Raw genomic sequence first — 122,108 nt, forward strand, 5'->3', positions numbered from 1 at the left:
ACTTTTCATTTTTTCTCTTTCGTGGGTATTCACCTCCCATTTACACTGTGTGAAATGGCCTCAACAAGGCAGATCCAAGGGCTTAGTGAAGAAATTTATATATACACGTTTTTGTATTTATCTCTGGGTTTTAGTCACGGATATATTTTTTTAATTTTGCGAGCTACCCTTTGAAAACCCTTTTAACTACTATTAACACTTTTGACACGAGTCTGTAAAATTGATTCAGACAGTTTGCCAAAGCTGCCGGTCTTAATTAATGACTTACTATAACCTCCTGTTTTATTGGATCTATATTTCTAGTATATTGGCACATATATTAATGACTGACCCGTGAATAAACTGACAGTTTTAAAATGATATGGGATAACTTGTTTTCTTATGGAGAATTCACTTTTGCCTTGAACTTATAGTAAAATGATTATTAGTTCAGTAAATTATGACTTTAGTGTTGTTACGATCACCTTAGCAGTAGAAAGACTGCCTGGATTTCATTTCTTGATGAAATTCTACTTTGGATGAGTCTCTGGTTGATCTCATGCTCTAGCACATAGAACTGCTAGCTTCATAGTCATGGACTTTTCTAGCAGAAAAGCATTCACTGGGGGTCTGCTAGTATGTATACATACATGTGCAAAATTATTTTGAATTTCCTTTAATTTGTGCTAAAATACATAAAGAACACGTTAGAGTCAGATAGTTGTTAAAGTAAATAATGTGAATCTCACAACAAGAACAACAACAAGGAGCTGGTTGTCTGTGTAATTTGAAACAATTTGTTTTGTGCCCGCAAAAGGGGGCACCACATACGCCAGGTTTTATATTTGTGTATTTTGCAAAGTCTGTCTGATATGTGGTAGTAGAAGCAAAGAGTACTGAGTTGCTGCAGAATTACAATGTGTTCTTCCCCAACACACTGCCTTTTTTGGAAGATAATCTTTGAAACGAATGTGACAACTCAAATACTAATGAGCATACTATATAGAGCTGAAAGTTTTTCACTTGAGATTAACGCAGACACTGTGATCCAGGCCTACAGTACATAAGTCAGATTCATAGGGATTACATTGTATTTGAGGGTTATTCCCAAAGACCTAGCTTAATTCCAGGCTGATTTTCTCCAGAGCTGACAAAGGAGAGCTGGATTATTTGTTTCCTAGTCAGAGTGGCGCCACCACATGGTAATAGCATAAACACTTTTACCAGTCACTCAACCAGGAGGCTTCAGAATTATGAGATATTTGACCCTTTTTAAATTTAGGAATATTGCATGATTCAAAACTGGATAAGGAGAGCAGCAACTTATATTTCTATATTATGTGATTTCAAACTAGCATATTGCAAATTCACATAAAATGGTCATGTTGTGTTTTTGTATCGTCTTATGCAGAGTGATTAAGAGAATGCACTTTGGAGCTAATTAGTCAGGATTGCATTCCAGCGCTGCTACTTACTCTCTGCCTACCTTGGGCAGGTTACTCAGTCCTCCCAAGTCCCAGCTTTCTCACCTGTAAAATGGGGACAGGACTAGTGTCTGTCCTAACGGGTCATTTTGCACATTGAGTTATCTTAAAACACTTAGAACAATGCCTGGCAAAGACTAAGTCATCTAGAAGGGTTTTTTGTTGTTGTTGTTGTTATTGCGTTTCTATTAGTATGATTAAGCATAAGGAGCCTCTGATAAGTGGTCTGATGCACCTTTCTAAATCTATTCAGGGTGCAGCCTAAACCGACTCATGAGAGATCTGACATCAGTGACCATGGTAAGGGAATAGATCGCAGCTACTCTTTGCGGTTTAAAGATTAATATCACACGGTGAGGGGATTGTTTTCAAACAAATCAAAATAACATCAAGGTCTTGTGTCAGATTACACTATTTAAATGCATGATTATAAATGACTGAACTTCAACATTTTAACGAAATTGTATTCCTCTAGACAGGTGCTTCTTAAACTTTAACGTACATGCAAAGAACCAGAACTCTTGTCCAAATGCAGATTCTAGTTTAGTAGATCTGAGCAATTTCTTTTTTTTTTCTTTTTTTAGTTTTACTTATTTATTTTGAGAGAGAGAAAGGGAGAGCGAGGGACAGAGAGAGAGAGAGAGAGAGAGAGAGAATCCCAAGCAGGCTTCATGTGCCAGCAAGGGCCTGATGCAGGACTCGAACTCACGAACCCTGAGATCATGACCTGAGCTGAAATCAAGATTCAGACGCTTAACCGACTGAGCCACCCAGTGCCCCATCTGAGTAGTTTCTGAGATTTTCGCATTTTTTTGCAAGCTCCCAGATGATACTGATGCTGTTGCGTTGCAAAGCACACTTGGAATAACAATGCTCAAAATCACCGAAAGTCATTTCCACTGCTGCTTTATTATCTTCCCTTGTTACTCAGGAAAACATGGTAATTTAATTGTAAGTCAGAGAAGAGCCATAGGAACCAAGATAATATCTTACTGTAGTCTTCACTTTCTCTAGACCACTTAACTATCTTTCATGGTAGCAATGAGTGCAAATGTAAGGGAAGGATGAGTACTAAAAAGAACTGGGGTAAGTGCGTAAAGACCAAGTTTTCTCCCAGGTAGTGAGCTCTACCATGCCAGAAGTACCAGTGAATTGCAAATGGTGAAGCTCACATGTGTGTAGAGCTTCCTCCTGTGTGAAAAGCAGAAGGGGCAGTACAGCGTTGGCTGAAGGGTGAAGCAGGCCACACAGGCGTAAGCCTCATGAGACATCTGTAATCAGCCTCTCTACCTACTCAAAAGGAAGCTAAGGGTTTTATTGTTCGGAAAACAATGCCGAAAACATTGTAAACTTTAAAAAATCTTTGAAAATCTGCATAAGCGTATACCAAATCAATTAGCTATGACCCAGGCAAACCAGATACACTTTTTTTTTTTTTTTAACATTTATTTATTTTTGAGACAGAGAGAGACAGAGCATGAACAGGGGAGGGGCAGAGAGAGAGAGGGAGACAGAGAATCGGAAACAGGCTCCAGGCTCTGAGCTGTCAGCACAGAGCCTGACGCGGGGCTCGAACTCATGGACCATGAGATCATGACCTGAGCCGAAGTCGGACGCTTAACTGACCGAGCCACCCAGGCGCCCCAAACCAGATACACTTTTATTGTCAGAATCAGAGATTAGAAAATTACAGTTCAAAAAACACAGTATCACGAAAAAGACTTGAGAATCTGAGCGCTTCGTGGGAAACCCATCGTAAGGATGTGACAACATCAACTCACACGGAATACAGCTTAAATAATTTCAGGAAGCTCAAAAAATATCTGGAAGAGCGTCTGTGTGCTTAGTTTTTACAGATGCAATATTTCACATTCAGTAAAACTCACATCTTAGCCAAAGAAAATATTATAAATAGATGTACGTGGAAAAAACTAGGAAGATGTATGACAAAATGGTGAAAATAGTTAACTGATGGGTGATTTTTCTTTTCTTTTTGCTTACCGGTATTTTGTTCATATTCTATAACCAGTGCATATCATTTTCGTACACTGGGGGAAAAAACAAAATTTACTTTAAAAAAGAAAACCACCTCCTGAATGTGGATAAAGTACTGTAAAAGTTGGCTATTTAGCAATGGAAAACTTCATACGATCCAGGTATCCCCTGCTTTTCAAAAATCCACACCACACCACTTCACGTTTTTGCAGGACCTGCATTAGGACCTGCGTTCACTAATGAAAAGGAATCCAGACAGGATTTCACTTTTACGAAACAAGGAGGAAAGCGAAAACGCGTTCTGTGCTGGTTTTGCCCCCAGCCTTTACAGGTGCACTCGAAGCAGTAAGAGTGGTGCCACCCAGCGCCTTTCTTGGGAATTACACTCAGCGTCTCTGCATTAGGCCGCCATGATTTTCACCCGTGTCAAAACCATGTGCTTTATCTCGATTTATTTTGTGCATCTGTTAGCAAGAGGTGTCCTAACATATCAGAAAAACCTAGAAGAGGTCATTTTGGGGATCTGACAATGCTTAAAAGTTTTTCCATATAAGTTAATGCCAATTGCCTCTTTATGCCATTTTGGCTTACAAAAGGTTTCATAGGACTGTTCTGCTTTCATATATAGCAAGGGAAACCTGTATAACTACAGCTTGTGATACACATTCCTGCTCTTATTGCTAATGGATGAATTTCTGAAATGTAATTTGGATCGTTTTTAGAAAACAAATACCAATATCCAAAATAGGGCCATAGCATATTGAGAATTTCCCCTGCTAGTAATTAATTCTGTGTGTCGTTTGGGTTCTAAATTACTCTGGGGAAAATCTGAAGTTAGAGAAAAATCCCATTTTTGTTAATGTCAAGGTTCTTGTGGCACCTGACGATGGTACCATTTCAAGTGCACCTGGACCTTCAAAACTGAATTTCATAACTTTTTTACTGTAGAAACATTTCCAAGGAGCACTTGTGAGAAAACTGCTCTAAATTGGAATCCTTCCGCTCTGGTACAATCATGCAAACAGCCAGCAGAATTTATTTAACCTTCAGCCAACTGCTCAACCAACTTGAAATTATTGATAGCCCATCAGCAATGATCAAGATGGAGAGGCTAAATGAAGAGGTGCTTTTTTTTTTTGCTTTTTTTTTTTTTTTACAAGAGAACCATTGAGCTGGTAACAGGACTTGAAATGCCGTGTCAGCTCAGCTCGCATGGTCAGGGAGCTCAGCTGCTGGAGGGAAATAAAACTGTTCAGTTACGGCCGCCCTCCAATCAGTCACAGGGGTAATGGTGTTTGGCTTCAGTCAGGTTGTATGTCAGCAAATATACATCTCTTAGACAGCCCCTAAGAGTGCCTTAAGATCATGCTTATTGTTTTATATAGATAGGGGTCGGATGCTGATAGATGGTGGTCATAGGCCACCGAAATAAATTTTACCATGTTTAGCAGGTAAAGTTAATCTCAATACTGGAGAATGAGAGGGCCGTTTTGATAGAATATTCATTCCATTGACAGTGATGGGACATTTTTCCTCTGTTAATGCATGGCGCAGATCATATGAAAGTAGATATCCTCTGCTCCCTGCTCCTCAGCCCCCACTGTGTGAAGTCCACGTGCAGAAAAGGGACCTCAGGTACAATCTGGGAGATTTACTAAGGTTGAACTTTAAAGACCGAGTTTATTTGAAGGAGCTCTCTGGGGAACTGAATGTACGTACCATAGCACTACCCTACTGTGGTCAGAGTGACACAGGAATAAGATACAGATTTAAAGAAACACTGGCTGTTATAGTGAGTTATTTATGCCCTATCTTTAGTCCAAAAAAGGGTCGGAGGCAGCATCATGTGGCACAAGGGTAGCCACCCCCTTCCAAACCTATCAAACATTAGCAGTCAGTCAGAGTACTGTTTTACCACTGAGCCCAGATGAATCTCAGAATCTTAACCCAGTGTTTCAGACACTCAGGTTAACACGAGTTTGCCACCCTCTCACTAACTCTTTAAAATCTGGCAGTCTGCCTCCAAACATTGAAAGAAATATAGTGAGTCTTCTAAGAGTCTCCTGAAGGGCAATCAGAGGGCAGCACCCGTACGAGAGCCTGTGCTAAACAGAATATGATGGGGTCCTTCAGAGACAGTCTGTTTGTCTGCAAAAGATTTTCTTGGGAATGATAAATGAGGCCCAGCAGAAACGGGATGCTGTGCTATTTGCTGGAGAAATGAGAAAACTTTTTCAAAGGATTGGATCGTCTTACCCCAGGGCCAAGAGTCAGTGAGACTCCTAGACCCGAGTCAGTGTGCCTACGAGAGCCCGTCAGAGCCCATCTTCTTTAGAAACTCTTAGAAAGTTTGAAGGCGGAGAAGGGAAAGAAGTATTAGGATGTTAACCTCGGACGGACTCCATGCTTGTGTTGTGGCAGATACACAACCCACTCACAGTGACTTCCGCCCTGTAGGATCTCCTGCAGACGAGGGACTTGCCTCAGCTCCCCGGCTTACCACGTTGTTTATCACACTGCCTTCCTCAGACGTTATGACTGAGAGCTTGCTTCGAAATGAAAAAAAATGAATGAAATTCTCATTTTCTTAATTTCCGGAGAGTAGGTCTTTGTTAACCTTCTTGTCGTCCACTTTCTTTATTATTATTATTATTATTATTATTATTATTGTTTTAACATTTATTTATTTTTGGGAGACAGGGATAGAGCATGAGTGGGGGAGGTTGTCAGCACAGAGCCTGACACGGGGCTCAAACTCATGAACTGTGAGATCATAACCTGAGCCAAAGTCACGTGCTTAACTGACTGAGCCACCCAGGCGCCCCAGTGTTCTCTGTTTTCTTGAGGGTAGGGTGTTGCTCATGTAGCTCAAGGTCTCAGGAGACACAGACGCCCATTCTAGTAAAACCCATGAACTCATCCTTTAGTACCTGCCTTACAAAGAAAAGCCCTCAATAAGGCTGCCATCTGGATTTCTAAGCATAGTCTGCCTTAAAAAGGCCAGTCTCTGCATCTAGGCTAAAGTATGTATTTATACTAAGTTTGTGTTCCCTAAAAAAAAAGAAAAAGAAAAAGAAAGTGACTAGACTGTTCCAGAATTTGAAAAAAAAATCAATTTTTAATATTTTGATTCACAAGTATTCTGCAAGCCCAAGTTCTTTTGAATAACAAAAATGTGCTGTATGGTGTGCCAGTAAAAATGTACCATAGGATATAAAGGAAAGGCCATTCTGAATTAGTCTCAACTATAGACTTTTTTTAAAATGCCCTTTAAAAATATTTTTTAAATAATGAAAATTAATCCTTAATGAAGCCCTGCCAAACAGAAGTCCTAGAGGGCCTTCCTTTGATGAATAAATTAAGGATTTTTAATTCATTAATTTAATGGCTTCCTTGAGGAAGGAATTGGCATCTAACGCAACCTTATGTCACTTGCAGTGCTCGGCAGGCTGTCTTGAACAAGGGTGACAGTCAGGAACTAGCTGCTGAGTAGATGAATGTGCATGTAAGGGATTGGAAAATGATTTGCTCTCTTGAGTAAATACCTCTTTCTGTATTTTTTCATTTTACAGGGTAATTGCCACTTTAGCCAGTGCAAAGTTCAGTTTTAGTACAATCCATGAAAGAGTGATTATAAATCCCATACAAGTGGGATCCAAATTCATATAGTTTTATTTGACTTTAAAATGAGGCACTAAAGGGGTACCTGGGTGGCTCTTGATTTCGGTTCAGGTCATGAGCTCACAGTTCATGGGATCGAGCCCCACATTCATTGTGGAGCCTGCTTGGGATTCTCTCTCTCCCTCTTTCTCTGGCCCTCCCCAACTTGTTCTCTTTCTCTCTCTCAGTCTCTCCCGTCCCCCAAAAATAAATATTTTAAAAAAGAAAATAGAATGTGGCACTAAAAATTAAGAGTCTTAAAAATACTCTTGCCTTTCACCCAGTATGCCCTTCTAGGAATGGTAAATAATAATGAATTGTGTAAAATTCTGATAAAAGAACTTGGAAGCAACCTAAATGTCCACATATATGTTTGGTGGAGTAATATTTAGCTTTTAAAAATAGTCTTATATGGCCGCCTGGGTGGCTAAGTTGGTTAAGTGTCCCACTCTTGAGCTTAGCTCAGGTCATGATCTCACGGTGTGTGTTTGAGCCCCACATTGGGCTCTGTGCTGATAGTGTGCAGAGCCTGCTTGGGATTCTCTGTCTCCCTCTCTCTGTCCCTGACCTGCTTATGCTTTCTCCCTCTCAAAACAAATAAATAAACATTTTTTAAAAAGTGTTATAGATAACTGTGTCTTGGAAAGATAATAATTATATATTATTTAGTTTTCTTTTTTTTTTTTTTAACCCAAGGGTGACCCAGCAGGGGTTGAGAGATTGGCTACATAGAGGCAGTTTAAGCAATGGATTAAAGGAACCAGGTTTCTTGCTGTCAGAGAAGAGAGTTACAAATATAAAAAGAGAGAAGGTTAGAATTAACCCTGCAGTGTTATACTGAAATTGGAGATTCTGATGTAGACACATGGTATTCTGTATGCATAAATATAAAATCAAATATATATGTATTATATATGTATATATGTATATTTACTGACTTTGTCCACTCTTTAAAAAAAAAAAGGGGGTGCCTGGGCACATCAACATTCTAGTAAAAGAGTATCAACATTCTGGTTACAGTAAGCACACAACTGCTGAGATCTTGGTGTCTATACCACTCTCCATTAAAAAGAACCAGGCTCCTTGGAAAAATGGCTAATCCCAAGGCTGGAGGAAGGAAAATACACAAGAAGCCTGGAATATCTTGTTCCAGAAAGGAAGACAGTGCTCAAAGAACAATGGGAACATGTTAGGACATGTAAGTTAACTTGTAGGAGCTCCCACTGGCTAAATTTGGGATAATGTAATTGTCAGAATGATTAATAATAGTAATAGATTATACCCCCATTGAAAACAGTAGAAATCCTGGGGTGCGTGAGTAGCTCAGTCGGTTAAGCTTTGGACTTTGGCTCAGGTCATTATCTCCCAGTTTGTGAGTCTGAGCCCCCATCAGCTCTTTGCTGTCAGTACAGAGCCCTCTTATGATCCTCTGTCCCCTCTCTCTCTGCCCCTGCCCCACTGGTTCTCTCTCTCTCTCTCTCTCTCAAAATAAATAAATAAACTTTACTTTAAAAGAAATAAAACAGTAGAAATCCATGGATCCACTCTGATATAAATAAATGAATGAACACACAAAAGAAGAAAAGTCTCTTCCTTACAGTAGAATGTCAACTAACAAATGTAGAAAAAATAACAGACTTAGAAAATCACCATTTGGTAACTATCATAGTAATAATACATTTAATTAAGAAAATAAAAGAGAATTGGTTGATGAATGGGATATATACACCCATTCTCAGAGTATCTCCACCTAAAATATTTATGAATTACAAAGGAAAAATAAGAATTCCCTAGTGGAAAAACCTGGCAAGTACCATCTTACTCAAGTAACAAAAGTCAACACCGCCACTAGTTGACAACTCGTGTGCCATCTTCCAAGATGCTAAAGAGCCCAACAGCCCTTTGAGATATGCCTGCCAAAGACTAATAAGCTGAATCTAAATCATGAGGAAACATCAGACGAACCAAATCAAGGGACAGTTGACAAAACAGCTAATAATCATAACTAATAATAAGGTTAACGGGGCACCTGGATGCCTCAGTCAGTTAGGCGTCCAACTTCGGCTCAGGTCATGGTTTCATGGTTTGTGAGTTTGATCCCTGCATCGGGCTCTGTGCTGACAGCTCAGAGCCAGGAGCCTGCTTCAGATTCTGTGTCTCCTTCTCTGTCTGCCCCTACCCCACTTGTTCTCTGTCTCTCTTAAAAATAAATGTGTTTAAAAAAATTTTTTTAATAATAATAAGATTAACAACTGTAATCTTCAAACGCATCAAGATCATAAAAGTCAAGTTAGGACTGGAGTTGTCTCAGAATGTCTCATGTTCAAAGACATGAAAAGAGCAACATCTGTTTCTGGATTGGATCTTTTTGTGTAAAGAATATTTATTGGTACTTAAGTGGGATCCTTGGATGATGGGTTTAGGGAGTTCTGTTCTGTACTTCCAAAATTTCCCTATGTTGTAAAGCATTTCAAAATAAGAAAATGTGGGCATAAAACAATAACTATGATTCTATTTTGTAGAAGCTGTGTATCATAACATACATGATACATAGAAAGGTCAGAGAATATACATCAAAATGTACAAAAAAATATGGTTATCTCTTGAGTAATGGGACTTGTTTGCTTAAATTTTTTTTATTAATGTTTTTGTTCATCTATATTTTCTAATTGTTAATTAATATGTATTCTCTTTGCAATGCAAAAATTTATTTTTGTTTTTTAATTTGTATTCATGCACTTCGGTAGTTTCCAGCCTTAAACAGGAAAGATTACATTACAAGGCATAATTGCTTCATCTATAATTCAATTAACCTCTACTATATATAATATACTTGCAAGTCATTGCAAGATTGCCTTCCATTTCTAAAATGTGGAAAATAGTCATATTTGGGAAACGTGATTTATCTTTTCTCTTTATTACTTGTTGCTCATTGATCATAGTCCTGAAAAATAATCTTACTATAATTGAATCACTGCTTTTCTCATTATTACAATACAAATTTAAAAATCAATTAGCTCTGCTAATTACTACTTATCTGGATATAAAAAATACTGAAGTAACTGTCTTTAGCTGTTGTGAGTTTCAACATCTTTTTATTGCTTTTCTTAATTCACTTGGGATCACATTATGATTATAAACTTCATTTTAAAGAATAATTAGAAATACTGACTAGACTGAATAATTAGTAGTGTTGCCATAGTACACAATATCTGTTATTTAGCAAACTCATCCTAAAACAATTTGTGATTCTTGTTAAATTATACTAATTGAAATGAAATGTATTCAGCATTCTTATCACTTGCAAAGGCAAAACACTTATATATTGGCTTGGACTCTCAGAACAAGAACCTTCAAAGTGAAGTTCAAATTCTATCCATAAAATTAGATTCTTTATTAGATTCCAGTGGGTAAATTTGTACTTATGGACATTGTTCACTTAATTTATAGAATACAGCATTGAAAATGTACACGGTGTACTTTTTTTGCCTGAAAACTTTGAAAAACATTTCCTGGGTCAGTTTAACTGAAAAGAAAATGAATAGTGGGCCTTTGTGGTCTGTTCACACCTGGATGCACACATGCATCTCCAATTAACTGAAACAAGAATTCCCAGATGTTTCCAGCAAAAAGGATATATTTAATCATGTCATAGTGTTTTGGCAGGTATTTTCATTTATTTTATTTTATTTTATTTTGGGGGGGGAGTGAAGATGATTTTTTTTACGAATATAATTTATTGTCAAGTTGGCTTCCAAACAACACCCAGTGCTCATCCCAACAAGTCCCCTCCTCAATGCCCATCACCCACTTTCCCCTCTCCCTCACTCCCTCCCACCCACCCTCAGTTTGTTCTCTGTGTTTAAGAGTTTCTTGTGGTTTGGCAGGTATTTTTAACTATGCCAGTCAGAATGTTATATCATGAATCCAGACATGTTAACGGCAAACCCAAGTTAGAGACACAGAATTCTAATATTAACTTGAACACCCCTCCTGCATAGGTCTCTACACCACACACTACCTTACTTACCACATCTATAATTCAGAGTCAATATTACTTTGTGCAGTGGCAGAACCATTTGAGCTTGGCCTATAAAAATTAAATTAGGGGGGCGCCTGGGTGGCGCAGTCGGTTAAGCGTCCGACTTCAGCCAGGTCACGATCTCGCGGTCCGTGAGTTCGAGCCCCGCGTCAGGCTCTGGGCTGATGGCTCAGAGCCTGGAGCCTGTTTCCGATTCTGTGTCTCCCTCTCTCTCTGCCCCTCCCCCGTTCATGCTCTGTCTCTCTCTGTCCCAAAAAATAAAAAAAAATTTAAAAAAAAAAAAAAATTAAATTAGGGACACCTGGGTGGCTCAGTTGGTTCAACATCTGACTCTTGATTTCAGCTCAGGTCATGATCCCCAGGTTGTGGGATCAAACCCTGTGTCAGGCTCTGTGCTGAACGTGGAGCCTGCTTGGGATTCTCTCTATCTCTCTCTCCCTCTGCCTCTCTCTGTCTCTAAAATTAAAAAAAAAAATTAAATCATATAACATATATAACCTCATACGCCACCAACTGCAGCTACTTTTACTTTTACTGTAGCTACTTCTCAAACCAAAGTCTCAATCAGAGAAAGACGCAAGGCGAATAAAACCGTTCTTACAAACACCCAGGATAGTAGCAAATTAGATAGTTAATTTAAAGATTGCATTTAAATTTAAGATGATTTTAGCTACACATACAGAAAACCTAACTGAAAATGGCACAAAGATCATTTACTAAGGTAGTAACTTTAGAGGGGCTGCAGGTAAGGTTAATTCCATACCTCAACAGTGACATCAATGACCCAGGCTCTTTCAGTCTTTTTTTTTTTTTTTTTTTTTTTTTTTTTTGCTCTTTCAGTCTTAATGCTCATTGATCTTCAGTGTATTAGCTGTCATCCTCAGGCTTATTCCCTCATTGTAGCAAGGTGGCTGCTGCCGCCCCACATATCAAGTTGGCAACTATGTCTGAAAGCAGAAAGGGCAGTGTTGTTCTTTTCATCAGGGAAAAACACTTCACAGAACGTCACCAGCAGACTTTCCGCTTGGGTCCATTGACCAAGACTTACTGGATCACGTGCCAGTGCCCTAGCCGGAAGGAACCTGGAAAGTACCTTTCGGACATTTCAGCCTCTGAAATGAGAATCAGCTTTCCCAGCAAGAAAGAAATACAAGAAGGTGGAAAGGCTGTTGAGTGGACAACCGATAGGGTCTACTATCCTGAGTGTCCTGGCCAAAGTCTTGCTTTTTCTTTTCTTTACTTTTTAAAAAATATTTGGACATTTTATATAGCTTCAAGTATAAGTAAACCTGTCAGTTGCAATTCATGTGCTTCTGAATATGGTGCATTTATGAGACCTTGTTTTTATTTAACTTCACAGTTTTCAAGGGCTGACCAGAGATAGGTGTATTCCAGTACTTCTGTGCTGATAACATCCTGCATTTATACCTGGGTCCTATTTTTTATGATGATAACTAGCACTTGTATAACACTTAGAGTTAGAAAAGTCACTTATTCATATATCTTTCAAGCCTTACTCTCCATATAAAGACTGTGTCCATTTACTTAAAATGAGCACAGACAGTGGGGAGGCCCTAGATCTGGCACTCCAGAAAGCCAGAGACTAGACAGGTAAGCATTCAGTCTCTGGAAACACTGTCAACAAATAGCTGGGCCTCAGCCACTGACCTACAGCTCAGAACAGAGCGCCAGTCTCTGAGGGGAGGAAGACCTAAGGACAGGATGAGGCTTCAGTCCAAAGGGGAACTTCTCTAATAGGAGGTTAATAGATGAGGACTTGTGAATCAGGACCAAGGCAGAAATCTACAAATGAGACCTAAGCCTCAGGGGTAATACTAGAAACCCAGCAGGTTCTAAGTAAATTTTGAGATAAATGAATGGATGAATTTTGATGACTGAATGAATGAGATACCAGACTTGTAGCAGAGGTGATTTGATACTAAGCCATTGCATGTTGATCTGGAACCTAGTATTATTCTTAGGAACTGGGGACCGATTGCATCTATAATTAGGGATCAGATGCACCATTTGGGAATGAAAGGAGGAATGAGGCCAATTGGGGTTTTCATTAATTCAAAGTTTGCTGAGAATATAAGTTATCTGGGGAGCTTATGAAGATTTTATGCAGATTTTTAGCCACCTCCTTAGAAATTCTGATTCAGGAGGTCTTCTGTCAGGCGACATTTTTAACAAGAATCCTAAAGTGGCTCTAGTGCTGTGGTCAATGGAATTATCTTGTATTCCTAATTAAGCAGTAAGCCCCTTAAGGACCAACAGCATGCCTTAGATTCCTTCTGTGTCCCCCATAGATTTTAACTGTATGATGTGAATGCTCGCTATGCATGTCGATTGAAATCTCTGCCAGTTTAAATTAGGTCACTGGAATTGACCAGTTAGGATGATTGTAGAGAGTCACCTGCTGAAGAAGTTAAGAATATTCACTAGTTTAATGCTAATTGATTACTCCCATCTGCAATGTGCAAGACATTGTAGGGGAACCAGAGGTGAGCAGGACACAGAGACTGCATGTGAGGTAATTAGAAAGCAGTGGGGTACAGATCTAATTTAATACAAAGAAGAATTTGATGCATGTTATGACATGAATAACAGTACAGGGAAAGACGAACAGTTAGAGAAGGTCAGCTATGCCTTGAAGAACAAGTCTGATTTCAGTACATGATGGAAAAAAAGAATGGTCATCCCACAGAAAGGTGTTCACTCATTCATTCATTCATCCATTCACTCACTAAATGTTTACTGAGCTCCTGTCATGTGCCGAGCACAGTACTAGGGGTTAGAGATACAGAAATGCGCAATACCAAGTCCATGCTGATGTTCTAGGGAGGATAGGAGATAGTCAACAAACAAATTAATTAGTAATGACCTATTATGCTGCACTTGATAAAAACTGACATTCTCTCCCCTGTGTATGGAAGCTGTGTAAAAACTGAATTGAAAGGGAGGAGAGATGGGAGCAGGAAGGCCAGTTAAGAGACCGGGATAACAACAGAGGAAGACATGACAAGAATCCAGCTTGTCACATGGACAGGAAAGAAATCAATTCAATAGAAAAACGGTAACATTACCAGGATAACAAGAAAAACAAATATGAGCAAGTTACAGTTTTCATGACCTCAAGACCTACATCCTCACCCCTTCTGCTCTCCGTGTCCATCATCCCTAGAATGGTGTCCCCAGGACTTCCCTTGACTTCCACATGGCCCTTGAGATGATATGAAGGGATAACCGTAGATGCTCCCTTCTCTCCAGGGAATGATCTGCTTCTGTGGGGCTGGTTCCCTTTGAGGGACACTTCTTTGTCACTTCCCAATTATTTTTCTATAAGGTAACTGGTAGAGTGTAGCCTCAGGTCACTGACTTCAAGAACTCATGTCATATCAGGAGAACCAGTTATAAAACACAATGGCTGGGCACTGTGGAAGCTAAATAATTGATTAAATTTTTCAGTTTTCAATCCACAGTATAGGTTTTTGAAAGAAGTATTGAATCAAGTTGTTTTAATGGAACTACAAATAATTATCACCTTTGTTTTCACTCTAATGTCCTAGATACTAACCATATATGAATGGAAAGATGAAAGAAGAAAGGAGGAAAGGAAAGGAAATAGCTTTTATTTATTTATTTATTTATTTATTTATTTATTTATAATTTTTTTTAACGTTTTTATTTATTTTTGAGACAGGGAGAGACAGAGCATGAACAGGGGAGGGTCAGAGAGAGGGAGACACAGAACCCAAAGCAGGCTCCAGGCTCTGAGCTGTCAGCACAGAGCCCGACGCAGGGCTCGAACTCACGGACCGTGAGATCATGACCTGAGCCGGAGTCGGACGTTTAACCAACTGAGCCACCCAGGTGCCCCTATTATTTTTTTAAGAGAGAGAGAGGGCACAAGCAGGAGAGGGACAGAGGGAGAGGGGGAGAGAGAATCTCAAGCAGGCTCCACACCCCAGCATGGAATCCAACATGGGGATCAGCCTCATGACAGTAAGGTCATAACTCTTAACCAACTGAATCACCCAGGTGCCCCAGAAATAGCTTTTACTAATTAAAGTAATTAAGTAAGCCGAAGTTTTTGTAAATGGAATCGACTTGAATACTCTAAGAGTGGTTTGATGTAAACCTGTCGGGTATAAAATAATGAACAAGCTCTAAAAAGACCAGAAATGCTCCTTTCCTGCAATTATAAAATAAATGCTATTTCACATCTTACAGATTATAACATACTTTCACATGCATCTCATGTTTCCTGACATTTAGACTCTAAGCAGCAACGTTGTAATATAGGGCTTGTTACTACCCCAATTTTGCTGATCAAGAAGCAATTCCATGAGGTCAAGTGACTTGCCCAAGGTAAAAGTGCTAGGAGGTGACAAACTCTAGGTTTTGTATTTCAGTCTTCTAATGAGCCCCTCTTCCCTCCCTATTTATATGAATAATCTAAATTTATACACATTGAGTTTGTCTAAAGCCAGATACAACTAATTTTTTTATATAATTATCACCTCACAAGTATCAAGGGGCTTTCTTTTTCTTTTTTTTTTTTTTAAATGTTTACTTTTGTTTTTGAGAGATAGTGTGTGTGTGCTAGCAGGAGAGAGGCAGAGAGGAAGACAGAGGATCCAAAGGGGCTCTGCACTGACAGCAGAGAGCCTGATGTGGGGTTTGAACTCAAGAACTGTGAGATCATGATCTCAGAAGTGAGATGTCTAACCGACTGAGCCACCCAGGTGCCCCCTCTTTTCTTTTTTTTAAGTAGGCTTTACCTGCAGCATGGAGCCCAACGTGGGCCTTGAACTCACAACCATGAGATCAAGACCTGAGCTGAGATCGAGTCAGACGCTTAACTGACTGAGCCACCCAGACACCCCTCAGAGGGCCTTCTTGACAAATATACAGCTTTCTATGTTAATAAGGTGCCAAAAGATTATTGACAAGCTAGCCAGTAAACAATTTTTAAATTATTCAGGTGTACCTTACTTGATCCATGATTTTCTAAAATGCATGAGAGAATTTGTTATGTAAAGCAATCCTTTTTTCCCTTCTTTCATAAATGATTTCTTTACCTAAAAAAATAATCATGGATCAGGCTTACAATTACCATTGCATTCATGACTGTTTTCAGTTGCGAGCAATCAAGACCAATTCTGGCTATCTTAAGCAAAGAGAGACCATTTTGCAAGGATCTTGGGAGCCCACTAAATCAATGGAAGGCTAGAGAATCATGCTTGAGATCTAGGATACAAGGGGGCCAGATAAACCAAGGTCACCCCACAGGAGCAGTGGCCCTTCACCACCAGTCCCATAAGAATGACCTTGACCTCCAAGATTCCTTTTGTGCCTCCATTGTCATGGGATCCAAAGCCTGGGAGCAAATGTCTGATCGGTTGAGCAGACCACGACACTACCACAAAGTGAGCTGAGGAATAACCAGGTCCCCTTATTTTCTGTTCATGTGCAGAAATAGGGGAGAAGGGGAGTGAGCACTGGGCATTGCCACTTTGCAAAGACTAACTACAATGTTGAATTCTCCCAAAAGGGTGATCCAGAGGCTGAAGGGGACTGAAGGAGGGGTAGAGTGCTGCCCCAGTGCAATAGATTGCAAAAAAAAAATAAAATAAAATCCAGTCCAAACATGTTCCTCACAGTATTGCGTATCATACTTAAAGTGGGGAGAGGCATGAGAACATTTTCTGACAATAAGGGATTTAGTTAAATTATGGTTCATTTTATATAATAGAAAACACTGAAGCTGAAAATGATGTTAAGGCAAAATATTTAATGATCTGAGAAGCTAGTTATTAAATATTAATAAGAGAAAAAATAGATTATAAAGCAATATTTAAAATAGGATCCTATTTTGTAAATAAGAACAATGGAAGGATATGTACCCCCAAATTAATAGTTTATCTCTGGGTAATAGAATTAGGAATGTTCCTTTTCTTTTCAATGCTTCTCCCTATAATACCACTGTATTATTTTTAAATGATTAAAAACTGGTTTAATGTGCATATATTCTCATTAAATAATTTCTTTTGTTTAAGTATTCATATCCATTGTCTTAATTTTTTTTATAATTTATTTTTGTGAGTGTGCAGGTAGGGGAGGGGTAGAGAGAGGGGGGCAGAGGATCTGAAAGTGGGATCTGAGCTGACAGACTGACAGCAACAAGTCTGAGCCTAATGTGGGGCTTGAACTCATGAACCACGAGATCATGACCTGAGCTGAAGTTGGATGCTCAACTGATTGAGCCACCCAGGTGCCCCTCTATTGTTTGTCTTTAAATTATATATGTGTGTGAATCCTATTTCAGTGTTTAATAACTGTGTGTCCTTGGGTGAGTCACTCCACTTCTCTGAGCCCTTGTGTGTAAAATGGTGCCATGATCAGAAATAACCTATACATACATATACTCTTTGACCCAGGTCCTCCAGTTCTCAGAATTTATCCTACAGGTAAAGTTGCATTTAAAAAAAAAATGTTTTAATGTTTGTTTACTTTTGAGAGAGAGCAGGGGAGGGGGCAGAGAGGGAAGGGGACAGAGGATCCAAAGCAGGCTCTGTGCTGACAGCAAAGAGCCTGACATGGGGCTCGAACTCACGAACCGTAAGATCATGATCCGAGCTGAAGTCGGATGCTTAACCAACTGAGCCACCTGGATGCCCCTGTAAACTTGCATTCTTAAGAAATAATGTTTTTATAGGTTTAGTCATTGTAGCATTGTTGGAATCACAGAAGTTTTTAAATAACCTAACTATCCCCCAGTAAGGAACTGATAGGGTAAATTACAGTACATGTGTACAATGACATCATTAAAAGGATTGGAGAAGATCTTTTTTTGCATTCATAGGCAGCAATCTCTAAGATACTAAATGCAGAACTGTGCGTATAGTACACTAGAATCTTTAAAAGGGTAGGAAAGAAAGTATTCATTTACATTTATATGCATAACTTAGCTCTAAACAAACTGATACCATTAAATACCTGTGAAATGACACATCACAAAAAAGCTGGTAACATTAGTTGCATGTGGGAGGGTAGCTGAGAGGCTGGGGCACAAATGTAGCAGGGAGAGTTTTCACTGTATACTTTTATACTGTAGAAATTTTGAAACTTATGACTATATTTTTTATTTAAAAATAATGTAATTTAAACTGAAGGGATTAAAAATAACAAAATAATGCTGTGAAAACGTAGCATGTGGCTAGCACTTAGATATCAGCCCCTGATAGAAAAGCTATCTACCACCTTCGTGAGTAGTAAGGGTGTAAGGCTTAAGGCTACTTGCTTTTTTTTCTCCAAACATTAACCGTGCTCCCTCTGGTGGAGATACCCAGGAATTGCAACAAATGGGAGAAGAAAAATTGAACCGAGCCCCTCCCTGATTAAATAAGTGGATTGATTGATTGATTGATTGATTGATTTTATAATTTATTGCCAAATTGGTTTCCATACAACATCCAGTGCTCATCCCAACCGGTGCCCTCCTCAATGTCAATCACTCACTTTCCCCTCTTCCCCACCTCCCATCAACCCTCAGTTTGTTCTCAGTATCCAAGAGTCTCATGGTTTGCCTCCCTCCCTCTCTGTAACTTTTTTCCCCCCTTTCCCTTCCCCCATAGTCTTCTGTTAAGTTTCTCAAGATCCACATATGAGTGAAAACATGTGGTATCTGTCTCTCTCTGACTGACTTTAAATAAGCGGATTTAGATACCTACCTTCATCTCCCGGAAGCCACTGCAGTCCATGCCTGTTCAAAGCAGCTCTCAACTTCGGGAGACTGGTACCTGAGTGCTTCCCATGGCACACAAAGAGTTAATAATATATGTGGTCACAGTGGCCAGCGGATGTAGCTCAGTTTACACAGACCTGTGGGTGTATCTCATAAAACTTCAGCATCGTGCATTTTTAAATAAACAACCTAGAAATAAATGTCCAAATATTGTCCAAGGATCAAGACAAATCAACTGCTGCTATTCATCCACAAGCATGATTTTTAATGAAAATGACTAATTCAAGCAGCTTCCACAACGCAGGATGTCAGAGGTAGTTGTACAGTTCTCTATTAGTTGATATTTGTGTTGCTGAAGGAGCAATATTCCATCCACGTCAGGATTTTTCCTAATGTGTGCCCTAGTGAAGCCTCAAGAACGTTTAAATCCCATTAGCACTATCCCCACTGGAGGGGGAACTGATTTAATTGGGAATCAACACACATTTTACACTTCTTTGGGAGAAAAATCTCAGGACTTGGATATGTTTAACAGAAAAGGCTCTATGTATGGCACTATGAGGAATAATTAAGCTATAAATTTCATCTTTGTTTACCAAATGAGAAATGCCTTTTTTTTAAAAAAAATATGATCCACTCTTCCCCCTCCCCCCAACTTTATCTGTCTAGGTAAATATAATTAGGTAATGGATGATGATTTGTTAGCATTTTATTTCCTGTGTTTGCAAGGGCATTAACAGTGATCAGAAAGCACACAACAAATGTGGTCAGTTTCTGATTTTCAGAGGCAAGAACGTGACTTTAGAGAATCAGATGGGCCAGAAACAGGCATTCTTGCAAATTAACTCTTCCTGTATTCCGAATAGGATCAGAGAGACTTTTGTCTTAGCTGATTTGCATGCACTAATTGCTAGTGCTGAGTAAATGTGGAGTGATCACCTACACAATTACATTCATAAATTAATATTTTTTTACTCCGCTGTTATTTACACACAGGAAAAAACAGTACAAATAATTTTAAGGCTGTGTCTACACTTACATAATGAAGTGGTTAATTAAAGTAATGAGCTAGTTAATGACAGGCCTAGAAATTTTTCATGAAATATCCATATAAGGGAAGAAGAAATGTCTTTGCCTGAATAATTCTCATAATTGCCTCAACATTTGATTTCCCTTTCTATGCACAGAGACATGCCCTAAATGACACTTTGGTTATGAATCTGAATTATCCTTTGATTTCTCATGGGCGCTATGGATGCCACGGCTAACTGCCAAGGTAACAGGATTAAACTAGGGGTATCACACAGAAAAGAGCCCCCCCCCCACCCGGAAGTGCTGGGCACAGACTGATGCAGGCAAGCGCATGGCACCGAATGTTCAGAAACAGAAGCTTTGGCTGGGTCTAGATTAAATTATTCCTCCACCATCAATGCCAAGGGGTCACTTTATCACTCCCAACCCAGAATGATCCGGTCCAGTTTTAGAGAGTCCCATCCTTTTTCAGGACCTCTGATCCTTTGGTCCAGTAGACCTCTAACCTTAGTGCTGGAGGCCAGATCACCTCTAACTGCTTGCTTCACGTCTGTAGTCACAGAAGTCTTGATTCTTTTCCTCGTGTTGGTCTAAGCCACCATCATCTCTGACTTGGGTCAGTACAGCATCTCCTCGCTCACCTCCTTGCCTCCACTCTGGCTTCCTCAACTGCACCACTGATCACCAAAGCCTATTCTCAAGGCAGCAGCCAGAATAATTTTCTAGAATGCATATCATATCATGTCAATCCTCCGCTCAAAACCGTGCAATGACTAGAGCCCAAACTGTGGCATGCACTCTGGGTCCGGAAGCATATTGAGGAGGTTCAGCTTCTGTAGAATACCAAAGAGTAAGGTGCCTGAAAAGAAATGAGGGACTAGAACCCATCTCACTGTTTGAAGCCATGACTGGGGTGGCGCTCCTCCACTCAAGCTCAAGGACCCTTTGGCCCAGGGATATAATTTATAGGGAAATGAGACTCTAGGGAGGAGAAAGGACACAGACATAATTTCTTGACCTAGATCTGATCCAATAGTGTCTTTTATTAATATTCCCCTTCCTGCCATATACACCTTGTCTAATTCCTACGCTTGAGCGTAGATGGGACATGACAATCATAAATAGATTATGTTTTATGAAATGGTTCACTGTAAGAAAAGTAAAATTATCCTGGGTGGACATGACCTAATCTGGTAAGCCCTTAAATGGGATTAGGCTTTGTTTAGAAAGAAAGATTTGAGGCATAAGAAGGATTTGATGAGAGGGAGAACTTCTATCCCAGTGTTTGAAGATAAAATGGTCACCTGTCAAGGAATGAGAGTGGGCTCGAGGAACTGAGAGTATCTCCCAGTTGACAGCCAGTAAGAAGTGGGAACCCGAGTCCTACCACTACAATGAATTGAACTCTGCCACGTAAGCTCAGAAGAGGGCCCCAGGTCCAGATGAGAAAGCAGCTCGGCCAACACCTTGGTTTTAGCTTTGTGAACGCTAAGCAGAGAGCCCAGTTACACTGCGTCTAGACTTCTGCCCCACAGAAGTGTGGACAAATAATAGCATTGTTTTAAGCCGCTAAGTTTGTGGTAATTTGTTACACAACAGCAGAATACCATTTTAGGTAGAGGAGTTTAATGGCTGTGTTTAGGTCTGATTATAGTAGAAAGAATCTAGATGGCACAAGACCAGTTAGAAATTGCTGTAGTAATCTATGATGAGATGATAAAGGCCTGAAGTGTCGACAACAAAAATCCACAACAAAAAACTAGTAACAGATTGTGAAGGAAGAATCCATTAGACTTGGTGTCCACACAACCATTCAGGGACAGTTAAATGCTGTAGCAATGGTCAACTGAACAACTCACTGGAAATCAATCATGAACTTCATCTGATAGCTTTCTTGCTACTAAGTTGGACAATTGTTGAAATACTGCGTTGGATTTTGTGTATGTTTGTATTAGGTTCTCAACTAAAAGACAAACTCCTTGTGGAGAGAATCATTTAAACTTCACCGAATTGAACCATGGGACCAAATGTTATAGACATGAAATGATGTAATTAAATTACAAGGCACTTCACTAACTGTTAGACTGGCTCAAATCAGAACAAACTGACAATGTCAAGTGCCAAGAAGAAGGAAGAGCCACTGTAACTGACATGCATTGCAGGTGGAATGAAAAACAAGATAGCTACTTTGGACAACAGTTTGTCAGTTTCTTATAAAGTTAAAAATAGACTTACCGGGGCACCTGGGTGGCTCAGTCGGTTGAGCATCCGACTTTAGCTCAGGTCATGATCTCACGGTCTGTGAGTTCGAGCCCCGCGTCGGGCTCTGTGCTGACAGCTCCGAGCCTGGAGCCTGTTTTGGATTCTGTGTCTCCCCCTCTCTCTGCCCCTCCCCCACTCGTGCTCTGTCTCTCTCTGTCTCAAAAATAAATAAAAACATTAAAAAAAATTAAAAAAAAAATAGACTTACCTTACAACCCAGAAACCAGTCTTGGGTATTTAGCCCCTCCCCAAATAAAGACATATATACACACAAAGCCCTGTACTTAAATGGTTCTAGCAGCTTTATTCAAAATCATCAAAAAGTATAAACAACTCAAGTATCCATCAATTGATGGATAAATTATAGTATATCTATACAATGGAATACTACTCAGCAATAAAACAGAACCAGCTACTGGTCTATGCAACAGCATGGTTAAATCTCAAAAAGCATCATGCTAAGAGAAACAAGCCAAACTAAAACTACATGCTCTATGACTCCACTTATATGACATTCCCAAGTGTCAAAACTCTAGGGACAAGGAATAAATCAGTGCTGGGTTAAGGCCAACAGCTACGGTAAGGGCCGGTAAAAGGGAACTTCGCGGGATAATACAAATATTCTGTATCTTTTCTGTGAAGGTGGTTACAAGTCTATATACATTTTTCAAAATTCATAGAACTATACATCTAAATGGGGTGAATTTTAATATATGTAAATTATACTTGATAAGTCTGGCTTAAGGAAAAAAAGAAAACAAAAATTACAGTACACCAACAAGCACTCCATAGTAGCTTCATTATCTGTCTAGTGAAATAGGCCCCTGTCCAGATCTTTAGAGCTTTTTAAGGCTGGGGGCAAAGCACAGGATGTATTATCATCCTTCTCTGAACTCCTACCCCCCAACTTCAGCAAGAAGTATATATGTATTAAGTAAAATAATTTACTTGTGCATAAAAATCTGACCAAAACAACAATTGTTGTACTAAAGAGGAAAAGAAGGGAAGAAAATATTTCAACAGCTCATGTTCAAGAAGAGAAAGAGGTCTGAAAGCAAGGAGGGCCTGCCAAGTCCAGGCAGTGTATTTCTGCAAATGTGGACCAGGGCTTCCAATCTGTTTTTAGCACCAACTGATAGCATTCCTCGCTCTTCTCCGCTCCCTGGTGCCATATAGCAACAGCTGCTTGAACTCTGAAAATGTTTAGAACCACTCCAAACACAGGCCCATGGGCGGTGTTATCCCTACTGTCCATATCTTAGGTCCCTACCCATAGGCATTCACAGGTATCTATGGCAGGTCAAGTCTTAGGAAGGTCCAGGCAGCACTTCCCATATTCATACTTCTACTGGTGTAAACGTGGACTCAACTGGGAATTTCCTGTTTTTATTTGACCTGACTTGAATGTCATTTCTGTATAAACAGAGGGCGTGGATTATTCTAAGGCCCATCTCTAATCTTAAAGAAAAGAAGGATTTACCCTATTCTCTTCTTAAAATGTCATATGCAAACACACGAAATTTCTCCAGGCACCCAAATGACATAGTGTAGGAAAGCATGTCAAATGAGAAATAGGTGTCATGGTAGGGCAGGAAGGAACAATAGCATCAGCAAAAGCATTAATGCTAAGAGGATGTTAGAAATGAAAGCAGCGACACCTGGCTGGCTCAGTCAGTAGAGCATGTGACTCTTGATCTCAGGGTGGTGAGTATGAGCTTCAGGTTGAGTGTAGAGACTACCTAAAAATAACATCTTTTAAAAAATAATGAAAGCAAAAGAGTTCTATTTCAGTACGATAGCATCTAATATGTTCAGAGAGATGCAGGCATTTCTGTTTTGCTACGTTGGTTGTCTTTCTTGAGTTTTGTCTTAAGACGGGTATAAATTTTTTTTAAAGATTATACACTGCTCCCTCTGAGAATAGAGGAACTTGAATTTAAAATTAACAATATTGGGGCGCCTGGGTGGCGCAGTCGGTTAAGCGGCCGACTTCAGCCAGGTCACGATCTCGCGTCTGTGAGTTCGAGCCCCGCGTCGGGCTCTGTGCTGACAGCTCGGAGCCTGGAGCCTGTTTCCAATTCTGTGTCTCCCTCTCTCTCTGCCCCTCCCCCGTTCATGCTCTGTGTCTCTCTGTCCCAAAAATAAAAAAAAAAAAAAAAAAAACAACAACAAAAAAAAAAAACATTGAAAAAAAAAAATAAAATTAACAATATTTCCAATATGTTAAAAATTAACTACATCCCATGTTCAATATTTTCTTAAATAACAATTGTCTATAACAGGCCATTCTGAAGTATAATAAATGATATCTTCTAAATTCTACTAATGGCTGGCATTACTTATGACCTTTTCTGTAGCAATAGCCAATAAAAAAGATCATATTTTCAGTATATACATATCATTTTGAAGACTCTAACATTCAGAAGTGAGTCAATTTATTTAATTTATAGGAAGATGAAAATCGTTCTAGGAATAACATTTTATGATTGTACTCTCATCAATATCTGATACTCTAAATTTTCTTTTTAAACACCTCCATTTTCAACTGTCATGTTTGAATTACTCTTATTATTGTATTTTACCTATTTCAATGTCTACTTCTTTTCTTTTATAAATGAATTCACCAGTTGAAGTCAAAATGAGCCTAGAAACCCTTAAGATTTAGAATACTCTTTAATTACCATATATCATGCCACTAAGAAAAATCAGATCTAGCTCTCTGATAAGAATTATGTTGACATTTTTCTCATCATTAAATTTGACTTATTAAAAATAGTCTTTTCACAGCAATAAAAATGGAATACTAGATTTTTAGCATACTAAAAATGGGCTATTATTTTATTTTATTATTATTATTTTTTTTAACGTTTATTTATTTTTGAGACAGAGAGAGACAGAGCATGAACGGAGGAGGGTCAGAGAGAGGGAGACACAGAATCCGATCCAGGCTCAGAGCTGTCAGCACAGAGCCCGACACGGGGCTCGAACTCACGGATTGCGAGATCATGACCTGAGCCGATGTTGGCCGCTCAACCGACTGAGCCACCCAGGCGCCCCTGGGCTATTCTTATTTTACCTTTTAAAAATTTTGAAACAATTTGACTGCTGTTACAACTGTATTTCCATAATTTCCTCTCCTTATTAGGAAAAAAATTTGCCCACTGGAAATGTACATGTAACAGAACATATACATAAATGTATATAAAATGAAAATATGTACATATGCATATCAACAGACAAAACTGTAAAATGGCTCTGTAAGACCTATAGTATTAGAGATGTTTCAAACACCAGTGATTAGGAATTTATCAGAGATTTTTTTTCAAATTTAGGGAAGGGCATAATTTCACATAAGCCTTGTCTGGTCAATTGGTCCATGAAAACTTTCTTCTGGTTTTCCCTTCATTATTTATGCTTCCCCATTTGGCATTTTATAACAAATTGGAAGAATAAATTCAATTTGTTATGATCCAAGCATTGTGTTTACAGGGTCCTATTTAACCTCCAGACTGTGAAAGACCCACACATTTGCCTTCTATTTGAATGGATATTGAGAAAAATGAGATTTGAGAAAGAAATATGGCTTTGTTTCATAAAAACTAAATATCATCTAAAAAGTTAGTTTATTATCCATGGTTAAACACTTGACCCTCATAAAGAAATCGCATGATATGCTTTTGAATCACTTTCTGTTACTAAGTGCATTAAACCTTTAAGCTTTTCACTCTCGTAATTATTTTTAATTCTCATCCAACCCTTCAATGACTGTTTCTCTTTGACTAGTTTAATTATCATGTCCACTTTTCCCAAACTAAACTGTGTACTTTTCATTATAAATCTTAAATTTCCATATAATAAATGAAATTATTTTTGCCCTCATAACCTAAATATGTTACAAGAGTAGATATGAAATGTGTTGCAGAAGTTTTAGGATTAGATATCAAAGATGGCGATCAATACCAAATTTTAAGAATTTTACTGGAAAGTTTTGTGACACTATACTCTGGTCCCAATTTATGGTTGAGAAACTAACAGCAAAGTAAGCATATATACAGATCAACAAATATGCCTTATTTCTTCTGAACATGTCTCATCTCCCCTATTAGATGATCAGCCTTTCCTGGACAAAGCCAAAGTAACACCCCCAGTATCTAGCACATACCTACTAAGTATTAGGGAATTTGAGTTGACTTTTAAAAACCAGTGAATCTTTGCCATATATATTTACTTAGCCCAGAATGAAATGTTTTGCCGTTAAAGATGTACAGCTACTAAATTATGTGCTCATCTTATGATTTCTGCACCAGTCTCACCAAGCCATTAGCTAGTGGGGCACCTGGCTGGCTCACTTGGTAGGGCTGTGACTCTTCCATCGTTGGGTCGTGAGTTTGAGCCCCACAGTGCAGGTAGAGATTACCTTAAAAAATTAAAAACTAAAATCTTTAAAAACAAATCAATTAGTTTTATTTTCTATTGAGTTCCCGAATTTACTTCTTCACTATAGCTATTGTGGGGAATTGGGAATGCTTTTGCTGCACTTTTCTTAGATTTTATGTCAATTTTCCACACTATTGTATAAAACAGAACATTTCTTTTAGAAAAATTTTGTTCCTGACTTACTCTTTTTGCTTTCAACATTGTTTTGCATCTTATGCTGGTAGAAAAAAATAAAAATTATTTTAAATGTGCAAATGAAATAAAGGCCAACAAAAAACTGTTCTCTGCATTGGATAATAGAGTTTTAATGTATTTCTGCTGTCTGGTTGGTGTATTTGTGTGATAATTTTATGTGACAGTGTAATTAAGTTGTAAAACAATTCCCATTTCCTATGTATTTTATCTATTTATCATCATTTATTTCTTTACCTTCTTTTTCTGCAATAAATATTATTGTAAGGAGAGTTAAATAAGTTAAACCAATGCAATTACTTTTACAGATTGAAATTAACTTCATATATCAATTTGTACACATTTATACAAAGTACCTACAACTTGCCCGATATAAATAAATGTGTTTATTGCCGTATATTTATGATGTCACTGTGGTTTCCATGTTTGCCTTCCTTTTGAGTGATGATCTATATGTTTAAACTTGACATTTTAACAGTATTTTCAAACAATTTCATTCATTATCAAATAACCATTTATTACACTATGGCAATTTCATACAATTTACTGAACCCTTTAGACACTCCTAAACAATGATTTATCAACCAATATACAGATTTTAATGCTTATCACAGCAAATACAGAAAGTAACATTAAATAGTGACTTGACAAGAGATAACTAAATTATCTTTTTAAAAAAATCCTGATGAGTCATGTTTAGTAATAGCCCGTATGCTTTTATAACTGCACTAGAAATTAAAGGAGGTGTATTAGATTGTTATATTCTTCATGTATTAAGATGGTTAATTATATTGGGGCGCCTGGGTGGCGCAGTCGGTTAAGCGTCCGACTTCAACCAGGTCACGATCTCGCGGTCCGTGAGTTCGAGCCCCGCATCGGGCTCTGGGCTGATGGCTCGGAGCCTGGAGCCTGTTTCCGATTCTGTGTCTCCCTCTCTCTCTGCCCCTCCCCCGTTCATGCTCTGTCTCTCTCTGTCCCAAAAATAAATAAAAAACGTTGAAAAAAAAATTTAAAAAAAAATAAAAAAAATAAAAAAAAAAAAAAGATGGTTAATTATAAAACCTATATAGATGTCAATCCTATAAACTCAAATGTTGATTTTAAAGGCAAGAAAGAAGAAAGGGTGTTTAAGATGTTTTGGATGCTGATGTGCTTGGTGGCTTTTTGTGTCTGGGCTTCCCCCATAGGAAGGACAACATTCCTGCTCGGAAAAGGCACCTCTGGGTGACAAATCTGAGATGATCCAAATGGATCGTGTTGCGTGCAGCCACTGGTTACTTACAATAATCCTATCCGCTTGCTGCGCACAGAACATATCCAGACCTTTCTTGTGAGGTCTGACCCTATCATCCTCACTGGAGCATCCCACAGAAGTGATGTGGTTGTAAAATGGATCAGGGGAAAAATTTAATTCCTCTACCCAAAAGAGACAAGTCAGTGGCAGAATGTTACCCTTGTGGGATCATGTGGTTGATCCAGTGAAGACTACAGTTCTCAGAGAAGCTGAGAGAAAGTTTAGGTTTAAAAACAAACAATTAACGAGGACAGAAAGGGAGGAGAGAAAGCAAGACAAGCTTCCTTTCAAGTAGGATCATTTACATGAAACCTTAAACCTGATAAAGGTTTCTGTCATTGTGTGGGAGGGTCTGTATTTCTTTCGTTATCCACATCCAGGAAGAATTCATTTGACACTAATTGCAGAAGGATTAAATTTATTCAATCTCTATAGACTACTCCTTGACTATTAAAATTAAATGAAGATAAAAATGAATGATTCTTTCCTAGATCAAAAATTAATCAATTTATGAGGATGTGGGGGAAGATGGGCAGTGAAGACCACGACCTGTGACTTTTTGTTCTGAAATAAGTTGAAATGAGATTTTTGGTTTTTTTGCTAGATTTACTAATTTAACAAAAAGACCCCTTATTTCCAAGGCTCCCGGGACACCTTTAGAAAATATACTCTAAGAACCGTAAACTATATACATTCCTATTAATACTTTAAAAAATATATAGCTGTGCCAAGAAATTGGCCTGCTAGAGAATGTCTTTTTTAATAGTCAAATCACAAAATGAATTATTACAATGAAAAAGAGGGACAAGTTTCAAGTTATTTCATTTCAGCATGTGTCCTCTGTCCCTTCACGTCAGATAAAGGACTAAAGAACTGACTGTGTGGCTCAGTCAGTTCAGTGACCCACTTTGGCTCAGGTCATGATCTCGCAGTTCGTGGGTTCGAGCCCCATGGCGGGCTCTGTACTGACAACCCGGAGCCTGGAGCGTGCTTCAGATTCTGTGTCTCCCTCTCTCTCTGTCCCTCCTCTGCTCACGCTCTGTCTCTCCCTCTCTCAAAAAAAAAATTTTTTTTTTAAAGAACGAAAGCCAAAACTATTATAAGAGGCAGCCTCGTAAACTAAACTTTGAAGGAACTCCTTATTGTCAGAATGGTCCTTAAACAAAAGTGATCACTTCCCGAGACTCCCTGAGACTACCATCTTTTTCTTCATTTGCCGTTGCCTGTTTCCTAGTCTTAGAGAATACATACTGCATATGGAGTGTGGGGGAGATCTTCAACGGTCTGGTTGGAATTTTAAAGGAAACCTGCTTATTCTGAGTTCAGGGCTTTATCTACTGTATCGTGCAAACCTGCAAACTGTAAATACCAATATCCCTGGTAAATATTCAGATTCTTTAAAGTGTCTTTCCTATTATCCGGCATGGGTTTTATGTATGCACTTGGATTGGGGTTTTTTAATGCCAATTTTTTCTAAGGCAGACAATAATATGAAGGTGTGTAATTTTCAGGTATTTGTACTTAAGCACCCATAAAACATTTGAGTGAATTTCTAAAATTTAAGGAAACGATAAGCTCGGCTTTCAGCAAAATAATAAAAATGAGGCAAAATGAGTCTTGGATACCCCATTAGTTACTGACAAGGAAATTGAAGATCTGCAGAAGACAGAGAACTTTCCCAAGGTCACAGAGACTGTAGCAGAGTAAGGACTAGAATGCCTCTCCTAATCCCCGTCCAGTCCCTGGCCTTCCATTTTAACGTAAAGTTTATGTGTTAAACCCTCTATGAAAAATAATTGCATTTTAACATGAATCAGTGTCATAAGCTAATTAAGAAAGACTAATAATGTAATTTCAGGCATTAGTCGTCTTATTGATTTAAATTCGCCCCACACTCTCTCATATCCCAAACTGCACACCAAGATTCCTAGATACAATTTTTGTAAATAGTGCTTGAGTAAGGGCATTGTCTAATGGAATAGCATCTCCCATCTATGTATATGAAAAGTCCCTCACATTAATGAGTGACCTGCTGAAAAATTAGTATTCCATTCAAAAAAAATCTAGAGTTTCAGAGACTAAGGATCTTTTAAAGCTGATAATTCATGGTAAACTTCTGTCTTTCATGTCTCCCCATTCCATACATACATACCTGAAACTGGAAAGTGTCCTACTTTTTCTCAGTGAGTACTGTTTGGTGCTTTAGCAATTATATAGGGAAAAAAAGTATTGCTTTAAGTATCCTAAGGGAACCATGTAAATGAAAAATAATGTTACAATATTAATATTTTCTCCTCATTGTACTGACATTCATTAAAAAGAATTGAGTTAGTACATTTTACCCGCACTTTTACCTGTGCTGTTTTAAAATATACATAATGATCTAGATTCTCTCAGTTGAGGTAGTTACTCTTAGGAAGTGAAGTATTTTTGGAAATACATTTGTAGGACATACAGCCTATTGCAATAGTGAACTAGATGATATCACCTTTTAATGTTTATATTTGTATGAAATTAAATAAAAGTGTATTTGCCTTATGTAGAGCCGTGTTAGCACTTTGCTTTGTTAAGTAGCATGTAATTCCCAATTGGCCCAACAATTCTTTGTGCATTTTGAAATACACTTGTTTTGTTAAAGCAAATAAGACTGCATTTTGACTCTAAAGATGCAGAATAAATGATAAATGCATTGGTGAATGACAGTGTTATATCTAATTTTGTATTAGTCTGGATGACCTTAGAAGATTCTCACTTTTATTTACCCAGCCCAGGAAGAATTTGAAAAGCATTATCACTGGTAAAAATCATCATCATCATCACCAATCAGTCAATCAAACTGCTTTTTTCTCATTGGAAGCTATCACTTATTTGCATGTTTCCAAATATAGATGCCACACTGAGACAAAGAAGAGTCAAATCTCCTGCTCTCTTCAAAGCTACTGTTTATTTTAGTAATAAACCAAGCACGGGGATACTATGTCTCAGTACTTTTGCAAGAGCATTAATTAATAAGGGGCGTGGTTTTTCGTAATGACCCCTGTTCGGGGTAGGTGACATTCTTTCCAAATGTCAACGATGATGTCCAGTTTAGTTGTTGCTATGATTTGTCCAGATTTTGTTCTTTTAGATCATAAAATGTATATCCTCAGATACCTGTAAACTCCTGTTTGTTATTTCTTTCATGACGTTGCAGAAACAGTTTCACAGAGGACTTGAATGTGGACTCTAAGATTTGTTCACAGTATTAGTTTTGATGAGCATTCGAAAGTAGCACTAGACTTTTCTTACGTTGAATGAAATGCATATCCTGTCTCATCTTCAACAAACATGACTTTCTCCAGATCTGAGCTCTTGCTCTCACATGACTTCAATCCATAACCTATTTCCCTGAATGAGATGAATACTTAAAGTCCTGTGGACTAAAATTCTCAGGCAAATTAACCTCGTTTTCCTCCTAAATGGCCATAGTCTAATTCTGCATATGGAAACATTTCTTAAAAACATGTGCTGTGCTCTGTGAAATGTGGAAACATCTCGCAACAGTGATGTGTAATATATGTGTGCCGTCCGATTTCATTTTCAGAAATAGGGAAGCATCAATTCTCTCTGGAATTATTTCTTTTACTGGCTCATTGTCAAAAAGAAACTTGTCACCATGCCAAAGACAAAACTGCTGCTGGGTTTAGTTTAGAATTTTATAAAGTGAAGAAGTGAAAAAAATATATATACTTGCATCGCAGTCTCAAGTTATGAATAATTAAATGAATACATAATTGTATCCAGTTTTACCCTCAAGCTCAACCAGCAAAGACATCTTCAGCCCACGTGAAAAGGAGACTTCACATTTTTTAAAAAAATTATGGGTGAGCTGCCGAACATCACTGAGTTTATATGCTCATAAGCAAGAATAACAATCTGCCTATAAAATTATACAGTGGGGAGGGCAGTATTATTCAAGAGGTTTGTTTAATGTACATTCTACCTTCGAAAATTTGAATTTACACAAGCATTTTCCTAGCATTGTCTGAAATGTCTTCTTCATCATCTCACATCCTACCTCTCTGATCCCAGGTTGCAGTGAGGGCGAGAAGCAGGTATAGACTCAGCACTCTGCAAGCCTATTTTGGCTAAGTGCTTTTGTTTTGATAGATGAAGTATGACAAAGTAACATGAATGATCTTAACACACGTACTGAAGTATATTTTCAAATGAATATTGCCGCTTTCAAAGTGGTTCTCTCAGAACTTAACAATGCTGTCATTGCAAGGGACATGTTTCAATCTCTTCTTTTGGAGCACAATTATAAAGTAATAATTGATTGCTTTTCCACGTTGCTCATTATATTGGCTCTGAACAAATACTTAGCATTAAAAAAACCTCCCCTTTCATCTGGCCTTTGATGGCTTATTTTTGTTACTGGCCTTTCACACCCACTCATCCTCCCACAGCTTGGGCTCCAGTCGTGAAGAACGATGTGCGGTTCCTAGAAGCCTCCGTGCATTTGCACATGCCATTACCTCTGCTTAGAAGATTCTCCTTTTACTACTAAGCTCAAGATCACCTCCTTCCAAAAGTCTTCCTTTACTGACCCCACCTCCTACTCCTCTCCAGCCATCTGTTTAGTTCCCTTCTATTTAGCTGTCCTTTGGAAGTACCAATATCACCTCAATCCACCAAGTTGTTTTACTGGGTTCCTTTGTCCCTCTCCCTGACTAGTCTGTGAGCTCCTTGAAGGCAGACACTGTGTCTTTATTAGCTGTACCCTTAGGGAACGACAGTATTGACTCATAATATTGTTCAATGAAAGTTTGTTCAGTGACAGGTTGTGAATGTATACAAAGGTTTGTCGAAAGGTTTGTGAATGGATACTTGAATGAAGTGGGCAACCTAGGATGACATCTTTGAAGGTAAACTTTCATTTGAATGAGTCCTAGTCAAGTTTAGGAATTAACAGATTATTCAATAAATGATGTTAAGTGAACTAGTTTGTCAGTGTGGGAAAAATCAGGTTCCCTACCTCATATCATAAGCATATATTACAAAATTCCTATTGAATTTAATGTTTGTATTTTTTAAAAAGATGAAACTGTAAACAATTACTAACTACTTGTATAATTTTAGGGTGAGGAGGGCCAATTTTTTATTTTTATTTTTATTTTTTATTTTTGAGAGAGAGAGAGAGACAGAGCACACAAGCCAGGGAGGGGCAGAGAGAGAGAAGAGAGAGAGAGAATCCCAAGTAGGCTCTGCACTGCCAGCGCGGAGCCCAATGCGGAGCTTGAACTCACAAACCAAGAGACCAGGACCTGAACTGAAACTGAGTCAGAGGCTTAACTGACTGAGCCACCCAGGTGCCCAGGAGAGCCTATTTAAACATAACACCAAAGCTGAAAACCACAAGGAAATGGCTGATGGTGGTTCTGACCAAATGTATCACTTTCCAAATGGTATCTTTTACTTCGGGTCTGGAAGCCACACTTTTTTCTTCTGAATTACTTTCCAATTTTTTTTTTAATTTTTATCTTTATTTATTTTTGAGAGAGAGACAGAGTGTGAGCAGGGGGGGAGCAGAGAGAGAGGGAGACACAGAATGTGAAGCAGGCTCCAGGCTCTGAGCTGTCAGCACAGAGCCTGATGCGGGGCTTGAACTCATGAACCGTGAGATCATGAACTGAGCCGAAGCTGGATGGTCAACCGACTGAGCCACCAAGCACCCCTCAATTTTTAAGGTTCTAAATATTCTAAATACCTATTCAAGACACCCATACTAGACAACAAGTGATTGTAAAAATATACTAAAGATTGTCCAAAAAAATCTGCAAACACAAGGAAAACTGTGTCTTAATTATAGTTTTTTCAGGCTAACAGTTGGATCCACTGCTTAAAGGTATGTCACCTAAAAGTTGAAGGAAAATATACTGAGCGTATTATTTGAAAATATAACTAGTATCTTGTTTGAAAATCAGTTAGTCTTATGTTGTTGATGTTTTTGTACATTCCGTGAAGTGTGGTTTTTCATTATCAAAAAAAAAAAAATGGAGTAACCTAAATGTTCAATAAGGAATTGTTAATATGTAAATTACCCAAAATAGAAACGATGGTGTTGAAATATACTTACCAACCTGAAGAGGAGTTCAGGATATATTTTTAAATGAAAAAAAAATTTATAAACTATTAGGTACATTTTCTCATTTTTTATAAAAACATGTATGTGCTATTTATATAGGTATATGTATACAAAAATCTGAAAGGATATGCATAAAGGTATTAGCAGTGACTATCTTTTTTGCCTTATTTATAGTTTCTAATGTTTCAGCAATACGTATGGATAATTCATGAGATGGGGATAAAAAGATAACTCGTAGAATGGATTATTGAAAACTAAAGGAAACACTAACCGAGCTTATTAAACAGTGAAGTTACTGAAATGAAATAGAAACTGAAGATTGCAAAACAAAACAACAACCAAATCACATAACTGTATATGATTTCAAATGATTTGCTGCCACCCTGTGAGGAATGCTACTCATTGCGGGACTGAAATAAGCAAACTATGGAACTATGAAAAATCTGTAACTGAAGATGGAATCACATACATAAGCATGATCCAAGACGTTGTTTAAAGCTCTGTGTACCAGTTGGTAAGTTTTGTTTTCTCTGCCAGCTATTTAGGGGGAATAATACCTAACATATATGATTACAGTAAGTCAAGCACTATTCTAATAAATATGACTTTATCTTACAAAAATCCTATGAAGTTGTTTTTTCCTTATTTTTATAGATGGGACACAGAGAGTTTAACCACCTGCCAACGGCCAGTAAATGTTGCCAAAACAGTGTAAACCCGGGAGCTGCATTTTGGGTCAATGACTCAAATTTTTGAGCTTTCTGTTCCCCTCAACCACCCTTCCCCCATTCACAAATACACTGCCCAGTAGTTGACCGTTGCGCCTTTGTAGGGATTTACTGGATGAAATTTCTTGAGAGAGATTATTATCTTCTCCAAATGATCTTAGTTTCTTGAAGCTATAGAGAGCTGGGCCCTTCAGAGAACTGATGGTTAGCGATCCACGGTGAGACAGGTGCAGAAATTTAGAGTAAGCGTTTGGAAAACTTTATAGTAATTTTACAAGTAATTGTGTGGCTGTTGACTCTAATAATAAAATGTGTCTAATATTTTTGTTTTATCTTACTAGAGCATGGTCCACAACTAACTGTTAATCCAAAACACTAATCTGATCGCTCCCTGTATGCTGGGCAGCACTGTTTTATTCAGCCTCGAGAATTTTGCCAAGGGTTTTTCTGAAGTTTAGTTCCCCAAAATGAGGCCTCGGGTACTTTTCCTCCCCTATTTTCCTCCATTTTATGCTGCAAATGTATTGTAATGAGCAATAAAGCCAAAATAGTGTATAAAGGGCTCTCTGCGACTCGGGCACCAGTCTCGCCATCACGCGAGTAAGCGCCGCCAGATCTGCTGGAATACAGGGCTCCCGGCGGACGCCTGCGCAGGCGTTCGTCCGGGACGGCCGAGGGGGTGGGGGCAAGGACTGCTCTGCTTAGAGAAGACGCCACGCCTTCGCCTGAAGAAGGTCAGGATACTACCACTTCCGCCGGGGCAGCTCTCTGCATCCGGGTCAGCTGCTGCCGCTGCAGCTGTAGCCAGGGGACTGGGCCAGGGTCTCCGCTGCCGTCCGAGGGGAGCGGGCTCCTCTCGGCGCTACCTCTTGCGACCTGGCCGTCAGCCCCGCGTCGCCGGCCTGGAGGGGCGAAGAAGACGAGGGGGCCAAGGCTTCCTCCGGGGTGAGTGCGGCCCGGGAAGACTAGGCAGGGCCTGGGCTGGAAGCAGGCCTGGGGCGGATGTCTGAGGGGCGCGTGTCCCCTGGACAGCCCGAGAGAGGAAGCCCAGAGAGTTATCCGGTGTAGGGGGCGCCTTGGAACCTGCCCGGGAGGCGCTTCCCGGATCCCCACCCAGCTTAGGCCCCCGCCCTTGGCTCGGCTCCTGCTTGCCTTTGCCATCCTTGCTCGCCCCCCGCCACCCGTCTGCCGTTTGTGCTGTTGTTCTCAGGAGAGAACTTGCCCCTTTTCCGCTCCCCCTGCACACACCCTAGTCGGGGTGCGGTGACCTGGCCCCTTTGGTCCCGTATTTAGGACCAGCGTCAGTCCTGGTGCAGAACAAAGAAACTTGGACTTATGATGTGCCTCATACTCTCGGGGAGTAGACGCGGAAGCGGCATTTGTAATGAAAGCTTTAGTAGACCTTCCTCTGTGAAAAGACGAATTCCTGCGTGAATTCAGACTTTGCCTTTTGCTTAATGGTTTGGGTTTCCTGGGTGTAGCTGATGCACCTTGAGATCAACTAGATCTGCTCACGTTAAATCAGGAATTTATTTGGGTCTGTTATGTTGCTTTGAAACTCACCTTGTCTGCCTGTTCCTGGAGCTCTTTGAGAGCCCAGCTTTTGCCCTGTTCATCCTGGTAATCGTAGTGCCTTATAGTTAGCTGAAGTATGTGGTTGCATTTTAGTGTTGCTTTTTTCGTCCTCACCTTTTTTGATTAGGACCTCTGTTTGTGTTAATGCATAATTACTTAACTTTTTTTCAATTAAACATCCTTTCTCTAAAATTGTGTAAGAATTTCTGCAGCTTGTAAATGGATAAGGTTGGTAACTGAAGTTACCCAATTTAGTTACCTTTTGTACTATCTTCTTGATGATCTTGCACATCTCTTACTTAGTTCCTGTCATTTTACATTTTCTCCGCACTCTTCTTAAATCTTTCTAATCTCCTCAATTGCCACCTAACATTGTAGGGCTTATACAGGAAGTATGACAGGTCCACTTCTGCCAACATGAAACTTGAACTAGACCATCATAAGTCAGTGCTGTTGTAGTCTTTAAGCGTTAGAGGACCTTTGAAGTTAAATGTAACCAGATCTGGCATTACAGGCTTATTCTGTATAAAGTTGATGGTGAACTGGAGACAGTGCGCTGTAATAGTCTACGGGTTAATCTGGGAACCGGGATGTAGTGTCGTTTGCCTCACATATAAGAAGAAAATGGTGATAATAACACCAATGTTTGACACTTCGCAGAAGTTGTTGATTGGAACATATGGGATGATGAATGTGCAAGTGGTTAGTAAATGTGAAAAGGAAAGTAGTTCTCCAGATTCCATGTGGAGAAATGCTGGTAAGATCAGGGATGCAGGAAGGCATCTAAAAAAGGAAGTATATATAGCCAGTTCTGAAAAATTAACGTTGGCTAACGGTAGATGGAAAGATGTCTTATTAAGCTTACATGGTGTAAAGCAGATTACTAGTATAATGTGATGATAGTAATATTCCAAAATTATCGTTTTTTTAAGGTTTATTTATTTATTTTGAGAGAGGAAAAGTGCAAGTGGGGGAGGGACAGAGAGAGAGGGAGAGAGAATCCCAAGAGGGCTCCACGCTGATACTGTGCTGAGTCTTCTGAACCTGGAGATCATGACTTGAGCCGAAATCAGGAGTTGGTCACTGAACCGACTGAGCCACATAGGTGGTCCTCAAAATTATAATTTTATATTACAACTAATATTTGTAACTACAGGGGCTCCTGGATGGCTCAGTCGATTAAGCGATTAAGCGTCTGACTCTTGGTTTTGGTTCAGGTCATGGTCTCACAACTCGTGGGTTCCGGCCCCTTGTTGGGCTCTGACCTGACAGTGCAGAGCCTGCTTGAGATTCTCTGTCTCCCTCTCTTTCTGCCCCTCCCTCACGCGTGCTCTCTCTCTGTCTCTCAAAAATAAATAATTAAAAAAATGTTAAAAATATATTTACAACTACAATAAGGAGATCAGTATTATACTTTAATCTTTGTAAAGGCCTTAGAGCATCTCCAGTATGTTCCGCATACTGATAATAAAAGTACTGTTTAGGGGCGCCTGGGTGGTGACTCAGTCGGTTAAGCCTCTGACTTCAGCTCAGGTCATGATCTCATGGCTCATGAGTTCAAGCCCCATGTCAGGCTTTGTGCTGACAGCTGAGATCCTGGAGCTCTCTTCGGATTCTGTGTCTCTTTCTACCCCTCCCCTGCTCACGCTCCGTCTCTCTCTCTGAAATAAATGAACATTAAGAACTTTTTTTTAAAAGTACTGTTTATAGGTGACATAATTATTCTTTGCTTTATTTTCACAATTTTGAGAAGAGTCAGACCATTGTAATTTTTCTTGAGTTTTGTGTTAACATTTTTGACAGAGTATCTCATTTTGCTCTTTTTTTAAATTGAGGTACAGTTGGCATATAACATCATATTGGCTTGAGGTGTACATACAATAATGATTTGATATTTTTATATATTGGGAAATGATCACCACAATGAGTGTATTTAACATTCATTGCCACATATTGTTAAACATTTTTATCTTGTGATAAAAACTTTCAAGAATTATTTTCTTAGCATCTTTCAGATCTGTAATACACTATGCTGTACGTTACATCCGTAGGATTTATTTTATAACTGGAAGTTTGTACCTTTTGACCCCCTTCACCCATTTTGCCCACTCCTTCAACCCCCCTCCCTTCTGGCAACCAATGTTCTGTGCATCTAAGAACTTGGGGTGTGTGTGTGTGTGTGTGTGTGTGTGTGCGCGCGCGCATGTGTGTGTTTTAAGATTCCACATATAAGTTAAGTGAGACCATATAGTGTTTGTCTTTCTCTGACTTATCTTACATAGCATAATGCCCTCAAGGTCTATCCATTTGTCCCAACTGGCAAGATTTCATTCTTTTTATGGCTGAATAATATTCCATTCTATATATATGCCACAGTTCCTTTACCATTCATTCATGGATGAAAACATAGGTTGCCTCTCTACTTTCACTGTTGTAAATAATGCTGCAGTGAACATGAGGCTGCATGTACCTTTTTGAGATGGTGGTTTTGTTTCCTTCAGATAGATACCCAGAAGTGGAATTTCTGGGTCATATGGTGTTCCTATTTTTAATTTTTTGAGGAACCTCCATACTGTTTTCCACAGTGGCTGCACCACTTCACATTCCTACCAGCAGTGCACAAGGGCTTCTTTTCCTCCACACCCTTGCCAGCACTTGCTATTTCTTGTTGAATCGAGAATGGCCATTCTAATAGGTGTAAGGTGACAGATCATGGTGTCATTTCGTTCTTAAAAACCCCTGCATGATCCTGCTCTCAAGTAGTGACAAGCATATAAGATTTTTCTGTAGGTGTTCTGGTGATCTTTGTAAACATATAAGTTGGCCTAAAGTGTTTTCCTATAGTGCTACCAGTGTTGCCAACCTTACAGGGCAAAGTGAACATAAATATTTAGAACGAAGCCCTTTCGTTTAAATGGGGAAGTGAAAGGCTTGCCTGGGCATTTCCTTCTGCAACTGTAGATGGTGGTTACTAGCACCTATTCCAGCAGAACTGTTACACTACATAATAGTAAAGTTGTCATGTAAGATTATAATTTATAACCCAAGACGGTTGTAAATATGATTCTAATACTTAATTTTTTTTTTTAGTTGTTTTAACATTTATTCATTTTTTGAGACAGAGCGTGAGTGGGGGAGGGGCAGAGATAGGGGGACACAACAGAATCTGAAGCAGGCTCCAGGCTGTGAACTGACAGCACAGAGCCCGACACGGGGCTCGAACTCACAGACCGTGAGATCGTGACCTGAGCTGAAGTCGGACGCTTAACCGACTGAGCTACCCAGGCGCCCCTTAATACTTAATTTTTGCTTTTAATGTTTTCAATCTTGAGTTTATAGGGAAACCCCTTCTTCGTTTTGGTTGAATTTACCACCACACCTCCCTCCAGAGACTGTCAGGAGGAAATACATTCTCCTTGATTTTTAACCTCATTGAGGTCAGCAACTGTTGTGAATTTATCTCTATGACTTCCACTGATAACTGGCACAAGTTATGATGTTCTCCCGGTACCACAAGTCTGTTGAGAAATCAAGTTATTCCTGTTGCATTAGGTTATTTTAACACATGGCATCTTAAAGTGTTATTTCCCCATTCTAATTTACTAAATCTATGAACAAAAAGTGGGAAACAGGCACAGTTAACTTGTGAGTCAGCAATGTCCTGATTTCCTTCAAAGTGGTTGTGCTTATATTGCTCCTTTCTTGTTTGTTTCCTGTTCTTACAGCTGCTGATGATTAAGTGCTTCCAAGAACAATATTCTCTCAATTGTTTAAACATTTTATCTACCTAGTGTATTTTCTCCCTAAAATTCGTGATGGAATGGTCAAGAGTGAATGTGTCTTTATCTCTCCTCCTGGGTTCTGTTTAACTAGCTTAAATAATTATCCCCAAACTAAATATCCACGTCCATGTGCTGTGTGTGTTAACATCATGTACTTCATGATTTTGAAGTACAAATTGAATGAATCAGCTGAGATATCTGAAGGACTCAGGCTCTATATTGGGTAGAGAAGTTCTTTTCAAGTGATAGACTGGTTCCTGTGGTAGAGGATCGAAAGGACAGGGTTTGTCTTATCGAATTTCACTGGTTACATATTTTCTCTTACAAATGACGAATAATTTTACCAACAGAAATTGATAATTGCATGGATGTGGATTGCCCTAAATATTTTCACTACACTTTTTGGGGAGTAAAACAACAGAAAGCCTACTTACATAGTTTAATAAGAAAAATAAGCCTAAGGGGTAGAACAACACAAAGGCTTGCTATCCAGTGTCATACCTACAATTAAGTATTTATTCATGTAACTGATATTTACAGGCTTATGTGCCAGGCATTGTGCTAGGTGTTGGGAATATAGTGATAGCACTTTCAGTCTCTGCTTTTGTTTTTGAGATATTAAATCTTTTTCTGAGTATGTGGGATATTTGAAAAAGACACCAAGAACATCCTGGTATTTTTCCAACACCTGGCAAAAAGGCGAGACAAAATAATGGAAACTTTTTCTGATTATTGAATTTAGGAAGTATATTAGTTCACTTTAATGTGATTATAAAAGACTTGAGAAAACATTGAGGAGTAAATTAAAATTTTAAAAATTAAAAATTTGAACTATATGCTAACTAATTTGGATGTAAATTTTAAAAAATTAATTTAAAAAATTAAAAATTTGAAAGAGACAGTTTTAAACCTGTATTAACGGAGTGTTTCAGTCTTCTTGAGCATCAGTTTCTAGGGCAATAAGCATTAAGTATTTGGGCTTGTTGACCATAATTTTGGGGTCTTTTACACTAGTTCTGTGTCTTAAATAGAAGAGATTGGTAAGGTAGGTATCCCTTTTCTGTTTATTTTCTTCTCTACTCAACATTGCCTCGTTCATTGTTTTCCCAAAGAGTTAAAAATCCCTTACTCCTATATATAAATACTGAGTTTTCCAAGCAAATATGTTAGTGAGGAAAAGATAGCATTTGCCATTTTTTCTGTACTTGAAAGCGTGTCCTCGAAAATTTAAACCTTTTGAGATTGTGTGAAACCTTTCTTTGAGCAGAGGTAAGAATTCAAACTTGGCAGACATATAAATTTAGTTTACCATGTGAAATCTAACACTTCAGAAAATTGCCTAATTTTATTGTTGTTCTGGAACACAGTGCTTTTTCTGTACAGCTTTGTACATCTTTTTTTTTTTTTTTTTTAACGTTTATTTATTTTTGAGACAGAGAGAGACAGAGCATGAACAGGGGAGGGGCAGAGAGAGAGGGAGACACAGAATCTGAAACAGGCTCCAGGCTCTGAGCTGTCAGCACCGAGCCCGACGCGGGGCTTGAACTCATGGACCGCGAGATCATGACCTGAGCCGAGCCGAAGTCGGCCGCTTAACCGACTGAGCCACCCAGGCGCCCCCAGCTTTGTACATCTTTTGACTGTTGTAATGACAGCACATGAAGCAACCATAAACCATAACCATGTCTTTGTTTTATTTCTTTCTTTCTTTATTTATTCCAGTATGATTAACTGGAATTATATCAGTTTCAGGTGTATAGTAGAGTGATTGAACAAATCTGTACAGGACTCAGTGCTCATCATGATGAGTGTACCCTTAATCCCCTTCACCTCTTTCACCCATCCCTCACCCACCTCCCCACCAGTTCTGTATATTTAAGACTCGGAGTTTTTTGTTTCTCTCTTTTTACTTCATTCATTTGTTTTGTTTCTTAAATTCCACATATGATGTATTTGTCCACGTATTTGTCTTTCTCTGACTGACACTTCACTTAGCATTCTATCCTTGAGATCCTTCCATGTTGTTTTAGAAGACTAATTGAAGTGAATGTGAATGACTGTCACCTTTTGTTTTATTTGATAAGTATTTTTAAAAGTTATATATACATGATTTTAAAAGTCAAATAGTTTAGGATTTACTATGAAATGCATCAGTCATTCTCCCCATCTCACCCTCTTTCTTCTACTGGGGCCAACCGCTTTTTGCTTTGTTTTTAATACTTCTAGTGATACTTCCTATCTCTTAAGAAATACATGTTTTATTACTTTTTCAAAAAATACCTTTAGTCATCTATTGACTTGGTCTAATGTAATTCAACTGAATACTCATTTATACCTCTTCCCCCTAAAGTTGTCAGTTTTTTGTTGCACTCATTAACCAGTTGATCTTTATGACTTCTTAAATAATATACTTAAACCTCTGTTTCTTATTCCATCAACCAAACCAATCTAGAGATTCTTCACTTTGAGGTTCTTCACTTTGTAAAATAAGGATGTTGGCCCCACACCCTTCCTGAGACAAACTAAAATTTAATGGCCTAGGTTAACACATGTAGATGCATCAATAGAAATATTCACTAAGTGTCTGAAAACTTATGCTGAACTGTATGAGAAAAGTTTAGTGTAGATATGAGGCAAATCAAAATTAATTTACTGGATAATTACTAAATAGCCTTCTTTAAATACTTAACTCCAGAATTATGGCATTGAAACTATACGGGAGGAAATATAGAAAACAGCACGCATGTTTATTGTACTTCAACTCAAAAATGTTAATTATACCTCAGTTAAAAAAAAAATACAGCACACATATCACTTGGCTTTACTGCCATCATGAATGTAAATGCGATTTACTGTCGATTTCTAGAATCAACCTCCATCCACATGACAGAAAATTATGGGTCTAGGAGAATATATTTACTTTTTATTCATTGTGCCTTCCCCCTAAAATTGCATAATTTTTTTTGCATAAGTCAAAATATTTAATAAATTTTAAATCACAGCCTGGGATACACATGCATATATGTAACTGAAAACAAATATTTTCACTGCACAATACCCTTATTACAAATAGCACTTACTTTGCTAGAATATATATATATGTGTGTATATATGTCCACACACGTATATATGTATATATGTATACATATACACGTATATGTGTGTATACATATATACATATGTGTATATATGTATGTATATATGTATACATATACATATGTATATATGTATATATGTGTGTGGATATATATACACACACACCGTTCTTCATTCTCATTCTTTTTTTTTTTTTTTTTTTTTTTTTTAATGGTAGTTGAAACCCAGTAAATTGATTTCACAACCAGGGTGGAGGTGTGAACTAAGGTACAAGATTATTATGCCTTTTAAGCGGTTAAAAAATAAAATGGAAGATATGTTGTTATAAATTTTTCTCTTTTCACAGGACATTGGCTCTCTGGATTATCAGGAGCTTGTAGTTGATATTGAATCTAAGCTGAGGATGGAAGGTGTGGAACTTAAGGAAGAATGGCAAGATGAAGATTTTCCAATGTGAGCAGTACTTTTAAAAGAAAATTTAAGACAAAACTTCAAAATCTCTTTATTGAGATGTCACTTACTAAATGAATATTGAGTTTCTTAAAGAAGCCCAGTATTGAGGGGCACCTGGGTGGCTCAGTCGGTTAAGTATCCGACTTTGGCTCAGATCATAACCTTGCAGTTCGTGGGTTCGAGCCCTGTGTCATGCTCTGTGCTGACAGCTCAGAGCCTGGAGCCTGCTTCAGATTCTGTGTCTCCCTCTCTCTCTGCCCCTCCACATCTCATGCTCGCTCTCTCTCTCTCTCTCTCTCTCTCTCTCAAAAGTAAATAAACATTAAAAAAAAAAAAAAGAAACGGCCCAGTATTGAAAGGTATTCATTTGATACTAGAAAATGAGAGTTCCCATTCAACAGTTAGATGAATTCTCTTGTATCTTATATTCCAATAAATATATGTGATTTTCTATAATCTTTCATTTTTGTTTTCAAGATTTAAATTTCAAAATTTTTGTTATTATAAAAAAAATGCTTTAATGTGGTATTTCTTAGAGTCTAAGGGGTTCCTGGGAGAAGGGAGTCTTTAAATGTCTGTAAGAATTATTAAATTTTGTGTTTCTATTTTAAGAAAAAATTTATTAAATAAATAAGGGGTTTTTTTTTTTAGATCATCTAGCCAGCTACCTTGATATGTTTGCATTTGTGTTTACAATGGTATTGACACCCGCTGGGTTAAGAGAAAAAGGGCAGAGGCAGATCTTATATGTAAATGATGCTTCCATACCTTCCTGGTTAGAAGACCATCCCAGTGCATAGAAAGGTCCCTTAGCAGTGGGAATATGGACAGCTGGTGGGAATACCAAGCCATTGCATAACACATGGGGATAATAGTAATGTAGAAATACTAAGCTCAAAAGAATTGTAGCCATCATCACCATCCTCCCACGTGAGGGACAATTTACCTTCATCACCCATTGTATCATATGTCACATTAAATTCCTGCGTTTGAATTATATATTTTTTAGGTTGTTTATAATTTTTAGAATTGTTTTATAGTTGTATTCAAGAGGAATTAGATAAGGAATTTGTATCTACTTTTATGTGTTATTTATTTAAATATGTAAGTCATCTCCGACAGTCTGAAATTTTCTTTAAAAGTGGTTTGTAAATTACTGAAGCTTAAGAAACCACTCTATTCAGTTTTCCACATAATTGGTTCTATATTTTTAATAGTTCTTTTAACTTCAAAAAAAATTTTTTTAATTTGTGAAATAAAAATTATGTCTGTGTCTTCTAGACCTTTACCAGAGGATGATAGTATGGAAGCAGATATATTAGCTGTAACTGGACCAGAGAGCCAGCCTGGTAAGAACTTGACATTTTGGTTTCAATGAAATGATAGACTTTCTGCTATTTTTTAACACCTTTCTTTGTCAAGCGCGCACACACACACACACACACACACACACACACACAAAAAATATATATATATATATGTATATATATATATATATACATACATACATACACACTCACTTTTTGTTCTATTGTAGGGAGCCAAAGAATGAGTTGAATGTTTAAGAAAGCGTGTTTGGAATGCTTTGGAAATTATAACTTTCCAAAGACATACCCTTGGTTTTTGGAAATTTCTACAGTAAAAAGTTGAGAGGAGTTCATTTTTAGTAGTAAGAGTTAGTTGTAAGATCTGCCTCTGTTATTTAAAAAGATATATCCTTGTTGGAGTATGTCATCTTGCCATGATGTAGAAACAATAATGAGCAAAATCCAAAGTTCGTAAAGTAATGCTTTGGGATTGTGTCTGATTAATGTTAATTTTCCCCAAGAATGAAGTGATTAAAACTTTCTCTTACTCAACTTGAGCATGTAAACAATCCTTCTAATCTATTTTTCACCTTTTTTTTTTCTTTTACCCATTCCATGCTCACTAGAACTTAATGGAAATAAAGTGAGAAAGAAACTCATGGCCCCAGACATTAGCCTGACCCTGGATCCTAGTGATGGCTCTGTGCTGTCAGATGATTTGGATGAAAGTGGAGAGATTGACTTAGATGGCTTAGACACGCCATCAGAGAACAGTAATGAATTTGAGTGGGAAGGTAAATGCTTCATTGTTTTTATCTAACTTTTATTAATAAATGTTTGTCTCTGTATGCATATGTGTTTTTTGAGTAGCAGTTTCGTATTAGGATAATTGGAAAAACAAAACTTGAGCATGAACCCAAAATCAATGACGAAGGGATTTTGTTGAAATATCATGTTATTCTTTAAAGTTCCTACTGTATTTGTTACTAAGATGTGAAGTACTGCTAACGCTGAATATTCTTATGTTTCAAAACTGTTTTTAGTAGATTACACAGGTGGCTTAATTTTTTTTTCTTAATTGCCCAGTATTGTAAAGTTATGTTTTCTCATGTTGCTTCCAAAATATCGCTTGATAATTATGGCATGTTCTTTTATTCAGTCAATAATCTAAGCAAGAAAAGCTTTGAAGAGACATGTAATTTAGGGAATATGCTACAAGTAATTAAGGATTTGCAGAGAGGGAGCTTTGAATGGAGTTTTTTTTAATTAGGTTTGCCTACACTGTATAAACAACCAGCTTGAATTATGTATACTCTTAGTCTTCAAACTTTATATTCCTGATTATTAGTTATTTAGAATTCAAAGGAGTTGGCATGTCTGTTGCTTTGGATGCTTTCTTTAATGACATAATTGCTGTGTACAGTATCTTGATATAGTTGTTTGTGGGTTTTATCCTTAGAATGATTTTCATTTCAAAGCAGTGCTCGGCACTATGTGTCTTATCTGAAGTAAAGAGTAAGATCCTTGATATGCTGTATCTTTGTTCCTTTTTTCTTCCCTGTTTTACTGGTTCACTAAGCAGTCCAGTTATAGCAGTTTTTTTTAAAAGATACTGAAATAGTTTTCTGCCTATGTGTTTTGTCTCTTCTTTCTTTAATGCTGCTGTAGTCATTTCCTGGAAGGATATTTTCCGTTAACAGCTTTATCTTGGAAACAAACAACTAACATGCAGTAGGTTCCCCCTCCCCCATCTTTTGGTAAGGACTATGATACTAAAATTTTGAAAATCATTTCTTCATTTAAAATCCACTAAAATGCAATCTTGAAATATAAATTACACCTAATCATTGGTGCTTCTGCTTTGGCTAATGTCAATTCAAAATAGACTTTTGCATGTACACATCAGAATTTTTTCAGTAAATATATGCTTAATAAAATTGATCAAATGAGAAATAATCATTGACTAGTTAACCACTTTCTATCTGGTACTACAATGTTTGGGGAGTAATTTATGTGCTCAATAACAAAAACCGGTTTGCTCTCAGACACTTACTGTAAATAACCTATAGTGGTAACTACCAAGAACAATGTTGTAAATAGAATCTAGAACAGTATTGTAAGGCCAGTATGCTAAGATTTTGATGGTTGTGTGAATTATCTTTTTTTGGACTCATGAATATACACTGCACTATGATTAGGTGCTTTCTGAATTAAGCAATACAAAAAGAGTTCACCATGTTTTCCAAAAGCATAAAATGGCCTCATACGAAGAGCAAGAGGCCTTTTCCTCTATTATAGAAGAAACACTTAAAAATTCCACAGAAGGTATAATGAAAAATTCTCTGAACAGTCTAATTAGATAGTAAAGTGGTTAACATGCAATTTTATTTTTATTTGTTATTTATAAGTAACAATTTGTGATTCAAAAACCTTTTATTTTGACAGATGATCTTCCAAAGCCCAAAACTACTGAAATTATTAGGAAAGGCTCAATTACCGAATACACAGCAGCAGAGGAAAAAGAAGATGGACGACGCTGGCGTATGTTCAGAATTGGAGAACAGGACCACAGGGTTGATATGAAGGCAATTGAACCCTATAAAAAAGTTATCAGCCACGGAGGTAAGAGCGATCAAAGATTGTTCGTATTTTTTAGTGCAGTGTCAGAAATGTAAATGCTTAAAGAAGCTCTCCCTTGAGTTAAAAATTGTAACTGGTAATTTTTATGTCGTTTTAGAAATATAACAGGTTTGAAGTAAAAGGATAAAACCACATTTAAAAATCATTAGTAGACGCACACAGTATGTTCAAAAGGTACAAGAGTGTACAGCAAAAACTGTTTTCCTCCCACTCTCTTCCTAAGACACCCCCCCAAAATTGAGACTTTCTCATCTTTTTATCCGTTTGTAATTTATATACAGTGAAATGCCATAATCCTTTTTTGTAGCATTTGCAAATTTCTTTTTTTTTTTTTGGTCTCAGCTTCATGAGATATCTATAATTGACACATAACATCGTGTAAGTTTAAGGTGTAAAATGTGTTGATCTGATACAATACATATTGCATAGTGATTACCATTTCTTTTTTGTGGTGAGAACATTTATGATCTGCTCTCTTAGCAACTTCTGTGTACATAATAGGGTTTTATTAACTGTAGTCACTATGCTGCATGTTAGATCCCTAGAACTTATTCATCATATTACTAGAAGTTTGTACCCTTTGACCAACATCTCCTCTTTCCCCCTAGTCCCTGGTAACCACCATTCTAGTCTCTAAGTTTGGCTTTTTTAGATTCCACATATAAGTGATATCCTACAGTATTTGTTTTTCTTCTTTCTGACTTTTTCACTTAAAAGTGCTCTAATCTGAAATGTAAGATTCAGTGAGTTTTGACAAATGCCCATGTAACCATGTATCCCCATATCACCTACACCTCTAGACAGATAGAACTTCTCATTGCCCCCAAAATTCTCTCATACTCCTTCCCAATGAATACCCCCTCCCCAGGAACCACTATTCTAATGTCTGTCCCCATGACATTTCCTGTTCTAGAATTTCATGTAACTAGAATCATATAGTATACACTCTTGTGTCTGCTTCTTTTGCTCAGCATCTTCTGGAGATTCATCCATATTGTTGCACGTGTCTATTGTTCATTCCTTGTTATTGCTAATTGATATTTCATTGTGTGGTTTGACCACAGTTGGCTTATTCACTTTTCCTCTTTGATGGCTATGTGAGTTGTTTCCAGTTTGGGCTATTATGATTAAAACTGCTGTGAACATTCTTGTACTAGTATTTTTGTTGTGTAAGTAAAACCTGGTGTTACTTAAAGCCCTAAACAAATCCTGTAGCTTTACCATAAAGTACAGAACTAATTCATTCCACATTCTTACAGAGCACCAACTTTGCATATTTGTGGAATATCCAAAAATATAAGGCTTTGATCCTTAAGAAATCACAAGTCAAATAGGAAAAGCTTTGGAAGTACAATTATAACTTCTATCCATCTGTGCCATGTACAGAAGTTTACTTACACGCTGTAAATAGTGCCAGAATGTTAATGGTAGTCAAAATGCAATTCACTCCTGGGGCATCTGTGTGGCTCAGTCTGTTGAGCATCTGACTTTGGCTCAGGTCATGATCTCACGGTTCATGAGTTTGAGCCCCATGTCGTGCTCTGTGCTGACAGCTCAGAACCTGGCGCCTGCTTCGGATTCTGTGTCTCCCTTTCTCTCTGCCCACCCGTGCTTGTGCTCTGTCTGTCTGTCTGTCTGTCTCTCTCTCTCTCTCTCTCTCAAAAATAAACAAAAAAAAAAATGCAAGTCACTCTCTAGAACATGTCATATTACCTGAAATCCTAATGCAGGAAAGGGACCACACAGGTTAAGCAGATTGGGTTTTTTTATGTAAAATCATTTCTACTTAATTTACTCTCTACCAAATGCATTCCCTTCCTTATTTCTATAGTCTTCATTCATCTGAAAACAAATCACTTGAATATTTGCAGTTACATTATTCCACCTAATTTAATTTTATTCAGATGAAGAAAACAGGATAATCTGGATCAGGAAGTCTACAGACTTGGCATTAATTCAGCTGGTTCATGGGAAACAAGTTGTGAGACCTGCCTTATGGTTTAAACCTATTATCTTTCAGAAATAGTGCTTTATTTGGATTAGGGGAAAATAATTAGGGCCATTTTATCCTACTGAATTATCACAATGTGTTTTGTGACTGAGATTAAGAAAGATATTGAAGATGCTAAGGTACTTGAAATGTTTAAACCTTTTCAGCGTGTGTTTGTAAACAATAGAAATGAAAAAGCAAAACAGTTTGTTACTGGATACAGCTTAATATCTAGAGATTATAATAAACATACACATTTTAATAGACATACACATTTTAACACTTTTTCTTCTGTTAGAATTGTCAGAGATGTAATCTTTTCTTAGTTTTTAATCCTCTCTAAAATCCACAAAATGCTAGGTATTGTTGACTGTAAAACTATTTTTTGAGAAGCACCCACTTTAACCATAAATTGCTTAAGATTGTTTTGTTGCAGATGTTTTTGTATTATGTCTGCTTGGATTATATCACATTTGTCTATTTGCTAAAATGAGTCTGGCTTTCTGCTTATGCTATTTTAATTGGGTTTCTGGTTTTATGCCCACCCTTTCCTCTTGAGATTTTATTGCACTTGTTTTGAGAAGAGGGGATTTAAACATCTTTCTAAGACTATTTAAGATTAAATAAGAAACCAGGATTTTTGATCCAAAAACTTGTGGAAAGTGAATCACTATAATCTGTCAACTGTACAGATTTCCTCTGAAAAAGTAAAATCGTGCTAGCGATTTTCTTTTATTTCTTTTCCAGGATATTATGGCGATGGATTAAATGCCATTGTTGTGTTTGCTGTATGTTTTATGCCTGAAAGTGGTCAACCCAACTATCGATACCTGATGGACAATCTCTTTAAGTAAGTGTATCTTCACAAAAATACTTGGAAGAATTTTGGGTTAATTAGATCTCCATTTCAAGAAGGTGAACTTTAACTGGGAAAAGATTATAAATATCCCCATCCTGGTTAAGTCCTTATTCTTTGGCATTATGCAACTATTTGTTTTCCAACTCAGCAGAAAAATTGTCAGTTTAAAACCGGAGGGGATATTTCAAATGATCTGTTCCAGCTTCTTTATTATTTATATTTGAGGATACATTGAGTGTAAAGAAATTGCTTTGATCTCAAAATCATATGACTAAACTGCATTTATTCCCAAGAAGCCAAATGTAACTGAACTAAGTTCTGTTATATTTCTCCAGAATCGTTTTGTTTCTTAAGTTAGTGCTGTTTTTAAAACTCTTACTGTGGAGGGGTGCCGGAGTGGCTCAGTTGGTCAAGTGTCCGACTCTTGATCTCAGCTCAGGTCTTGATCTCGTGAACCGTGAGATTAAGCCCTGCTTCAGGCTCTGCGCTGACAGCGTGGAGCCTCCTTAGGATTCTCTTTCTCCCTCTGTGTCCCTCTCTCTTGTGCACACACACACTCTCTCTCAAAATATATGAACTTAAAAACTTATTGTGGAAAATTTCAAACATATACAAAGGCAGAAAGAAATATATTGAATCTTTGTGTATGAATCACCCAGTTCCATAGTTAACAGTTTATACCTCCCCAAAATTTATGCTCTCCCCATTGTATAACTTTGGAGCAAATCCCAGAAATCATGTCATTTCATCTATAAACACTTAAATATGTATTTCTAAAAGATAACTTTTTTGTATATAATCATAATACCGACTAATGCAATTTTAAAACTTTTTTTGTTTTGTTTTTTAGAGAGAGAGAGAGAGAGGAAGTGTGCTTCTGTAAGGGGGGCACAGAGAGAGAGAGAGAGAGAGAGAGAGAGAGAGAGAGAGAATCTCAAGCAGGTTCCTCTGATGCAGGGCAATCCCATGACCCTGGGATCCCGACCTGAGTGGGATCCCCAACCAACTGAGCCACCCAGGCACCCCCCCCAACCGATGGAGTTTCAGAATTTTAATTGGCTTTGCTGTCATTTAAGAGAAGGGAAGGACATTCTATAATTTGGATAATTGGGTTTGGTAGTATAAAGCAATATTTAAGGCTTAAACTTAATTTGTTTTTATAGGTATGTTATTGGCACTTTGGAGCTGTTAGTAGCAGAAAACTACATGATAGTTTATTTAAATGGTGCTACAACTCGAAGAAAAATGCCCAGTCTGGGATGGCTCAGGAAATGCTATCAGCAAATTGATAGAAGGTATTGTAAATACACATTGAAAGCTAGTCTGAATAATTTTTAGATTAGATTTATTAGGTTAAATTTTATTTCCTATTGCCACTTAAAGACACCATAAATTACATTGGTTAATTTCATAACACATTTCTCTTTTCTCAATGTAGTATCTTAGAATATCCTGAAGGAAATGAGTTTTGATCTGTTTTACAAAGAATAATTCCTTAAAACAAACTTATAAAATAGTTCTTTATTTCTCCTTATTTATACCACACTGAACATTTTCCTGTAATTTACATTCTGGGAAAGGATGGAAAACTTAGTACATTTCCTATTTTAATATATTGTGAATTTTGTTTAACTCATAGTGCTTACTTAGCATGTTTTATGGTTTTAAAGATGCTCACCTATAATCTTCCTCTGGAGTGAGCTCCAGAAGTGTGTTCTCCTAGGAGTTAGTCATCCATGTGAATGGAAGGAACTTTGATTCTACAATTGGTTTGATTTGACTATAGCTAATATGAACTAATTTAATGAACTCAGACTCATTAATAGGTTTCTCTAAATACCTAAACATTGCAGGAGCTAGTTTTTATGATAAAAAAAAAAATGCTAATGATCACTTTATTTAAGTGTGAAATATGCATTAATAAAACAGGTTTTATTTGGTCATTATAAGTCATCCAGGATAATGCCTTTAATTCTTAGGGGGGAGTTTTACACCCCATAAGAATGTGTTAGATCTGATTTACATTTTCTGTTCCTATGGTGATCTTCACATCCAGCTTTCTGCTTGCACAGTGCCTTTCATAGTGTCAGAGAAATGAGTACCAGTTCCCTCCTCTCCTGAAAAATGAAAACAATTTACCTCTGTATTCCATATTGACCTCTACCCCTGGTTGACAGAATCCTAAAGTGAATATATCTAGGAGACATTTAATGACAGGCTATAGTGTGGATGGACATAAATTTAGCCAAGTGGAGTAAAGTTCATCTCAGTAGTAGGAGTGACCATCAGAATTCAAGAGTGCATTTTCTTGTCTTTAAGAATATCCCATCTAAATGAACTTATGGATGAGGGGTTTTTTTTATATAAAGTTGTACATACTTACTGATGTCTTACCTTTTCTTCCAGCAGTAGAATTTGTAGAGCTTTTAAATTTTTATTTCTTTTTCTTTTTTTTTTTTAACTCCAGGTTACGGAAAAATCTAAAATCACTAATCATTGTACATCCCTCATGGTTTATCAGAACACTTCTAGCTGTTACAAGACCCTTTATTAGGTAATTTTCTGAGAGCCATTGACTTTAAAAAACAAAACAAAACTAGAAACAAAAACACAAACTCCTTGCATGAATTTGTCAGTTCTGTTGGTCAGAATATTGAGGTAATTATTTTTATTTTCTTCCGTAGCTCAAAATTCAGCCAAAAAATTAGATACGTCTTTAATTTGGCAGAACTAGCGGAACTTGTCCCCATGGAATATGTTGGCATTCCAGAATGCATAAAACAGTATGTTTTGTTTTATTTCTTTAATTATATTGGATTTTTATATTTTGATATGCAAGAGGTAAATATTTTTCAATACACACTCTTTTTCCTGTATTATAAATATCTTGTAACTGTTCTTGCTTTTGTAAAGAAGGAAAAGGGAAAGAAGCCATTTTCCAACACCTTCTCCATAAGTCACCATTTTCTTCAGGCTATCAGTTGAAGAAGTAGGAAGTATTTTTCTGGTTGTGATTAATTTTCATTTCTAAAGACTTTGCAATCTTAAGAGTTGATTTCTTCATTGGTCAGTACTAAAGAACGTTCTGTAGACTTGGAACATGCTGCTCTCCAAATTTGAGTAAATTCATCATGGCATTGAATAATCCTGTTACTGGAAAAATACAGTATTGTTTTTATCAGCCTAACCTTGGTACATTCCAGTGGCTGGAATATATTCTGTTTACCACATTCACTTCTTTATAACTTTTATAAGGATTTGGTAGAAGGCTATTAACATAAATACTTGGGTATCACACTGCTGTCACGTAGAAAAAAGTTTTTTGTTTTGCTAATCTGAGGTTTAGTCCATTTAATGTGTCAAAGCCAGATTTCTTAGGTCAGTTTTGACTTTCTCCACAGTGTATTAAGTATTTTTGGTTTTGCCTGCAGTCTTATATGAGTTTATTGTCAGTGCCTTTTTTTCAAGTTTTTGTTCATCTTCATAACATGTATATTTACTGAAATAACTCTTCCCTACCAAGGTATGAAGAAGAAAAGTTAAAAAAGAAACAAAAAAGGTATATGCACACCTTGACTGGGTTGCATCTAGACTAGTCCATTTGCATTGCACAGACTAACTCTTCCTTATTGGTTGGTTAGCTTGTAGACAAAGATAATAGCATCTGTAAGTATAAACATACCCCAGAATCCAAATACAGAGTGAATCTAAAATTCCCGATGCTGAATATGGCTTGGATTCACCCTGTTTTAACACCATGTATAATGCCAATTAGGAATTAAAGGCCACAGCCCCTCTTCACTCCTTTTTGGTATACGTATACTGATGAGAAAACCAGAGAAATTGCTAAGAATACTATTTGAAAAACCAATTACCTCTAAGACTTTATCTGTTTCACCATATTCTTTACATGTCTAGTGGTTTTGATAAATATATGTACTTATTTAAGGAATCAATTTATTTCCCTGGGGTTTATGATTATATTTGCAATGTACATATTCTTTGGCTAACCAACATTGATTTCCCTGTATGCTTATAAATGGCCTGCTAACCAGTCAAATCCTACATACAATAAAATACCTAAAATTCAGTATACCATTTAATAGTTAAATACTCTGCTTTCCATCTTTAATTTTGAATACTTCTGCTTTGAGCATAACAAACTATTAGCTCTTAATATCTTGGCATAGAACATGAAAGGCAAGGATATAAAATAATTACCATTTTATATACTAATTTAGAACAGTGTAGAATTTGGAGCTAACTTGTTAATGGATTTTTAAAAAATAATGACATATTAGCAAAACTGTTTTAATACTAAGTGTCTTAAGAGTTAGGGTGAGAAATTTGTATGTAGTTATTACTTTGACCATTCTAAGGAACCAGTTATAAGGAACTGAAACATTCTTAACTTTGAGGACGTTTTGACTCTCTTGATGAGCAAGAATTCTGTTGACCTTGTGACGGAATCATAGCTTTACATTTTTGTATGACACTTAACAGTTTAACAAACATTTGAACATAGAGGTGTGAACAGTAATTTTAGATATTGCTAATTTTTTTTTCTAGGCACTAGTGTACATTTGCCAGACAGATAACTGAAATTAAAAATATAATCTGTAATTGTACACTGAAGCCAGTTGCTTCATGGATTTCAAAATGAATTACCTTTGTTGATAAAATCTGCTGGGCCTTTTTACAAAGTTCTTAGTATTCAGTTACCTAGAATTTAGGCATCAGAAAAATAGTAGAACTATACTTTTTATTTAAATGTATTTTTTGATAACCTACCAGTACTATTTTATCTTGTTTGTTTGTTTTCTGTTTTAAAAACTTCTGTTTAACCTTGATAGAATCATTACATGTATCTTTCAGGCACTTCCTTATTTTTTTGTACCAAGTTTTTTTACTCTTAAAAAATATTAAATTCTTGTCAGCTTGAAAATGGTAACATTAAAGTTTTAAAGATAAAGGAGCATATTTTAAGACATTTCACAGAGACTGTATGAGGAGGAGCTTACTTAAGCTCCCTATTAAGAAATCCCTATGATGAGTACTGGTAATAATGGGGTTTCAAAACTGAGTGTGGAAGTATAGGAATTTTAAATGTTGTAGATGTTTCTTTCAAACAGTTCCTCAGTGCCAAGTATGGCCAGGGAGAGATAACAGTTGTTAACATGTTTGAATGTAGTTTAAAAGTAAAGTAATTGTGAAATTCGTTCTTAAGGATATTTCAGATTTTGAAAAGATTGGTTGTATACTGCAAGCCTTACCAAGAATATGTACCTTTTAGATTTTTGGTACCAGCATATTAAAAAAAAAAAAAAAAAATGTTTTTAAATGTTGTTAATCTGGCTTTACCACAGACCAAGACTTTTCAGTCTCATTTACTAATGTTCAGGTGATCCTCGTAATGAGTGGTGATGATCATAGTAATGTAAACATAGTAATGAAAAGCATCTTTATATATCAAATTGTTTTATTTATTTATTTTTTTTAATTTTTTTTCCAACGTTTTTTTATTTATTTTTGGGACAGAGAGAGACAGAGAATGAATGGGGGAGGGGCAGAGAGAGAGGGAGACACAGAATCGGAAACAGGCTCCAGGCTCCGAGCCATCAGCCCAGAGTCTGACGCGGGGCTCGAACTCACGGACCGCGAGATCGTGACCTGGCTGAAGTCGGACGCTTAACCGACTGTGCCACCCAGGCGCCCCTATATCAAATTGTTTTAAACTCCCCTCCATCAGTAATTCCAACTAGTAGAAATATAATAGACTATGCTACATTATCTTCTTTAAAGGGTTGTTTATAATTGTGTGGTAATTACATAATTCTAATCTCCACTTGCCTAAATTTTGATATGATCTCTGTGCAACACACTACTAATCGAGGCAGATTTTTAACCACCTCTGGATATTTCTGATTATTAAATTCGATGGCTTCTTACTATCAAAATAAGTGAAAGGCATTTATATTCTAAGTGTACTAGTAAATTTTAGACAATAATTCTGATTTCTATAAATGTGCATTTTTATCACTGAATTTAAAAACATTGATCAATTGATGGGATTGGTATCATTTTAATATTTCGGTTAACAGAATCATTTTTGAGGGAGTTTTTCCTGCCACTTTCTCATCACTTACATCCCTGCCCCAGCCATGCTATGGCTCCAAGATTTTAATATACTTGTTATAGTTTGAACTTTTAGTAAAGTTTATGGGCATTTGTACGTAAAGTATATTATAGTCATTGAGGAAACAACAGTCACATTTCTTGCCGGTGTCCTCTTGTCTTTAAAAATTACCTTTCGTGGTTGGGGAAATGTCTGGTAACCTTTTTACTATGTCTGCTTCTTTGCAAAGCTTTGTTTTTAACAGAATAATATTCTATGCTAAAAGTAGTCACAGTTTTTAAAAGAAAACTGTTCACTTGCTAGTGTCTTATTATCTATATTGTTTTTCATTAACCAGAGTTGATCAAGAGCTTAATGGAAAACAGGATGAACCGAAAAGTGAACAGTAAGTTTGGCATCTAGTCCAGACAAGACTGAAGAATGTGCTGATGAAGCAGTGCTCTTTTTTGCATTTATAATGCATTTATTGGCCCTGATTTTTATGTAACCTGTTACAAAATTGACTTGATTCTTCCTTAATGGACTTTTGTATAAGGGACTGTTCACTGCTGTATTGGTTTGCAAATCTCTTGAATTTAGCTCTTTATTAGCTAATTATATTGTACTCATTTTATATTTTATATTGCTAAATAGCAGAGAACCACACTTTATATAAAGCAGTTTTTGCATTTGTTTGTTGAATGATACATCTTCTTCAGTAAAATATTTATATGCCTAAATGGTAAAGGAAAGAGATAATATATATTTTTATGTTTCTGAGCAATATTTTTTAATGTATACCTGTCTTGTGGAAGAATGTGCAGGTAAATGAGATCATGATTTGTAAAGTGCATGTTCGAATTTCTGTTTTTGTAGATGGTTAGATACATTTCCTGGGTAACTTACAGAATAAAGTTGCTCATAAGATGAGGGACAGTTAAACTGGTTCTCATGAACACCCAAAGGTCATGTTCATAATCTAAGTAGATGTATACTATCCTAGGCTTTTTTCTCATTTAATAAATACCGTTTAATTCAGAAGCGCAAATACAAATGTATTGCACACTGTTTCCTTTTTAAACTTTAAAGACAAGTCAAAAAGCCATTTTTAGAACTACAGAGGCTAAGAATTGGGATTTGTATATATGTATATATGGGACATTTTATCTTCTGGCCCAAAGTCAGAACTTTATTATAAGCATTTTAGATTTGTTCACTAATGTGAAATAAGCTGTGTGTCCAGGGTATCACTCTCCAGAATTTGTGAGTGCAGTGTAGTATTCAGAGAATGTGATGAGTTCTTCACTGTCACTATTTTTCTGTAGAAAATAGGGGCTGCTTTTTTAACTGCTCTCAATGTGGGCACTTTACCAAAATACTTTATCAGTTATTTAAATTTGATAATATGTGTTTGACCTAGTCAGATATTGTGTGTATTCACATTTTCTTTTGAATCATGTTGACAGTACTGTAAAACTAAGTTATTTTGTAAGTCTTAGAGCATCACTGCATTATGCTGTTTTGGATGACACATTTATATTAACTTTTTGTTTAATTTGGTAAGTACCTTGACACTATATTAAAATACATTGTCCTTAGGTGCTCGAACAGAACTTAATTGCCCGCAGAATCATCCTAAAACAGTAGGTTGGTCTAATATTGTGTCATACACTTGTGTGACTCATTTGGAAAACTTGGTATCCTCCAAATTTGAGGGTACTGCCACACTCTGGGCCTTCCTGTAAGGCAATTTATTAAAGAGTGTCCTAGAGTAGCAAAATTGGAGCAAAGGAGGGCTAAGCTTTTAGGCTTTATTCTGTCAGACTGAACATACATGTGGCTTTCACCATTGCCATTTTTAATACAAAGTTTGTATTACCAAGAGAATTTTCCTTTACTTTTTGTCCTTCTCAGTTATAAACTTGACATGCTAAACCTAAGTCTAATCCTGGAGGATTCCCAGGATGAGATGTTCCTCAGCAGCCTTCTGACTTACCTTGGATCCAGCAGCTGTAGGCAGATCCTAAACTAACGTCATTCTGGCAAGTAAAGCCAAAACCATTATTGCTTGCTCAAACCTTAGAAACGGCTTGTGTTGAAAAAGCAAACTAACAATAACAACTTAGCCATTCCTTCTGAATTGAACCACATGAGAATCATGGATAAATGATTGTGGAATTTAATTGTGATTAGGGTATGTATTTGTAGAGCTCTTTAAGTAGTCTTTCATCTATAAAAGTCTTTATCCTGCTCACAGTTTGCTGAGCTTTTTAAATAGGTGGTTTTCCTCCACATTAACAGTTTTTCAGTTTCAACAGTTTATTGTGTTTGTTCACTTTTGCTTTTGCAAGCATTGTTCCTAACTACAGATACAGCTTGTTGCAAAAGTGGTGCATTTTCTTAAATATTTTTTGAAGTACAACTAGCCCATCATCCATTAGAACATTAAAATTCAGAGGGAACACTGTTAACGCTTGGGATATAACGAAAGGGATGTGCCGTGAATCGCTAGAGTAGAACACACCTGCTCTAACCTGCACCTTAATGGAATCTGGTATAGAGATGTGCCCCATAATAAATGTCTCATAACCCTAAGGCTTAAGATCATAACTGGTAGGTTGGAGGAGAAGCATTTACTAAGTTTGTTGTTAATCGTTTGTCTTCGTGTGACATTTCCCCCATATCATTCAATTTTAATTTTCCATTACTGATTGAAGTGAAAGTACATATAATTGTAATATTTCATGTTTCTCCTAAGGTCATGGATCTAACTTAACTGGTTTAATTTGATTTTTGTCAGTATATTTTGTTGTACTTGGGCTCTGAATGCCTCTTAGTCAAAAGTTTCTTGTATAAAGTAATTTGGTTGTGTTCTGCTGGATCATATTCCTAGGTAGCACCAAGGAAAGATGGTATATTGACCTCACAGTTTAAGCTTAATAGCCTTTACCTTGGGTGGAGCTTGGTGGTGGAATATGATTCTAGGTAAGCCCTAGCAGGGTAGTTTGAAAGGAAAATAACAAAACAAGGAAGGAAGAGAAAGAAAACTATAAAGGGGTTCTCTCAGATGTCACTGAATGTGTCTGTAAAGGGAAATAGTGTGTGTGGCAGCTCTTGGCACCATGCAGTAGGCTTTCTTGCATCCGACAGGAAAACCTGCAGGCTTCACACGGAACATGTGAGTAAGAAGACTGGAAGTGAAGGAGGCAAAGACTGGTAACACCTATAATGAGAATTTGTATTTTCCTCTGCTTTGTCTCTTCATACAGAAACAAGTTTGAACAGAGAGGGTCAGCAGTAACAGTGCTCAGATTAAAGTTTAGGACTAGGTTATTTTTCATGTTTTCTAAGATTGGTAAACGTTAATGTAGTCTTTGAAAGTGGGCATCGCTATTTAGTAACTTGCAGTGAGTACTGAAATTTGCTGATTGACGAGTATATGTCAGTAGCTAGAATTTGTTCGGCTGCAATTTCAGAATTTAAAAAGGTAAGGGATCTGCTTTTTGATAGAGACTTCTTGTAGAGGACTATATAGCACCACTATTTGGCTGTTTTTATGTGAGTGCTCAGGGAATCTCGAAGTGTTTGATTTAGTGCAGAAGTGGCTTTTTTAGATTTCTTCAATTGACAGATAAATTAGCATTAGGATATTATCGGATAGAATGGGCCAGTTTCCTGATGAGATTGGTAAAGGTATATATAAGGTGACAGTTGCTTCGTCCTCCTTTTCCCCATGTTATATATGGAAAATTAGTAACGTTGCTTAATCAGAAGGGAGAAGATAGGCTGAAAATAGATTTGCTAATCCGTCCCATCTTGTTTTCATGCTTATTTTTTTCCCATCCTATTTAGATATTTGAGAACTGGATCACAAACCTCGAAAGGAATAGAGGAGTTAATGTGCTTATTAATTAGACCACCTGTTCCATTAGAGTTTATCTTGTCGCAGGGACCAGGAATTGGAGGAGTTGAGTTGCTGGGAGAAAGCATTACGAATTTACATTCACATGAGAAGGTCAGCTGGTAAGGGCAGTGGAGACCATCTGTGCAGTGTTCACCATCTGTGCAGTGTTCTAATAGTACTGAAGAATTACCTGGGGAGCCTTTCACTCCCTCTTCCGCCACCCAAGATTCTGAATGAATTAGAGTTAGATCAGAGGTGAGTCCCTGTAATGTAACTTTCCTTCAAAGTTCTAAAAATAGTACTTGAAAATAAGATAATGTGTTAATAAACACCAGGAGTGACTCTAAAATTTGAACAGAACTGTTATTTTGTTTCAACTATGTATGCTAGATCTACTTAATTTCTTATGTTTTGAGATTTACTTTAAAAACTGTATGAAAAGTTCACATAAAGCACTTAAACACGTAATGAAAATCAAAGGTTTAATGCTTTCAGATTGATAAAGAACAATATTAAACTGTTTGCTTCGGATAGCTGTCTGAGTCTTATGTGACCTTATATAAGAGGTTAAAACATTTACATTTTGAAATCTGTGTGTTTTCACAATCAGTATGGCTAAGGAGGAACTTGGAAAATAATACTAATCTGCTGCTCCACTGCACCTTTTGTATACAGACTTTTTAAGTTATGCCCCTTAAACTGTTCATTTACATAAACCTAACTGGTAAATATTGGAGGTGTTCGGGCCTACTGTCTTGCACAGCCGATTGGACACTGTTCACCTGGAACACAATTTAGAGTTAGTCACCTACACACTTTGATACGAATTCTAAAAATTCAAGTATTTTTCTTAATGTAAGTTCACGTTGTTGCCATGTAGACACAATGTGCTGTGATCGTTTCACTATTCAAAATATGTTGCCTAGGCTGGTGCTGTCATTTTACAGTGTGAGAAATTTAGTTCTGATGACTGTGTGTGGAAGATGTTGATGTGATCCCTGTAAGAAAGGAAAGAGTTGGTCTTGATTTACTAAGGAGATGTAATATTGTATTTTTCTCTGACTTATTAGGAATACAATAACTTGTGTCCTGATTTGTTGCACGTGATACTTTTGCAACGTTAATGAATTTAAATAAATTAATTGTAAAGTTTGTTTTTGACTCATTTTTATCATATATTTTGTCTTACATTACGTCACTAAATTTTTACACTGAGATTTTATCTTGTAAGCCTTTCAGTAGTTACAGAACTTTTGTTTCTCTTTATGTAGTCTGGGCACTACTTGCTATTCTTCAAAGGGGTGAAGTGTTCATTCTGCTTTCATTTTAAACATTGTCGAAACTATCAAACTTTGTATCTCATAGTTTAGAATCATTTTGGTAGTGGGGAATCCAACAATAAAATCAGTCCAATAAGTGGCTGAAAGCATGGCTTAAATGAGAATGTTTAGCTAACAAAACTGCTCAGAGATTCCATTTGATAGCACTTGTTTATGTATTTACTCCTTAATCACTGTTCACCTACTTAATGGCAAACAGCCTTACACATCATGCTGCCTTTAGTCCACTTAGGATATGCCATTTGGGTTTATGTAAACTCAATATATATTGCAGTATTCGTCTTGCACTAGGTACAAATTTTAAATACAAGTTCTCCCACATTAAAATTCTTCAGAACTCAACAAGAGCTTGTTGGGCTAACTGAATTGCAGCCGTATTTTGAATCAAGTGATACCTGCTCTAATCTTTTCAGAATTGGTCTTCAATTTAGTATTACAGGATCTTCAACAGTATTACCCTGAACACACTTCAGGCATAAAATGTGACTGCCCTAACATTCCTAATTGTGTATCTAACAGCGGATAAGCTTATTATGAACGATTTGGTAAACCTGGTGAATTACTCAAAAAGGAAGCTCGTCCACCGGTCTAGGGCTTGAATGCTGCCGGCCCCATGCCCTTCCTCCCTCCACACCACACCCTCCGGTGGCAAGGCTTGAGTGGCGTGTGGGAGGAGGGGCTGGGCGGGGCCTCCCGGCCCACCCGCGTGCTGTCACTTCCAGGTTCGGCGAGCACTTCCGGGTCGTCGGCGCAGCTCTGCGGCTTCTGCGACGGCCGAGGAGGTGGTCGGGTAGTAGGTGCTTCCTGCTGGGCTGCTGGCTGCTCCGCTTCTGTCCGCTCCGCGGCGGGAAGCGCCTTCCCCACAGGTACTGGGTGAGCCGTACCCGCGCTCCTTGCCGTCCCCCAGAGGTGGGGTTGCGGTCGGTTGGGTCTTCGAGGGCGGCGCGGAGGGCAGAGGCCCGGGGTGGGCCCGTTACTGACTTCGCTGCCGGGATGGCCAGGCGACCGGTACCCGCAAAGGAAAAGTGCGGGAGTCGGCGGGAGGAGGTTGCGCCCTGCGGCGGGAGGTTTGTGGTCCACAGGGCGCCAGCTGAACGGTCCTGGGGGAGGTCTTCAGCCCAGCACTTTATTGTTAGCCAGGTGAATGTCTTTACGCATCCAGAGTTGTTGTGTTGTTTCGTTTTGTTTTTGCCGAATTTCAGAGGAGCGCATTCCGTAAGTGTCTCATTCCTGGGCTGCTTCGCTTATTTGAAATCTGCCTTAAAGTTCTAGCGGGCTCCCACAGGGTAACGAATTTAAACTGGATGATTTGATCAGGAAGGACGAGGACTACTGAGTTAGTTCCGAATGTGGAGCCCTTCTAATTAATTTTCTAAATTGCGAAGTGAAGGAGCACGAAATGGATGTGAGGGATACCAGATCTAACAGATTTGAACATTTCACAAGGGATTTTTAAGAATCTAAAATAATTAAAGTAACTAACAAATGTTTAAATAACTTAAAGCTATTTTTTAAAATTAGTATCTATTGTATGTGTATAATTGCCACATAACATTAGTTTCAGGTTAATTAGTGTTTTCCTTTCCTTCAGACAGATACTAGAAGCGGAATTTCTGGATCATTTGGTAGTTCTGTTTTTAATCTTTTGCAGAACTTCCATGCTGTTTTCCATAGTGGCTGCAGCAGTTTGCATTCCTGCCAACAGTGCACAAGGGTCCCGTTTTCTCTACTTTCTCGCCCACACTTATTTCTTGTCTCCTTGAGAATTGCCATTATCACATGTGTAAGGTGATATTTCATGGTGGTTTTGATTTGCATTAGCCTGATGATTAGTGGTATTGAGCATCTCTTTATGTGTTTGTTGATCATCTGTAGGGGTTCTTTAGAAAAATGTTCAGATCTTTTGCCCATTTTTTAATCAGGTTGTTTGCTGTTGTATGAATTCTTTTTTATGATTTGCAGATAGTTTCTCCTATTCAGTACGTTGCTTTTTGTTTCTGTTTTTTATGTATATATTTATATATTATCCCTTCAAACCTCTTTACTTTTTTGGGTGTATGCATTGTGCTCAACATTCCAGTTCACTTGTCCTCTGACTTTAAAATGTAACTCTTTTGTATGTATTTAGCATATATATAAACATGTAAAAGTCAATCTTTTGATTGATTCAAACTTTCAGTGTCTGTTTTCCATTGACTCCCTCTCTACCATATCCCACCCCCTCAACTACTAATCTGTTCTCTGAAACTATGCGCTTGGGTTTTTTTCCTTTTTTGGTTGTAGATTCCACCTGTACCCGATATCATACGGTGTTTGCCTTTCTCTGTCTCACTTCACTTAATGATAATGCCCATGATGGGGCGCCTGGGTGGCTCAGTCAGTTGAGCATCTGACTTGATTTTGGCCCAGGTCATGATCTCATGGTTCGTGGGACTGAGCCGCATGTCAGGCTGTGCACTGACAGCACAGAGTCTCCACACACACCCCCCCCCCCCCCCGACCCTCCCTCGCTCTCTCTAGCTCTCAAAATAAATAAAATGGTAATGCCCTTGAGGTCTATCCCTGTTGTAATTGGCAAGATTTCATTCTTTTTATGGCTGAATAATATTCCGTTGTAATATATTCACCATGATGCCTTTATCCGTTCATCCATTGATGGACACCTAGGTTGCTCTGATAGCTTGGCTGTTGTAAATAATGTTGCAGTGAACATGGAGTGCATATATCTTTTCAAGATAGTGTTTTCATTTGGGGGGGGGATAAATACCCAGAAGTGGAATTGCTGTATCCTCTGGTAGTTAATATTTGTAACTTTCTGAAGAACGTCCATACTGTTTTCCATAGTGGCTGCACCAATTTACATTCCCCCCAATAGTGCAAGAGAGTTCCCTTTTCTCCATCGTCACCAATACTTGTTGTTTCTTGTCTTCCTGATAGTGGCCGTTCTAACAGGCATGAGGTGATATCTCATTGTGGTTTTGATTTGCATTTCCCTGATGATTAGTGATGTTGAGCTTCTTTTTGTGTGTCTGTTGGCCATTTATTTGTATGTCTAATTTAGAAAAATGTCTGTTCATGGGACGCCTGAGTGAGTCCGTCGGTTAGGCGTCTGACTCTTGATTTCAGCTCAGGTCATGATCTCACAGTTTGTAAGATGGAGCCCCAGGTTGGGTTCTGCGCTGACAGTGTGGAGCTTGCTTGTGAATCTTTCTCCCTCTCTTTCTGCCCTTCCCCTGCTTGCACAAAATAAATAAACATTAAAAACATTTAAAAAAAAAAAAAAGAAAAATGTATTTTCAGATCTACTGCCAATTTTTAAATTGGGTTGTTATTTTGCTGTTCGTTGTATGAATTCTTTATATAATTTGGATATTAATTTCTTATCAGATAGATGGTTTGCGGATATTTTCTCCCACTCAGTAGGTTGCCTGTTCATTTTGTTGACACTTTCCTTTGCTCTACAGAAACTTTTTAGTATGATGTAATCCTACTTATATATTTTTGCTTTTTGTGATTTTGCTTCTGGTGTCCAGTTTAAAATATCATAGCACCAGTGTCAAGGAACTTAACTGTAACCTTTGTTTTCTTCTAGGAGTTTTATAGTTTTGGGTCTTACATTCAAGTCTTTCATCTGCTTTGAGTTGATTATTGTGGGTATAGTGTGTAAATTAGTGGTCCATTTTCATTCTTTTATATGTGTTTGTGCAGTCTTCTCAACATCATTTTTTGAAGATACTTCCCTTTCCCCGTTATTCTTGGCTTCTTTACTATAAATTCATTGAATATGTATGCCTGAGTTCATTTCTCGGCTGTTATGTTCTGTTGATATATGTGATTACCATGGCTTTGTAATATTGTGTAGAATCTGGGAGTGTGATTCCTCCAGCTTTGGTCTTCACTCTCAAGATTGCTTTGGCTGTTTGGGGGTTTGGGGGTTCCATACAAATTTTAGGATTGTTGTGTGTCTTTGAAAAATGCCATTGGAATTTTGATAAGGATTGCATTGAATCTGTAAATTGCTTTGGGTAGTAAGGAAGGACATAATAATAATATTGCTTCTTCTACTCCATGAGCATGGAATGTCTTTCCCTTTATTTGTGCCTTTTTTCAATTTATCTCACTGAATAAACTGAATAATGTAGTTTTCAACATATAGGTCTTTTACCCTCTTAGTTAAATTTATTCCTAGGTATTTTGTTCCTTTTGATGCAATTGCAAATATGATTGTTTTCTTTATTTCTCTGATAGTTATTAGTGTATAGAAACTCAGTAGATTTTTGTGTATTAATTTTGTATCCTGTGACTTTACTCAGTTTGTTAATTTATTCTGACAGTTTTTGATGGAGTCTTTAGTGTTTTCTGTATATAACATGTTGCCTACAAATAGTGACAGTTTTACTTTTTCCTTCTCAATTTGGATGCTTTTTGTTTCTATATCTTGCCTAATTGCTCTGGAAGGACTTGTAGTACTTTGTCACATATAATAGGATAAGAGTCGTGTCTTGTTCGTGATCTTAGAGGAAAAGACTTTCTTTTTTAAAAAAAAATTCTTTTTTTTTTTTTTTAATTCTTTTTTAATGTTTATTCATTTATTGAAGTAGAGACAGAGCACAAGTCGGGGAGGGGCAGAGAGAGATAGAGATACAGAATCCTAAGCAGGCTCCAGACACGGGACTGGAACTCATGAACCCTGAGATCATGACCTGAGCTGAAGTCGAATGCTCAGCGTACCGAGCAACCCAGGCTTTCTGTTTATCATTGTTGAGTGTGATTTTAACTATGGGCTTGTGCTATACGGCCTTTATTATGTTGAGGTATGTTTCCTCTAAATCTGCTTTGTTGAAAGTTATCATAAATGGATGTTGAATTTTGTCATAGACTTTTAATGCATGTATTGAAATGATAAGATTTTTATCATTCACTTGGTTATTATGGTGTATTACATTGGCAGATTTGAGGTTCTTGGGCCATGCTTACATCCCTCGAATAAATCCCCCTTGATCATGGTGTATGATCCTTTTAATGTATTGTTGAATTCAGTTTGCTAATATTTATTGAGGATTTTTGCATCTATGTTTATCAGGGATATTGGCCTGCAGGGTTTTTTTGGGGTTTTTTTTGGGGGGGGGGTGTTTGTTTTGTTTTGTTTCTTGTAGGATCCTTGTCTGGTTTTGGTTTCAGAGTAATACTGGACTCTTAAATGAGTTTGGAAGAGTTTGTTCATCTTCTCTATTGAAAGAGTTTGAGGACTGGTATTCTGTTTTGAATGTTAGGTAGAATTTATCGGTGAAGGCGTCTGATCCTGGGCTTCTGTTTGTTGAGAAGTTTTTGATTACTGAGTAAATTTCCTTATCATTGATTGGTGTGTTCATGTTTTCTATTTCATCATCATTTGGTTTTGTGTTTTTAGGAATTTCTTCTAGGTTGTCCAACTTCTTGGCATATAATTGTTCATAGCAGTCTCTTAAGATCCTATTTCTGTGGTGTCATTTGTAACATCTCTTTCGTGTCTGATTTTATTTGAATTGTTTTTTCTAGGTGTATTTATGAATTTAACTAAAGGCTTGTCAGTTTTGTTTATCTTTTCAAAGAGCCAGCTCTTTTTTTCATTGATACTCTCTAAGGCTTTTAAATCTATTTCATTTCTGTTTTTATTTTCTTCCTTCTGCTGTGTGTGTGTGTGTGTGTGTGTGTGTGTGTGTGTGTGTGTGTTTTAGTTCTTGAGGTGTAAAGTTAGGTTGTTTGTGAGACTTCTCCATGTAAGCCTTTATCACTATGAACTTCTTTCTTACAACTGCTTTTGATGTATCCAACAAATTTTGGTATGTTGTATGTCCATTTTCTTTGTCTCAAGACATTTTTTTATTTCTCTTTTGATCTCTCCTTTGATCTATTGGTTATTCAGTAACATATTGTATAATCACACATTGTGAATTTTCTAGGTTTCTTTGTGTAATTTCTGGTTTCATATCATTATAATCATAAAACATGTTTGATATGATTTCATTCCACCTAAATTTATTGGCTTGTTTTGTGGCCTGACATATCATCTATCTTGGAGAATGTTCCATGTGCACTTGAGAGAAATATATATTGCTTTTGGATGGAATGTTCTGTATGTATAATTTAAGTCTGGCCTAACATGTTCTAAGACCAGCATTTCCTTATTAATTTTCTGTTTGACTGAAAATATTGAAATCTCCTATTACTGTATTGCTGTCTTTCTCCCTGTATGTCTGTTACTCCTTGCTTAATATGTTTAGATACTTCTATGTTGGGTGCACAAGTATTTCCAAATGTTCTATTCTGTTGTTGGATTGACCCCTGTATCATTATGTGACACTCATCACTTATTGCAGTCTTTGTGTTTTAAAGTTTCTTTTCTCTCTTTTTTTTATTTTTTTTATTTTTTTATTTTTTTCTTTTATTTATTTATTTATTTATTTATTTATTTTTTAATATATGAAATTTACTGTCAAATTGGTTTCCATACAACACCCAGTGCTCATCCCAAAAGGTGCCCTCCTCAATACCCATCACCCACCCTGCCCTCCCTCCCACCCCCCATCAACCCTCAGTTTGTTCTCAGTTTTTAACAGTCTCTTATGCTTTGGCTCTCTCCCACTCTAACCTCTTTTTTTTTTTTTTTCCCTTCCCCTCCCCCATGGGTTTCTGTTACGTTTCTCAGGATCCACATAAGAGTGAAACCATATGATATCTGTCTTTCTCTGTATGGCTTATTTCACTTAGCATCACACTCTCCAGTTCCATCCACGTTGCTACAAAAGGCCATATTTCATTCTTTCTCATTGCCACGTAGTATTCCATTGTGTATATAAACCACAATTTCTTTATCCATTCATCAGTTGATGGACATTTAGGCTCTTTCCATAATTTGGCGATTGTTGAGAGTGCTGCTATAAACATTGGGGTACAAGTGCCCCTGTGCATCAGTACTCCTGTATCCCTTGGATAAATTCCTAGCAGTGCTATTGCTGGGTCATAGGGTAGGTCTATTTTTAATTTTCTGAGGAACCTCCACACTGCTTTCCAGAGCGGCTGCACCAATTTGCATTCCCACCAACAGTGCAAGAGGGTTCCCGTCTCTCCACATCCTCTCCAGCATCTATAGTCTCCTGATTTCTTCATTTTGGCCACTCTGACTGGCGTGAGGTGGTATCTGAGTGTGGTTTTGATTTGTATTTCCCTGATGAGGAGCGACGTTGAACATCTTTTCATGTGCCTGTTGGCCATCCGGATGTCTTCTTTAGAGAAGTGTCTATTCATGTTTTCTGCCCATTTCTTCACTGGGTTATTTGTTTTTCGGGTGTGGAGTTTGATGAGCTCTTTATAGATTTTGGATACTAGCCCTTTGTCCGATGTGTCATTTGCAAATATCTTTTCCCATTCCGTTGGTTGCCTTTTAGTTTTGTTGGTTGTTTCCTTTGCTGTGCAGAAGCTTTTTATCTTCATAAGGTCCCAGTAATTCACTTTTGCTTTTAATTCCCTTGCCTTTGGGGATGTGCCGAGTAAGAGATTGCTACGGCTGAGGTCAGAGAGGTCTTTTCCTGCTTTCTCCTCTAAGGTTTTGATGGTTTCCTGTCTCACATTCAGGTCCTTTATCCATTTTGAGTTTATTTTTGTGAATGGTGTGAGAAAGTGGTCTAGTTTCAACCTTCTGCATGTTGCTGTCCAGTTCTCCCAGCACCATTTGTTAAAGAGACTGTCTTTTTTCCATTGGATGTTCTTTCCTGCTTTGTCAAAAATGAGTTGGCCATACGTTTGTGGGTCTAGTTCTGGGGTTTCTATTCGATTCCATTGGTCTATGTGTCTGTTTTTATGCCAATACCATGCTGTCTTGATGATGACAGCTTTGTAGTAGAGGCTAAAGTCTGGGATTGTGATGCCTCCTGCTTTGGTCTTCTTCTTCAAAATTACTTTGGCTATTCGGGGCCTTTTGTGGTTCCATATGAATTTTAGGATTGCTTGTTCTCAAAAATCTCCCAACAAATAAGAGTCCAGGACCAGATGGCTTCCCAGGGGAGTTCTACCAGACGTTTAAAGCAGAGATAATACCTATCCTTCTCAAGCTATTCCAAGAAATAGAAAGGGAAGGAAAACTTCCAGACTCATTCTATGAAGCCAGTATTACTTTGATTCCTAAACCAGACAGAGACCCAGTAAAAAAAGAGAACTACAGGCCAATATCCCTGATGAATATGGATGCAAAAATTCTCAATAAGATACTAGCAAATCGAATTCAACAGCATATAAAAAGAATTATTCACCATGATCAAGTGGGATTCATTCCTGGGATGCAGGGCTGGTTCAACATTCGCAAATCGATCAACGTGATACATCACATTAACAAAAAAAAAGAGAAGAACCATATGATCCTGTCAATCGATGCAGAAAAGGCCTTTGACAAAATCCAGCACCCTTTCTTAATAAAAACCCTTGAGAAAGTCGGGATAGAAGGAACATACTTAAAGATCATAAAAGCCATTTATGAAAAGCCCACAGCTAACATCATCCTCAATGGGGAAAAACTGAGAGCTTTTTCCCTGAGATCAGGAACACGACAGGGATGCCCACTCTCACCGCTGCTGTTTAATATAGTGCTGGAAGTTCTAGCATCAGCAATCAGACAACAAAAGGAAATCAAAGGCATCCAAATTGGCAAAGATGAAGTCAAGCTTTCGCTTTTTGCAGATGACATGATATTATACATGGAAAATCCGATAGACTCCACCAAAAGTCTGCTAGAACTGATACATGAATTCAGCAAAGTTGCCGGATACAAAATCAATGTACAGAAATCAGTTGCATTCTTATACACTAACAATGAAGCAACAGAAAGACAAATAAAGAAACTGATCCCATTCACAATTGCACCAAGAAGCATAAAATACCTAGGAATAAATCTAACCAAAGATGTAAAAGATCTGTATGCTGAAAACTATAGAAAGCTTATGCAGGTAATTGAAGAAGATATAAAGAAATGGAAAGACATTCCCTGCTCATGGATTGGAAGAATAAATATTGTGAAAATGTCAATACTACCCAAAGCTATCTACACATTCAATGCAATCCCAATCAAAATTGCACCAGCATTCTTCTCGAATCTCTCTTTTTTTTAAACGTTTATTTATTTTGAGAGAGTGTGTGTGCAAGCAGGGGAGGAGCAGAGAGAGAGGGAGAGAGACGATCCCAAGCAGGTTCTGTGCAGTAAGTGCAGAGCCCTATGTGGGACTCAATCCCATGAACCCCGAGATCATGACCTGACCTGAAATCAAGTGTCAGTGCTCAACCGACTGCGCCAGCCAGGTGCCCCTAAAGTTTATTTTTCTGATAGAAATATAGCTACATCACCTTTCTTTTGGTTTCCATTTGCATGGAATATCTTCTTCCATCTCTTCACTTTCCATTTTACATGTTCTTCTAAAATGTAGGCATTTTGTGCAGGCAGCATATAGATGGGTCTTTTGTTTATACACACACACACACACACACACATACATTCAGCCACTGTATGTCTTTTGATTGGAGAATGTAGTGCATTTACAGTTATAGTAATTATTGATAGCTATGTACTTACTGCCATTTTGTTAATTGTTTACTGGCTGTTTTTGTAGTTCTCTTCCTTCTTTCTCTCTTCCTTTGTGGTTTGATGACTTTCTTTAGCAGTATTCTGATATTCTTTCCGTTTATCTTTTGTGTGTGTGCTGTAGAGATTTGCTCTGTGATTACCAAAAGGCTTATATATAATAACTTATGTCTGTGTTAGTTTCAGGCATACAACATATTGCTTTGACAGTTTTATACATTACTGTGTTCACCATGGTATCTGTCACCATACAGTGTTATTACAATATTATTAACTGTATTCCCTATGTACTTTTCATCCCTGTGACTTCTTTTATAACCAGAAGTTTGTACTGTTTAATCTCTTTTATTGTGCCCATTCCTCCCACCTGCCTCCCTTCGGACAACCATCAGTTCTCTGTATTTAAAAGTGGTCTGTTTTGTTTTTGTTTTTTTTTCAGAATCCACCTATATGTGAAATCATATGGTACTTGTCTTTCTCTGTCTGACTTATTTCATTTAGCATAATACCCTCTGGGTTCATTCATGTTGCCACAAATGGCAAGATACTCTTTTTTATGACTGCATAGTATTTCTTTGCATATATACACCACTTTTTTTTTCTTTTAGTATAGTTAGCACACAATGTTACATTACTTTCAGGTGTACAGTTTAGTGGGTTGACATGTTTATACATGATGCTATGTTCACCACAAGTGTAGCTACCATCTGTCCTATTACATTGCTATTAAAATGTGTTGACTGTATTCCTTATGTTACGCCTTTTATTTGACTTATTCCATAACTGGAGGACTGTATCTCCGTCTCCCCCTCACCTATTTTATCCAACCCCTCACCCCTCTTCCCTCTGGCAACAGTTCTCTGTATTTATCAGTCTGATTCTGGTTTTTGTTTCTTTATTCATTTGTTTGGTTGTGGGTTTTGTTTGTTTTGGTTCCAGTGATGCGTAGAATCATGGTATCTGCCTTTCTTAGTCTGACTTATTTCACTTAGCATAATACCCTCTAGGTCTATCCATGTTGTCTCAAAACGCACAATCTCATCCTTTTTTATGGCTGAGTAATAGTCTGTTAATGTGTGTGTGTGTGTGTGTGTGTGTGTGTGTGTATAGATATAGATGTGGATATATACACAGACATACCATATTTTCCTTTTCCATTTCTCTACTGATGGACACATGGGTTGCTTCAGTATCTTGGCTATTGTAAATAATGCTGCAGTAGACAAGGGGTGCATATATTTTTTTCAGATTAGTGTTTATTTTCTTAGGTAAATACACACTAGTGTAATTACTGGACTATATAGCTTTGTTTTGTTTTGTTTTGAGGCACTGTTTTCCACACTGGCTTCACCAATTTACTTTCCCTCCAACAGTATAGGAGGGTTCCCTTTTCTCCACATCCTCACCAACACTTGACATATTGTGTGTTTTTGGTACTAGCCATTCTGATAGATACTAGGTGATATCGTGGTTTTCATTTACATTTCCCTGATGATTAATGATGTTGAGAATCTTTTCAGGTGTCTCTTGGCCACTTGTACGTCTTCTTTGGAAAGATGTCCAATCAGGGCTTCTCCCTATTTTTTAACCAGATTATTTGTTTTTTTCGTGTTGGGTTGTAGAAGTTTTTTATATATCTCGGATATCAACCACTTATCAAATACATCATTTGCAGACATTCTATCCCACTCACAAGATTGCCTTTTGTTTGATTGATGGTTTCCTTTGCTGTGCAAAAGCTATTTATTTTGGTGTAGTCCCAATAGCTTAATTTTTGCTTTTGTTTCCCATGCCTGAGGAGACGTATGCATAGATAAGTTGCTAAGGGCAGTGTCCAAAAGATTACTGCCTATGTTTTCTTCTAGGAGTTTCATGGTTGCAGGTCTCACGTTTAGGTCTTTAATCCATTTTGTGTTTATTTTGTGTATGGTGTTTGTGTTTGGTGTCAGAAAGTGGCCCAGTTTTCCCAGTACCATTATTGAAGAGACTGTCTTTTTCCCATAGTATATTCTTGCCTTCTTTGTGATAGGTTAATTAGCCATATAAATGTGGTTTTTATTTCTGGGCTGTCTGTTTTGTTCCATTGATTGATATGTCTGTTTTTATGCCAATACCATAACGTTTTAATTACTATAACTTCGCAATGTAGTTTGAGCTCAGGAAGCATGTTGCCTTCAGCTTTGTTCTTCTTTGTCCAGATTGCTTTGGCTACGTGGGTTTTTGTTGTTCTGTATAAATTTTAGGCTTTGCTGTAGTTCTGTGAAAAATGCCATTGGAATTTTGATATGGATTGCATTGAACTTGTAAATTGCTTTACATAGATTGTATGGAGATTTTAACAATACTCTTCCAGCCCAAGAGCATGGAATATCTTCCCATTTATTTTTGTTGTCTTCAATTTCTTTCACCAGTATCTTACATTTTCAGTGTACAGGACCTTCACCTTGTTTAAATTTATTTTTATTTTATTCTTTTTGATGCAATTGTAAATGAGATTGTGGGTTTTTTTTTTTTCTTTTTTAAAGTTTGTTAATTTTGAGAGACAGAGCGTGCTGGGAGCAGGAGCAGTGGGCAGAGAGATTAGAGAATCCCAAGCTGGCTCCATTCTATCAGCCTGTAGAGCCAATGAGGTTTTTTTTGTTTTTTTTTTTTTTTAATTTCCCTGATAGTTCATTGTTATAATTATTTTCTGGATAACTCTTAGAGTGTTGTCAAGTGGGCATGACCTAAGAGTTGGTACTCCTACTTTCTCAAGTTTCTCTCTCTATTGGGACCTCTTGTTGCCCTTTTTAACCCCTCCCCCATCCACCCACGTAGATTTTTTGCCTAAATTTACTAAGCAGATACTTATTTGGCTTCCATTATGAGTTAGTTGCTGTTTGTTCTGGACAATTGGTTTACTTCCGTGAACAAAACAGATAAAAGCCCCTATTGGAAGATGCAAAAAATAAACATAATTACATAACATGTTAGGTGGTAGTGCCATGAAAACCACATAGCAGGAAAAGGGGGATTGGGAAGTTCCAAAGTGGAGGTGCAAGTTGGTACTTTAAGTATGACCATCAGTTTAAGGCTCATTAAGTACAAGGTGTACTTGAAGGAATTGAGAGAATCAAGTAGGTATCTGGGGGGAGAGTATTCCAGGTAGAAAGAACAGCCTTTTCAAAGGCTTACATAGGCAGGTACTTCCCTGTCATGTTCTAAGAATAACATGGAAGGCAGTGTGTCTAAGACATACTGGGTGAGAGCAAGGGCGAGATGGTAGGTCTGGTTGGAGAGATCATAGGCAACCAAATTCTTGTAAGGACTGAGTGAAATGGAAGGTTTGGAACAGAAAAGAGGTATGTTCTAACCTAAATTTTAACAGATTTGGCTGCCAAATTGGGATTAAAGTGTAGGGGCAGTGTGGAAGCAGGGAAACCAGTTAGGAAGCTAGTTCAGTAATCCAGTGGCAGATGATCACAGCACAGACCAGGGTGATAACACGTGGTGGAGTAACATTGGAAATGGTGAGAAATGGATGGATTCTGAATGCACTTTGAAGATAGAGTTTACAGGATTTGCTAGGGATTAGATGTGGAGGTGAGATGAGGGGAGTGGAGGATAACTTCAAAGGTTTTTGTGTAAACCCATAGAAGTATGGAGTTACATCAACTGAAAAGGGAAAAACAAAAAGTAAAATGTTGAGTAGGCAGTTGGAGCCAGTAGTGCCTTCAAGGGCAAGGTATATGCTAGCATATGAATTTAGGAATCATCAGCAAGGATTATCCTGAGGAATGAGTGTAGACATCAAAAGACCACAGACACTGATTTGTGACTTAGAGAATTCAGAAAGAACAAGGTAAACTAACAAATGATATAGGGAAGGATAAACCAGGGAGTTGAAGAGAACAACCCAGGGGCACTTGGTGGCTCAGTCGGTTAAGCATCTGACTTCGGCTCAGGTCATTATCTCACGGTCTGTGAGTTTGAGCCCTTTGTCAGACCCTGTGCTGACAGCTCAGAGCCTGAAGCCTGCTTTGGATTCTGTATCTCCTCTCTCTGTCCCCTCCACCTCTCACACTTGATCACTGTCTCTCAAAAATAAATAAACATAAAAAAAAAGAAAAAACGTGTGAGGTCCCAGAAGCTAAGCCAAGGTCCTATATCAAAAGGGAGAGTCATCAGCTGTGTCAAATGATTAAGTCTGAAGAGGACTAAGAAATTTGGATTAGCTTCACCAATGCCGTTGGTTCACCCATCTGTTTCATTTGAGTGCTGGAGGCAAAGCCTGTGAGGAGTGAGTGTAAGAGAAAATGGGAAAGGAGGAATGAGAGATGGTGAGTGCGGGTAACTCTTGGGAGTGTTCCTTACAGAGGAACAGAGAAACAGAGTGCAGCTATGAGGAAAGGGAGTTGAGACTTTTTATTTTATTTTCGAGAGCACGCATGAGCCTGGGAGAGGGGCAGAGGGAGAGAGAGAGAGAATCTTAAGCAAGCTCCATGTTCAGCTCAGAGCCCAGCGGAGGGCTTGATCAAGGGCTTGATCCCAGGACCCAGGGATCATGACCTGAGCCAAAATCAAGAGTCACATGCTGTACCAACTGAGCCAGCCAGGCGCCCCAGGACTTTTTTTTTTTTCTTCCTGAGATAAGAGAAGTAGCCACCTTGTTTATTTGCTGATGGCAATGATCCTTAGAGATGGGAAATTTGAAGGTCAGGGAGAGAAGGACTAATTCAGTTGTTGGAATAATATTCTTGAGTGTACTAGAGGGATAGGCTTGATGCACAGGTTGAAAGATTGTATTTGAATAACAGCATGGATGGTTTGGCACAGTGACAGGCAGGGAGGCAAAGTATGTGCATATAGATGTTGGTAGGTGGTTTGGTACCATCTTGCGAGTCTGGAAGTTTCGTTGCTTCATTTTCCTAAGTAACGAAGAAAACTTTGTATCACACTATGACAAATTTTTAATATTTGATATTAGCATTTTGACATAACCACCAAGTCATTGTTCTAGATGGTAAATTTTTTAACTGTGAACAAAACCCACTCTTATGGGACATCTATTTTAGTGGATGGAAACAGTAAGCATACGTGTGTCAGCTACAGTTAATGGTATGAATGAAAGTTAAAACAGTGTAAGGGGGAAGGGAGGTAGTTCTTTTTTTATAGGTTGGTCACAGAAGTCCTTTCTAATGAAGTGACATTTGAGCAGAGATGTGAATTAAATCAGGGAGTGAACCATGGAGGTAGTTGGGAAGAACACTTGAAGCAAAAATGACAGTGCAGAAGCCCCAAAGCAAGAATATCTTGCCATATTGAAGACCAGCAAGGTACCAGTATGGCTGCATCAGAGTGAATGAAGGAATAAGTGGAAGAAGGTAAGTTCATTGAGGTAGTAAGGGACCCAGAGGATGGCGGCCTTGCAAACCATTAGGAGGACTTTATTCTGAGGTAGGATGCTGCTATTGAACGTTTGCAATAAATGAGTGATGTGGCTTCATTTATGTTTTAAAAGGCTCAGTGTGGCTGCTCTAGGGGCAGGGGTGTTATAGGCAATTGTAGAAACAGGCAGAGCTCTTACAGGGCTATCACAGTAATCTTGGTGGCAGATGATGAGGACTTAATGGTAGCACTGGAGATGGCAAAAGTGGTCAGCTCCTGGCTATACTTAGAAGGAGGAGCTCAAAGGATTGGCTGACAGGTTGGATGCAGACTGAGAGAGAAGCTAAGGTTGAATGTAAAAGTTTGGGGGTGTCCTATTTACACGAGACTAGATTTACTATTTACTAGAGTGAGCAAGCTGAGGGCAGAAAAGGTTTGGGAGGGACAGAGTCAGGAATTTGGTTTTTGTCACATTTCATTTGAGCTACCCTATTGATACTTTCAGGGAGTGTTGAGGCAATTTTCTATATGGCAACAAGGGGACAAGGACTGGGGATATACATTTGGAAGTCATCAGCAGATAGTAGTAAAAGCCATAAGCCTGAATGAGCTAACTAAGGGAGTAAAACATATAGAGAAGACCTAAGAAGGCTTAAGGCCCTCCAGTAGAGGTCAGGTTGCTGAGGAGGAACCAGGCAAAGAAAACAATAGTAATATCCAGTGAGTTGGGAGGAGAAAACGGAGTGTGGCATCCCAGAAGCCAAAGAAAAGGTTTCAAGAAGGTAGACGTGATCTCCTGTATCAAATTCCATGGGCGTATAACGTGAAGATTGATAACTAACCATTATTTTTGCCGAGCTTTACTTGATAAAGTCTCCTGTCCATCTCTAAAGCTGAAAGTGCCATGAGGTCAGTGGTCTTGTGTATGACATGTAGCAGCAGCTCAAAATTTGTTGAAACTGTACTACTGCCACCCTATTTGAGCCCTCATTTCCTTCAAGTATGTTCTTCAGATTGCTGCCCATTTGACCTTTCCTGGAATGCTTCAGTGGTTCCCGTTATCTTCCCTGTAAAACCCTGGTGTCTCTCCTGGTGGAACAAATCCATCGTGTCCTCTTTCTCAGCTCCGTTTCCGACCACTGCCTATTCATCCTCCTTAAACTGTATCATTTCATACTCCTGTGGCTTTACTCGTTCTATTCTTCTTCTTTTGCTTGGCTGAAGTCTAGCTTGAAGAATCAGGAAGATTGGGGTAACCAGTCTACTCAGTCCACAGGTAGTCTGCATCATACACTCTATAGATCTATCATACTCTTCTCTATTGAGTTAAATCCTATTTTTGTATTTCTGTTACCCTGTCTAGAGTATAAGTTTTTTAGAATCCAGAGTATATCCTTACTTACCTTCCTGTCCCTGCTGCTTATGATAGTGCGATCTTCTTGATAGGCACTCTGTACATATCAAATGTTAAGGAAAAAAGGAAATGAAGCGAAGGCATGTACGTGGAAGCTGAAGACTGTCTGGATTAGTGACTTGACAGTAAGGAGAAAGGAATGGTAATATGTGATAAATTCATTCTAGATTAAGTTAAAAGGCAGACTTTTAAAAGAAATAGCAAAAATATACCTATATCTGTAAATGAGTATACCTGTACTTTGTGTAAAGGAGAATAAATGCCTATGTCAAAATAACAGAAAAGAATAAGTCATTTTTAACTGTTCTTTGTAATTCTTGGTTATAAGGCAATTTGCAATTATTAAGGGTTCTGATAGCATATATTAGTATGTGAAGTAGACTATATTACATACATGGTTTATAATGTTTAATACTTTCATATTAAATTTTTAGGACATCAATGCAAGCCTGAATAAGAAAAACAGTTTCTTCCTCCTAAGCCATGGCATATCAGTTATACAGAAATACCACTTTGGGAAACAGTCTTCAGGAGAGCCTGGATGAGCTCATACAGGTGGGAGACTAAACATCAGTTTTTATTTAGATGGATCTATAATAGTTTTTGTTATATCCTTGGTCTCAGGCAGAGATAGGACATTAGAGATCTTAGACTCTCTGACCCAGCAAGTCAGTGTTCAGATGAATAACTGCAAGTTCTTGTACATTATACCATTCAGATGACATGGTTGAACATGCCTAATTTTTCAAAGATTATTGTTAAACATAAAAATTGAGAGTATTGGTTTTCTCTTATAAGAAAGGCATAGTCTGTGTAGCTTTAAGATAATTTTGGAAAATTTAATAGTCTTTTGAGATTTAAATTTGAATTTATATTTCAATTTTAGGAGAATTAACCTTTAAATTAAACTTCTCTAAGAACATTTTAATATTATTTTCATTTGCTTTCATACATTTTATGAGCTTTAATGAGATTAGGGGTTTTTTAGTATATTAAGTCCTGTGGTTTTTATTTAAAAGAAACTTGGTTCCTTCAATTTACTGAATGCCTCTTTCCAGACACTATAAAGGAGTGATAGAGTTTTGTCCTGGCAGTGTAACATCACTGCATGTTTTCTTTTCACAATTCTGTTTGAGTCAGGACAGTGCAGGAAAATACAGTGAGGCTTTACTTCCTAATTGTCATTTATGGCACAAAAGAGTAAGAGATTCTAGTTTAAGAGGCTCTGGTTAACCTCGGTTAAATTTTATTTTATTTTTTTTTTTTTAATTTTTTTTTCAACGTTTTTTATTTATTTTTGGGACAGAGAGAGACAGAGCATGAACGGGGAGGAGCAGAGAGAGAGGGAGACACAGAATCGGAAACAGGCTCCAGGCTCCGAGCCATCAGCCCAGAGCCTGATGCGGGGCTCGAACTCACAGACTGTGAGATCGTGACCTGGCTGAAGTCGGACGCTTAACCGACTGCGCCACCCAGGCGCCCCAACCTCGGTTAAATTTTAGATGATAACTCATATGTATGTTGTCTTTAATGTCCTTCCCTAAAAGGATTTACGAGCTTTACTTTTTCTCAGTCTCAACAGATCACCCCCCAACTTGCTCTCCAAGTTCTCCTTCAGTTTGATAAGGCTATAAATTCAGCATTGGCCCAGAGGGTCAGGAACAGAGTCAACTTCAGGGTAAGGATGTTTTCCTAAAATTTTGCAGCTTATACCAGTGGTTATTACAACAGTGCTTTTTAGGATCCGTACATTATTATTAATATAAAAGGAAGAGATGGCTTAATCGAATTTTGGAACTTGTTTTATAGTAACTATACCTTACTTTTAACTGTTTTTTTAAACTTTATTTATTTTGAAAGAGAGTGTGCCAGCAAGGGAGGGGCAGAGGGAGAATCCCAACTAGGCACCACACTGTCAGCTCTGAGCCGGATGTGGAGCTGGAACTCAACAAATCCTGAGATCATGACCTGAGCTGAAATCAGAAGTCAGACGCTTAACCGACTGAGCCACCCAGGCGCCCCAAATTATACTTTACTTTTAAATTCTGTATACCAGCTCTCTCCACCTAACGTGAGATACAGAGTTGTTTTTAAGATTTTTGTTCCATTGTTTCACAAATCAGCCTATGTATGTTTAGTTGCCTTCCCTCCAGAGTTACTGAGGTCTCAAATGCCCAAACCCTTATCTGCAGAATTGAAGGTAAATGAGAGCTGTCTCTCAGGTTTGCTTATGTTTTTCAAACTCTGACCTTCCCTCATTCCAGGGAAGTACATTCATGTTGCCTCCCACCTACTCTAATGAAGACCTGAACTCGTGGTAGATAATGACCTGTTCTGGTAGCTTGATCTCATTTAACTCGTTTATACTTTGAACAGTAAGCCCAAACTGAACAAAGCTATCTTTCTAAACTGGATGGTAAATCAGACTGAAGCCCATTGCAAGCATCATGGTAAATAGAAATAATCTTACCACGTTGATATTAATAGAGTCATAATTTGGTTATATTTAATATTTATGCTTATGTTGTTAAGGGATACCATAAAGTAGAAATTAAAAGATTACAGTATATGAAAAGAACATAGAGGTCAATTGATTTAAGAGAAGTATAGAGTTTGGGGTTTTTTTAATTAAAAAACTTTTTATTTAAAATCCTTTCTTCAACATATCAGTGTCTATTACATACCAGGCATTGTGGATCTTGGGTATACAGAGAATAATTTTAATGAAGGGATAAAGTCTGCATGTATTTTATGTAATAAATCTTATCAATTTCACATGTGTAAAAGTTATCTGGAGTAAAATGTATCTTTATAAATTTTGTCAGTAGATTCTTGAATTTTTCTGGCAAAATTAGTTTGCTGTTTTGTATAACCGGATGTACAAATCTGCCAGGTTTGTCATTCAGAACCTGATGCTTTAATTCTAAATACATACATTTTTGCCTATATAGACAATTTGACTACTTATCTTCTAGTGGTACTGTAGGTTTCCAGTTTGGGTCTAGTTAGGTAAAGTTAAACATGGACACCTGTGTGACTCAGTCTGGTTAAGTGACTTCAGGTCGGGTCACGATCTCACGGTTCATGGGATCTCAGCCCCACGTCGGGCTCGGTGCTGACAGCTCAGAGCCTGCTTTGGATTCTCTGTCTCCCTCTCTCTAAAATAAATACAACATTAAAAAAAATTAAACACAATTTGACATTTGCATCTTTTGCATAGTGTTTTATAAGTTTGCCTGTTTTCCAAAAGCTAGTAATAACTACTCTGTCATAGCTCGTGCTTTCATTACCTACCTCTCCCATTACAGCAAACTTGTTCAGAGTGTTTGCAAATAACCTATTTTGCTTGGTCACATTTAAGTCTATATTATTTGTAATAATTTTTACTAGCCTGGGGGCCCATTACATGTTAAAAAGGTCAATGTATATATTCACCAAGGACCTTGAACTAATTTTTAGGGAGAAAATTCATATGGAACTAGTCCTTTAAAAAGTCATTGTGTGGGGCGCCTGGGTGGCGCAGTCGGTTAAGCGTCCGACTTCAGCCAGGTCATGATCTCGCGGTCCGTGAGTTGCATCAGGCTCTGGGCTGATGGCTCGGAGCCTGGAGCCTGTTTCCGATTCTGTGTCTCCCTCTCTCTCTGCCCCTCCCCGTTCATGCTCTGTCTCTCTCTGTCCCAAAAATAAATTAAAAAAAAAAAAAAACGTTGGAAAAAAAAAAAAAGTCAATGTGTGCTTTAGAAAAAAAGTGTGCTAGCAGGTGAGAGTAATGTTAAACTTGAAGTAGTAATTAGGCATTAAAAGATTTAATGGTCAAGAAAAATCACCCTTCTAAAAACACTGACAGTTTCCTTTTCCCTGTCTGGTCTGTTTCTACCAAGAACATGTATTAAGATATTTTAAGAATGTTGCCCAGATACAGATATATGTAAAGGTGCATTGAAGACCTAGTTTGGCCAAATTAATTACGGTTTAAATCAGTTACTTGACCAAAGTCAAGTATCTTAGTATTCAAAAAGTTCCTTAAATACATTGTTTGTAATGTTTTTGAGACAGAGGGAGACAGAATTCAAAGCAGGCTCTAAGCTCTGAGCTGTTAGCACAGAGCCTGATGTGAGGCTTGAACTCATCAACTGGGAGATCATGACCTGAGCCGAACTGAGCCACCCAGGCACCCCTTTGTATCCTTTTTTTTAAATAAAATTTTCTATTCTCGAGTCCTTATACTTGAGATATATTAGATTAGGACTTGGACGAAGATACTATAAATTAAATATAGTATTTTATATTAGGAATTCTAGCTCACTAAACAATTCTCAAAAGATTCTATCATTAATCTCTTCTTGTGTTTACATTCTATTAAGCCTTTGTTGGCTCACAAGTTGTCTATTTTAATCTAAATGTTAGCATTGAACATAAAATAGTTTTCGGTCAAGTTTTATAGCAATTTCACAATAAAATAAGGCAAGTATATACATTTATATTACAACTAACAGAATTTCAACATGTATTTGAAAATATCCCAGTAACATGCCTTGTTCAGATTATTAGCATAGTTGTCACCAACTGGGTAGTTCGCATTCAGGGGTGCTAGAAATGAACATTAAAATTGGCATTTAGCTGTGTAGCTTCCAAAGGCTCAGAATGTAACTAAAGAGATCTTTTTTTTTTCCCCTTAACACTATGTCCTGAAGGTTTTCCATGCCTTAATCCCACCACTCCACTAAAACTTTTCTTACCACATCATTTATTGCTAAACCTAATGCATAATTTGTGACATTACATTCTCTGTTGAAACCCATACTTCCCTTGAAACCATACTATCCCAGCTTCTATTCTCTGACCCCACTGTCTCTCAGACCCTTTTTTGTTTCATTGTTGGTATTCCTTAGGGTTATCTAGGGCTCCACCTATTCTCCTTGAATGATCTCATCCAACCCTGTGTCTCTAAAGTTGATAGGCTCATGCTCCCAGGCTTTCTTCCACACTATAGCAGCTTTCTGCACATGGTGACTTAGGTCTCAAAGTCAACAAGTTCCAAATCAAACTGGCTTTTCCTATGATTGCACTGTTATTGGAGACAGAAACTTGGGGATGAACAGATTTTGTCTCCCTACCATAGCGCACTGTTACCAGGTATCTCTCCACTTCCATTTCCTTGCTGCTACAGTAAAGCCACTCTCACCTCTCTTGCAGGCATCAAAGTCTTCGGCCTCCATCAGAACCGCCTCCCCCCCCCCCCAATCAATTAATGTTATCACCAGAAATGCAAATCTGATCATGTTATTCTTCTGCTCAAAATCCTTCACTGACCTAATAATAGGTTTAGGATGCAGCAAATCTTTCCAAGGTTCTCCAGGATGTCCTCCACCTTGGGAGTTCGACTCATTTAGCTATCCCATTCCAACTATGTGTTTTACTTTCTATTGTCCCACCTCTCCTTGACTTGTACTTGCTTTTCAGGACTCAACTTCAACTTCACTTTGTGAGGGGAAGCCTCCTGTGCCCCATGTCTTCCATACCCTTGGGTGCCCCTAGCTTACTCCTCTTTCATAGTACTGCTGTACTGTATGCTTTCTTGTTTTAACGATCTCCCCTGCTACCGTGTGCTCATTGATGGCAGGGATCATATTTGTATCCTCAGAGCATAGCGTAGTCCAACAAATGATAATTATTCATCTTTTTAAAATTTCATGAAGTCATTCACAACCATCATAGTTTCCCTAATCATTCTCACTTGATAGAACATTTAGGTAGAATCCAGTTTTCACTATTACAAGTAACACTGCAGAGAATGTTTTTCTGAATTGAAGGTTTGGGGTTTATAAATCTCTTACCAAATACTAAATTTCATTTGTGAAGATTCCATGTGTATGTGTCTGTTTTGATGGCATTCAGCTTGTGTCTTTCTTTGCACTTCTACCGCATTCTTTGAGAATTTCCTTTTTATTTAAGCACATATTCCTGCTCCTAAAAAAAAAACCAAAATACTTATCAGTTGCACAGGACAATAATGTAGTTCCATTGGTTATAGCACAGTAATTCATCCAAGACACAGGGTTAAAATTTAGTGTTTCTGGGTAGTCCCTGCTTTTGTACAAGCTCAGAGAATTAACACATACAAAATGTGGTTGAAAAACATGGGTTTGAACTGTGTGGATCCACTTTTATATATGTATTTTCTCAATATTTCTCATGATTCTCTTAGTAACATTTTCTATGCTGTAGCTTACTTTGTAATACAGAATATAATGCATATAATGTACAAAATGTGTTAATCAACTCTTATCAGTGAGGCTTATTAGTTAAATTGGGGCGGAATCAAAGTTTGTATGGATTTCCTACTGTAGGAGTGGTGTTTTACATAAAAATTCAAGTGAACTTTCATCGTGTTGCCACAAGAGAGCAGTACAAATTCAAATTTCCTTCCAGCTTTTTTTACATGGTTCAGGTAAGTAATTTGCAGACTCTTTGAGAGCTGAAAATAGTCTGCTAACTACAGCATTTAACTACTAGCAAATTTATCTAGGGTGGTGTTTTTGGTTTGTTTTTTCCCAAATGACAGGATGAAAATTAAGGAAAATCTTAAGGTAAGTATTAAATCATCATATTGTTTTCAAGATTACATTCTTGGTAACTGAGTTCTTAAATTGCCTTGGGGGAAAAATGACTTCATGGTATGTCTAAATGTTTTGTTTTAAAGGGCTCTCTAAATACGTACAGATTCTGCGATAATGTGTGGACTTTTGTATTGAATGATGTTGAATTCAGAGAGGTGACAGAACTTATTAAAGTGGATAAAGTGAAAATTGTAGCCTGTGATGGTAAAAGTAAGTGTTTACCTAATTACTGTGAAAGCAAAACTACTTGAAATCTTGTTTTTTTGAGTCTTTAGAACATCTTCATCTGGAATTAAGGGGGGAAGTGGCTAAGAGATCTGGCTTCTGTCTCATAGACTAACCCACACAAATTCAATCTGTGTGAGTAAAAATAAGCAAATTAAGTTTTTTCAGTTGCACATTTGAAGTGTTTAATTTTGACAGTTTATCCTATGATTTCTGTGTTGCTGGATGCTTATACGTTTTATATTTAAAAGTAATCGTGTAAAAGAATTTGAAAAACCCTAAGACCCTTATCAGTTATAATGATAAATATCCATTCCCCTCTCTGTTATATCTGTGCAGATATATTTTCCACAGCAGACCTAGGACCTTGTTCAAGTCCTTAAATGTTTCAAAAACTATATGTATCTGCTTCCTCTTCCATGATTAGTCATTTCCTTTTTGCTGATTATATTTTAAACATATACTTACTGTTACTTTATGATCTGAACCATTTGTGTTTCAAACAGCTGTTCCTGAAATTAAATAGAGAAGACTGTTACTCCCTAAGAAGGGGAATTTGGAAAAGCAAAAGAAAATGTAGAAATTTAATACCCTAAATTTCTCAGGTTATTTTGTATATTTTGGGTTCCAAAAGAAATAAGCTAATTACTGAAAAATGTAGAGAAGACAGAAGAAAAGCGTAATATGTAACACCATCTGGAGAGAACGTCACTTAATATCTTACTGCATAACTCTCTAGTCTTATGTATCCTTTTTTACAGTAATAAATGTATGCATGCATTTGCAGATACATCATTTTTCAGGACTGCATAAATGCCTTTGGCCCTTTTTTTTAAAGAATGAAGTCTTTTCCAGATACCAGCAAGTCTCTGAAAGTAGCAACACTACAATGACTTGCGCTTTTCAAAAGGTTATGTAGGAATAAAGATGGCTTTTTAATATTATCCAATCAAATACTGTTTCCTTGCTTAATGACAGAAAAAAATCTATGTTATTTTATAGTTCTGGATTATGACATTTCTGTAGGTCAGATGATACTTTTTTTCATATTTTCCTTATAATTAAGGCTAAGAGCATCAGCATAACTCTGAGACTTTTAAGTTTTTGTTAGACTGGGGAACTGGGGCATTAATTTATAACTCCTGCACCTCTATCAAAATAAGTTAATGATGTAGTCCAGTACTATTCAGTAAGACTTTCGTACCTATGGAAATGTTCTCCATCTGTACTTTTCAGTAGCCACATAGGGCCATTAAGCATTTGAAATGTGTTAGGGCAACTGAGAAATTTAATGTTTATCAGTTAACTGATTTAAATAACCACACATGGCTTCCCGGTGGCCACCCTGTTGGACAGCACAGATGTAGACTCGTAGATTGTCTGTTTCATTTGTTTGAAACATAGCTAAGAACCCTCACCAGTGGAACCACCAAAAAAAAAAAAAAAAAAAAGCAAGAAAGAAACATAGCTAAGAATCAAAAAGTCAGTTAAAGAAGACCCCGGGGTGGGGGTGGTGAAGACCCCTGAGCAAATTACTAATATCAAAGAGTCCATGTAAACATGTGTGTTTTCCTCACAGAAGCTCCTGTCTGGTAGTCCTTAGAGTGTATTACTCTTGCTTAGATGCAAGATTATCTGTTTTTTCCAGAATTCAGTGGATGAATAGTAAAATCAGCCTTACCTACTGCAGTAGCTTCTGAGGAGTGTATTAACTGATCGTCAGAAAACTGTTAAGTACTCCAGAAAAGTTTGTGTTGCATGTGTTCTGTCAGCAGAAAAGAATACAATCTTAGAATTTCTTCTTTCCAAAATTAAAATATAAATGATTGAGAAAATGTCATTCCTTAATGACCAGATAAATGGATAAGCCCTTTTTTTCCTAAAAGCTTTCTGAAATAGGAAAAGTGACAGTGGCTAGAATTTTGGTTTCTCATCAGAAATTAAAATACAATTTTCTCCTGATTATATGTTACGGTTCTTTGTGGTTTAAAATTTGGGGACAGTAGAGGACCTAGAAAAAAAAATCATCCTATGGCAACTATATGAACCAAATTGGTATAACTTATATAATGAACCAAGTAATATTAATTTGGTTTTTCTCTAGCATAAATAGGGAGAGCTAAGAATTATCTTCTTGACCTTTGCCTTAAAAAGCAAGTTAAAGTTCTCAAGACATTTCCTTAATCAGCTTCCCCCAACCTTGCCTTCTTTTTCTCCCCACCCCTCAACAGTGCCACTGTTATTTCCTGTTTTAAAGATATTCTCAAAATATTTAAAATTAAGTTGCTCTTTCAATTTATTCTTCTTCTCCTGTTTCCTAGATACTGGCTCCAATACTACAGAATGAATGGGGAAAAAAATGGCTTTTTTATGCCATCTTCTGTTATTATTCATCGCTTTTTTGAGGAGAAGCATAGAAGAGACTTTTTTTATTTATTCTAGCATCGCAGAAATGACTACACTGTGCTATACTATCAGAATTCCAATAGAAAGAAGCTTGTAACTATAGCCTCTTACCTTTTCAGCATGAAGAAACAGAAGTTTTTTTTAATAACATTGTTGCCTTCCTAAAAACATTCTTTAATAAACTCATTTTAAAACTCAATGTGAGTAATAACTGGTAGAACTATTAAGCTAGCAATATGAAGATATTAGATAAGTGTTGGAAAGCATTTGCTCTGTCCTTTTCTATAAAGGAAATGCATTCATTTCAGTAAAGTGAAGTTACTTTTCATCAATAGTAACTTTAGCAGGGGTAAAACCAAATTCTGGATTGGAATTTCATTTTGCTCCATTTTTTGTTTAATGTTTATTGTATTTTTGATAGAGCACGAGTAGGGGAGGAGCAGAGAGGGAGGGAGACACAGAATCCGAAGCAGGCTCCAGGCTCTGAGCTGTCAGCACAGAGCCCGATGCAGGGCTCGATCCCACAAACTGCCAGATCATGACCTGAGCTAAAGTCAGATGCTTAACTGACTGAGCGACCCAGGCACCCTGGAAAACTTCATCTTTAGACAGCTTCCGTAACCAAAACCAAACTAAAAAACCTAACTACATAAAATAAGTCTTTACAGGACATTAAATTATTTCTTAAACTGGCCATATTGGTCATACTTCATACATTTTAAAATCATCTACATCTTAACAATAGATTTTTCAATACAGAGTCCTACTGAATACCTGCCGTATCTTTTTTCCTTCAAGTACACAAAGTTCTCCTGTTTGTCAAGCTAGGTATGTATAATAAGAATATGACGTTTCCAAAATATCAGAGGGAGAAGGTCAGGCACTGGGTAGTTAAGTAACCAAAATTTAGTAGCTGACTATAGATGAATCAAGACCAACTATTTTTAATAACGATCTGACACTTTATCATTTAGGGAGGGTAGGCTCTTGCCAGCCTCATCCTGTGGTCAGCTGCATTTACACCTTAGTTTAAAGGTGGAAATGAAGCTACCCTGGGATGAAAAATTACCTTCTTCTCTCTCTAAAAGATAAAGCTGCTGAGAGATAATAGGGTTGGCAGTGATCTTCAGCAAAACAGCTTTTTATAAACCTATTAAAATGTTAAATAGGTCTTTGTATTACACACAGTTCTCTCTATTCATTTGTAGAAGCACATTATGTAACAGGTGTCATTAAGCAACCAGTGCTCAAGTCTGATCTATTTAGCAGCACAGACTTTTGTTTGTAAAATAATAGCTATAACATAACTAACTTTATTATGGGTGAGACCAAGTGCTCTGTTACATATATTCCACTGGATGATCTTCACAACAACCCCAGAAGACCTCTGTTCTTTTTTACACATTAACAAATTGAAACTCAACCTCTCTAAATTACCAAAAGTTACGGAATTAGGATTTTTCTTAATTGCAGTTAATCAAAACCAAACCTTTTTACTTTGGAGGTTACACATAATGGTTAGGGGACAAGTATGTTGATAGTAAACAGTGGTTGTAGAAATTTCAAGTTCTTTTTTGAGAGAGGGCACAAGTGAGCTAGAGACAGAATTCCCAGGAGGGGTGGGGCGGGGGGGAGTGGGGAGAGAGAGAGAGAGAAGCAGGACCCCAGCTCACTCAATATGGGACTCGAACTCACAAACCATGAGATCATGACCTGAGGTGAAGTCAGGTGCCTAATGACTGAGCCCCCCAGGGGCCCAGAAATTTCTAGTTCTTAAGGAGTAAGTCATGATTAAAAAAATTTTTTTTGTTAGTAATAGTTACTGAGATGTTACAGAAAGAAATATAGGGCTAGAGTTCTGTACCTGTTTGGGAATTTAAAATTCTGTAAATGGTATCAATAGATATCCAAGAGCTAAGAGAAGCAGCATATGCACCCTGGGTGAGGAGTTTGTTGTAAGATACTGTTGACTGGCCTGACCTACTAACTGGAGCAACAATAACTTGCACCCTCTGGGTGCTTCTGCCGGATGACCTCAGCAGGTCAGTGTAAGCCTTGCTCTCACATGGACACTAACTTTTATTTTCACACCCTATTCTAGTAATCTATTCCAGCATTCCCTTCCAAACCTTCCTTACCAACCATCGTAGTCTGCTCCAGTCAAGTTTTGTTACGTTGTTTCCTCCATTTTTCATGGCTTTCCTTTTAAAAATCAAAATCCTACCCAGTTGTGTCTCTGAGTATATAGCCCATACTGATCTCCTCTTACAAAGGAGCCCTTTAAAGACATGAAAAGACATAAGACACAGGAAGAACGTGGTCCATTTCTGTACTCAATCCAGGTAACTGGTATGGAACGCCTGGGGTTCAGATTTCATTCCCCCCAGTTTAAGTCAGTTCTTGTACTTCAGTTATAGTCACCATACACACCTCTGCTTTGCCCAGGCAGGAGGTCAGTAGTCCTAGGTCACATGTCCTGTCAGTTCTGGTTACTTGCATACACATCACACAGTTGATTCTTTTATTGCAGTGTAGGTGTTCTAATGCTCCCATAGTGGTACTCAGACTTTACTGGAATTACTAAAGGGTCACAGCAAGAACTCAAGCGACTGTGTCCTTTCCCAGCTGGCCATGGGCTCCAGTGGTAGTAAGCTTGTCTGTCAATGTGAAAGAAGAAAAAAATCCATTAGTTTTTCTACTATTAGGACAAAAAGCTGGGCTTTTGTAATAATGTAAAATCCGTCCACTATAGATGCATTACTAAATGCTATTTTAACACCCTAATAGGAAAGAGTACCCTCTCTGCATTTACTGCCAGACTGGTTGCTGTTTGGCTGGTTTGTTGTGATCTATCTACAGCTAATTTTGGAAAAGAAAAGTGAATATCTCTTGGTAGACATCAATCACAGTGTGAAAGTAGGTTGCCTTCAGTTTTGAGTGGATCATAATTAAATGCTACTAAGGGTAAAATTTTGAAAGTTGATGTACACGTATTTGAATATGTGTGTGTGTGTGTATATATATATATACACACACACACATATATATAAGATGGGAATATATATATATATACGTATATATATGTGTGTGTATATATATATATATATATACACACATATATATACGTATATATATGATGGGAAGCCATTATTTGTAGCATAGTTACAAAATTTGGACTTAATAGAACAGCACATGGTAAGGGAAAGTGGAAGATACAGTTGACATGGTAGACTGCAAGCAGAATACCAGAGGTCTTGAAAGCTGAGCAAATTATTTATTATTTTATTTTTTAAATGAAATAAATTTACATCCAAATTAGTTAGCATATAGTGCAACAATGATTTCTGGAGTAGATTCCTTAGTGCCCCTTACCCATTTAGCCCATCCCCCCTCCCACAACCCCTCGAAGTAGCCCTCAGTTTGTTCTCCATATTTATGAGTCTCTTCTGTTTGTCCCCCTTCCTGTTTTTATATTAAAGTCCTCATATGAGTGAAGTCATATGATTTTTGTCTTTCTCTAATTTCACTTAGCATAATACCCTCCAATACCCTCCAGTTCCATCCATGTAGTTGGAAATGGCAAGATTTCGTTCTTTTTGATTGCCAAGTAATACTCCATTGTATATATATATATATACCACATCTTCTTTATCCACTCATCCACCGATGGACATTTGGGTTCTTTCCATATTTTAGCTATTGTTGCTAGTGCTGCTATAAACATGGGGGTGCATGTGTCCCTTCGAAACAGGACACCTGTATCCCCTGGATAAATACCTAGTAGTGCAATTGCTGGGTGGTAGGGTAGTTCTATTTTTAGTTTTTTGAGGAACCTCCACACTGTTTTCCAGAGTGGCTACACCAGCTTGCATTCCCAGAGCAAGCAAATACAGCACCTTTAATGGGCTTTGGGTGGGGGGAGACATATGAAACAAAGCTGAAATAATGCAGGGAAGATAGACAAGTATCCTGGCAGGAGTTAAAATTTAGCCTAGAAGATTAATTGTGGGAATGACAGAGCCCCAGACCAGGGAAATTTCACTGGTCCCGTGATGAGGTTCACAGATCAGAGACTTCAAAGGTGATGGAAACTTCAAGATCAACCAATAAACCCATCCTCTTCCAGTGCACCAGAAAGTCAAGATCCAGATAGGGGTCCACTTCTCCAAGACCAAAAAGCCTGAAGGGGGAGTATAAAGCCCCAAAGCTGTAAAACTAAATGAAAATACAAGCGGTCCTTCATAGCATTGCTTTAAGTCCTTACGACTACACATGTAAGAGCACAATACATGGAGCTGTCCAAGTGAGAACGCAGTAAATCATAATCCATGCCTGCTACTAAAATATTTTCGAATGAAACTCTATGACGCCTGGTACTGCAAAAACTAAGGAGGGAAGTGATCAGGGGCTGGGAGAAGAGGAGGAGAGACCCTAATAAAACAAAATTAAGGTTAGTAATAGGTAAATGGGATTCATGATACTCACCTCACTATTTGAATATATGTTAGAAAATTTCTTAAAAGAGTTCTTGGGTTTTTATCTTAATGCCTGTAATGTGTGGCATTTGTCCTAAAATATATTTAGGGCTTGTTTTTTTACTATGGTTTTCTCTGTCCACATTATCTTACTATCATGGCATATGGGACCCACATAGCTGTCTCATAACTCAGTTTCAGTTGCTTAATACAATGATTGCCATTTTTTTTTCTGGAGACTTTCAGGACCCTCCAGTAGATTTTAAAGACTTTGTCAATCCATTCTGAAAATGCCCTCTAATTTGGTGAAAACTCATCCAGTTTTGTTTTGGTTTTTTTTAATGCTGTGGTAATACTAGAACCTTATTTTCCTAGTACATAGGTAGACAGACTTTCCACGGGGTTTAGGGCAAGGCATTTCACTTTATAATAGGTATAGGAATGTGTCAACATGCAGCAAAGAATTTAGTAGGATTAGCTCAAGAGCACTGTGCAGAAAGACTATGTGAACCCTTAAAGTTCTGTTCCAGGAGAAATTGGCTTCAAAATTGGTTCCTTTGCCCCTAGGCAGAGATTGGAGATTATTCTTTACACTTTTAGAAGTGTAAAGTGCATGGGTAAGTACCAAACCTTTGTCTAAGTTAAGGGAGTGGACACACATGCTCTATGTTTTTCTCCCTGTGATTTTTATACATTCTATTTTCCAAGATGAAGTGCCACCGAACACCCAAATAGCCAAAACAATCTTGAGAAAGAAGAGCTAGAGGCATTATGTTCCCTGACTTCAAAGGATATTAACAAAGCTATAATAATCAAAACAGTATGGTATTGGCATAGGAAGAGACACATGGATCAATGGAACAGAGAGCCCAGAAATAAACCCACGCATATATGTCCCAACTAATTCATGACCCAAGAGCCAAGAATATACCCATGGGGAAAAGACAGTCTCTTTAATAACTCGTGTTGAGAAAACTGAACAGCTTCAGCAAAAGAATGAAACTCAACCACTATCTTCTACCATACATGAAAATGAGCTCAGGGGTGCCTGGCTGGCTCAGTTGGTACAGTGTGCAACTCTTGATCTCAGGGTTATGAATTCAGGTCCCACGTTGGGTGTAGGAAATACTTAAATCTTAAAAAAAAAAAAAAAAAAGGCTCAAAATGGATTAAAGACTTGAATGTAAGACCTGAAACCATGAAACTCCTAGAAGAACACAGGTGGTAAGCTCCTTGGCATCAGTCTTCATGATTTTTTTTGGATCTAACTTCAAAGGCAACAAAAGCAAAAACAAACAAGTAGCCCTGTACAAACCAAAAAAACCTGCACAGCAAAGGAAACCATCAATGAAATGAAAAGGCAACCTACTGAATGGGAGAAAATATTTGCAAATCATATATCTGATAAGATGTTAACACTCAAAATATATTACCAACTCCTACAACTCAATAGAAAACAGTCTAATTAAAAAATAAGGATTTCAAATAGATATTTTTCCAAAGAAGACATACAAATGCTAGCAGGTACATGAAAAGGAGCTCAATATCACTAATATCAGGGAAATGCAAATCAAAACCACAACGAGATACCATACCTCAAACCTGTTAGAATGGCTGGTATCAGCAAGACAGGAATTAAGTGTTAGGATGTGGAGAACTCGTGTGCACCATTGGTGATCATATAAATTGGTACAGCCACTATGGAAAACCATATGAAAATTCCTCAAAACATTAAAAATAGAACTACCATACGATCCAGCAATTCCACTTCTGGCTATTTCTCCAAAGGAAACAAAGTCACTATCTTGAAAAGATATCTGCATGCCTATGTTCTTGCAGCATTATTTATAACTGAGACATTGAAATGACCTGTGTCTGTCATTAGATGAAGACAATGTGATATATATAAATACATACACAATGGAATATTATTCAGGCATAAAAAAGAAGGAAATTCTGCCATTTGTGACAAGATGGATAGATACATCCTGAGAATTATACTGAGTGAAAAAGAAAGCACATTCTGTATGATCTCACTTTTATGTGGAATCTTAAAAAAAAAAAAAATTGATACAGAGAATAGATCAGTGTTTGCCAGGGGCAGGGAGTAGAGTTGGGTGGACAAAATGGTTGAAGATGGTCAAAAGGTACAAACTTCCAGTTATAAGTAAGTCCTAGGGATGTAATGTCCCAGATGGTGACCATGTATGTATTACATATTTGAAAGTTGCTAAGAGAAAAATCATAAAAGTTCTTATCATGAGAAAATACATGTGTAACTGTGTGGTGATGCAAAGTAGAGATCAGAGTTTAGGGACAGTGAGGTAATTGGAAGTAAGCAGAATTCCAGAAAGGAATCAATACAGTGTCTTCACTGTGTCTTCACTGAGTACTTGGCTGCATATAGGTAGAATGACACTCTACAGGATCAAGCAAGAAGTGACTTAGGTTACGAGGCTAGTTGCAAACAGCAATTCCCAGAGCTCACAGAGGGTGAAGAGCCAGAGTGAAGAGTCCTCAGTAATCACCCGGGGTATTAAGTAGAGGGGGATCATGCCTTTTGTAGTGACCATAAAATATCCCTGGAGTAAGGGGCACCTGGGTGGCTCAGCTGGTTAAGCGTCCAACTCAGTTTCAGCTCAGGTCATGATCTTGTGGTTTCATGAGTTCGAGCCCCGCATCAGGCTCTTAGCTGACAGTGCTGAGCCTGCTTGAGATTCTCTCTCCCCTCTCTCTCTGCCCCTCCCCCACTCACACTGTCTCTGTGTCTCTCAAAATAAATAAATAAAACTTAAAAAAATATATTAAAAAAAATATATCCCTGGAGTGAAGGCCACTTTAGCTTAGACCCACCCTAGCAAAGATGCTTTAAATACAAGATTCAAAGGGATCAAACTGATCCACAAATAATTGCTAAAACAAAGCCTGACACTGCTAAGTAAACAAAATCCAGTTCCTCAATGATGTAACAGTCATAATGTCCTGCACCTATCTAATTAAAGAATTAGTAGACATGTTAAGAAGCAGAAAAATGTGACCCATAACTAAAAGAAAGAGTAGTCTATAGGAAAAGACCCAGACATGGCAGTGATGAAAGCCAGCAGACAAGGATGTTAAGACAGCTAATTTTGTACAAGTATTAAAAACATGAAAAAAATTTAAAATATTTTTAAGTAACCAAAATGGGATAGAAATAAAAAATAACTATATATGCAGTGAAATATTGAATAATTAACAAATTAGACACTGCAAAAGAAAAGTTCAGTGAAATTGAAGACCTAGCAATAAAATCTATCCAGAATACAGCATTTTCTTTTTGTCACATAGAAAAATGAACAAATAATGGCCAATTTTTTTCAGATTTGAGGAAAGCCCTAAACTGACAGAGTGAAGAAGTTTGATAAACTCCAAACAGGATAATGATGCACTCCATAATCTAACTGCCGAAAAACAGCAAAAGACATTCTTTAAATAGGGTAAAAAACACCTTATTACCACAGAAACAGGTAACAAATTCCACCAACTTCTTAAAAACCATATAGCTCAAAACAAAACCTTAAGTGTTGAGGACCACCTCACACCCATTACGATGGCTACTATCAAAACAAAACTAACAAAATACAAGTGTTGGTAAGGATGTAGAGAAATTGCAGCCCTTGTGTACAACTGACTATAAAATGGTACAGCTACTATGGAAAACATGGCAGTCCCTCAAAAATTTTCAACTAGAATTACTCTATGATCCAGCCTTCCTACTTCTGGGTATATACCAAAACTAAATGAAAGCAGAGACTGAAAGAAATATTTGTACACCAGTGTTCACAACAGCATTATTCGTAAGAGTCAAAAGGTTGGAAGCAACACAAGTGTCTATTGATGAACAAATGGATAAACAAAATGTTACATACACATACAATGCAATATCATTCAGCCTTTAAAAAAGTCTCACACATGCTACAACATGGATGAAATTAGAGGATATTATGCTAAGTGAAAGATAAGCACCTATACCCTATGGTCCCACTTACATGAGGGACCTACAACAAACTTAGACAGAATGGTGGCTGCCAGGGGTTGGGGTTGGGAGGATTTAGTTGTTTAACGGGTACAGAGTTTTGTTTTGCAAGACGAAAAAAGTTCTGGGAGATTGGTTGCAAAACAACACGAACCATAATGAATTGGACACTTTACAATGGCTAAGATGGTCAACTTAATGTTAGGTATATTTTGCCAACAGGTTTTTGGGTTTTTTTAACCTTTAAAAAAATAATGCTTAGGAGAAAACCTGCTATGTGTCTTCTCCCTGCCTTCCCTAGAGAGCTGTCTGTTCTAGTTGAGCCCCACCACATCTGAGAAGCTTTTCCTCATCTTTCCATTTCCCATGTCTCCGAATTCCTGTACCACCCTACTTAGTACTGAATTATCTTCTTGTCTTGACAAGCTGTAGGACCCCTGAGGAAAAGAACTATGTCTTCAGCTTGTCTTGGGGGCCCTGATAATACCAGTCGTAGAGGAAGTGTATCAGTCAGTGTCTAATCAGTGAAACAGAAACCACATTAAGTATTTCAAACAGGGTGTGTGGGTGGCTCAATCAGTTGAGCGTCCAACTCTTGATTTCAGCTCAGGTCATGATCTCATGGTTTGGGAATTCAAGCCCTGTGTGGGCCTCTTCGGTGATAGCATGGAGCCTGCTTCGGCTCTTAGGTCTCCCTCCCTCTCTCTGCCCCTCCCCCACTTGTTCTCTGTATCTCTCTCAAATAAAAATAAACTTTAGAAAAAATTTAGGGGCACCTGAGTGGCTTAGTCGGTTAAGTGTCCAACTATGGCTCAGGTCATGGTCTTACCGTTTGTGAATCTGAGCCCCATGTAGGGCTCTCTACTGTCACCACGGAGCCTCTGTCTTCCTCTCTCTCTGACCGTCCCCCATTCATGCACATTCCCTCTCTCAAAAACAAGTTATTTTTAAAATTTTTTTTAGAAAGTGTTTCAAACACAAGAAATGTAATATAGGGAGTTTGTTACAAAGGTCTTCAAAGGGCTGGAGGAGCAAAGGAGGAATAAGTGTATCTAAAGAATACTAAGGAAACAGCTGCTATTCCTATGGCGGGAAGAAGCAAAAAGGAAAATCCTAAGACCCACAGTCACTATCGCTGAGGCTGCTACTGTGGAACCAAGCAGCCAAGAGCCTACTCTCATCAGCCACAGCTGCCACTGTGCTGGTGCACTCCAGCTTCTGCCGCTGGAGTACCGCAGCCAGTACCATTGCTTGTGACACCACTGGAAGATGGGTTCTCCCCCCCAGTATCCCAGTAGTGCCTCTCACAGGTCAGACTTACAGAAATCCAGCTGCAGAGTCTAGGGAAATGTAGCTTGTGGATCTCCTGCCACAACAGTGAAGAGGAAAAAATATAGAAGAGTTAATATGGAGCTGGAGGAGGGGTACCCAGGTGGCTCAGTTGGTTAAGCTTCCAACTTTGGCTCAGGTCATGATCTCGTGGTTCGTGAGCCCGAACCCTGCATCAGGCTCTGTGCTGACAGCTCAGAGCCTGGAGCCTGCTTCAGATTCTGTATCTCCCTCTCTCTCTGCCCCTCCCCTGCTTATGTTCTCTCTCTCTCTCTCTCTCAAAGCATAAATATATAGAGAGAGAGCTGAAGGAACAGACAATATCCAGCACCCTCCTTTAACTACTCTGCCTGTACACCCATCCTCTTGCCTCTTTTTGAGATTTATACACAACAAACTTTTCTTGTACAAAGTACACTTAATCTCTCCCCCCAAAGAAAGACAAAACATCCCACCAGTCACTATGAACATCTGGATGATGAGAATTTTAGTTGAGACAATCCCCCTGGAGGATATTTTATCATCTTGAGTCTCAATTATAAATCAGTCACCACCAAAACTTTTATATTTAACAGAAGAGAGAGGGAAGGTGATTAACAAGTGAAAATATGTAGGAAAGCAACAGCTGGCATTGTCCTCATTGTTATAAATCGTATGGCTATCTCTTATCTTGTCTTCACAGCCCAGATCATTTTCTTGTTGCCCTCAGTCAGCATCTTAGCCGGCTGGGGTTTTTTACCTAGTGAGGAGACCCTACCCTTCATTCCTCAAGTATCTAAGTCCTTATTGATTCTTCCTTTGGTGAGTTACTGTAGCCTTCTATTAATTTTGAACAGCTGAACGTAGAAGCACTACGGAAGCACTCCAGAGAGTGCCCTCCATTGCTTAGCAACAGCCATATTTCCCTTGACAATTGAGACCAAGCACCCCAGTCAATACAGTAACCCCTTACTTTTCCCCTTGGTTCAGTGGCACAAGCACCCTAAATGCCCAAGTGCAAGTCACACTTTCCAGTTCATTGAGAGCACTGTTGGTTTCCTAATGGACACATTCCTCCCTTGGGACTCAACCAGCAGATCCCAAAGTTTCAAGTACAGAAGCCAAAATTCTGTGAGTGGGGTTATTAGATGTATTATTGAGAAGAGCCATTCTTCCTATTCCCCAAGCCCTGCTTGATTCCTGGATCCTTTGATTCAGTGGACAACTCACTAGCAAAGAGCATTCCTAATGCCCAAATTGTAGTTTATAAATACCATTCACACTTTTAAAACAACAACAACAAAACCCACCTCCTTGGAGAATGGCTAATTAAAGGTAAGGGATGAGAAATATAGAGAACTCGGAAAGCCTTCTTGTTTCGGAAAATAAGGCAGTTATCAGAAATTCCTGGAGTCAAGTCAAAAAGACACAGAGCTTTGGGGATTTTAAAGCCTAACTTTAAAGGGCTCTCACTGGCTTTAGCAGGCTGCATAATGGCCACCAATGATATCAGGTCCTAATCTTTGAAAGATGTGTTTCCTTATACTGAAAAAATTTTGCAAATGTGACTAAGGATTTTGAAATGGAGAGACCACGGGATAGTCAGGGTGTGTCCTAAAGGCAGTCATACATCTCTTTTATGAGAGGGATGCATAAGAAGATTTGAGACACAGAAGAGAAAGCCATATGACCACAGAGGTGGAGGTTGGAGTAATGTGGCTACAAGCCAAGGATGGCTGGCAGGTACCAGAAGGTAGAAGAGGCAAGGACCACATTCACCCCTACAGCCTTCACAGTGATCACAGCCTTGCCAATACCTGGATTTTAACCCAGTGAAACTGATTTTGGGTTTCTGGCCTCCAGGACTGTGAAACAATAAAATTTCTGTTATTTACAGCTACCAAATTTGTGACAATTTGGTACAGTAGCCACAGGAAAATAATACACTAGCCAAAAATGGAGCATTTCAAGCATCAAAATAATTGAAGTGCATCACAGCATATAAAGTATGTTTTTAACCCACAGGTTCAAAATGATACCAACACCTTCCCTATGTATGTAAATTTGCTGCTAAACTGTTCAGTGTTCTAAAAGCTGATAATGGGAAATAACTGTACCTCACTGGAATAATAGTTATGAAAAATTTGTGCTTTATAAAAATGTGAAGGATTTGTAGAATTAAGAGGTTTCCATTTTACAATTCATTATGAAATAATATCAACGATCATCAATGACTGCTAAAACGATTAGGTCGAAAGGTTATGGGGAATTTATAATCATGCTGACAACGTCCAAACCCCACAGTTCAGTCCCATCATTTTAAAACACACATACACATACACACACACACACACACACACACACACACACACACACACAAAACGATGTTATGTACCTCCTGCTGGGATACAACAGGAAATACAAAATACCAACCATGACATTTTCTTGGCAAAATTTCAAAACTGGATCAGGCTCCCCCAGATCCAAATACCAGTTTATAAGAAATATTGGGGAGAGAAATATGTTAAATGAAAGAACTGATAGGATCCTATAAGCAGAATCCACAATGTGAGGGAAAATGTAGAGGGAAAAGACCTACCTTGTTCAACAAATTGCCAAAAAGACCAAAAAGGAGGAAGGGGAAATTTATAATTAAAGATTTAAGAGAGTTCAAATGTTACCGTTTCTGTAAACCTTTAATAGACTCCTTGAAATAGAACAAATCCCTCACTTCAAAGCAATCCCAACACATCAAGAACTTGACACTCCACTATGCCCCTTTTACCTATTTCAGGATTCCCCCCTCCCCTTCCACCTTACTCAGATTCAGTTCCATGGTCATCATTATGACCACTCTCTTGCACATAACATAAGCTCCTTTGCCCCCTCTCATACTTCCTTGGGTAGATCACACACCTGAGTAAATCCTACTCTATATGCCTGTCCTCTAGCAGCTGAATGTGGATGAATAGCTGATTTCTTTTTAGACTCACCCTCCTTAATGTCACTGGAACCTTAATGCTGCCTGGCAGTTTTTTCCCCTTGGTCGGGCTTCTTTTCCAGTTTCCAATTTGAAACAATTATACCTTTTCCTCTTTCCAAACACCTCCAAAATCTCCATCCTCATCTGATAAAGTCATCTTGCTTGATATTTCACTGAACTAAATAAAAGTAATAAGAGAACTTCCAAGACATCTAAATGACTAATAAACATATGAAAAGCTACTACACATGCAAATTAAAACTGTAGAACCTGGTACCACTACCACTCACCAGAACGGTTAAAATGACAGTAGAAATACAGGCATTCCTCAGACATTTTGTGGCTCGGGCTCCAGACCACTGCAATGAAACAGCTATCACAAAAAGACAGGTCAAATTAATTTTTTGGTTGCCCAGTGCATATAAAAGTTACAATTATGCTACACTGTGGTCTATGGTGTGTGCAATAGCATTATGCCTTAAAAAAAAAAAAAAAAAAAAAAGAGTACAGACCTTAATTTGAAAATACTTTATCATTAAGAATAAATGCTAACCATCATCTGGGCTTTCAGCAAGTTGTCATGTTTTGGCTGGTGGAGGGTCTTGCCTCGATGTTGATGGCTGCCGCGTGACCAGGGTGGTGGTTGCTAGGATGTCTGTGGCAGTTTCTTAAAATAAGACAACAATGAAGTTGGCCACATCATTCACTCTTCCTTTCACAATTTCTCTGTAGCCTGTGATGCTGTTGGATAGCATTTTACCCAGAAAACTTCTTCCAAAAGGACTCAATCCTCTGGCTGCTGCTTTATCAACTAAATTTATGTACTCAACACTTTGTTGTCATTTCAACAACCTTCACAGCATCTTCACCAGTCGATTCCATCTCGAGAAACCACTCATCACCGTAACAAATATAATAATAATGAAAAAGTTTGAAGCACCTCAAGAATTACCAAAACATGACAAGGACACAGTGAACAAATGCTATTGGAAAAATGGCACCCAAAGACTCCCTCAACATAGGATTGCCACAAACCTTCCAGGTGTGAAAAACAGAAGCACAATTCAGTGAAACTAAATAAAATAAGGTATGCCCAAAGTCACAAGGAAGGAGATGAAACTCTCATACCTTGCTAGTGGGAGCTGAGTCGTAAAACTCATCATGTTGTAAAACTACATCACAGTCTTAAGTCAAACACGTGTATGCTCATGGCCGCTCGAGTTTCTCCCCTAGATGTGTACCCAACGTATATGTGCTTTCTATAAAACAGGTTCCAGAAGGTTCACAGGAACATAACTCAGAGAAATGCTGGAAACAACCCAAATATTCATCAACAAGAGAATGGATAAACTATGGTATAGTTGTATAATAGAGTATTACACAGCAACACGGATAAAACTCATAACAGCGAGTTGAAGGAGTCATAAGCAAAAGAGAATATAGTACTTACAAGAAAGGTAAAAATCAGGCAAAATCACCTATGGTGTTAGGACCATAGTTTTCTTTACAGTAGCTTCGGTGGTAACTGGAAAGGGATAGAGGGGCATTCTGGATTGCTGGTAATGTTCTGTTTCCTGACCTGGATCCTAGTAACACATACTTTCCTGTGTGTGTATTATACCTCAGGTGCAATGTTAATGAAAGAAGAGAGAAACCGAACTCCACAAGCTCCCACTGCTTCATGGAACTGACCACGTGCATCTGAGCCCCTTCACTGGCCTTCACTCCTGTTACTGTGGGTGTTCCATCAAAGATAGGCTTTGCCTCCTGTGCCCTACAGAATTACCCCCTCTCTTCCTAAGAATGCCACTCTGGCAGGTCTCCCATCTCATTCCCACACCTTTTCTCTCGACTAAATTTTTCCCATCAACCTACAGACATACTATCACTTTTCTAATGTCTAAGACAACCTTCTCAACCTTCGGTTGCTGTAGTTTTTTCCCCTTCTCTTGGGCTAGAGCAAAACTCAAATGATTATATGCGCTGAATGCCGATTTGTTCTAATACCCTCTTTGAACCGCTCCAGTCATGTTCTCACCTCCACACTCCACAAACACGGATCTTCTCATCCAGGTCACCTCCACATTGTTCAGCCCGGTAGCCACTTCTTCATCGCCGTCTTCTGTGATTTTCCGCCGTTTTAGGCTTAGTCATCAACTCCCTCTTTCCCAGATCACTTTCTCCTTCAGGCTTCCAGAATACTGAGCGCCCATGTTGCCCTCTACCACACTACTAGCTGCTCCTTTCCAACTTTCCTATATGCTTCCTCTTTACATCTCTGGCCTCTCAGTTTGGAGATCCCCAGAGTTCATCCAGGGGCTTAGTGTCCATCCATGTTTTCTCCTTTGGGGCTCGTATGCAGCATCACGTACACACTGCGTAAGTGGAGGAACACCAACGAAATGTCTCCAGCCCAGACCTCTCTCCCGAACTCAGGCTCCTGACACATCTGTCTCCCAGCGTTTCTACCTAGATGTCTAACAGGCATCTCCAATTTTCTATGTGCAACATCAAACTCCGGATCTGCCCTTAAAAACCCACTCTTTCACAGGTTTCCCGTCTTGGTTAACGGAAACTCTATCCTTCTGACTCCTCACCAGGACAAAACCCTCGGAGACATTCTTGACTCCATTCTTGACCATTTCTCTCCTAAACAAACTCAGTCTGTCAGCACGTCCTCAAACAGAACCGCCAAAGCATTTCTAGAATCGGACCACTCTCACCATTTCTACTTCTGTAACCCTGGCCTAAGCCACTATTGCTAGTGCCAGGATTATTGCCAGAACCTCCTAACTGGCCTTCCTGCTTCCCCTCCCTCCCAACCAGTCTGGTCTTGGTGCACCATTGAAACATTGGCCAGATCAAGTCAGTCCTCTGCTCAAAACCTTCCACGTCCTACCTATTTCACGCAAAGACAATTTCTGTGTGACGGGTTACAAGGGCATTCACAGCATACCCCTTCTCCCTTGTACTGTTACCTCTTCTTTGTCCCCACCTTTCCTCTGCTCCATTGACACTAGCCTCCTTGCTGCTCCTCAAACATGGAAGACAAGCTTCTGCTTCAAGGCCTTGCAACTCTTTCCTCTTGGCCTAGAATGCTCTTCCCCCATTTATCCTCATGGATCATCCCTTCATCTTCTTCAGATCTGGACTCAAATGTCACTTTTTCATTAAGGGCCTCCCTGACCACAGTATTTACCAATGTTAAGCACTCTCCCTCTCCACCCCACTCTCCTACAGTCTCTATCACTTCCTTTAATTTCTCTCTAGCACCATCTCCTTCCTATACACATATGTATTACTTATCTGTCTGCTGTCGGTTTCCTGCTAGTATGTAACAACAGGAGCATGAGGATTTCTGTCTTGTTGACTGCTATATCCCCAGTGTCAAGAACAATGCCTAGTAAATAGTAAGAGTTTAGTTACTATTTGCGGAATGAACATAGGAGTTATGTCAGTCCCTGTCACACACTCAAGCTTCATAGAGATGGGAACCACATCTTAACTATCTTTGTAATAAATGACTGACTAAATGGAAGAAAGAAGAACGGATCTTCAGTTTAATGAAGGTACTTACTGAAGGCAATGCATTCAATTGTCCTTTTCATTTTTAATGCAAATACTTGATCTCCCCTGAACAAATCAGGTCAGGTATTCCCAAACAATGTTACCAACTGCCTTTTCTTCCTTTGTTAAATTTTCCCTCAATCAAGAGCAAAGATTACAATAGGCAGAACATGCAATAAAAATATAGTGATTAAACAATGCTTACCAAATCAAAAAGAGGAAATATTCAAACCTTGAGAGGTAATACAAACATTGTTGCACTACTCACTTATGATTTTTCTTGTCCCAAGAAAGGTTAAAGAAACAGATATGATTCAGGAGGAAGGAAAAAACCAACAGATATGTTGGTTCAATCATATGATTTCTAAAATACACTCAATAAATGAGGGCAAATTTTGACCCTTCTGATATGAAGACCGCATGTTATTAAATAAAGAGCACTTCCTATTCACCTAAATATATTTCTAGAGAAAATTTCAGGGCTTGGAAAAGTCCAACAACTTATTTCCCCCAAAATGACAAGTTCACACTTTTATCTTTTTAATTTATATTAAACTTTTTCAATTTATTTCACATGAAAACTTACAGAGGAAGTTGACCATGAGGCCAAAGACCTGAGTTCTTTTCTCAGAACCCATGCACACATGGGAGATTTTCTGCCCACTTCCCACAGCAGCAGGTCCCCCCTTCCAGCCCCCTCAGAGGAGGAACAAGGACAGTCCCAAAGGGTAGCAGGTGGAGAGGTCCATGGTCACCACTGCTGGGAACAGACGTCACAGGGCTCATCTGCCGAGCACATAACTATTCATCAGTCACCTCCGTGGTGGGGCTGAGAGCAAGGTTGAGGAGGACTCGGTATCACAGTGCAGGTAAGGAGGGGTGGCAATGCCCATCACCAGAGGAGTAGGCCCTTACAAGAAATAACAACTTACCAATAGGAAATTCACTGTGTTAGACACAATGATAACTACGTCAGAGTACATGGGTTGCAGGGAAGGTTGACTGTGAGAGAAAACTTGATTAAGCGAATCATAACCAAGAAGAAACACAGTAGTGACGTCACGCATTAATCGGATCATTCACATTACACCCGTTGGTGTCTAAATCCCTTTTCCAGAGCATATTGTACACAGAAGACCAGTTGCTCTGTGTATAAGACATGTCTACCTTTTTATATCATATCCCTTTCCCATCACAGAAGATTATGACTAATAGCCAGTTGCCTTCCAATTGCCTGTCACCTCTCTCTGGAGCTTCAGAAAGGAATCTTTCATTGGGTAACATTTACTGCGGGTGTGGGAGAGTACACACACAATTGTTTTCCTATAAGGAAATGTATAAACCACAGAGCCACAAATAGTGACCCTTCCTGAATAAGAGTTTTGACCAAAGAGGCCTAAACTTGGAATACCCAGACTTCCTGATTTAGCTAGACAGCCCTAGTTCATTCTGGTTTCCCAACATGCTATTTTTTTTAAGTAGGCTTCACTTGCAGCGTGGAGCCTAACACAGGGCTCGAACTCGCCACCCTGAGATCAAGACCTGAGCTGAGATCAAGAGTCAGATGCTTAACTGACTGAGCCAAGCAGGTGCTCCTCTCAACCCCTGCCCCACTAAAATGTGTTCCAGTTTGGCCAAGAAATTATATGAGGGCCTTACCTAAAACGCTGTCTTTGCAATGGAACATTAAGCTTTGGCTATGAAGCTGGCAAAATTAGTGCTGTAATTGTCCCGTAAGTATATGAGTGATCACACTGGTCAGATCGCCCCTTTTCCCTTACAGAGAAGTCATGAACCTGGCAACGTAAACAAAATGAGGAGGGCTTTGAATAATCAAAGAATCCACTCTGTTCCTGTACGTTCTTTTGAATCTGCTATTTACACACTCAGCCATGATCAACTTTGGAATAATGGAGATTCTCTTGCCAGCCACCAGGGATTTTAAATGTCACAAATAGCTATGAGAAAAAGTCTCACACTCGTATCTTTTTTTTCCGGCTTATTAGACGAAAGCAGAGGTAGGGCTTTGAATAAAGAGCTATTCATTTTTAAGTTAATAGCACAAAAGGCCCTCTTTTCGTTAAAGTCCCACCCCGCCCCCACTACCAAGCCTAGAATTTATTAGAACCAGCATAGGGTAGAAAAGCAGACAGCAAGCACTCAACTGAAATCCAGGGTCCCCTGCCACACTTCCCTCCCTTACTCCCCCAAACAACTGCTTCTTATTTTGACTGTGTGACAAAGTCAGTGGGAGAGCTCTTAGGAGTGGGGTGGGTGAATGCTCACCAGGAGTGTTCACCCAGGACAGCAAGTTGCAAGGCAGATCTACTTACTCACACTCCCATAGCAGCCCCCTAACTTGGGGATGCCACAGGTTGCAGAGCCCTGGTCTCCCACCCCACATTGTCCCAGCCCATCTGGAGTATGTATCCACATGTTCTTGCCCCACAGGTAGCAATCCTCTTATAGTTTATGTCAGAGTTCAGTCCCATAGATGGCCTTATGACGTAAGTACTCTTCTAAACACTGAAGAACATTGTCATCCACCTTTGGGTCAAACTTGTTGGCCAAGAGGTGATGGTTTTGAAGAATCCAATGCAGGTCTCCAGTCCCATAAATACAGATAGACCGCTGGTGGATTCCAGAGCAAGGTGCATAAGGTGCCCCCATACTGATGTTTCCCTCATGGCCCTGCCACTTGACCAGCCTGGCAATGGCTGCCATATCTGAGACGTGAAACTTGGAGTGGTAGGGAATAGAGCCAGGCATCCATGGTGCACGCTGAAGCGTGGCCCATAGATGCTCATCGGGGCTATAGGTGTCTTTTACCCATTCAATCAGTTGTCGGGACTTGGGGTTCTCTAAGACATGTCGGACAAAGTCTCGGGAAGCTACAATATAGGCATTCCCTGTGAACATAGGTATGTTATCAGGGGGAGGATCCTTCATCTTGTTGGTTACATACAATGTGTCTTTTGTCTCATAGTGATATTTCCAGCGAGTCTTTTTGTACTCAGTAGGTATTTCTGACTCCATACTGTTCTTCCCATTCAACATCTTGAGGGCCAGGACCATCTCGGCATTGGTCTTTATAGGAAAGTCTGTCCCACATGTATTTAGTAAGTATTTCCATGGCACTGGGCTCTGCAGCAAGTCTTCCATACAGTTCAGGTCAGCCTGCACCCTGGACCAGGAGGCATAAACCACCCGAACCAACTTACTGGCCATGAAGACATTTGGGAAGCATGAAATAATTGCCTTGACTGCCTCTTTGAAAGTTTCTGGGGATTTCTCATCCACGTGGATGCAGTATATGTTCTGAGGGGCATACACAGCTCGGAGCAATCTTTCAAAGTTTTCTATTTTCTCATGGACCACCATTGAGTAGGCAATAGGGAAGTCTAACTCTTCTTGGCTCAGAGGGAACCGTATGAACTTCCTTTCAGCCTTAAAGTGCTCACAGTCTCTGGTCATGTTAAGGTAGTCAGTGTCTGTGAAAGGCTTCCGCTTGTTCTTGATCTCCAGATTGTCCAGCACAGCCTCAATCACTGCCTGCTGGTCCCCTTGGATGATCCGAGAACAGTTGATGGATCTCTTTGCTGGCAGTTTCAGGGACTTGTACAAGATGTCTCTACAGTGCCGGCTCTGAAAATCTCTGGACTTCAGATCCAGGGAATCAAAGTCACATTTCAATCTGAGACAAAGCCTCAGAGCAACAATGGCCAGCAGCATATAGCAGCCCAGGGCCCACAGGTAACGCTGCTGCCACTGTATCTTCTTCCACCAAATCATCCTCACGGAATGAGAAACCAGTAGAGTTTGGGCACAAGGACGGAGGAGGAGGATGGAATCCTTGGACAGAACAAAATGCCTTCAGTTACACACTAACCCTGCATGTATTCACAGGAACATCAAAAGTGCAACTCCAAAGTGATGGCAAAAATACATTCCTTTACTAGACAAATAACCTCAGTAAAGACCGGCCTACGAATCTCTTACACCTGGCCTGTTGGCGGGGGCCTAGAGCCTGACTGGACTAACTGGCCACGTGTGCTGGGATCAGGCTGGCTCCACCTCCCCTCCAAGAGAAAAAGAAAGGGAAGCAGAACTGAGCACCTGCTGACGTTGAGGTTTAATTAGTAAGAGGAAATCTGCACCCGCCCTTCATTCCTCAGTCTTCCCCCACCCTTGACCACCCTGTTCCTAAATGGGGCTCTTATCTGGGGCCTAGAATTTCTAATCAGTGTAGAGAGACAATCCCTGAAATTCAGACTCTCAGTGTCTGTTCTAGAAATCCAAAGATTTCACTCCTTTTAAAAGTACACTTCTTGGTCTTGTTTGGCAATTTACATATTAGGATACTTTTACTACATACAATTCATTGGTTAGATTTGGTATCTAGCCACCCCCTTTTTAAAAAGTGTTATTAAACAAGTACAAAAAATTGGATATGATCCAACAAATGCATGGTAATCACTCATGTAGATAATTCAGTCTATCCAAATTTAAAATACATATACACACAGAGGCACACAAAGCTACGCATATACAATATTTAACGAGTGCTTTCTGTGGGCCACAAATATTTTTTTAACATTGTCCCAGGTCGTCTTCACAACATACCTGAGCTGTAGTAGTATTAGGCCTCTTTTTTAAATAGGAAAATAAAAGCTAAATAATTTGCCAAGTATCACATATGCTTTAAGAAGCAAATATGGGACTCTTCCCCACTCGCCTTTCCCCCAGTTTTTTTGTTTGTTCATTTTGTTTTGTTATTGTCCACAAGCCTTAATGCTTCTTCCTCCAAACCACAACCATCTTTTAAATAATACAGTACAGGGTACTGAGTACCATCAAAGAAAACCAGATGATCTAGGGGGAAAAAAAACTCTAAAAGGAGAGAAACAAAATGTGACAAACCCTCTCAACAATGACTATTTTCCCTTGTTGTGTCCTCTTTGTAAGCCTAAGATTGTGTCCTGCCTGGTCATAACTTTCATGGGAATCTAAGAGGAAGAAAAAAATGAAACATGAAGAAAATTCTCACCTTTTTAATACCTTTGTCCTTGCTTAGGAAAGATCACTTGTCAAGATGTGTTTGTTTCCAAGGAAGATTGGTTGGAATCCATGGAAGCAAATGTGAACACCATATCCCCTTCTTTTAATGCCTCCACAAGATGTTTTCTGATATTCACAGGATGTCCAGGAACAGTCTCAGGCTCCTCCTCGGTCTCTGCAAAGTAGAGAGCAGCAGGTGGCTCTATCAGTCACCTTCCAGCTTCCTGCTCTCAGATGGGAGAGCTAGCTCACATATATCATTCAGGAGCATATTCTCAAACACCAGGCATTCAAGGAGGTGAACAAGGCAGGAAAAAAAAATGCTGGCAATATCTGAGAAGGCAAGCAGGTATTTCAACCAGAATAGTCCAGTTTGTAACCATGCTCTCCTGCCACAAAACCATTCATAGAAACGTGTCAACGCTGGCACAAGAACTTGAAAGCTCCCCACCCACCCCCACCCCCTTTAGCAAGGAACCATAGAAACACCGGTAGGCCCCTGCCTTATTTTGGCCTGGAATCCAAATATCACTTCTCTTTCGTTCCGTGAACATTACAAGAGTAAAACAATAAAATACTTTTTTTTTTTCTTTAAAAATAGTTCTATAAAAAAAAAAAAAGTTTGTTCTTCAAATAGAAACTGCTCAAAAAAAAAAAAAATCCTTTTGCCTGTCATCCCATTATAAATAATCTGTGAGTTGTAGAGACACCCACAGGGTTTCAGACTGTAGACCTCACTCACTCATGTCTGAGTCTAGCGTCTTGGCAGTCTAAGGAATGGAAACGCTATGGGTGGTTGGACTTCAGTGAGAGCCCCACTGGCTGGTTTGGGTATTATAGCATGCAAAACACCTTCTTCGAAGCTGCTGGCATTGCCACGGTTTCTCTCCTGTACCCAACGTCCCCTTCCCTCCCCACACCCCCCACCCTATAAAAGCAGCATGCCTAGCCAAATACTTGAAAGAACCAATTTAATATAAAGAACTTAACTAGATATAAAGTTAAGTAGAGAACTGTAGGGGACAGGGAGGGGTGTCAGGCCACCCTAAATTAGGAAGTGGCAATTGCTGGAAGTAGCTACTAATCCTAGGCTGGAGAAATTAAGATTTGGCAATTTTTTCATTTAAAATTTGGGAAGAAGGGTGCCAACAAGCTAAAACTCAGACCTCTGAGATGGGAAGATCACCACCCGCTCAGTAGGCGCTGGGGACCCTGACCTCGGAAGAGGCCCCCAGGCTGAGATCTCAACCTCTCCTGAGGTGGCTGAGGTATTTGTCCACCATTACTGTAACTGCATTCAGTGCAGTTACATAAAGAGACTGCCCCTGCCCAGTAGTAAACAGGCGTTGACATGGTGATGCTCACAGAAGCAGGAAGTAGACCGGAAGCAAGCAGGAAATCCCGCCTCCGGCCTCATTGGCTCCCTCTGGCGCCCCCTGTCGGCTGAGCTTAATAGGGGGCAGAAGAGGCAAAGCAGAAATCCTAGCCAATGTCAAAAATGGGCTTCGTCTGAAAACAACAACATAATAAGCAAGATCTGTCAGAGTTGCCTTCTTCCTCCAAGAAGTGTTTACATAGCCCCCAGTACAGCCTAGGGAACTTAGGTCTTTTCTTTTGGGGGACATCTTCTGCCTGTTTCTGACTATAGATGGAGACAGGCCAATAGCAAAAGAGCCGTATAGGGTCATCTGTGCTCCCATTTTTATGGCCCCACTCCACTGGCTCTGTTTTGAACTGTAACATTTCTGAGGCAAACATGATTAAATGATAAACACTTGTTCTGGTATCTACAAACATCTCTACAAACATTTCTATTTCTTTTTGTTTTTGTTATTAATTTTTTTTTTTTTTTTGAGACAGGGAGAGAGGGAGGGAGAGAGAATGAGAATGAATTCCAAGAGGCTCCACGCTGTCAGTGCAGAGTCCCCTGCAGGCCTCAAACTCATGAACTTTGAGATCATGACCTGAGCTGAAATCAAGAGTCAGACGCTCAACTGACCAAGCCACCCAGGTGCCCCACCCTCCTATTTCTTTATTCAGGACTTTTCTTGGATGGCCTGCTCAAAGTCCTGCCTTCTTTCCCATAAAAGTTATACCACAGATATAGATTTCTTTCAATAAAAGAAAATATTCTGAATATTTGATTTTTAAGGTAATCAAAATAGGGATCCACTCTCATTTGCTAAGTATATGCTAGTATGACATTGACAAACTGGAGATACAGTTTGTTGAGATAATTTACACATTAGTAATATGAAATACGTGGTAGCCACAGGCACACCTGGGTTTTGCCAAGTCAGAGCTAGGTCTGAACCCTGGCTCCGCCACTGTCTAGCTGTGCAGTCACGGGCAAATTCTGTAATTCCTCTACGCTTTAGCGAGTTTATTTAGTTTTTTTTTTTTTTTAATTTAATGTTTTATTTTTGAGAGAAAGACAGAGTGTGAGTGAGGGACGGGCAGAGAGAGAGGGAGACACAGAATCTGAAGCAGGCTTCAGGCTCCGGAGCTGTCAGCACAGAGCCCGACACGGGGCTCAAACTCACAGAGTGTGAGATCATGATCTGAGCTGGAGTTGGACGCTCAACCAATTTAGCCACCCAGGTGCCCCTTTAGTGACTTCCTTTGTATAAGGGGGACTAACACCAATACCTATTTTATAAGATGGTGGTGAGGATTAAACAAGGTAACACGTATTTAAAGCTTGACTTAGAAGCTGGCAAATGCAGCCCCTTGATGAAGGTTATGCAGGCTCCGGGTCCAGCCCACAAAGGCCTGTTTTACACAAGGAATAGCTCAAGAAGGGTACAAATAGCATTCTTGAACCCTAGAGTGTTGATGTAGTAATGTGGCCAGATGGGTAGTCCAGGGGAAAGACCTGAAATTGTCCCTTTGTGCCCTGGAAGAGACTCAGTTGGACATGGTCAGTATTGGCACCACAGAGATGAGGAACGAGCTATAGCTGATACCGGGAAAGTGCAGATGAGGGACAGGATGGCTGGAGGTACGGGACAATCGTGAGCCAGGCAACCTGCAGAGATCTCTCAGGCACTCGGGATGGTGGCGGGTTCCATACTTTAAGTCCATGCGGGTCATGAAGAGAAGGTAGAGCACGGGGGAGGGGAAGGGCCCGGGCCCCCGGTGCCTGGGAACCAGGCAGTTCACAAGGCAGGAACCCGGACCTGGAGGACAAGGCCCTTCATTAAGGTTTCTTTCACCCCTTCTGAGACGTAAAGGCAGAGCCAGATGGGCCTGGAGGCAAATGTATCCTAGAGTTCAGGAGTACAGCCAGGTATTTAACCCTGAAAATGATGAAGCCACTCCCTCAGCTATCAAAAATTAAAAGCAACATGAAAGCAGACACTAAGTATAAAAGCGTCCACCATAGGTCTGAGTTCCCACAATAACCATACCTATTTTACTGTTCCTGAAGCAGCAAACTCTTCCCGCCCTCAACCCTTTACTCCTCTCCTAAGTTTAGCTTCCCCACTGGGCAAATAGCTTGGCTTGCATCCCCTGAGGTTTAGATTATAAATCTTCATATGTTTGTGGGAAGGTCTAGAAGTCCTACCAATAGGGAACAGAGAAACTAAGCTGGGCTCATCAGAGTGAATCTGGAAGAATCCAGTGGAGTTTATTAACTTCAGGGGACGTTCTGGGGACCCTCCAGCCCCGAAAATAAAGTCAGAGGAGGCCCCAAGCAGCAGGAATCCAACCATTTTAAGCTGGATTAACAAATTGGCAAATGCACCCTTTTCCTTATTTTATATAGTGATGTTTACCTCTGGGAAGTATCTGCTTTGTCTTCTCCTTAGGCTGGTAGCTCCAGGAAGTCATGTGCTTTCTCTCTCAGCACGCAGCATGGGAGATGTTAGAATTCTAAGGCTGCTCAGAAGAGAAATGCTATCCGCAGAGAGACAGCAAGGGCAACTCCACTGACTAATAAAGGAGAAGAGAATATGACTCAGAGGGGGCAGAAAGTGAAAACAGATACACAGGCATTAAGCCAGTTAATGTATTACTGGATGGGCTGGAGCTGGGGTTTGAAAGGAATTAAAGGTTCTGACGAAGAGAGGGTGGAGGTTCTTCGAGCTTCTATTGTATGCTCTAGGTCAGTGGGATCTCGGGGAAGATGGGGCTACGATAGCTGGCCACACACAAGTGGTTAAAAGACCCAACACAATCAACTCTGTCTCGACTCAGGGTTGTTCGATGAAACCCACACTCAGCGGACACTCCCCATGAACTGGAGCAAAAGGGAAAAGAGATTCAAGAAAGAAAAAAGAACACCGCCCCCCTCCCCCATAGAATTCACTATGTATCTGTTCACTAAATGCAGAGGAAAATTCTCAAAGCAGGAAAGAAGGGTATCTTCTCAAGTAGATACAATCCCGCTTGCTCCTTCCTGCTCACATTCCTAAGGCAGATCATCTGCTGAATTGTACAGGAGGCCTTATTTGCTTACTCTCCCCTTCAGCCCCCCAACTTGGAGTGGAGCCCCCTTTCTACCAAAGCCAGACTACCCGCTCCTCAGTACCACAGACCCAGAGGCCAGCCACCGCCATGTTTTCTATTCCCTCACCTCATAAGCCTGTCCAAATGCACTGGCCCTCACTGTGGCGTCATGAGCTTCTGAGGGCAGGGACCACGAATGACTCAGCTCTGCCTCAGCAGCTAGCATGACAACCTGAAGATGATAGGTTCACCGTAAATGTTTCCTGAATGAATAACTGCCTCGGTGTCCCAGGGAAGGTCCTCTTAGTACCGGTGTCTTAGAACTAGAGTTTACAGGTGCAGCTGACCCTCCAACGAGACAGTTTGGAACTAAGCGGGCGCACTTATATGTGGATTTTTTTTTTTTTTACAGTACAGTATTTGTATTTTCTCCTTATGATTTTCTCAGTAACATTTTTTTTTCTCTAGCTTACTTTATTATGAGAATCCAATACACCGAACATATAAAACATGTGTTAATTGACTTATGTTATTGGTAAGGCTTCTGGTCAACAATAGGCTATTAAGTTTTGGGGGAGTCAGAAGTTTTACATGGATTTTTGACTGGGTGATGGGGAGAGATAGCACCTCTAACTCCCTGTATTGTTCGAGCGTCAATTGTAGTTCTTGGAATTAACAGGTAGAGACTCCCTGAAGTCAGCTATGCCCCAAAACGTAATGCCACCAAGCTGAAACTAACTGAAATCCAAACAGCATTTAAGGGATTAATTTTGGGACGCCTGAGTGGTTCAGTTGGTTAAGAGTCGAACCTCAGCTCAGGTCATGATCTCACAGTCCAGGAGTTTGGGTCCCGTGTCGGGCTCTATGCTGACGGCTCAGAGCCTGGAGCCTGCCTCAGATTCTATGTCTCTTTTCTCTCTACCCCTCCCCCACTCACACTCTGTCTCTCGAAAATGAATAAATGTTAAAAAAATTGTTTTTTTTTTAAAAAGGGATGAATTTTGCTTAGGAAACTTTCTCAGAAATAGCCTACCAAAAAAGAGAGTTGGAAGCAAGTTAATAATGAGATTAAGGTGCCTCCCAGGGTGCCTGGGTGGCTCGGTCAGTTGGGTGCCTGACTCTGGATTTCCACTCAGGTCATGATCTCACTGATCATGGGATAGAGCCCTGTGTTGGGCTCTGTGCTGACAGTGAGGAGCCTGCTTGGGATTCTCTCCCTCTCTCTCTGCCCCTCCCCCACTCACTCTCACTCACTCTCTCAAAATAAACAAACATTAAAAAAACAAAAAGATGCCTTCCATTGTGTCATTAGGAAGTAACCTAAACGGAACAATAAATGGTAAGTGACATGGCAGTGCTTCATCCATTCACCCCAAGTAACAGTTGTTGATGGAGGAGGCTAAGTTTTAGATGCTAGAGTTACAAAGTTGATTAAGACAGTCTCTACTTTCAAGGTGCTCATAGTCTCGTGTGGGAGAAATACACGAAAACAGATTCTAATGCCGTGTAGGAGTACAAGCAGGAATATACGCTGGCTTTAAAAGAGGCCCAGAGGCTGAAACAAAAAAAGGGAATGGTCAGAAATACAGGCACAAACAATTAAGTGTGGGTCTTAACGAAATCTAGAAGAAGAAAAAAAAGTAAGAATTTGTGTGGCTGCCTCCTGCATTGTCTAGAGAAGGGTCTTGGCTAGTGGCAGTGACCATAGGATGAACAAATATGGGTTAAAGGAAATGTCTCCTTAGAACAGCCATTTGGGAAAAGAAAGGGAGATCACAACCCCAACACTATAAACATACATTTCAGATTTATATCTAAAAAGAAAAAACAGTTCCAAAAGATCATCCAGGAAATGTATGATACCTAAGTTGGGAATTTCTTTTTAGTATCATATCAAGAACAGAAAATTATAAAAAAAACAAAAAAACAAACAAAAAAACAAACAAACAAAAAAAACCCAAAAAACCAAACAGATTTAACTATATGGAAACCATAAACAAAAATATCATTTGAAGTAAGAAACGGGACTTTTGGGAAAGCTCTTTAAAAAATAGAGGCTAAGACCTTCTTTCCTTCTTTGGGAACTCATGAATGCAGATTTAATGGCTGGGGCTTCAGCAGCTATCTAGGATCTTGAGGCAACTTTGAAAGGGGAAGCCATGAGGTGAAAGTAATACCACAGAGCCATTTCACCAGTACTGGACTGACTGCCTACTTCTAGGTTTCATTGATAAGAGCGAGAGAGATGGCTTCTTTATTCACTCCTTTTTCAGGTCTGCTACGAGCCATCATTCACAAATTCCTAACCCACACAGAAGCTGTTTCTTAATTGAGGGACATTTCAAAGCATAGGTGTGAAAAAGTCACATGTTTCAGGGGAGTCAAGAGAAGGTAGTCTGAAGGCTGTAGAGTATCCAGGAGCTCTAATTCCCATCCTACCACTGCCTCCCTCATCCCCACACTATTACAGCATCTCTTGTTTCTTATGAAAAACACAGTTCAGGTGAAAAGTCTGGAAAAGAACGCACCCAACATTAACCACAGTATTCTTGGTTGTGTGATCACTGCCGGTTTTCAGTTTCTCTTTTTTGTTTCCTCAGTTTTGGTTCCCCGCCTCCCTCCCCGAAGTTTTCATCTAAATTCCAGTTAGTCAACATACCATGTAATATTAGTTTCAGGTATATAATACAGTGATTCAGTAATTCCATACAATACCTGGTGCTTACCACAACGCATGCACTCCCTAACTCCAATCACCTCTTTCACCCACCACACCCATCAGATTATTCTCTATAGTTATGACCCTGTTTCTTGGCTTGCTTCTCTTCCCCCTATGTTCATCTGTATTGTTTCTTAAATTCCACATATCAGTGAAATCATATGGCCTTTCTCTGACTTATTTCACTTAGCATCATACTCTCTAGCTCCATCCACATCATTGCAAATGTCAAGATTTCATTTTTATGGCTGAGTAATATTCCATTGTGTATACATACCACATCTTCTTTATCTGTTCGCCTCATCAGTTTTCCAATTTATCGAGAATTCACATGTATTATGGATTTTTACAATTTTTAAAAGCTACTTTAGAATCATCTTGGGAAACAAAACAAATACTACTCTCTTGGGGTGCCTGGGTGGTTCAGCCGGTTAAGTGTCCAACTCTTGATTACAGCTCAGAACATGATCTCGTAGTTCATGAGATTGAATCTCACGTTGAGCTAGCTCTGAGCTGACAGTGAAGAGCCTGCTTGGGATTTTCTCTATCTCTCTCTGCTCCTCCTGTGCATGTGTGTGCTCTCTCTCAAAATAAACATTTAAAAATAAATTAAATATTTAATTGGCACCACCCACAGGATTTTCTTCATTTACCACAAAAATACTTTTTTCTCCGTTGCCATCACCTGGCATTATCTTTGGTTTTTGTCTTTTCCACAACTGATAGATGAAAAGTGATATCCCACTGTGGTTTTCATCTGTATTTCTTTTATTAGCAGTAAACTTGAGCCCCTTTTCATATATTTGTGGCCATTTGCATTTCTTCTTCAATTTCTTTCCCACTAATGTTTTTCTGTCCATGTTTATGTTACACTATTTACTACTTATTATTAATTTGTAAGAGCTCTGAATTTAGGGGCACCTGGGTGGCTTAGTTGGTTTAGGCGTCCAGCTGGTGATTTCGGCTCAGGTCATGATCTCTCAGTTTGTGAGTTCAAGCCCTGCATCGGACGCTGTGCTGGCAGCTCAGAACCTCCTTGGGATTTTCTCTCTGCACCTCCCCTGCTCTCTTGCATATATTCTTTCTCTCTCTCTCTCTCTCTCTCTCTCTCTCTCTCTCTCCCAAAAGTAAATAAACTTAAAAAAACATAGCTCTGAATTTATCATTTATGTACTCTTCGTTCAGTTTTTGTGGCTATGTCATCCCAGTGTGTTGTTTGACTATGTTTTATGGGGCTCTTTCCTAGGCTTAACACTCAATACACAGAAACTCATGATTATTTGATACGGTCAAACTTCTCTATTTTTTCCTTTTGCCTTCGGAGATTCATGTAATGAATGGAATAGAAAGCCCGTTTCTACTCCAGGGTCATACAAATATTCACTCACATTTGCGTTTAATAATTTTTAGGGGCTTTTTACATTTAAATTTTGGAGCCATCAGGGATATATTTTGATGTAGGGGAGGCAATGATTATGCTAGGACCACATAGTTATCTTGGCCATGTTCTGAGTGACAGAATCCATACACTTCAGGTGCTATTTAAGTAAGAATGCAGGGAACCCCTGCTTTCCTCAGACTACACTCCCTTCACTTTCACAAAAGACTGACGTTAGTATCCGTTAAATCCAAAGGGGAGTTTCACTTTTGCTAAAAAAATTAATTAAAAAAATAACAAGCTGCTACTCTACTAACATAGGTCTTTCCAAAAAGTGAAGTGGCTTCACAGAAACTTTGGGAAAGCAGGGGATACTCTTCCCTTTTACCGTGTGGCTTACGAAAGTGTCCGTGGGCACACCCTACCTTCAGGTCGTGGGGGAAGCGTGTATTCTCATGAGCTCTGGTCAAGCTCCCATCCACAATGCCATACATCCGTGTCATCTGTGCCATCATGCAGAGACAGAGGGGGTCTAACAACCAACCTGATCCACTTATACTCGTGGGAAAAATTTTTTTAACTAAGGGACTTACTCACGTGTTGGTTCTGTGAAAAAGCCAAAAAGCAGGAGAGGTTAGAAGCTGGTATTTGTGAAGGGAGACAGAAGTCCCTGGCGAGTCCAGAGGGCTAACAGAAACACACAGTGACAGGCAAACGGAGCCCAGTGCCGAAGCATCAGGAAGAACCTGCTATACAGTTAGATGAGTGGCAGAATAAGGAAGGCAGGCCTTTGTGGGGTTAAAGCAGGCAGGGGACTAATCCCCAAATAAACACATACATGGAAGGTGGTGATGGAGGCCAGAAAAGCTTGGATTAATTGGCACCCCATTCTCCATACCCATTAATGGAACCATTTTCTGCTCTGTCCTTTGCAATGGAAACAAATGGGGAACAGGGTGATATCCGGGGTTTATGCATCAAGTCAACTTCCAGGGACTGTCCAGGGCACGTTCAAACTGATTACCAACCTCTGTAACAAAATATTCCTCTCCCTCACTGTGTGACTTTACAGCTACTTGGCTTCTGTAGGCCTCGGTTTCCTCACTGTGTTGAAACTCTAACCCTAAGCCTGAACCCTAAACCTGTACCTCTGAATCTGGAAGACCAGCTCTTTCAACACAGAACTTCTCTGATCCTGCTGCCTGGCCTCTTTGTCTTGGGAGCAGCATGCTTGGATGGTTCAAGAATCCTTATCTGACAGCAGAGCTCCCCAAAGGAGGAAGGAAGGAGGAAAGGACTAAAAGTGAGGGGCCAGCTGGGAGGATTCTGGGAAGAGAAGTCCATGTGCAAATGAAAAGGGCCTAGCCATGTCAGTGACAATGGGGATAAGAAGAGAGAATAGACAGAGACAGGAAAAATTTTAAAGTATCACAGAGATAGATCTGAGGAGACTTGAAAACCAAATCTGAAAACTAGCAGCCTTCGGACCTGAAGTTCACGATGGTGACCCCAGGTCACACCAGCCAGGAAAGGAAAAGTCGATCGCTTTCACAAAACTTGAAAACTTTGAATAACTTTCACAAAAGTTAAAAATATGACTTTCCACAAGTATACACTGAACAGGCACCAAAATCTTACTCAACTAGATAATCTAAGACAGAGAAGAAGGAAGAAGTTATATCTGGCTCAAAGAGCATCTTGAGGAACTATTTGTAGACATTTATAAAGCAATGTTAGAATAAAGTTTCTAGTTTAGATACAAAACTGGTCAATACTCCAAGGTGATACAAAAATCATAACATTTGGGATCTCTCTTTTTTAGTTTTTTTCATGTTTTATTATTTATTTTTGAGAGAGAGACAGACAGACAGACACACGGAGCACGAGTGAAGGAGGCACAGAGAGAGGGAGACACAGAATCTGAAGCAGGCTGCAGGCTCTGAGCTGTCAGCACAAAGCCCGAGGTGGGGCTTGAACCCACCAACCCTGAGATCGTGACCTGAGCCAAAGTCAGACGCTTAACCAACTGAACCACCCAGGCGGCCCTAGGATCATCTAGTGAACACAAATTATTTGCCTCTCTACAGAAAAGACCTGGAAATTACCAGGGAAATTCACGGAGTCTGAGACCTTAACTAATAGGAAATAGGGAAGCCAAACAAATACTCGTTTTTCTAAATTAGTGGTTCTCAACCAGGAGAGCTTTTGCCCTCCAGGGGACATTTGGTATTATGTGGAGACCTTTTTTGGTCACAACTCAGCAACTCTGGGAGCTGGGGTTGGGGGGGGGTGGTTAGCATCTTGCGAGTCGAGACCCTACAGGGCACAGGACAGACTCCGAAATAAGAAATTATCCTGCCCCAAATATCAACAGTGTAAAGGGTGAGAAGCTCTGCCCTAGACAATCACCCCTGGATGGGCTTGTTAAAGAATGCCCTCAGAGGACTCTGTCATCATCGCGAGAATATGTTGCCCATCGTTTTTTCTTATTCACACGTTTTAAGTAATTTATATTACCAGTAGCGTCAACCATCTGCTTTCAAAGGAAGGTAGAGTTCTTTTTACAAGTATTTCACCCAAGAATTTTTTTTAAAGTTTTCTCCTTAACCTGAGGAACGTGAGAAAGAAAACCACTTGAACAGAACGCCTCTCCCCATTTACTGAGCATCTGGTCTTGTTGAGCTCCCAAGGTAGTTTCTGTCCAAAGATGATAGGATTTTTCCAGGGACCATGAAAGGACCCATAAATTTCTTAAACAAAAACCCCTCCAAACACAAAAAAGATGCTATGATAGAACTTGGGGAAGCAGACAGAAGTGACAGACGTACAGGTCACAGGAAGGACAGCACAGGGAGGAGAGAGGGGCCGACGGCCACACCAGTCGCCCCCCTCCGAATCCACCACCTTCCCTCCCGTTCCTGCTCCAGCCCTCTAGTTCCAAACCTCTGCCAACACCACTGTGCCCTGAGGCACCCAGGCCAGGCTTTTCAATTACATCTCAGGCTCTTCCTCTTTCCTTCCCACCTACATGAATTGACGCGTTCAGTAAAGCACGTCCGGAGCAATTACTGATTATTGCTGGGCACTGAGCACAGAGACAACAGTGAGCAAAACTGTCTTTCAGCGGATTGCCAAGGCCCTTGGATTCCTCCTTGATTAGCTCTCCATCCTTGTCCTTTCTTACCGTGAGTCAGGCTCTCTGCAGCCACAGCCTCTTATTCCTCTGCCCCCGGTACAGCTTCGCCTGCCTTCAGATCCTCTCCCTGAAGCACAACTCTGCCCCATGCAACTCCCTGCTAAAAACAAATCCCCAGGAACTTCCCTTTGCATGGGCTTACAGAATAGAATCCAGTCACCTTCACTCAGCCATCAGGCTCTTTCAGACTTAACTCCCAGGTTTTCTTGAGTCAAAGATACTGCCTCGGAAAGCACCATTCACTACTCCCAGGACAGAGGGCAGCTCATTTTTGTCAACTCCCTCATCTGCAGGTATCATAAAGGCACCCAACCACTATGACTGTCATGCTAGATAAATATTTACCGGCCGCAAAATAAATATTCCTAATGTGAGAAAACAAATTATGATCATCTACAGCGTGTCGTCAGAACATGTTTTTTTTTTTTTAAGCTGCAAGTTTTTTTTTTAATTTTATTATTTACTTTGTCAGAGAGAGAGAGGAAGAAAAAAAAAGAACCAGTGGGGGAGGGGCAGAGGACGGGGGCAGGGGGAACTGAGGATCTGAAGTGGGCTCTGTGCTGACAGCAGAAAGCCTGTTATGGGGCTTGAACTCACGAACCGTGAGATTGTGACCTGAGCCGAAGTCAGACACTTAATTGAGTGAGCCACCCAGGCACCCCTGTGACATTTTTAATAGGTTTTTCATTTTAAAAATGAGTTTTGCTACTTCCAAACATTTAAAAATCTAAATTTCAAGTAATAAGGTCTTTGGGGGGGAAAGATATTCAAGGGAAACAGGTGCTATATTTTTAAATTCATTAAAAAAAATTTTTTTTTAACATTTATTTATTTTTGAGACAGACAGAGACAGAGCATGAGCAGGGGAGGGTCAGAGAGAGAGGGAGACACAGAATCCGAAACAGGCTCCAGGCTCTGAGCCGTCAGCCCAGAGCCCGATGCGGGGCTCGAACTCACCGACCGCGAGATCGTGACCTGAGCTGAAGTCGGACGCCCAACCGACTGAGCCACCCAGGTGCCCCAGGTGCTTTATTTTTAAAATGATATCCTCACAAAGCTGACATTTATCATTCACTCAACCTGTGGTGGATGCAAGGATATTCTTGGTGAACCGAATGTAGGCCTTTACCTCAAGGAATTTAACAGACAAGTGGAGAATACAAGCAGGTATGAGATTTGTGTAAGGTGCTTTGATAGGTTTTTTGGTTGCAAATACGTGGGTCAGAGAAGGCCCCTGAAAGAGGTCATATCTAGGCTGAGACCTGATTATTTGTG

At 38.8% G+C, this 122,108-nt stretch overlaps 3 protein-coding genes and 2 long non-coding RNA genes across 14 annotated transcripts; 3 read left to right on the forward strand and 2 right to left on the reverse strand.

Annotated features, from left to right (window-relative positions):
* The first annotated feature begins 35,734 nt into the window (after positions 1-35,734).
* BNIP2 (BCL2 interacting protein 2) lies at positions 35,735-58,982 on the forward strand. Of its 5 annotated transcripts, XM_058737537.1 has the most exons (11): positions 35,736-35,927; positions 43,782-43,888; positions 45,170-45,237; positions 45,822-45,989; positions 47,641-47,817; positions 50,573-50,675; positions 51,848-51,979; positions 53,152-53,238; positions 53,369-53,467; positions 54,208-54,243; positions 57,158-58,982. In XM_058737537.1, the coding sequence occupies exons 2-11, from the start codon at positions 43,839-43,841 to the stop codon at positions 57,207-57,209; spliced, it is 972 nt and encodes a 323-aa protein (XP_058593520.1). In that variant the 5' UTR covers positions 35,736-35,927; positions 43,782-43,838; the 3' UTR covers positions 57,210-58,982. The 5 variants fall into 5 exon arrangements, with proteins under 5 accessions (XP_058593522.1, XP_058593523.1, XP_058593520.1 ...); XM_058737539.1 differs by lacking the exon at positions 53,152-53,238 and having other exon boundaries at positions 35,735-35,927; XM_058737538.1 differs by lacking the exon at positions 54,208-54,243.
* A 3,770-nt stretch (positions 58,983-62,752) lies between these two features.
* Positions 62,753-87,881, forward strand: GTF2A2 (general transcription factor IIA subunit 2). Of its 2 annotated transcripts, XM_058737543.1 has the most exons (6): positions 62,770-62,909; positions 63,695-63,831; positions 78,866-78,986; positions 80,005-80,109; positions 85,135-85,261; positions 87,598-87,881. In XM_058737543.1, the coding sequence occupies exons 3-6, from the start codon at positions 78,915-78,917 to the stop codon at positions 87,621-87,623; spliced, it is 330 nt and encodes a 109-aa protein (XP_058593526.1). In that variant the 5' UTR covers positions 62,770-62,909; positions 63,695-63,831; positions 78,866-78,914; the 3' UTR covers positions 87,624-87,881. The 2 variants fall into 2 exon arrangements, with proteins under 2 accessions (XP_058593525.1, XP_058593526.1); XM_058737542.1 differs by lacking the exon at positions 63,695-63,831 and having other exon boundaries at positions 62,753-62,909.
* On the reverse strand, positions 76,360-90,334 carry LOC131516480 (uncharacterized). 2 transcript variants are annotated; one of them, XR_009264104.1, is made up of 5 exons: positions 90,113-90,334; positions 86,958-87,041; positions 85,745-85,788; positions 84,269-84,401; positions 76,360-76,557 (listed from the first exon to the last, which is right to left on the reverse strand). It is a non-coding gene; the product is annotated as an uncharacterized LOC131516480 (long non-coding RNA). The 2 variants fall into 2 exon arrangements; XR_009264103.1 differs by lacking the exon at positions 76,360-76,557 and adding an exon at positions 81,493-81,589.
* A 499-nt stretch (positions 90,335-90,833) lies between these two features.
* Positions 90,834-104,444, forward strand: LOC131516482 (uncharacterized). Its single transcript, XR_009264105.1, has 2 exons — positions 90,834-101,550; positions 102,090-104,444. It is a non-coding gene; the product is annotated as an uncharacterized LOC131516482 (long non-coding RNA).
* Positions 104,445-104,754: 310 nt separating this feature from the next.
* Positions 104,755-121,106, reverse strand: GCNT3 (glucosaminyl (N-acetyl) transferase 3, mucin type). 4 transcript variants are annotated; one of them, XM_058737547.1, is made up of 3 exons: positions 120,994-121,106; positions 109,078-109,263; positions 104,755-107,882 (listed from the first exon to the last, which is right to left on the reverse strand). In XM_058737547.1, exon 3 carries the CDS (start codon positions 107,820-107,822, stop codon positions 106,506-106,508), a length of 1,317 nt encoding a protein of 438 aa, XP_058593530.1. In that variant the 5' UTR covers positions 107,823-107,882; positions 109,078-109,263; positions 120,994-121,106; the 3' UTR covers positions 104,755-106,505. The 4 variants fall into 4 exon arrangements, with proteins under 4 accessions (XP_058593530.1, XP_058593531.1, XP_058593528.1 ...); XM_058737548.1 differs by lacking the exon at positions 120,994-121,106 and adding an exon at positions 120,822-120,937; XM_058737545.1 differs by lacking the exon at positions 120,994-121,106 and adding an exon at positions 112,868-113,020.
* Between the last annotated feature and the right edge of the window lie 1,002 nt (positions 121,107-122,108).

Source organism: Neofelis nebulosa, chromosome 7 (genome assembly GCF_028018385.1).
Source record: "Neofelis nebulosa isolate mNeoNeb1 chromosome 7, mNeoNeb1.pri, whole genome shotgun sequence".
Lineage (NCBI taxonomy): Eukaryota > Metazoa > Chordata > Mammalia > Carnivora > Felidae > Neofelis > Neofelis nebulosa.

What these genes read in the sequence shown, in the direction of transcription:
- GCNT3 (XM_058737547.1), bottom strand. Translation starts at nt 107,822, where the DNA reads ATGATTTGGTGGAAGAAGATACAGTGGCAGCAGCGTTACCTGTGGGCC.
- BNIP2 (XM_058737537.1), top strand. Translation starts at nt 43,839, where the DNA reads ATGGAAGGTGTGGAACTTAAGGAAGAATGGCAAGATGAAGATTTTCCA. An exon ending in AAAAGTTATCAGCCACGGAG is followed by an intron (nt 47,818 to 50,572) that starts GTAAGAGCGATC and finishes TTTCTTTTCCAG; the next exon opens with GATATTATGGCGATGGATTA. An exon ending in ATTCCAGAATGCATAAAACA is followed by an intron (nt 53,468 to 54,207) that starts GTATGTTTTGTT and finishes TTCCCTACCAAG; the next exon opens with GTATGAAGAAGAAAAGTTAA.
- GTF2A2 (XM_058737542.1), top strand. Translation starts at nt 78,915, where the DNA reads ATGGCATATCAGTTATACAGAAATACCACTTTGGGAAACAGTCTTCAG. An exon ending in GCCTGGATGAGCTCATACAG is followed by an intron (nt 78,987 to 80,004) that starts GTGGGAGACTAA and finishes ACTTTTTCTCAG; the next exon opens with TCTCAACAGATCACCCCCCA. An exon ending in GGAACAGAGTCAACTTCAGG is followed by an intron (nt 80,110 to 85,134) that starts GTAAGGATGTTT and finishes TTTGTTTTAAAG; the next exon opens with GGCTCTCTAAATACGTACAG.